Source organism: Manis pentadactyla, chromosome 1 (genome assembly GCF_030020395.1).
Source record: "Manis pentadactyla isolate mManPen7 chromosome 1, mManPen7.hap1, whole genome shotgun sequence".
Lineage (NCBI taxonomy): Eukaryota > Metazoa > Chordata > Mammalia > Pholidota > Manidae > Manis > Manis pentadactyla.
In genome coordinates, this window is record NC_080019.1 from 10,764,713 (window position 1) to 10,908,891 (window position 144,179).

Below are 144,179 nucleotides of genomic sequence, written 5' to 3' on the forward strand. Positions count from 1 at the left end.
GCCGCAGCAGCCGTGTGGCACAGTTCTGGCAATCATACAAAAACAAACTCTTCTGGGGGCTTTTTTAAAATAAAAAGAGCAAATAATTTTGGCATTGCCTTTTCTCCACTGCTTCCTGCCTTGATAAAATATCCCAAACTGAATAGATATTTTGAGTTCATGAGAATCCCAGAGACCTTGGGACTGACTGGTATTGTTGAACTGCTAACTGGTGACTCTGAATGTTTCATTGCTTGAGAAAAAAAAAAAGCTCTCATTTGTTGAAGTCCTGGTAATTAGGTTTTCTGTTTGCAGCTGCATCCTTTCCTAATTGACACACAACCCCACACAGAGCGTTAGGCAATGCATAGAATCACTTCTAAGTTTGAAATATAGAATCCCATAAAACTATCCGAATTTGCTAATAAAAAATCCCCGCCCCTCAAAATAGTCCCTGATACTGAGGAACATATGCAAAAAAATATGTTCCAAATTCACTGGCCACATTCTCTAATTGTACTAAATATATAGGCAGACTGGATTTAATGGAATTAGGAAAAATCAGCCCTAATATGTAAACTGGAAATGTTGCAGAATTGCAAACAATGGAAGGGGAGGGAAGGTATAACACAGTGATATCTCTGCCACTCCGTGTTAATTGAGGTCTTCTGAAATAACCACATTATCTCAATTATTTTAATTCAAGAAAAGAGAAGAGAATTAAACCTTAACAGCTTTTGATCAATTATTTAAGTCCCTGTCATTGGTGCAAGCCAAGCAGAAGTTGGGTGCTTACCTAAAATGTTTATCTTAGGGATGCATGTATCAATTATCCTTGCCACATGATTTTGCACAATAAATCATCCAAAAACTCATTGGCTTAAGTATTATTTATTATTGATCATGAGTCTACAGGTCAGGTTGGCTCAGTCATGCTCTCCTGTATGTTTGTGGTCAGCGGTAAATCAGCTAGACAGCTATGCTTATCTTAGCTGGGTTTTCTCACAGTTCTGAGACCTTGCTGGGCAGCTAGGCTAACTTAGCTTTGCTTCATGTAATCTCTCACCCTCCAGAAACTGACCTTCTGTTCTCTTGTGGAAGCAGAAGATCAAGAGAAACAATGGAAGTGTGCAAGCTTCCTTGGGGTCTAAGCTTGGAACTGGTTCAATATCCCTTCCATCACATTCTGTTGGCCAAAGCAGATCATGAGTTCGGTCTCGACGCAAGGGGTGAGGGAGTGAATAGTTTGCATCTTTTGTTTGGAGGAGCTGCAAAGTCACACTGCAAAGGGAGGGGTGAGGAATGAGCTCATCTGTAATTAATCTACTTCTGCAACAGACATCAGAATGTGGGATTGAATTGGATGACCTTTAAAGTCCCTTCCAACTCAGCAACAGAAATTTCAGTAAATTTGAAAGGAATTCTTGATTCTTTGGTCTCAGAACAGTTTTCCCTAAAAGATTTTTACCCTTCAGTGTTTCTGACAGGAATAATTGTTGATCTTAATTCTTAACGAGTCATGTCCAGGTGTATCATTTTGGTCCTCTGAGAAGCAGACATCAAGATGGAATTAGATGTACAAGAGATTCACAAGAAATGCCTGTAAAGGCAGGGACAGCATTCAAGCTGTGATGCTGGTTAGATCCCTGTGCAAAGACTGAAGGAGGGGTTGGGTAAGGAGAGCCTCAGACCTCAGTACAGTTCTGAGCAGTTTGGCCATGCCAATATGTATAGGAATGACCTAGTTCAACTACCTCTGTTGTGCTCAGTTATTGGCTGGGAGCAGCCTAGGTGACGTGTATCCTGGTGTGGATATGAAGGTATATCTCAAAGTATGGCAGGGGGAGGTGGTCAGTCACCCATGTTCCCTACATCAGGTTCTCTCAAAAGCAGATCTGAGCAGGTCAACCCCATCCTACCAGAAAAAGAGAATATAGAATATTTTGAATGTTCAACAATTATTGGGGAACAATAATTTCTGTGTTGCTATTAATATAATCAGACCCAAGGCTAACTGTAAAAGTAAGCCTTGGATCCTGTGGATAGATGCCCAACTTGGCAAGGGAGGACAATACTCAAATACAAGAAATGCTCTGCTTATTTCTTATGGATGGTTCTAAACATCTCTCCAACCAGGATTTTCTATTCTTTACTCACCAAGCACTAACATCATATCCTCCCTTTTATTGAAGCTATGCTTTCTGCAGTACCTCTCATCCGCTCTCCACCTATCAAATGCTCATACTTGAGGATCCTGCCAGAGTCCCCACCTCTATGACTGTTCTAATAGCAAAATTCTTCCTCCAAACATCTAAGGAATATTGTTATACCACTGTTTACTGCTTAATGCCTTTACTCGTATATTAGTTAGCTTGCCATGTCATTTAGAATTTAGATTTGAGGACAGAGACTATGAACTATTTTTTCGATCACCAACTTTTGTAATTTCTCTTTTCTTGTTTTGTTGGGTCATGTAGGGAGAGAAAAGCGAGCTGGGTGGAAAGCCATCCTACTTAAAAGGCATCCTCAGCTGAGAAAGTATATGTTTGTGATGTACGGGTAGGAAAAGAAAGGTTGTTTGATATCATGAAAGGAATTTCAAATCTTCAGACTGTGCTTATCTGCAGATTCATTCTGTGCACTCCTTTCAGTCACTATGGGGAGTATCTATGGGATTTTGACAACTAGTAAATTCCCCTCCCCTAAGTTTCCCTATTTCCACACCTCTTTTGATTTTATCTCAGTTCTATGACAACATCCCATCCTCATTTTCATCATCACATTGATTAGATGGCTATGATAGTTTCTAACTGGACTCTTTGATTTTATTCCAATCTATTATTTACCGGCATCCTGAGCCATTTTATAAAATCATTAATAAGATGATCATTTCTCTGTGTACAGCAATAGATGAGTAGAAGGCTGAAAACATTCTCATTCTAGATATTTTGCATGTGATTTTCTTTCTCCTGGAAGTTTCCAGAATTTTCTCCATATATTGTGTTGTAACTCAGTAGTCCTTTTAAATCTAAAAACTGATTTCTTCATATCTGGAAATTTTATTATATTATTGCTTTTATAAGAGTTGTCTCTCTTTTCTTTGTTCTTAAATTCTTCTATGTTGAGCTTCTTGTTTTCTTATATTTCAAGCCTAATTTCTATCTTTCATTAGCTTCACTAGGAGGTAGAAATAACGTGCTAGAACATTATTCCCCAAGCCTGCTTATGAGGATTATAGTTTTAATGAGCTTGACCCCAGGGTCCGTATACTTAAACTTCAGTTACACGACAAACTATAAGTTTTATTTATTTTTTTCTTTTGCTATCTTTCCAGGAATTTCCCATGTCTCATCTTGAACTAATGGGCTTGCTAGAGTTTAACTTAAAAATTCAGCAGGAAATAATGTTCACATCATTTTTTTTCTTCAAAGCAATGAAACAAATTGGGTTGTTAGAAGTGAGGGTAAAGTGCAATGTAATATAAATTTAGAAAGTAGGTCAGGTCCTATTTCTGTGTCAGGGATAAAAACATGAATCTAAGATTCAGAAAGGGAATAGTCAGTAATTGACACAAAGAGGGAACTCCCTAAAGTCAAAGTCATTTGTCATTTGGTTATGGAATTCAGGAACTCTAATCAACAGCGTAAACTCCAGGGAAGGTAGCTCCAATCTGTTCACTGCAGAATTTACAAGATATAATGAGATTTTTGGAGTACAGTCAGTAAGAGGAAAAAAGGGAGAGGAAGACAGGAAGACAGCTGTCAGGCAGCATGGAGTAAGGGGAAAATCACTAGGTCAGAAACTGAACGTGATTCTGGTTCACCACTCTGACCAAGGACCAGGCAGACATAGTATCCACTTGTGGCTCAGGATTTGTCATAAAATTAAGGTAAGATATGTGATGACTTTGAGAAATAACATAAAAATTTAACAATTTTTATGGCTGGCAAACTATTTCAACTTATTGTAGGATCAGTAATATAGAAACAAGTGGATTGTTTTATCTTTTTTCTCAGATGAGGAAATTGTCACTAAATGAAAGATCTGAAAGTGGGTGAAAATAAAAGCTTGTAAATTTTGGTCTAGTAAATATAAAAAAAAATTACCTTGGAGTTTATGATGACCTGCTCCACATAGAAGGAAATTGATGTCCTCGAAGTTTGCAGTGACTTATTCAAGAAAAGTTGGTATAATGTATGGTGAATTTAACAAATTGAAACCTTCGTATGTTATTCTTTGTGCTTTCACTTGTCTGTGATGATTTATGGATAGTCTTACCCAAGGCAGACTCAGGTAGTACATGAGCTCTGAAGACTGTTTCTAGAAATAATTCAGAAATAAAAGAAGTGGTGTTAGTAAATGGAATATATTATTAGAGCACATACGAAGATTTCTTTTATGAACTAATGCCCACTTGGCTTGTATCATTAAGTTGCTGGTGGCTGCTAACAAGTGGATAGGCTGTCAGACTCTGGGGAACAATTCTAGCTCTAAGAGTCTTTAATAGACAGTAGGTTAATTATTACCTTTGAACCATTTCCCAAGTGGAATATTATATTTAGAATATTAAAGTATTTGTTATCTATACCTCTATGCCTTATTTGTTATCTACACCTCTATCCCTTTTTATGTATTATTGCCTCTGGGAAATGTTCTTGCTGTACTCTTTATCCAATCCTTGCACTTGATTGAGTAAAGTGTCATTCCTCAGCTAAGCCTTTATAAACTGTTCTTTTTGATTTAAATGCAAGTCTGTTCCCATACCATCATCTGCAGAGTAGATTTATTACTCTGTCTGAAAATTGTAGGTCATTAGTCTGTGTCTTCCAGACTTCTAAAAAAAAAGATAAATAAAATAATGTAATTGTCATTTCTATATCATTAATCCTACTATAAATTGAAATAATTTGTCAGTCGTAAGATTGTTAAATTTTATAAAAATGCATACATCTCAAAGATGTCTCATATTTTATTTTATTTTCACACTTTATGACAAGTTGTCATAATGGATTTGTCATAAAACATCAGTAGACACTGTCTGCCTGGTCCTTGGTCACAAGTGCTGAGTCAGAATTAGTCTGTGACTATGTAGGCAGAAGGGCAGGTCCTTCCATGATTCCCAGTTCCTAGCACAATACTTGTTACACTAGTTATCCTCACTAAGACAATGAAGTAAAAGGAAATAGCAAGGGATTTATAACTGGAAAACCTGGATTTGAGACCCAGTTTAGCTCACTGCTAACTGACTTACTTTGGGGAAATCAATTAATCTCTCAGATTTTTAGTTTCCAGTTTTCAGATGGGAATAATAATAACTTTGGTATATGCTTATTGAGATATCAATTAGATATTATGTAAAGCTACTTTGTAAGCAGAAAATACCATTGTTATTCTTCTAGAAAAGGAAAGAGATATCACTTCTTGATCTCATGATACCAGGCAAATACTGATGTCAAATACCTGTGTAGTTTTTAAGTCTCAAGTCCTTCTACAAAAATGCTTCCCAACTAAAATTACATTATGAAACACAAAAGCATCAAAACTCCTTGTGAACAGCAGTGGAAGGAGGGCAATGTTTGGATGTTTGGAGCGGAGGTGTGGGGCAAGAATGAAATCAATCTGCTACCAGTGTCACTGAAGTGGGGTCTGGAGACAAAAAAGACAGGAGTGTATGGCATGATTTTATCAGTCCTTAGGTGAGTAATTAGAAAACAGAAAACACTCTTCTATAAAATGTATGAGTAAAGAAATTCCTATTCAGAAATCATAAATATAGAGATTGTGTTGTTTAAAAGCTAACATTTATCAAAAAACTGGTTTTGATGGCTTCTCTTACCTTTGGTTGTAGATTGAAATGACCCAGCTACTTGGAAAAGATGAAACAGATTATGATGCATGGATTGTCCTTTCCTTTCAAATAAAATTATTTTGTCAGTCTTCATTTATGTACCAAGAAGCCCTAAGTAAAAATCAATGGATATGTATTCAGAAAGCCTGAAAGTCACTCCCATGTAGAAGTAAAAAGATGAAGAATGACATTTATTTTATTTATATAAGAAGCTAAGTCAGGCCTTCTGCTTTAGGGAAGGATGGAGAATTTCTCAGCCGACCAATGTTCCCACTGAAACCAACTGGAAATATCAGATAAAATAAAAATTTTAAAGGATTTAATAAAGCACCAGAGAACCACAGAACTATGAGAACCAAAGAGTAAAATTTTAGGGTGATGACAACTTTTAGGGGATAAATCAGGACTTGAGCTGCCTCTGTGGACTTTATCTGATTCTGGGCATGGGCTGAAAGTCTGGGCTCAGGCCAGGCTGTGAACTGCTTCTGGATGCAGCATAAATGGTATCTGTCATGAAGTGCTTGAGTGACAGACTTAGAAATGTGAAAGTCCTCTAACAGAAGGACAGTTTCCCCTCTAATACATTCCCTGAACTCCAAATCTGCATAGGATAGGGGACTAAAGAGCTAAGCCCAAATCTCGGAGAAACTGTGTGGAATTTTCCACGCCCTTCTGCTACTTAGAAAAAAAATACTTATGATGGACAAGGAACCTGAGGGCAAGAGATGAGAGCAGGAAGCGCTCTCAGCAGCAGCGAACTGATGTGGATGCAGAACTCCAACTTCTTTCCCCCGTGGCCCTTGCAGATCTGGGGACAGCACAACTTCAAAACCCAGCCTTGACCCCTAAAAGAGGACTTTTGTTGTAGACAGAGAAACCAGTCGAGCCTTTGCTGTTTACTCGGAATTGGAGTGATAAAATTGGAAACTTGAGGAATTTTAAACACAGCATGTCTCCTCAATACTACTGTCAAACTGATGTTGTGGGAGGGGAGCTAAAGAGTTAAACTGAAAATGCCTGAAAATCAGAGCAGAAATTCCTGCCGTTTTTCATTGCTGAGGATATAAAAACTCACAACAATCTCAAAAATGATCTCAAATGAAAGTCCTGAAGGGTCACAACCTAGGAACCAGTTCAAACAAGAAATCAGTGGATCTTCATACAACTGCAGCACAGTGTTGACCCAAAGCAGTGTGTGATATTGGATTAAAATAATCAATCACTTTCTAACCATTTAACAAAAGAAAAGGGAACCTCTCTCCTGTGGAAGATAAAATAATCCAAAGCATCCACAATTTTTACCCCAATATGTGGCATTCAATGAAAAAATTACTGGGAATGTGAAGAGATAGGGCCATAGGACCACAGCCTAGAAGCAGACCAGCACGTAGTCCGATATTGGAGTTACCAGAAAAACTCTTTAAAATCAGTTGAATTAGTATGTTCAAGAAAATAGGGGAAAAGAGGAAAAGTAGAAAGAATGTAGAATTTGCACATGCAATTGGAGTTCATATTCAAAGAATATCAAAAACATTGTTGAACTGAAATATACAATCTCTGAATTGGTGATTTTAATAGCAAATTGAAGGTACGACAAGACAGAACAGTGAATAAGAACAGTCAATAGAAAATATCCAAAGTGCAGCATAGAGAGAATGAGCTACAAGAAAAACACAAAAACCAATAGTAATATATGTAACTGGCATTCAAGGATGAACAGAAGGAAGACAGAAAACAAGCCTTTTTAGAAGAGATGATAGCTGAAAATTTCTTAAAGCAGTGAAAGACATCTACCAATGGCTTCAGATAGTTCAGGGAAAGTCAGATTGAGAAATATACATTTAAACGTATCTATGCACATCATATAAAAATTGTTGAAAGCCAAAAAGAAAGAGAAAAATCTTAACAGAAGTTAGAGAAAAAAAGACATATTACCTATCACCTTAAAGGATCAACTGACAGCTCATTTTTCTATGGAACTGATGGAAATCAGAACTCATAATGATGTCTTCAAGGTGCTGAGCCACAACCAACGGCCAATCTAGGACTCCATATCCAGCATATATATTCTCCAAAGGTCAAGGTGACAGTAAACACAAATCAGAATCAAACATAGTGACTTTGTAACAAGCAGGCCTATATTTTCAAAAAACAATGGACTTCTACAGGAAGAACTAAAGATTCCAATGAAAATATGGAAGTGCATGAAAGAGTGAAAAACACTGGAAAGAGTAAATATGCAGATAAATGTGATGGAATATTGACTATAGAAAAGAATAGCTGTAACATCTGTGGATTAAAAAATATGTGTAGTATTAAAATGTATGGCAAAAATAACATGAAATGCATGAGGGATAAATGGAGTTAGTGTTGAAAGCTCTACCATTATTAGGAAATGGTAAAAGTAATATTTATGCTATATGATACTAACTCAAGAATGCCTGCTATCAAGTATGGAGTAACCACTAAAAGAGAAATAAAAACAGTCAAAACTAACACATTTATAGGGTGAAATGGAAAAATAAAAATAACATTTGAGAAAATATAGGGTATAAAAATGAGAAAAAAGGAAAATAAAGTGTGCCAAAGAAACAAAGTAGTTGATATTAGCACAACTAAATAAGTAACTATATTAAATATTAAAAATAAGTACTTATATTTAAACCCCTTAAACTTAAAGATAATCAATGAATTAAACTAAGCAACCATATTCCATGCAGATACTTAATAAAAGAAAGCCAAAGGAGCTTTGTTAATATCAAACAAAGTAGACTTTAAGATAAGAAATATTGCTAGAAAAAAGAGGAACTTTTCATAATGGTAAAAGGGAAAATCTGTCAGAATGATAAAAAAATTTTAAATCTGTATTCCCCAATTATGTGTCTTCATAATATTTAAAAAATACAAAAAACATAATGTAAGGAAGTAAACAAATCCAAAGAGCTGGATGAAGACTTTAACACACTTCTCCCTATATCCTATAGAACAACAAACAATTAGGCAAAACCCAATCAGGATATAGAAGATTTGAAGAACACTTTTAATAAACTTGTTCTCATTAACCTAAATAGAATACCCTACTCAATCACAACAGTATCCATATGTTATTAGGTACATATAAAGTATTTACTAAAATTGTCATTTGCTGCACCATGGAAGCTTTAACAAATTGCAAAGGGTTAATGTCATTCAGAGTATGATGTCTGATTCCCAATGGAATGCAGCTAGAAATAAATAATAAAAGGATAACTTGAAAGTCTCCAATAGAAATTCTATACTTAATTGGAAATTAAGGCACTCTTAAGTAATTTGTCGGTGAGAGAAAAAATTAAACTGAAATTAGAGGATATTTTGAATTTAATTACAACAAAGATATAACAGTTTAACAAATAGATTCAGCTAAAATAGAGGCTTAGAGCTCTAATATATACATGCATATATTAGAAAAGAAAGAAGTTAGTAAAAATATACAGCAAAACTAAATTTAACAAAATGGAAGGAAAATATTCAAGTTAACAGTAGATATTAGTAAAACATAAATAAATCAATGGAGAAAAGCAACAAAGATGAAAAATGACTCTTTTAAAAAATGATGATTGATCAAAACTTGGAAAGAATAATCAACAACAAAGGAAGAAAGTAAGAAGAAGGCAGAAAGGGAGGGGAATCACAAAGTTCCAATGGAAGAATGAACACTACCACATACCCTACACACATTTAAGTGATGAGGATATTAGGAATAACTGCTTTGCTAATAAAATTGACAATTTGGAGAAAATACATAAGTTCCATAAAAAAATTTCTTCCTAAGAATAGAAACAAAGGGAACACTTTTTTTTTTAATGAAACTAATATAACTTCGATCCCAAAACTCAATAAGGATGTTATAAACCAACCTTTCCCATGGACATAAATGCAGAAAATTTTAACAAAATTTTGGTTCAGTAAGTCCAGCAAAATATATATAAAATATATCTTCACTAAGGTAATCTTATTCCAGGAACATAACAGTAAACTAACATTCGAAAATCAACCAATGTTATTCTCATACGGGCAGGAAGGACTAGAGGAAAGAATTGGATTATCTTTTTTCTAGGTGCAGAAAAACATTTAAGAATACTCAACACTGTTCATGTAAAATATAAAACAAAACTCTCAGCACGCTGGAAAGAGAGAAAGCACTTCCTTGTTCTGGCAGGTATGCATGAATATCTCACTACTCTGAGGCAAAGCAGCCAGCTTTCAATAATGCACACAGTGTAATTCTAGTTATTTAAAATTTAAAACCAAGGGAAAGTAATATATGCTGTTAGAAGTCAGAGCAATGGTTACCATTTGTTTCAGTCTGCTCAGGCTGCCATAACAAATGCTGTAAACTGGGTGGCTTAAACAACAAAAATGTATTTTGTCCTGGAACCTGGGAAGTCCAGGATCAAGGTGTCAGCAAGGTATGTCTCATTCTGAGGCCTCTTCTTGTATGGCTGGTAGGTGGCTGACCTCTGGGTGCTCTTCTTTGTGCATGTAGAGGGGGAGAGAGCAAGCTTTCTGGTGACTCTTCTTGTAAGGGCACTAATTCCATCATAGGGGTCCCACCCCTATGACCTCATCTAACACTAATTATATCTCAAAGGCCCTGTCCTCAAATACCATCACACTGGGCATTAAGGCTTCAACATAGCATTTTGAGAGGAAACAAACATTCAGACCATAATACCATTGCTCAGGACCAAGTAGTGACTGCAAGTAGGCACAAGAGAGCTTCTGGATGCTGGCCAAGTTCTCATTCTTCAACTGGTCACTGGTTACATGGATGGGTACACTGTGAAAGTACATTGACTGATTCACCTAAAATCTGCACATTTTGTGTCATGTTCTATTAAAAAAATAACTAAATTGCTCAGAAAACTACCTGATGCCCTTCTTACATATACCACAACCTCATGGTTTCTTGCTTCTTTTCAGAGTGAGGGACCATGCCAAGATAATCTGCATCAACTTTGATCACTCCTCCCATTCTAAGAAGGTTTATTCTGCTTTTCTCAAAAAGTTACCCAGTCTTCCAAACATGAAGGTTTATTCTGAACATGATTTATGAGAATTCAATTTATGTAATAAATTAACAGATTATAATTTAACAAGACAACAACTGGACTTTGCAGAAACTTACTTTCCAGGTAGCCTTTCTGAAAAAATACTGAATCTGCTTTGAATCCTGACAGTGATTTTTATATTTTGGAGATAGGTATTCTGGAACCAGGCAAACTCACCCTTCTCTGGTCCTGGTTTCCCTGGAAAATTGTAAATAGCCACTGCTCTTATTTTCCTTTCAGAGGGAAAGCTGTGACTAGTGTAAATCATCCCTGACCAGTTTTCATGGACATATGAGAGAGAAATTGAGATAAGCTCTTTCTTTGGCTGCTAATCAAGTGTTTGTTGTTGTTTTTAAAACAGAAATCTCCATAGAAATGTCTTCGAAACATTCTTTTTTGTTCTTAAAATCATGAACCAATAGGTAAAGAGAGACAGGCCTCCATCCCCAGAAGCTCTGGCTATTGGTCTGAGGCTATAGACATTTGTTACATTTGTAGAAGCTGACTCATGACGTATCAGAATGACACTGTTCGTGTTGTCCCATTTTTCAAAGTGTTGTTTATATGTTTTGCAGCAAAGGCTGCTAAATAAGTCTTCCTGCTTAGAATTCAAATATAATGCAACATGAGAGGCAATTTTCTTTTCCTTAATGACTGTGGCCCATGAGTTTAAAATAATTAGGTCTATTAATCACTAATTAGATTTTCCAGATAGTCAAATAAACATTTACCGTGGTATAAATGCTGTATAATTGTGCAGATTCCCATCATTCTTGGGGAATATAATACAACAAAATGTCTTTAATATCTGCTTTAGCTCATTGCTTTAACTGTTAAATTGCCTATAATGGTCTACTGTAGTTTGTTTACATCCCTCAGATTGATTTTCTTCTCACAGCTGCCCAGATTCTGAATCATGATTTACCCCCAGATATCACAGAGAGCTTTCTAACTGGTCTGAATTTGCTTTGCTCTGTCCATGTCCCCTTTGCATCCTCCATGCCAACATCCAAGTCTTTCTTTATGAAATGAAGATCTGATCATGACACTCTTTGGCATTAAAATCCTTCCACATTCCCTTATTGATTTCAGGGGAAAATTCAGAGTCTGGCTTGGAATATTAAGACCCTTCATCTCTTGTCCTTTCCCTAGTTATTGAGCTGAATAACTTTGGCCAATCCATTACAATCTCTGCATTTCTTGGTTCTCTCCTTTGCAAATATGGGATAATGAAGTTTCTGGTGAAGATAAAGAGGCCCTGGTGAAGATGAAATGAAATGAAGCATTTAGTAGACTTAGTGTTCAGCTTTCAGTAAATGAGCAAAATGCTGACTATACTGTTATTGTTGTTTTGATCTCTTACCACTTCCACCACACGCTCTGCCTACAGTCTTGCAGAGCTTACCTGGTTGCCCCGTGAAAAGTGATTTTCATTGTCTCATACCCACCTCCCAGGAGCCTGTTTACCTGGTATGGTTCTGACACCAATTCCAATGTGTTTTTTCTTTAACACACCAAACAATTAACTCAGTTCTCTGAGGACACTGACCAGATGTCCCACAAATTTAGCTTGGTTCTGACACCATCTACCTGGAGATTCTTTAGATTAAAGGCTTAGTCCCATAAAACTTCCCCCTGTTCAGATGCCAATCACAAGTCCAAGTTGTTACCTGTGCTTCTGACTGACAGGCCTTAAATCAGAGGTTCTCATTGTTGGGTGGGGGTGGGGTTGAGTTTATTTTCCTCGATTCTTGTCCCCACCGCAACGAAGAATTGAAGGGCAGAGACAGTCGTGAAGCAGAGCAAAAGTTTTATTTGAATTCACACCAAAGCAGAAGAGGGCCAGTCAAGGCAGATAAAGGCAGGTTTACTTGAATAAAGCAGAGAAGAAAGAAAAATGGAGGAAAGAGAAGCTCATTGAACTGCTGCTCGGCCTAAGGGCATAATCCCTCGCCAACTCCTGAAGCCAGGGTCACCTGGTGTCCAGTGTCTGCTTGAGTCTGCCCGGCATGGGAACTAAACCCCTACCACCCCAGGAACTGGGGCAGCTGCAGAGCACTGGATGGAGTGAGATTATGTTCTGAGAACTTCCCAAATGCAAAGAAAAGATTTTCAGGCAGGCTGCTAAAGAGCATGATTGTACTGCTGCAGTCCTGTCTGGGTCACCCAGGCAACAGGAACTTGCAAGCCCAGATCAGAGATCTCATCATCATCTCCCTACTTATCCAAAGTAGGACAGAGAGGGTGACACCCTCAAAGAAAGGCGAGTGTGGACAACCTCAGAGAGGAGGCACAGTTAAGGGTGCAGGGCCTGGGGTTTTACAGGGCTTTTTTGGGTAAGAGTCAGCATAAGGCATGATGTACACAGGTGATTCATATTTCCCTTGAAGTTCTGTCTTAAGAACAGGGTTATTTAGGTGACTATGTTGGTTTGGGACTTCAGCATTCTTTGTCCACATAGGTTTATTTACACTTCCGAGGTCTGTCTCCTGCCCTGGTTACAAAGTTACTTGATTAGAGGCTGGAGGAAGAGGGAAAAACAGCATATAGGTTAAGTTAAAGAATAATCTGGGCCTTTTAGCAGGCTAAAGCAAACCTTAACTTTGGCATGTTCTAATTGATACAGTGCAGACATGGGCTGTGCTTGGATACTTTTCTTTATTTGGGGAATATTCAGACATTTTAAGTTATTCCTGGCATTTGGAGCTTCAACTTATTAACTCATTAACTCTGTGAGTCCTTTCTGGCTCTCTAGTTTTATCTGATTAACTCTCTGAGTTCCTTTTAGTGGGCTTTGTTGGCCTTATTCTCCCTCCACCCACTCATATCTGTTTTATGCCTAACACCATGACCCTGTGCTTTAGTTTAATTAATTTGCTTGAATGGTTCACAGAACTCAAGAAACTAGTTGACTCATTAAATTACTGGTATATAAAGGTCATTAAGAGATGTGAAGAGTTACTTAGGGCTACTTAGTTGGAAGGGTCCTGAGAACAGGAGCTTCTGTCCCTGTAGAATTAGGGTGTGTCATCTCCAAAACTTGCCCTTTTTGGGTTTTTATGGAAGTTTCATTACATAGGCACCATCGATTGATGATCACTGGCCATTGGTGATTCTTTCTACTCTAGCCACTCCACATCCCTGGAAATAAGGAATGGAACTAAAAGTTCCAACCCTCTAATCACATGGTTCATTCCCCTGGCAACCAGCCCCTATCCTTAGGTGTTTTCCCAAAGTCACCTCATTAACATAACAAAAGACACCTTTATGGATCTCATTACAGGCAATTCAAAGAGTTTTACAAGCTCTGTGCCTAGAACAACAGGGACAAAAAGCTAAATATATATTTCATATTTATAACTCACAGTATCACATCTGGTCAATTCCTTTGAGCTTTCTCTGTAGGATGATCTGCTCTAGCAATGTTGTGCAAAGAATGGTTTTATGGAACATGGCTTTCACTTGACTTCTCTGACTTTTCTGCACTATTCCCAACATGCTTGCAGATTCTTCAATGAGACAATCTAACATGTTATTGAAGCTGGGGGAATAGAATCTTAGTTTCAATGTCTGTGGATTTCTTAAGGGAAATTCTGGCATCCATTGCATTCTTTTTTGTGTGTTCAAGAAGGTTATTTTTTATTTTTTGGCTGGAAGTCTCTATATTTTGCATCCTTTAGGAGCTGTGGGTAAAAGAGCAATATTTCCACAATCTCTTGCCTGGCTGTGGTGCATCTTCATATCAATAGGTGTTTCAAGGGGTGGAGAGAAGTAGTCCATCTCCATATCAATAGGTAATTACAAGAAGGAGTGAGACCGGAGAGGTTGGGGGGGGGGTCTCTTTTTGCAGCCAGATCATGAGAGACACAGGCGTGCAGAAGTGGACAATTGCTTGTAAGTAATAAACGGGTTTCTCCCACTTTATCTCTCCCTTTGACTGGTTTCAGTTTCAAAGGTAATTTGCCCTGGGCTGGGAAAATACTTTGCCCCTGGAGTTACAGGTGCATACAAGTCTAAAATGGTCCTTTTCTCCATAGCTTGCCAAAGCCCTGCTCCCCTGTTACTGTTCTGGTGGGGAACAGACATTGACAAGCACTCCTTACAGAGTCATCATTCTGTCTGGATCTAGAGAGAGGGATGACAGTGCTATCAGGTTTTGGTTTTAATTGATGGAATGGGTCTGAGTTGCACCTCAGTATTGTAGCTGAGGGGCGCTTTGGCAAGGTTTGCTGATGGAGATGTGAAATAGCCACAGCAGGGGTTAAGATGCACCTTAAGTTGTCCCTAGGTAACCCCAACAATGACAACAATGAACACCTTCAGTGAGACCCAGAGCACCTAGCATTTTTAAGTCATTGCTGCAAAGAAAGGCAAATTTAATTACTGCAGATGAAATAAATCAGGAAGATCTCATTGGGAATGCAGGCAAACCAGACAGCCTCGACTGCAGTAGTCTCAGCCATCTGCCAATAAGGGTAATTTGTTGTAGCCTCTGAAGGAACAGACTGCACAGTGTAAGGGGAAACAACAGCTTAAAGGCTCCGACTGCAGACACACTCTCTGCCCTTAAGAAGGTGAAAATGCTGTTGAAGTTCTGGAGAAGGGGATTCAGTTCCAGGACCTGGGTGCCCACAGGGACCCTCCTCATCTCCACCCACAGCTTGGCTTCCAGCTACTGTAAACTAACTTTCGCAGTCTCCTAAATATGGCCATCACACCTCTGCACAAGCTATGACCCTTTACTTGGAATGCCCTATTATGACTTACTCATCAACTCTGTCTCCATTGGTTAGGATGAGGTTCTTCTGCCTCTGTCTCCTTACAGAACAGTGAGCAACTTGACACACATCTGGTTTCATTCTTATGAACCTATACTTTACAGTATCTTCATATTTGTTAAATCCTTATATCCCTACCCTTAGCGAATGCCTGATATAAAGCACATGGCACATGCAACAAATAATAACAAAAATAACATGTTTTGGAGCGTCTACTACTAGGGTTGATTCTGACCATCTTCCTGCATTTTATCATTTAATCATCCCAACATTCAAATGATCTTGGCATTTTCATCACCATAATTCTATAGAGGAGATAAGTTCTGCCCAGGAATGTAAGTGACAAGTGCTCTATCGCTGGATTTGTAGGTGGCACAGGTGACTGGTGAACCCAAATCGTGATTCCAGGACCCTAGAACTTCACTGTTGTGCATGCTGCTTGGCTGGCACTAAATTGTGGCATATTATTTGCTATAAAACAATATGATTATAAATAGGCACAATCATAAAAACACTAATATCTTTTACAATAGTAATTTCACCTCTGGCAATAGAGAGGATGGAAATAATTCTGTAGAAGAAAGAAACCACATGTTAAATAACACTACATTTTTTGGATCTAATTGGCTTTATTGAACAATTTGTGAATCAGACCACATCCCATTTCACATGCAGAAAGGAGCTTCCAAAGGCTACAGGAAGGAAAAGGTTCTTACAGGCAGGAAAAGGAAGTCATAAAGGAAAGAAGTATTGTTTCTGATGAGATCACCCTCCTTTGGGGGTCAAAGAGTCTATTAGGGTGATTACCTCATCTTCCTTTGGGAGACAGAAAGGGCCTATGTAGCAAATTACCTCATAGGTGCTGAAAGGCAGATTACTAGGACTCTGCTACTCAAAGTGTGGACCTTGGGCTGGCGGCCGCAGCATTATGAGACCTCACTAAAGATGCAGACCCTCAGGCTCCACGGCTCCACTGGATGGCAACCTGCCATTTTAACAAGATCCCTAGTGATTTGTATGCATATTAAGGTTTGAGAAACACACAAGAGGAGGTCCTAAATGACAGAATGGGCATTAAGAAACACCCAGGTAAGTCCAAAGAAGAACAAAGGAGGTCTTACCCACCCTGTTGGAGACAAACACATTTGGATACTGCTTTACTCATCTAGCGATAAGCTAAATGGGAAAAAAAGACCAAACAGGAGTCATGGTAAAACATTTATCACAATAAATACACTAAATACACTTGGCTCTTTAACAATGCAGTGGTTAGGGGCACTGACCTCTCATGCAGCTGAAAATTCCTATAGAACTTTTGCCTCCCCCCAGATTTAACTACAAAAGCCTACACTGTTGACTAGAAGGCTTACCAATAACACAAACACTTGATTAACCCATATTTTGTATGTTAAATATATTATACATTGTATTCTTACGACATAATAAGAGAAAATGCTTCCTCAAATTGTTGCAAATCTCCAAAAATTTTTCCAATGTATTTACTGGGAAAAAAGACTTCAAGTATAAGAGGCTCCACATAGTTCAAACTGATCTTGTTCAAGGGTCAACTATAATCTGATTATCCCTATAGACTGAAGGACAAAGCAAAGCACAAATGTATTATTTAATATGTATTCTTCTAAAATAAGATGAGATGTAATTATTAACAGTAAAATGATGAAAAGAATATTTTAAACCAAGAATAATTTTTAAAATACTAAAGCAAAGTATATACAACATTAATTAGCAGATAAAGGATTCCAGAGCAGAACCTTTAAGTGGGAAAAAGAAGATAATTTATAAATTAAAGAAATGACAAGTCTCTAGGACATAAGTACTGGTCTCATTTCAAGTACTAGACTTTTGAAAGGATTAATTAAAGTAAACTTTTGTAATTTATTTTAAAAGGAGATAGAGAAAAGATTCAACAAAATTATGAAATTATGAATAAAAGAGAGTATATAATGAAGCAAAAGGATCTTTTAATGAATAATCTAATGCATAGAACTCTGACAACAAATTTTATTTCACTTGAAATCTTGAAAGAAGAAATGTACAATTGTCTTGGAAAATTTTATGACTTCATATGACTTAAGAAAAAATAGATAATATGAATTGACCAAAGTTATAGCAGAAATGGGATTTTGTTGTAAAAAAAAATTACATCTGAAAATTGCTGTAGTTCCAACTAACAATTCCAGGTCCATTTCTACTTTGATCTTCCAAGAAGATTTAATGTCCATAACAAATATGTCAGAAAGAGAAAAGTAAACTATTAAGTAAGATGAAAAGTTTTCCAATTCATTTAACAAAAATTTATATATCTCTGAAAACTATACCTGTTAATTATAGAAAAATTGAGTGACAGAACAGAGACAGACATAAACGTTCAGACCTCCAAATTCAAAATACTATAAAAACTCACTTCAGCATGACTAAAAGTAAATGACCAAGGATATAGTATGAACATTACCAAAATACAGAAATAGAAAAAGGAAGGAAGAAAAGAAAGAAGGAAAGAAGGAAGGAAGGAAGAAAGGGAGGAAAATAATCATAAAAGGATGTTGGTTTTCTTATTAATAAAAGAATGCAGATTAAAGATTTTTCTATCTTTACCATGATCATGGTCATCATTATTATTGGTTGTGGTGAGTATGTGGGGAAATATGAAATGTCCATTAATGAGCAAGACCAAAATTTTGTGAAAGTTTTCCTGGCTAGTTCTAATCAAGAACTTTATTCATAGGAAATCATTAACAATGTCCACAAAGATTTATGTGCAAGAATATTTATTATCTTCTTACTTATGACAGCAAAAATTGGAAACTAGTTAATATCCAGGAATTAAATGTTGTTTAAATGTATGTTAATATATACTGTCAAATTTTGAAATCATTCCTAAGAATTTGGTAAATAATCTTGATGTAACATGAAAAGAGATATCAACAATATATAGTGAGATATTAATGTTTAAAAATATATAGCATCTAAAAATATCATGTCAGAGTAACCACACAATATTGAAGGAGAAAAAAAAATCTGGAGGGCTGACACTACCCAACTTCCAGACTTACTATTCTGTTACAGTAATCAAGACAGTGTGGTGTTGGCAAAAGAACAGACAAATAGATCAATGGAACATAATAGAGATCCCAGAAATAGGCTCAGATAGATATAGTCAACTGATCTTTGATGAAGGAGCAGAGGTAATACACTGGAGCAAAGTTAGTTCAACAAATGGTACTGGAGATATTGGACATCCACCTGCAAAAGAATGAATATGGACATGGAACTTACACTCTTTTCAAAAATTATCTCAAAATAAGTATTATTTCAGGAAATGTTTGTGATAGCCACTCGAATGCTCTTAAAGAATTGCTTAAAAACACATGTAACAAAGATGGTTATACGAGAGCAAAAAATAAAAATAAATGGATCACACAAATCTAACTGTATGACATAAAACTACAAAACTGGAAGATAACAGGAGAAAATGTAGATGACCTTGGGTGTGACAATTATTTTGTAAAATACAACACTAAAGGCATAACCCATGAAAGAAATAATGGGTAAGTAAGACTTCATTAAAATTAAAAACTTCTGCTATGGAAAAGACAATGTCAAGAGAATAAGAAAAGTCACAGATGAGGAGAAAATATTTGCAAAGGACCTATCTGAAAAAGGATTGTTAAACAAAATATACAAAGAGCTCTTAAAACTCAACAATAAGAAAACAACCCAATTAAAATATTGGCCAAAGATCTTAACAGATACCTCACAAAAGAGACTGTACAGATGGAAAACTAGCATATGAAAAAATGTCCCACATTATATCTCATCAGGGAAATGCAGAATGAAACAAGATGCTACTATACACCTATTGGAAAGGCCAAGATCTGGGACACTGACAACACCCAGTGAAGGTGTGGATTTGGAGCAACAGGAACTCTTACTCACTGTTGGTGGAAATGTAAAATGGTACAGCCACTTTGGAAAACAGTTTGTCAGTTTCTTACAAAAATAAACTGTTACCGTAGGATCCAAAACTTGTACTCCTTGGTATTTATCTAAAGAAAATTACCCGTACAAAAACCCACACACAGAGTTTATAGCAGTTGCCAAAACTTGGAAGCAATCAAGATGTTCTTTGGTGGGTGAGTGAATCAGTGAACAGCAGTACATCCTGACGATGGAATATTATTCAACACTACAAAGAAATGGAATATTAAGCATGAAAAACATGGAGGAAACTTAAATGCATATTACTAAGTGAAATAAACGAATCTGAAAATGTTACTGTATGATTTCAACTCTACAACATTATGGAAAAGGTGCACTGTGGAGAGAGTAAAAAGACGAGAGGTTGCCAGGGTAAGGAGGGGGAGGGATGGTAAGGGAACCACAGAGGATTTTTAGGCCAGTGAAAATACTCTGTGTGATATGATAATGGTGGATACATGTCATTATTCCGTTGTCCAAACAGAATGTACAACACCAGGATTGAACCCTGTTGTAAACTATGGATTTTGGGTGATGCCGATGTGTCAATGCAGGTTGTTAGAAAAAAGAATCCAACTGAGTAAATTTGACGATCTAATTAGCTTTATTAAACTATTCATGAATTGGGCAGCATCCCATCTAGCAAGTAGAGGGAGATCTAATGGAAGATTTTCAAAGACAGAGGAGGGGCAGAGAAAAGGAATTTACTAGCAAGGAATGCATTGTTTTAGGCAAGGTTACCCTCCTAAGGGGAGTTGGAGGGGGTCTGTCAGAGGATTACACCTAGTATTAACCAGGAAATTCGAGCTTGGCTGGTTAGAGTTTATATTTGGGGAGGGGGTAGATTTTGAAACTGTACTGAGGTTAGAACTGTTTTCGACATGGGGCCTTAACATAAGTGACACAACTGAGGGCCTGTGGTTTTCTTTTTAACAAGGCTCATCAACTGGAACAAATGTCCCACTTTGTTGTGGGATGTGCATAACTGGGAGGCTGTGTGGGTGTGAGGGGCAGGGTGTATATGGAAAAATCTTTGTACCTGCCTCTCAACTTTGCTGTGAACATAAAGCTGCTCTAAAAAAATCTTATACATATTAAGTCTGTGTGTACATGTGTATAGATAGATTAGGTAGTAAGTAGATAGAAGAATAGGTAGATAAATTTGCATAAAGAAATTTATGATAAATAATCTATTGTATTATAATTTTGGATTGTGGATTAAAAGCATTTTGGCTTTCTTTGTACAATTTTGTATGTTTCCTAATTTGTATAAAGAACAGCTCATGATTAGGATAAAAATGACACCTTTTTGTTCACACTTTGGCCAAAATAAATATTATGTAAGGTAAGTTTGAGGCTATCTGATATTTAGAACTGTTCCTGAGGATTCAGAAATATCCAATTATAGACACTGTCTTAAGAAAGAATGTGATTCTCTTTTTTTGTAGCTGTTGAAACTGTGTTTCTTGTTTCTTAGCATTTCATTTCAAGTCACATGCTCCCACAATTCAGAAGAGGTTGATTCAGAGGAGACTTGCTCTGTGGTCAAGAAGCCTTCGGAGCGGGGTTCCTGTAAACTTTCATTTGCAAAGAACTCAGCATCCTTCCTTAATTGTATCTGGTAAGCTCAAAATTTACTGTTGCTATTTTAACTGTCCCGAGAAAACCATTAGAGGGTTTTAGCTGGAGCGTGTCTATGAATATTCATAGACAGTCAGCTTCTGCATTAGAAACCACGCCCACATCTCTGCAATCTGCGGCATGAAGAAGGGCATCCTCTGGGACTCGTAAGGCAACATGAAAACTTGATACCAGGCTGCCTGCAGTATATATGTAGGTCTGCTTTGCTGTGTTACGTTTATAGAAAAGCCTTTCTCATTTACTTTGTTGTATCATGGAAATGTTTTTCAGCTTCTTTTATCTGTTTTACATGATTTCCCTTATCACAAAACTCTCATAAAGTGAAAACTATCATTTTCTAAAATCAGAAATTGATATGTAGCTTTAGAAAGTGTACATATACTATTCCTATATTATTCTGGGATGTACAATGAAGCAACATTTTGCATACGTGTATGGTAACGATGTAGAAAGGTGGTTAAATATATAGACAAATGTGATGGTTCATGCTAAGCATCTCAATATGAGGCTAATCATTTTGAATTTGAATTTGATATATGAATATGGGGGCATATATAAGTGAATTGATAATATAGGTAGATATTGGCAACTATCTTAAGATCACATAGCCAGCTAGCTAAATTCCATTATATATGTTTTATTCATATGCATTATTTACAAATGTCTATACTGTGGAACACAAAGGTCAACAGGACCTTCCTGTCCCAGTGGGAAATTGTGAGGCCTCCACATTAACATTGTTAGGAGTTCTGGTGGCCTGGTTTCTCATGGCCTCCTCTAGCTTATATATTGTCTGCTAATTGCACTAAGTAGGCAAAAGTAGAAATCAATAGATATTATAGAACTGACCACCGCTCCCCTCCCCCATACCAGTGAATCCGAGAAATCTGGACTTACTGAAGTTTTCACATGAGGACAAGAATGCAAAATTGAGCACAGACCTTCAAATCTCTTTACAAGCATCTTTCTTTCCTAAAATTCCTTCTTGACTCTGTATCTCTGATCTCATTAAGCATCTAGCCTCTCTTTTTTGTTCTATTTTCACCATTTTTCTTTAAAGAATTTCAGTTCTCCTTTTATTTGCAGAGTAATTCAGCAAACTTCCATGCCCTAAATTTGCTTATCCAAACCTATCAATGTGCTGTCCCAACAAGGCTTTTCTCATTCACATAATACACCCTTTTTAAAAACAGTTGGGATTATATAACATCAAACATTTTTTGTTGTTGCTGGACACACAATGCTTTTCTTAAAGCATTCGTTCCCCGAGGGTTCCATTGTCCATTGCCTTCTCACACGGTGCTCTTCTGGAAGAATCTTTCCTTCTGCAGTGTTTCCGCTCCCATTTCTATCACAGGGACTTGCAAATTGTCCCAACTTCCACCTCCTGAGTTGCAAACCACGTGCAGATCTGCATGCTGGATGTCTGGATTGGGAAGTCCCTCAAGCACCTGCCCTTCAATAGACTAAAGCAAGTTGCCCTATAGGCCCCAAACAACCTGCTGTTTCTTTCTGTGTTCCTTATACATGGTTATACCACCACTGTCTTCACAAATGCCCAGCCCAGAGATCTGGGAGCCATTATTAAGTTCTTTTTCCTTATGATTGACATTGGATTACTAATGGAAATCTGTCTCCCCTAAAGTCTGTATCTTCCTTCCCAGGCTCATCAGCCTTCCTTGAAATCATTGTTTTTTCCCTCCCGGGTTCTGGAAACTACCAAATGAAGTGACTTGCATGTGGTCTGTCCCAATTCCATTCCATTCTCTTCCACTTGTGCCCCAGAAACCTTTCTCAGTTACAAATCTGACTTTCACTTCTCTCTGCTTTTCCCCTCAAAAGTCCAGCCCACGTCCACAAAGTGCCAGACTGCAATGTCCTTCACAATCTGCTCGGAGGGACCACCAGCCTTGTTATTTCCATGTCCCTCCCGACTCCCTGTGCTGGTCTAGCCTCTTACTACAGGGAGCTGTCCCATTTGACATTTCATGTTTCTGTACCTGTGTAAGTGTTGTCGCTTTTACCTTGAAAGACCTTCTCCAATCTTTTTTTCTAAACTGGTAAATGCCCAAACCAAAAGAATCTTCCTCTTAAAAGATCCCTGTTCTTTGTCTCCTGCTCAGCATTAGTCCCCGCTCCACTCCTGTGTTACCATGGCACTTCTTTTTATCTCTGTATTAAAGGATATACTGTATTACCCTGTATGATTAATGTACACCTCAGTCTCCTCACTGGAGTGGAAACTTCTGAGTCAGGATGGCATCCTATTCAAATTTATTGCCTCCATATTTAGTACAGAGCCCATAGCAAGGTCAGTAGATACAAACTGATGAATTAAATAGGTGATCCACACTTAATTATTGATATCTGGAGACAAAAGGACTTAAGATGGGTCTTGAGATGACCTTTTATGTGACAAAGACCCTTTCCTTGACCAAAATTCAGTAAGGCTCCTCAGAGACACCCCCGTTTTTTTCTTTTTTGACTAGCCCTGTCCTTGGGACCTATCTTTGGCCTGTCTAGTTCAGTTTTAGCAGGAATCCTGATGAGTCAGTTTAGCAAAATTGTCCCTACCATTAATATCTGATCACCTTGTATCTGATTAAATTCCTCATCCCCACCTTTGATGGATAAGCCCTTGGTCTGCCTTCAGCAAGTCTTGATACTTGTTGCAAAAGTTCTGAATAAAGTCTCCCATACCATTTCAACAAGTCTCAGAATAAATTTTCCTTTAATATATGCCATATTGTTCCCTATGAAGATGCTACCCTCTGCACATAAATGAGGATCTCTGTGAGGTATGCTGATTCTTCCAGATCATTTCTTATTCTACATAACTAAGCTTAATTGAATGTGTTCTTCCCACCCTCCATGATGGTTAACTTATATCCACAAAGTAACTTATTCATATATTAGAATTTGACTATATATTCAGCAAAATAGGTAACATTTTAAATATCTCATTAGCATACATATGTGTTCACACTTAGACATGTGAAGGACTGGTTTTATAAAGAATGCAGAAGAATATGTACATCTAATTGATTACTGACCACTGAGATTCTCTAAATGAGGTAAAAATGCTAATGAAAGAAAATTACCCAAGGTCCAAGTATTTCCCTAATCACTATAATATCCTTAAGCAGCTGTACACTTATTCTAATGATATTGACACTGATTGAATGCCAAAAGTTTCTTCTGGGAACATATATATTACATTTTAAGATACATTTTAAATACTTCATAATTACACTTTGGTTTTCCTTAAATATTAAAATACTTCATGCCTACCTCAGATCATATATTAAAACAGCACTATTCTTGGGTAATCTGTTAGATATTTTTCCGGTATCTACTGCTAGATACTGAGAGTATAGGAGAAAAATCCAGACCAAGTTCTTGTCCTCGTGGAGATTATTCTGCAGTGCAAGAGAACAATACTAAATAAGGAAATATGAAGTCTACCAGATGGTGATAAGAAATGTGGAGAAAACTATAGCGATATAAAAGAGAGTTGGTTTATGTAGGGGTGCTAATTTATATGCAGTGGTCTGAGATGGCCTCTACAAAAGGTAATAATAGAGGATGAATCTAGGGAAAGACACACACACACACAGATTGAGGGAGAGAAACTTAGTTGGAGGAAAATTATCCTACATGGAGGGCATGCCCAGTGCAGAATGAGGTGGGAGGGTTGGATGTATTCAAGGAGCAGTAGTAGGAGAGGATGTTCACAGATGGCAGTGGCGCCAGATCATTGTAAAACCTCTAGTTTGTATATTGAGTGAGAGGGGGCCACTGTAGATTCTGAAGCACAGAAGTGGCAGAGCTGACTACCTCTTTTAAAAGACTCACTCAGGTGGCTGTGAGAACAAAAGATTGCATGAGGACAAAGACGTAAGCTGGGAGAGGAGGAATGAGGCGTTTCTTGCAATAATCCAGGAGAAAGATGACAACAATTTGACCAGAATTGTAGCAAAACAAGTAGTGAAAGAAGGCTGGAGTGTGGACATATTTTGGAAGGCCTGCAGCATTTGCTGCTAGATTTATGATTAGGTGGAAAGAGAAAAGGAAACCAGGGTGGTGACTTAAGGATATTTTGTCTGAACTACATGAAGAATGAGATTACCATTTACTAAGACGGCAGGAATGATGATTTTGGAAGATGGGAATTAGGTAGTGAGAATATCAAGAATTTTGCTTTTAAATATGTTAACACTCTATAACCAGTGCTGTCTCTTGCAAAAGGAATTCTGTTGTATTTTTTTTTCTTGCCAAGATACGTGGAGCCTTAAAGCTGCAGATGGGCTTATGGGACTGTTGTGCACCCAGAGGGTTAGAAACTGCAGTGTCAAGTGGGCTGCTTGCCTCAAAGCCTAGTGGGTTTGAAAATGGAAGTCAGTCTCCCAGTGTCACAGACAGCCTATCTTTATTTCACAAAGATAGAGCAATATTTTATTAGGTAATTAAGCCTCAAGGCAATTTGGCTTGAATAGAACTGTGCCCAAAGAAAGTCTGTGTCTTTCTCCCTAGCATTAAAAACACAGACTGCTTTCTTAGCTTCTGGGATTCTTCAACTTCTAGCCAAGAGGCTTCTCTGCTTACTTATAAAGAGTGCTAATATTGCCTCAAAGATAAGAAGTCATCAATGTTGTCTTTCCTTAAAATGATGGGCAACTCTGGAAGTAAAGGTAGACATTGACGTCTTTCCAAATGCCTGCACAGACAGTATTCAATAGATGCCCTTGCATGTAAAACTCTATAAAGGGGGTTGAACTAGCACAATTATCACTGGTGAGCTAAGAAATCCAAAGTAAAAGGAAAAAAAAGAAAGAAAAGAAGACACTAAATGCTAGAAGTAATAAGTAGCAGCACACAGTTGTAAAGATGATTGTAGCAGAGCTGGGATGAAGAACAAGGTGTCTGAATTTGTGGTGCATATTTACACCACAGCACACACATTATCACCGAGCCCTTAACTCTGTGTTTCTTAATCTCTTCTGTAGGCTTTCTTTTGGAACCTGCAGAAACCCCTGCAGTCTAGGTTATGGATGAGAGTTGTTGGGAAGTAATTCAGCGGAGCTATTGGCAAGTTGAGGAGGGACGTGCTTTTATTAGGTGATCATAAAATATCTTATATAAGGAACTGGAAACTATCCAGTTCTCTCTGGTTGCAGAGAAACTTGTCCTCCAACTCCTGGAAACAGAAATTTCAGACTCAACCAATGAAGCTCAAGCAAATAGCATTACCTCATCAAAAGAATGTTTCATTGGCTGTTCACTTTCCAAGTAGCTTTCAGATAGTTTCTAATATTTTAACCCTTGTGTTTATAACTCCTGTGCAGTGCAGTGTTGGAGCTAACTCTTGATACTAAAGACATTCCATGTGATAGAATTTACGGTTAGATTAAAGAAGTAAACACTACTTAATTCCATTCAAAACATACAACAATACAAGTGGTCAATTTTACTTAAAAAAAGACACATTAAATTTCTTTTTGCTGAATCATAGTATCTCTATTTACAAGCCAGAAAAATATCAATCCTTGAATAGAAAAGAGAACCATAAACATTAACTTATTCTGTGCCATGTGTACCAAACCCTATAGTTTCTGAAATATCCAGGCTTTTCCATGGATTATAACTCCTCACCCATTTATCTTTGGCAAGTTGGGGGTTGGTGTTGGGTTTAGTTGCTGGAGTCGAAATCTGTGTGTGTGGAAAAAAATGGTGAATGCAGCTAAGGGATTGGAGTAGCATGATAGGGGTCCATGGATAGAAGACTCAGAGATTACCAAGAGCACATACTTGATCTTGTTATAGGAATGCCTTCCCTATTCCTTCTCTTCCTAATCCCACTGATCCATCAGGCAAAGGCAAAACCCCATTTCCTCTATTTAAAGCAATGCTAAGTCACCTGACCTCACCTTCTGACCCCATTTGCTCTTCTGTCCTGTTTCATGACAGTGCTATACTAATATTGCAATCTAGTATTCTGTTACCTAACAATTTTTATCTTATGTTGTCAATTAGATTGTAAATTCTAGGAGGTCAAGATTTAGGAGTTCCAAGATTTCATACATTTTTCTTGGAACCTAGCACCATAAACATCTGAAGATTGGTTAATATGGTGATATTTGAATGTGAATTCAGGAGTAAGTCTTAAAAATGGCCATACTTCTTAATAGCCAACAGGTTGAGGATTGTCCAGTCCAGGGAAGAGGACCCAGGTCTTTTATCTCTTTGGCAATTCACAGACCTCACTCCTCAGAGTCTTAAAGTTGCTGAAAGTGTAATGAGCTTGGAAAAGATCTAGATTTGACACCTAGCCCTGTCACTTTCTGTATTGTAATTTTGGATATGCTGCTTAAGTCCCATGAGTTTCAATATCCTTGACTGTCAAACTGGGAGAAATGGAACCTAGCGCAGAAAATAGTTGTAGGGATTGGAAGGTGCACAGATGCACCTGCTCTGCCATCTTCCTTATCATCTCCCCTTTACTCTGGGTAAGATTCATTCATTCTGGCTGGTGAGAAAATTTTGTATGTAACGAATTTTCTGGTATCACCTCTTACTTTACTCATTCCTGCTCAACTCCAAAATGCTGAAACCCTTCAAACGTGGCTTAACTTCCTTCTAAGTTTCTAGTTCATCTGTCCCTCAACAGAAAGAAGTCACACCACAGCATCCAGCTTCTGAATTAATGGAGCTTAAATTACATTTGTTGTTATTGATCTGCTTCACCTCTGATGAACCTTGAGCATCCGGATGTCACGGGGCTACAGGCGTCGACTTTCCCTCTGAAGTGCAGGCCTCTTTGTTCCCAATGGCTGTCATCTTGCTGCTCGACTCTTCAATTCTATGATGAGATCCGAGTCTTCACTGCATCATGGAACCAAAGGTCACTCTACCTGGACCTACAGCCATAGTTGCTGGCAACTGCATGTTCTCTAGACTGAGCTGTGCTATCTTCTCAAACTCTGGGAACTCATGCCTTAAGCCCCAGGCTTCTCCTGATTCTGTGTTATGAAGACTAAGGGGAAACAATGCCTGATCTCTTCAGGCATTTCCTTGGATTGCTGGGCAGCCAATTAGCACAGACACAGTTCAAGAGCAGTTACTTCATTCTCTTTTCATTTTTTCATCTATCCTTTCATCCATTTTCTGGGTATATAACTCCACTTCAGAACCTTATCTAAGTCCTAGGATACAGAGTTAAATATACTAGTGTTAGTTCTAGTGGCCAATTTGACCATATCTTAGTACAAGCTTTGCCTCATACTGCACTTATCCCAACATGACTCAGCTGAGCCTGACTTATCCTTAAATGCTACTTTGTACTTTTTATAGGAAAAGATATTCAAATGGGAAATGAAGAAAACGTTAGCAGATCCAAATGCAAGTTGAATAATGTGGACGTTTCCTGAAATTTTTAGTTCCACTCAAAGCAATAGCAAATGGTCTTTTCTAAGTAGAATATTTACATTAAAACAAAGAAATAAACAAAATGATAGGTCAGAAACAGGAAGATATTCAGAAGTACAGTTAAGTAACATACTACACTTGTCTAATGAGTACTAGAGCAAATTTAATGCAGGACTCTCTTGTCTACACAAAGTCTCTAGTTTTAATAGATGGCTGATTTGTTATAGTCCTAATAAAGCTAATAGAAATGATCACAATCTTTCAAGCATTTCTTACCTTTATTTAAAAAAATCAATACCAAGCTTTCTTACTTTTATTTTAAACATCTAATTTCCATCAAAAAAACCACAACAAAAACAAAGAATGAAGCCAATAGTAGACTTCACAGAGACTGCCGGAAGTGTCTATTCGAGATGACCTCATGCAAGGACAAATACCCTAAAGACTTTGTAACTCCCCAGTGCTTGAGCCACTGGCAGCCAGACTTGTGTGGTCTGGGCGAGCCTGAAAGAGAACACGGCCTGTCAATGGCAGCTGCTCCTCTCTGGTTAGACTTGGAAAGAAGTCATTTGCTCCGGTCAGAATTTCAGTGGACCCATGGAGTATCATTTCCTGCCAGGTTGACCTTGGAACTTGTATATGGAGGTGAGTCCACACCACAGCCAGAATTTCAGTCTGTCCCATAGAACCCCAACTTCATTTCCATTTTAGAGATTTCGCTGACTGATTCACAAGCTTGAAGTGCTTTTCTTGTGTTATACCTAGTCTCCATTACTAAGGTCTGATTGTTCTATGTAGCTTATTAATTTATATATTTTTGCAACACATATTTATTGAATAATAACAGTGTTCCAGCTAGGTACTGAATTAGAGCAGGATTCCTCTTCGCACACAGAACTTAGAGTCCATTGAGGTGATAGATATTTAACAAGATGTTATTATGACATGTAGTAAGAGTTAATAGGAGAAGTATAATTCCTTCTCCTCTAGGGATCTGAATTCTGCTCATTAAGGAAATCTCGAACCATAACAGCAGTTTACCTGATTGCCAAGAATTTTGCAAACAGGGTGCCCTCCTTCCTTTTGGCGCCCCCACACTTTGCTTTTCCTACCTGATTTTATTTCTCAACACTTGTCACTTTGAAACTTATAACTGAGACTTATTTCACTATGCTTGGTGCTGCCTGGTCCTCTGTTCAGCTGGCTTTGGTAGGATGGTTAGTTACTTCCAGCAAGGATCTGGCATTTGTGTCTGAAGCTATTCACTGCGTCTTAACTGTCCTTCTCAGCTACATGACGCAAAAGCCCCAAGATCCTATGCATATCAGCCTATTGGACTACAAAGATCTCTGCAAATATATTTTCATGCAAACTTTGAGTTGGAACTGACATTCTCTGTAGCTTAACCATGTCAATGCCTTCTTAAGATGCAATGAAATTTTTCTTTAAGGAAGCTGTAAGCTCTACAGAAAGCCTGATTTGCTTTAAGGTCCTTGTTTTACTCCATACTTTCTTACTGAGGTGTGCACTATTTTCTCTTGTGGAAGATGTAAGTAATGAGTGTTGATTCAAGGACTGAAAAGAGATAATGCATGGGAAAATGTTTCTAACTGCAGCACACCATATACATGTAAACTATTGTTACAGTTGCTTGCTAAGGGATCCCCAAGGAAGATGAAAGAAGCATTATAACCATGCAAATTGGCTTATTTATGCCCAAGAGAATAAAATTTATTCTTTTTTGGGTGTCAGTTTTCTCTTCTGTTAAGTAAAGGGGTTAGGCTGGATGACTTTCCAACATTAACATGGATTCAATGATACTATTATGTCTTACTGATGTTTAAATATTTCAGGAAGTTCAATGAATAGACAAATCCATTATCAATAAATATTTATTATACAAAGAGCAAGTACAAGGAACGATATTGAGTACTTGGAACATAAAATGATTTCATATTCAATCATGACTACCAAGGAAATTCTCTAATTTGGAAGAGAAGCCACGTACATGGAAAGGAATATCTGTCAGAATGCAGTATTAAATAAGTGATACTAGAAGTAAAGAATGGTAACAAACTTTTGCCAAAAGTCAATGCTTTTATGTCACCTAATCCTCACAATAAATGTGCAAGATTTGTTTCGGTATCCCTATTTTGCAAACGAAATCTATGAGACTGAAGTAAATTTCATAATTTAATTAATCTAAAACAGCTGGTAATTAAAAACCACACTGAAGTCAATTTTATTACAAAATGTAGGTTTTTCAATTAAATCAGAGACTTTGATAGTTCATCAACTACAAGTTCCTTACTACATAGTCTACTACCCACCCTGGGAAATTTTGAGAGCAAAGAGTGATTTTGTTAGTAATTACTCTGAAGCAACAGGCATAAAACAGAAATGACCTGGCAAAACAGGATTTATGATCATCCTACCTACTGTGTTTTATTTAAACTATGTCACTGGGGAAAAAACGTCGGGTGCTTGAGTAATGTTCTTTGGCTACAGTCTTGATAGTTTGCAACGTTTCTTTCAACCACCAGTTATTTGGCTGCAGCTCACAGTGAGTTAATAGTGTGGTGATGGATGAACTGGAGGTGACAGTGTGGGCCCTCTAATGAACCTGTGAGTGCACACAGTCAGCACTGTGCCTTGTTTATGGCTAGCTGCTTTAACAGCTGGAACATAAACCACAGAGGTGCTTAGGAGTCACCAACTTGGCCTAGGCTTGAATCTTCTCTTAAGTGTGTGATATTTGGCAAGCTACTTACTTAACTTGACCCTGCCTGAGTTTTCTCATCGGTAAAAAAGGGGGTAATAGTGATGCCTGTGTGATAACATTGCTTCCAAAAGTGTTAGCTACTTTTAGTACTAGTATTAGATAATTAGAATTACCATTCCTTTCTGCCAAGCAGAGGATGGGATAAACAGCTCAATAAGTATGATTTACTGACACTTGACAAAGAGAATCGTTAGTAGTAGAGTAGTGGATCTTGACGTTCTAAGTCTTGGGTCAAGTCCCAGCTTTTCCCTGGAATGCTTTTGGGCAAGTCACATTACTTCTCTGAGTCTCAGATGCTCACCTGAGAGCATAAATTGGAGCCAGAGAGATGTCGGGTGGGCAGGGTCCTTAAGCACATCACAATATTCCAGAAAGTGCTACCTAAAAGTAAATGATTATAAGTTGTTAATTCTACCATGTTTTATTAAAAATAATTTAATAATTTACTCAGTAAAATGTGCATGGCACTTGGTAACTTTCAACTATTTTAAGTATAAAAACTGTCAGAGCTCTTATGTCACCTGTAATTTAACAGGCGAGTTATCCTTGGCAGGGTTTAAGATCTTAAAAAAATAAACCACAATGATCAGTTTTCGGTGAAGGAAGTGGTGTCCATAGTTTGCTTATGGGACAAAAGAATCCTTAGGAGAGCAATTGGATACAATCTGCTCATCATATCCAGCCTTTGAATGACAGACTGCACCCTCTTAAATATGTGTTTCATGTTCCAAAATTGACATGTGTTACACACTGAGAAATACAGGAATAAAAACATACCAGAATCAGGGCTCGCTCTGCTTGGAAGAGACTTTTGTGGTGCATTGCAGAGAAATCCTAGTAGTGAGGCTGAATCCAATTACAGAAGCCAGCTTCAATTCCCACTTGCTACCTCCGTTAAGCAGTGAAAGAAACGCAGAGAACCAGAGTTCAACAGTGGGCCAGAAGGGACCCTGGGGCAATTTTCCAAGGAAAGGTGATAGATCAGGTGAGAGAGAAAGGGCTCTCTACTGCTTTCAGTTTCTTGAAAAATCAGATTAAGTGCAGAAGGTTCCAAGTGAAAATCTTGTTAAAGCAAACAGTCAGAAAATATAATTGTGGATAAAATTTCTATTTTCCAAGGGCACACTGAGATTAATATTCACCGCCCTTGAAGGAGATGCGAATGTTTCCATCAGGGTGCCCAGGCGTGGGTGGGCCTGCGGGCTTGATGCTGTAAGGCCATTATCCTGCTCAGCATTCCCATGGGGCAGGACAGTCCCGCTTTCCAGTTGGAGAAATGCATTGAGTTAACTGCCCTAAGCTTACCCACTGGCCATTTCCAGGCTTGTTCTTTCTCACTAGTAAACCCCGTCATCATTCAAGTCTGTCAAGCGGAGACATTTTATAAAATGCATTTAAAACTTAAGTGGTTGAAAGAGCTCACGGTTGCCTAGCAACAGAGCTTCCAGAGGTAAGCAAAGGGACACGCTGAAGACATTTCTAGAGAAGAGAGGAGACCTCACTTCTAGCTGTAGCTTTTTGGTTATGATAAGTGGGAAATTTCATTTCAGCACTTGGGGGAACTCACCAATAAGATGACGTCCTTGAATTAACTGACCGCAGGGTTTCTCGCACTATTTTCTCTAATGATCAGATGAACCATCCCGTTAGGATAGTCTTAGCCTCTGAGACAGGACACTTCGGTTTCAATCCCGATTTTGTCATTGAACACAGCATCTTTAGCCATTCTCACTCAAATTCCTTACTTATCTATCTCTACGTAAGGTAACAACCCTGTCAAAAATGGGTGTTTTGTATGACTTACTTAAAGAACAAATATTTCTTAAGTGGCCTATTATGAAAGGCGCTGTCCTTGTGCTAAGATTATAAACATGAGTAAATCACAAACTCCGCCTTCTAGGAGCTTGTAGCCCTGCAAAGGATAGGAAGATGAAACACAGTATGCTTAAAGCGTGAAAACTTCGTGAAATTTGGAGTGACCTTAGAGGTCACCTCTCATTTGGCACCTAAAGCTCCATGCAGACCTGTGAGGCTTTTATTTTATGATAAGGCTTCTATTGTCATGAGTCCTGGAAAGTCTTACACATCCCCCATATCTTGACAAAAAGGAAACTGAGGCTTAAGTTAAATGACTTGCCCCAAATCACTCAGCTACTAAACAGCAAAGATAGGATTCAAACTCATGCTTTTTGATTATACAGTTAGTATTTTTATGCAAATTAGGGCATGTTGATATAAGGTGAAATTTGACAGATGCGTACAAGAGATAGAAAGATAAAGTGATAGTCTTTAAAGAAGAAGTTTCATTAGGAAGGAATTAGGGGAAAAATCATGGGAGAGGTGGCATTTGAATTGGACACTGTAGAAAACATTGACTTAGGTTTTGAAAGGCATCCTTAGTTCTAGGACAGGCATTCTTGGCAGAATGAATATTATTAGCAAAGGAAACAAAATTGGAACGTAAGACTATATGGTTAAGAAGGCTTGATTTCGTACAGTAGGCAATGGAGAGATACTGACATTTTTGAGCAAAATAGTGGCATTATCCTATACTTACGGTCTTGAAGGAGTTATATTTACATTAGGTATAAAGTGTCTTTGTGAAGACTAATTAGGGGACTGCTATAGTTGTCTAGAAAAACACATGAGGCTGTCAAGCAGAATAATTGTCAGGGTTAGGAGGAGAAAATGGACTCACGTTACTTTAGAGACAGCAAGCATGACATGGAGGGATGAGGAAGAAGGGCTCAGTGACCACACTGCATTAGGTCTGGTTGACAGGAGGGTAGCACTGCCAGGGTTACCGCTATGGATTTTGGAAAATCTGCCCACAGGAAAACTTTGAATGAGGGTGGATAAAAGGGCAAGAGAAAGGCCAGGTATTACTTACATATCTGTAGTCCCCAAATTAAACAGCAGGACCTTAATTTCAGGGACCAAATTTCTATGTTTTAATATTCAGTATATAGTCAGAAGAAGTGCACAGCAATTAAATGTGGAAATGCCTTTTCTCAGAACAATTGTGGAACATTATCTGTATCCTGAAGATACCACCCTGTCTCCTCTCAGTCTCTTCCTTTTCTCCCTGGAGGTAACCATCATTTCCACTTAGTTTTGCCTGGTTTTGCCTTTTACAATCATCTAATATATACTCTTTTGCATTTGGTTTCAGTTACTCAAAATAGTGCTTACAAATTCACCTGTAATCTTGCATGGAGCAGTAAATCATATTTTTTCATCCCTGTGTAGCGTTCTATTGTATGAATACATTGTAATTTATTTATACATTCTGTTGTTCAGTGACTTGAACTTAAAAATAGTACTGCTATGACATCCTTGGACATGGCTTCAGATGCAGGTATGCAGGGCAGAAACCTGGAGTGTCATTGCTGTGTCTTGAAATGCACATGTACGTGCACATTAGAAGATTTTGGAAGCACAGAATCTTTAGATCAGTTTACAAAGAATGCACATCTTTAAAACACCGAGTCTTCAAAACCATAAACATGGTATAACTCTCCATTTTTAGACCTTTTAATATTTCTCTCAAGAGAGTTTTCTAGCTTTATGTGTAGATGTTTTGCACATATTTTTTTAGTTTTATTCCTACTCGAGTTTTGATGATACTGTTAATGGTGTTTTTTTAAATTTCATTTCTTGTTTTTGTTATAATGAAATGCAACTACATTTGCATATTGATCTTGTATCTCATGCTTTGTTAAATCATGTAACTTTATAGCAATTAATTTGCCCATTTTGTTGTTTATGCAACAAAAAAGATCACATCAATGAAAAATAATATTGCTTCCATCTTCATTTTTTTCTCTTACTTTCTGACATCTGATGTAATGTTGAATAGAAACAGTTATAGAATGCATCCTGGTCTCACTCCTGATTTCAGAGGGAAAGCTTCACTTTTTTCACTGTTTTTCATGAATTTTGCTGTAGGTTTTTAACAGCTGCTTTAAATCAGGTCAAGTAAGCATCTTTCTATTTCTACTTTACTAAGAAATTTTTTCTCATAAGTGGATGTTAAATTTTATCAAATGACATTCTGTATAGATCAAGATGACTGTGTAATTTTTCTCCTTTAGTCTGTACCATGATTTATATCTAATGTGGTATTTCTGAGGATAGCACCATGACAGCTCCAAAATCCTGTTATGTTAATCAAAATTGCTAAACTAGAATTGCTTCCAGTGGCCTAAGCATGTTTAGCTTTCAACTTCAATGTTTTCCTATTGCTGCTACATCTAATATAAATATTTCTACCTGGCTTTCAAGTTTTCTATCAAGTGGCTTCATCTTCCCCTTCAAGCCCATCTTCCCTTTCTCCCCAGCACCTGCTACCCACAATCTCTTAATGTTGTACCTCATTATCTTTACATGAAGGTTACATTTCCCTGAACTGTGCTTTAACCTCCTTAATGTAGCCAAATCCTTCTTCTCTCTCAAGGTCAAGTTGGGCTCATCTTGTCCATAAAACCTTTTCTGATTAGTTCAACCTTTGTAATTATGAGTTTCTTATCTCCCTTCAATGCTCCTCCTTCCCCCAAACACACATTTTTATGATAGGAATTAAGAATATTTTGCTTGGATAAGTTAGTGCCCTCTAGGCCAAGCCTTTCTCACTCTTCGTCCCATCAGCCATGTCTCTTTGTATCCACAGTTTATGCCTAGAAGGGGCGTTGTGAATAAAACATGCAATAACTACTGTGTAATTATCTCTTACAGCAATAATTTCCCTCTCTCCCAGTAACAAGTTCAGCCTTGACCCCTTCAAACTATAGGTGATAAGGGCTGGCTGCTGTTGCAGACCCAGGAATTTACTAGAGCCCAGAAGTCCAGCTCAGGTGGTGTTTCTGCAGGGCTTGCAGTCAGCGTGACCACTTCTCTGCCCCTCCGGGGAGGTGAATGCTTTACCATCCGCTTGGAATCTCCTGAAACTCTAATTACAGTTTTTTTACAAAATAGCAAATCCTCCTGCTATTTTTTTTTTGTTAACACTCCACAATTATCCCCATTTGAGGGTAGCATCTGTGATCTGCCTGGGCCCTGATGGCTATAATGTCAAATTGTCGCTGGGGAAGCATGACAACTTCCAACCCAGAGCCTGTGTGGAAGGACTGGGGAACAAAAGCCCAGCCTCACCTTCTCTCTCTGACATTCCTGTCTATTGTCCTGCTGGACAAACCCCAAGGGAAGAAGGGTTTCCCAGCTGCAGGCCAGAATAGTCAGCATCCTCAGGCAGGAAAAAAAAATAACGGACAAGGGTAGAAAGTGGATCTGCGCCACCTGGAGAGTGCCCAGCAGAGGTAGCCCGATATTTGAAGGTTCTGATAAATTATTGATTGTTAAAAGTTGGAGGGAAGGGTATGTGCAAGTTGAAGGAATGAGACAGCAGACGTGACTCCCAGAAGAATCTGCCGGACAGTTAGAGGTGAGAACAGTGTCTGAGAGTGAAGCTCCTGGGGGAGCACAGAGAGGTCCAGTGATGACCCAGGAATTTACTAGAGGCCAGAAGTCCAGGTCAGGTGGTGTTTCTGCAGGGCTTGCAGTCAGCGTGACCACTTCTCTGCCCCTCCGGGGAGGTTACACTGTGTGGAGACTCAGAGCACTTTATATTCCAAGCCAGGTTTGAATCCGGGTTTGAATGACACATACTTTTGCATTATTTATGGGTAGATCCTGTTTTCACGATCTAAGTAGAAGGCTAAGAACTGCTGCTTTTTTTACATTTATCATATATATTTAATGCTATCTTTAAGGTCTGAGCACAGAATAGATCCCAATATTAAATATTCACTGATGGCTTAACAGCCTTTGAAAACTAGACTTTTTATAAAGTGAGTTAAGTAAATAGCTAGATGATTGATAGATGGAGGATAGATATAAGCAATGGCTGATTCTAGCTGTGAATGACACAAATAACAGAAATGAATGTTTTAAAAGAAAGTGTTTACATACATAACACGGAAGGAAAACTTTAATTTTCTGTCTCTCATGTATGTTCTCACTGTGAGGATGAAGGAGGTTAGGATGTCATGAATGAGAATTGGAATTATTTTGGTACTTTCTGTGTACACTTAGTTACAGAGAAATACCATCCGGAAGTGAGATCCGATGTTCTGCCACGTGTATAAATCATACCTGCCACAGTGTTCTGCGAATCACTGTGCTGCATAGTTCAATGTTATAGCAGGAGAATTGGCTATTCTCCTTCAAATTAAATGATGGAAAACTGAGAAAACAAGCCTGTTTTAAAAAAATTATTATTATTATTTCACTGGGGTTTCTCTCTCATACTAGGTGCTCATTACAGAAGCTGCACCGAAGCATCAATAGCCGGGTGTCGTCATCCCGAGTGCTTCTCCAGCGGCACCCAGGGGGGGCCCTGAGCTCTGAGGAGCTTTCTCCTCAGGAGGGAAGGGCAGGGGCTGAAAATGCGCTCGCCCTGGAGGATGAGGCCATGACGCCCTTGTATGGAAGATCATTTGTTCTGTGTCTGCCTGTCCTGGGACCTCACACCAGCCATTTGCTATGCTGAGAACGGAGACGGCAAATTGGGCTTTACCAGTTTTCTATCCTAAAACACATTATTTATTTTTAAACTACAGAAGATAATCTTCATGGGTTTTAACTACTCATTTATGCAAACTCATAAAGAGGGATTTAATAATCCCCTGGCCTCCTTTAGTTTCTCTTCCAATAACCAAGGTTCAGACCCTGAAAGGTAGTTTTCACAAGGTCCCTTCCGTTAAAACCCATATGTGCTCACTCCAAGGTGGTTCACACTAGTCTATTCTAATAGATTGACTTAAATTATTTATTTGAATATATCTTTTTTATTAAATAAATAATTATTGTATCGATTTATTTATTTATTTATTGGACTATTATTTGGTTCCACTAATTAATTAATATTAGTGCATGTGCTATTTGATCTGCACTACTGATCTATTTAAGGAAAGTGCTGGCCACTGAATATGGGTTATTTTTCTTGACGTGTTAGTCTTTACTCCCAAGCTGTTATAAGTGCTTTAAGGACAAGGAAGATAGAAAATATATTTAGTGTTTCCTATCAAATACATCCCCACCTCCCAAGCCCACACAATGCCAAAGTGCACTGCTGACCTTGTTTTGGCTTTTCCAAACATATTCTGGTTGTAACGGGTACAAGGAACAACTTTGCACCCATTAGATGCAGAACTAAGGGGAAAAAAGATATACTTAATATATGCATAGATGAAAAATTTGGGTGTAAAAAGGGAAGGGTTTAAACCACATAAATGAAAGTATTAACATCATTAGCTTAGTGGATTTTGAGATTTTCCTTGTGACACAGCTACTCCTCCTCCAAAAGCCATCTCAGCTGGTCTGATACAGGAGTACTTCCTCTGAATCCACTAATAAAGATCATTCTTAGTGCTGGAAGGAAAATCGCACTGTCATCTTCTAAGTACCATAAAGTATTGCAAGATAGTCTAACCAAAATCACATCTAATGAAAATAGTAAATCATGTTTAAAAACCCTTATGTTATTATTGAAGCCCTCAATGTAACAGCAGTATATTAGCACTGCTCCTAAAACAAAGAGGTAAGTAAACTCATTGCCCAGAAGATAACAGCCCCGAGGACTAGACTTCCTAGTCAGAAACGGGATGCTTTCGCAGGTCAGTGCGATTTCTAGAGATGCCTTCATCCCGCTGATACTGTTTCAACATTGCAGCAAAGCAGGATTTTGCCTTGATCTTTTGCAGACCAGTAATCTCATGTATTTCAGGTATGCAGGTGGCTCACAGAGGCTGCACATTGAACTTTCAAATAAGAGAACAGTTTACCCTTTGTGTGTGTGTGTCTATGTGCAAGTGTATTTGTGCAATTTTTGCATCCTCTTTTCATGTGATAGGCTAAAATTCTTTTCTACCTCGTCCTGGTTAATGGATGAACTCCCACATGCCAGAGTATTTGGAGGATTCATACCAGCCTAGCACCATGCAGGGTTCCCATCTCTGCAATTGTTCCAGTCCACCTTCCAATCCAGTCATTCTGGCCAATTCTCCCTAATTACCTTGCTCTCCAAATTGCAGTTGATTTCAGTATGTGGGCTTTCGATGCTTCCTCAACCCTCAGCTGCAGTTTTAAGGGCCCACTTTGCACGTGCCTCTTTGGATCAGCCTCAATTTTGTCTCGGTCACATTCTTACATTGTCCTTCTAATACCATGTAGAGATGATGATGGATGGTCTTGGTGCTCTCTGAGTCAACCCCTGGGCACTTTCCTCAGCTGGCCCTGTCTGAATTCTCCGCTAGGGGACACCAACTTGAAATTACGGGAAACAAATTACAATGAAAAATTGCGTCTCTTGGTGTTTCAATCAGACAATAAAGATATTAAATTTTCATCAAAATTTTCTAAGTTGCTTACTCATATATAAGAGTCAGTACTGTAATTTCATAATTAGAGTACTGACTCTAATGATGGACAACTGTCTTACCTCCTTTAAAAATATTGTTTTCATAAAAATATAGTTAAAAATATTGAATAATATACAAAGATGTATAATGAATGACAAGCATCCCTGCCTCATAATTTCCCATTTTTGATTCCCATTTGCTCTACACTAAACATTCAGCTCTGTAAGTTATTTCCACTACCACCTACCTCCATATCTCTGCCTAAGTTTCTTATACTTCTGTTTGTACAATTACCAATTATAGGAATAATTATTTCTGTCTTCCCACTAAGAAAGAATAAAGATTTATCACTCTTTTACTGCCTTTCTCTCACTGCTTCTTTTTTTCAATCTTTCCAAAATAATTCTAACACCAATCATTGTAAACATTGTTCATATTTGAACAGTATTATATGTGATCACATTTTTTTCCCTGTACATTTTTTTTTCTTAGAGTTAAAATAGCCTTATTTAAATGTTTTGTTTTTAATTCTCCAGGGCAGGGCTTCTCAACCTTAGAACTATAGATGTTTTGGTCTGATGATTCTTCAATGAGGCGGCAAAGGGTGGCCGTCTGGTCTGTGTGTGGCAGGACGTGTAGCCGCATCGTTGGCCTCCTCCTAGTAGATGTCGGTAGCATCCCCATCTAGTTGCAATAACCAAAAATGTCTCCGGACATCGTCAAATGTCTCCTGAGGAACAAAATCACCCTTGGTGAGAACCACTGCTCCAGAAGAACTAGAAACCAGCTGTCGGGATGTTGTCAAAGACAGCTTGTTCTCAACCAGGTCATTTTTTATGCATCTCCCCTTGGAGGCGTCTCTGCTGGAGCTCCCCGTCATCTTGCTGCGATGCGAGCAGCTGCTCCCTGGTCCAGCAGTCAGCCTGGCAGTTCTCCCAGAGCTGCACAAGTCCCTTTGCTTTTCAGTTACTATCTCAAGTCATCTGTTTTCCAGTCTTTGGTGTCCTTTAGTCTTCTATTCTCTTAAATTTTGGAGCATGTCCTCTACTCACTTTGAATAAGTGAATAACAGGTACATTTTGAGAACTGCCGTGGTGAAAATCTCTAGTCTACCTTCATTCTTGATTACTAAGCTCAGCTGAGTTCAGACTTCCAGTTTGGAAAACATTTTCCCTCAATAGTTGAAGGTATTGGTCCATCTGCTCCTAACTTTCCAACTGCTTTGAGAAGGATAATGCCACCCCTGATTCTTAATCTTTTCTTTAAACCTTCTGGAAATGTTGAGTTCTTCTCTTTTAGCCTGGTGATTTGAAACTTCACTGTAACTTCCAAGATGCGTACTTACATCTGGAAACTCAGTTGATGATTTCTTTGAATTTTTTTCTACTTTTTGAATTATTTTTTTCTTTTCCATCTCTTTCTCCCCCTTTACTGGAAAATATTTAGCTATCATTTTATGCATAATCTCTCTCTCTCTTTTCTCTGCCAACTACTTTTGCACTACAATTATATATAAGTTAAATCTTTCACTTTCTCCTACATCTTTAAACCAATCTTTCATGTTTTTTCCAATGGTATCTTACCTGTGTATGAGGCATTCTAGATAATCTCTTTAGAACTCTCAGAAATCTCGCTAAATCTCTTTCTGATATATCCAATATGCTGCACAATATTGTGTTTTAATTTTATTATTTTTAAATATAAACATATGTATATATACAAATATGTAAATCAACAGCTTATTTTTATTTCTTATTTCTATTTTTTTTATGGTCATCTTCTAACGTCTTTAACCTTTTTTCTTACTGTTTTTTGCTCCTGATGACTTAATTCCAGTTTGCTTTTGCAATTTTCTAAAATGTGGTATCCTCCTGTCCATTGGACACTTACTATGAGGTGAAAAGCGGAAATCATGTTTCTCATTGTTTGTGGACTCTGACAATTTTCATTGTTTTCTCAGCACAGCAGCAATGAATCTAAATGTTAAAAAAAAAATGGTTCCCCAGAACTTTTTGGAGGTCTGTACAGGTGCAGTCCTCCAGCTTTCCGGTTTCCACATTGCCAGAAGGGGAAGATGCATTTCAATTTCCTTGCTCTCTGTGTCCAACCAGAGATTAACTGGAGGAAGGGAAACGAGATTAACTCTCTCACCTGGAACAACCACTGAAACATAAAGGACAAAATGTGTGAACCAACAGTGTTTAAGACACAAGGCGCTCCTTGAACAATGCAGGTTGGTGCTCCTGCCAAGCTGGAAATGAAGCAGCTCTCACTACAGGGTTTCCCAACTTGCTGCCCTGAGAGTTTCCAGAGGACGGCCCAGTGGGTTCCCCGGGTGCAGCGAAGGTCCAGGTGGAATGAGTTGGTGCCCGTGCACGGGGTGGAGTGCCAGCAGGGGGAGGGCTGGCGGAACGGGGCTCCGCAGATCCAGACAGGCCCCTGGGGTATTGGACAGGGCACTGGGCAGCACGAACAGGCGAGCAAACCTAAGCCTGGGGGAAGAAGCAAGTTGGCCTAGTGTGCTAAGATGCTGTGGCAAATACCACAGACCGAGGGGCTCGAAAACCAGACATGTATTTTGTCACAATTCTGGAGATGGGAAGTCCAAGAGGAAGGCGTAGGCAGGGTTGCTTTCTCCTGAGGACTCTCTCCTTGTCGTGTATGTGGACGTCTTCTCCTGGTGTGTTCACATGCTCTTCCCTCTGTGTGTGCTGTGTCCTAATCTCCTTAGCAATTATTTGCCATAGAGCCCACCCTAATGGCCTGTTTTAACTCAATTACCTCTTTAGAAGCCCTGTCTCCAAATGCAGGCACATTCTGAAGTTCTCTGGATCAGGACTTCAATACGTGAATTCTGGGGGGAACAGTTCAGTCCCTAACACTCCACCCTCTGGCCCCGCAAATGCGTGTCCTTATTGCACACAAGATACATGCGCCCCATCCCAACAGTCCCAAAAGTCTTACCTCATTCCAGCCTATCCTCTTAAGTTCAAAATTTCATCTAAATATCTAAATCATGTGTAGATGAGACTCATGGTATGATTCATCCTGAAACAAAAAACTCCCACCAGCCATGAATCTATGAAGCAGAAAAGTTAACCACTTCCAAAATATAGTGGTGGGACAGGCATAGAGAGATATTCTAATTCTAAAAGGGAGAAATAGGAGAGAAGAAAGCAGTGATAGGCTCCAAGCAAGCCCAGAACCCGCAGAGAAAATTCTGCAAGATTTTAAGGCTCAGGAATAATTTTGCTGGCTCCACGCTCTGTCCTCTGTGCCCACCCGGTTGGTGGCGCTGCCTTTTGGACTCACTAGCCTGGGTGTGGTGGGCTCCTCTCACTCAGGATGGTGATGCCAACCCCTCAGGCCTTGGTCCTCTGGGCTCCTGGTGGCACTCCCCACCCTGTCCACTTCTGAGACCTTTCCATGGGCATTCTTCCCCTCCCATTTTCTGGAAGGATAACAGGTGTCCACAGCAGCCAGCTCTAGCTTTCTGGGCCCACCCTGCAGAATCCCAGAAGTCCAGCATCCTCTCTTCATTGCACCCACTTCTGTCCCCTTCAGTCCCATCTGGTAGCATTTGTGCTGGAATAACTCATCTCTGTTCCTGGCTTCTGCTGACATAGCTAATTGCATCCATAAGTCCCACACTGTAATCTCTTAGCAAACTGTTATCTAGCCATACTCTTGATATTCTCTCCAGAACAAGCTTTCTCATTTTTTTTGCTATATAGATAGAATTTCCCCAATCTTCAGCTTCTGGTTTCTTTTAGCTTAAAAATTGCTTCTTCAACTTCTCTCTCTCTCTTCTCACATTTTATTATAAGCAACAGGGAGAAACCAGGCACCCCCTCCGACACTGCTTAGAAATCTCCTCAGCTAAATATTCAAGTTCATCACTTGCAAATTCTACTAAAACACGAGGACGCATTTCGGCCAAGCTTTTTGACGCTTTGTAACAAGAATTGCCTTTCCTCCAGTTTCCAAAAGCAAATTCCTCCTTTCCCTTTGAGACCTCCCCAGATGCACCTTTAATGTTCATCTTTCCAACCACTCCTTGTTCATGATGGTATATGTATCTCTCTAAGACAACAGGGTATGTGTATCTACAGCTCTCCGCTTTTCTTTCTCAGCCTTCGGTAGAATCATCTTTAACACCCCTATTTCTACCAACAATCTGTTTAAGGCAGTCTATGCCTTCTCTAACATGCACTTCAGAACTTCTGGCTCTCCTTTCAGTCTAATTCCAAAACCACATTTCAGGTATTTATTCTACAGTAGCACCCCACTTCCTGGTACCAAACTCTGTATTAGTTTCCTATGGCTGCAATAACAAATACCACTTCAACAACAGAAATTTGTTTCTTCACAGTTCTGGAGGCTAGAAGTATGATATATCTGTGGGGACATGGTTCAGCTCATTACATAAGTCAAAGGGAAAATCACCTGGTACGTATAGAAGGCTGGGAATAGTGCCTGCTAGACTGGATACCTCATGATTTATGGGGCATTTGGTAAAGTTCTCAGTGGCGATGAATCAGTGGTCCCAGATTAAACACTGCTGTGGTGGTCCTGAACAACAATCTTAAAATCAAGATGTGGAAGGATAAAATTGTTTCCAAATAGCAAACTTCTTTTCAGAACAAAGTTCAGGAGTATTTTTAGGAATACAAAAAAATGCAGGACCAACATGGATGGCATTCACAATGCGTGGCATCTAATCAACATTGGCCAGACATTAAAAAGCAGGAAAACAAGACTCTTCCTGGGCAGGAAACTCAGGCAAAACCAAATTGGAACACAGATTTCTGAAGGAGCAGACTAGGTTATCACAATAACCTAGCATATATTACTATATTTCATATATTCAAAAATGTAAGTGGAGACACAGAATACACAAAAGATATCAAATGCTTGCATTGTTCCACAGGTGAGAGACCAGGACAGCTGCATTGAATGGGATGGATTGAAAGTATCCTTCAAATAGAATGTCTCTTGTCCCTTGCCGTCCTCCCCTGAAGGGGTCCCACTGGGGCTCAGGGTAAGGTGTAGGTGTAGCAGGGAAAGCCACCGCATCTGTGGAGTGTAGGGGAGACTCTTGGAGTAACTTTGTAGTCTCCTCTGGTCCCGGATGAGTCGGCGGGTGAGCAGGCACCATGTGCTGCATGAGCAGTGAGCATTCCAAAGACGTATCAATATCTCAGTTATTTTCCATTAGTTACCTTACTTCATTGGGCTTTATTTTCATTACCTGAAAAACGTAACATACATTGCCATTTTTAAATCACAATTTTTTAAAGAAAAGTTTTTCTGAGTCATTTTTCTCAATTTGCTAGTATCATATTAACTCACTCTACTTATTCTCCTAAGAGTTAGCTAAAAATACCTTAGGCTTAACTCATTATCCGCAGTCTAATCTGGTCCTCCCCTTTCACATTCTCTTTCTTGGTGAAAGAACCGATGAATCCTCCACTACACAGAACAGAAACCAAGAAGCCAGTATCGACTTTTCCCTCTGCTCCGTCCCTGTCCCGCCCTCAGTCAGAAAACAGGTCTGTGAAGCCACCCTCATCTCTCTGTTTCTACCATCCCTGGATTCCGTGAAGTTTGGCATCTTCTGATACTGAAAGTCCAGTGGTTTCTCTCTAATGCACCCTTCATAATTATGACTGTCTTTTTCTCTCTCAAACACAAGTTTGATCATGTCACTCTCATTGGAATTCTTTAGTAAGCCCCATCGCATTTAAATAAACACAGTATAGAATACCTCAGACAGCCCACCTTCACATCACATCACACCTTCCTGCACACCCTGTGATTCAGCTATCCTAACTCTTCACTGTGAATGGACCCGTCAGACTCTGCACTCAGTGATTCTCCCTGGAATTCTAATTCTCTGCTTGGCAAACCTTTGTAGATTTGTTAAGATCTCAAAAAAAAATTGCCTCTCTGAAGGCTTCTCCATTCTACCAAATTATATCTACCTCCCTTCCTTCCCCTGGGCAATCACACCACTTCCTCCTCTGTGTCATTCATTTCATTATTTTATGACCATCCATTGAGCAGCCTGTTTGCTTTCCCATGAGGCTTGGGTCCTCAGGTGGGGCTCTATACATCTCTATATCTTCACGTACCCAGGACAATACCTCAAATACAGCAAGTATACAAAGCACGTGCTGGATGATGGAGTAAACGGATATTAAACAAGTGGAACCTAACTGGTAGCGATCCATATTTGTTATTTGTTTTGTTATTTTTATGCCATTTTTTCCCTCTGAAATCTACAAGTATTATTGGTCTCTGTTACTAGCTTTTGCTTGTTTGCCTTTAGAAGAGTCTCTGGTGGTCCTCATGAAAAAGATTATAGCTTTGGTTGTTCTGTGATCCCAGAAGTGATGTTGTGTGGCCCTGTCATATTATAATCTTCTTCCTGAGTGTTCACTCACTTGAAGATCCGAGGGAATCCAGGCAGGAGCAGGACATTAGTTTGCGCTTGTGCCTGAGAGTTCATTTCTGAAGGTGGGATATTGACAGGCACAGTGTTCAGCTGGGGATATTTGCAGCATAGGAACCTGTCAGACTATCTACACAGTATTAACAAGATGGAAGGAACTGATTTATTTCTTTTATGAATTGCTTGGCAGCGCCTCAATATTGAGGCATCAAATTTCCGCCATGTGCTATTTGGGAGATTATTTCTTCCTTCCCTCACAGCCTAAAGAGGAATTAGAAAAGAATCTTAAACAATGTCCTTCTTCAGAGAGAGCATCAGACACATTGCTGAGATCAAATTGATAATCCAGTTCCTTTCCCAGTGGACCTGAGGAGGCATGCGCCTGGGTCAGAATTTTAGGGTCTGTTTGTTTTTTCCATGTAAATGTCAGCATCTCTGGGTCATCAACATGCATTTGAATATCAAGAGGCTGATGCAAAAGAAAGGAACAGTTTAAATACGGAATGAGAATGATTTTAAATGCTGGAGGATTTGTCTAAAGTCACCCGTAGTTTCCTATCCATTGATGTCTCTGCGGAGTCCTATCAAAACAATAATAGACTTCGAACATTTTTCTTCCATCTGCTCCTTACTTTGAAAACATGGAGATGTGCCCCCAAAATTGATACCCTGCTGCTTTATGGAAGAAACCCAGGCCACTTTGCCGGCCAGCCCCTCTCTAAGGAAAAGCCACCTTTCCCAGGAATAAACTCTCTGATCGCTCGGTGGCCACCTGTAATGCCATTGCCGCATGGGTGCATGTCAGACCTCAAAGCTGGAGTGCGTACCAGTACAGGCCCTGGCTGTGATGTGAGGTGTAGGTTCAGATTTCTGCTCTACCACGGCTAAGCTGCATGTCTGGAGCTTCTTATCCCAATTCCTTGTCTGTAAAATAAAACTGGCCCCGGAGCTTTTAGCAGGCATCCGATGAGAAATGTATGAAGGTATAGCAGCTGCCTGAGTTTGAAAGGGGCAGCGCAGACACTCTCTCTTTCCTTACGTGTTAAAGGCGACCCCTCTGGTACACTCTTCATTCTACTGAAGCAGGGGAGAGGGCGCAGCAGAGGGCTCTGCCTCTTCATTGACTCCTGCCTTCCCCGAGCTACTGGCTGTTGTCAAGTGTGAATGATTCTGTCGGTTTTCCTTCCCTGCACACAGATGGTGGAGGCAGCCACAGACAGCTTTCCCAGGCACACTCAACTCAGCAAAACATCCCCCAGGCGGAGCCCAGTTCTGTTGAGAAAGCGTTTCCCAGAACCTGAGGCAGTTGTAAAACACATTAAAAATTCCTGGATCACAAGCACCCCCTAGGGAGTGACCAGGGGAACGAAAAGGTGGTGAGATTTCAGGTGATTCCCCTAAGCACAGCTCTGCCGCGGCCGGCAGCGTCCCAGCCAGGGTCTGGCTAAACCGGGAGCTGACTGCTGCCTGCCTTCCCGTTTCCTTCTTTGCTGTATAAACCTGTGCATCCTTGGTACTGGGGCCGTGGTGGCTGCGAAGTTTGGTGGGTGCAAAACATGAATGGGAGGGAGACAAGTCTGAATGGTCCACAGGCCTGTGCGTTTTTCCTATCAAAACTGTATTTACACCAGCAGCAGTGGTAGCGATTGAAAACATACTTGTTGGGGGTAGACTTCCTGGGGTGATATCCTATTTAATCAGCTATCTCTCTTTTGGCAAATCATTTGACTATTGACCTCAATTTTTTCAAATGTAAAATGAAGATAATAGTAGTGAACTTATAAGTTGTTTTAAGATAAATGAAATAATTCATATGAACATTCATTATTCCTTAGAACAATGCCGGACGGCATACTCAATAAATGCTATATTTGCTCCCCTTGTAGCAAATCACTGGTATCCTTGAGCAAGAAGCACTGGCTTTTGAATCCACTTGTCTAACATTCTCTAAGACAACTCTGGTACAATTTCTTCCCAGCTTGTACTCCTGTGATCCTAAAGGCTCCTTTTTCAATATCTTTTGTCCCTGGAGACCCCTGAGGTTTAAAGTTATACGTGTCTTCTTTTCATGGCAATCAATATCCATTACATATAGCTCATGATTGCAGCTTTTCCTGGAGAAAGATGTTAATGGATTCTGTCAAGGCAGGAGATAGCCATTTCCCTACATAACAGCTCCTGATTTTCCTAAAAGCCTGCCCTTCAGTTTGAAAGTGATCAGGAAGCTTCAATAAGCTTAGAAGTTTAATCAATATTTCTCGCTCCTTGCTGATGATTCGTAGGGATACATCAGTTGTCCACGGTCCACCACAAAGTCATATACGTCAAACGGGCTGCTGATTTTCCTGACAGATACTACCGGTTATGTGTCCCTGGGGAAAGGGGGACTCTTCAGGTTTCCATAGAATCAGTGGCTAATTTGCTGGCTTTATAAATACATAAATAAATACAAATAAAAACTAGTAAAAAACATCCACAGTAGTTTTCAGGATATTGGACTATTTGGGGCTTTCGACACATCAATTTCCAGATGACTGGACTTCAAAACAGAGTAAATAGGATTTATGTTTTCGATTTAAAATCTCCATTCAAAGCTTTCAGGCTCTTTTTCTGTTTAGGGCATGGTCCCTGTATTTCTACTTCAGCCCACAACCCTGGTAGAGAAGGAAGTGGTCAAAGTTACATCTTTAATAACTGGGAATGGAGTTTCACAAAATGTCTTAGCAGGTGTATATCAAGTCAGGGTTTTTGAGGGTCTCACGTTGTCTGACAAAGGGATGAATTCAACCAGCAGATTTGTTTGCTCTGTGGCCACCTGGTGGTCATTCTGGGAACTTCATGATGGTTTGTGGGGTGATCCTGCCACACATTTATAGCCGAATAAGAAAGTGACTACCGTTCTTCAGAATGTGGCTTCCCAGTTTTAGCACATCCAATGTGCATTTTTTAATTCCATAATGTTTTGGCAGCACAGATGCCTTAACAAAAAGGCAAAGTGGCTATGTGGAACCGGTTGATATTTGAGAAAGCTGTACTGGGATTGCTGGTTTTGCTTTGTTTTATTTTAGATCACAATCACTGCATTTCCGGGAGAGCTCATGTAAAAATATGCTTGCTGTTCCTGGCTCGGTAGCATTGAGGTTATATATGGTAGCCAGTATGGAAGCTAGACTGTAGGTCTATCCATTCACAACAGGAGGACTTTCCTGTGTTCTAGGGAAAGGATTCAAATCCCCGCAGGTGACAAGGGTCAGAAGTATTAGGGCCACAAGTCACAACTGACTCCATAACCAGGGAGAGAACGGGGTTCCTCTACAAGGGGACCGGTAGGAACACGCTGTGAAGAGGCCTCCTCATCTGTAGAAGCACTGGGCAGAACAATCTCTACCAATGCAGCAGAGAGTGGCCGCATTGGAAAGGGGTGCGGGTGGAGTCTGAAGGCCGAGGGTGAGAAGTATGGGCAAGCATGGAGTCACCACCTGAAATAAAAAGGGGACTTAGCTGTCGCAAGGCTCTTGGGGTTATGTGAAGAACAGGGAAGCAGACTAGAAGCCTGGACTGATTTTCCAGGCAGGAAGCAATGAAGCAGGAGGACTTAGGGAGTGGCCAGGGGAACGAAAAGGTGGTGAGATTTCAGGTGATTCCCCTAAGCACAGCTCTGCCGCGGCCGGCAGCGTCCCAGCCAGGGTCTGGCTAAACCGGGAGCTGACTGCTGCCTGCCTTCCCGTTTCCTTCTTTGCTGTATAAACCCGTGCATCCTTGGTACTGGGGCCGTGGTGGCTGGGAAGTTTGGTGGGTGCAAAACATGAATGGGAGGGAGACAAGTCTGAATGGTCCACAGGCCTGTGCGTTTTTCCTATCAAAACTGTATTTACACCAGCAGCAGTGGTAGCGATTGAAAACATAATTGGAGAAAGAGAAGAAATTGGGAAAAAAATCCCTAGAAATTAGTACTTAGTTGAATGTGGACCCTAAGGCAGAGCTGATGGTAAGTTTTCTGGAAGAGATAGGGAACACTAAGAAAAACAACAAATCAAGAAGGCAATCTTTTTATAGGAAGAATAAAATATCACCAAAATGTATATTGTTCATCAACATATGTATTGTTCTGGTAAATACAAATATGTAACTGTCCCTTCATTTTGGACATCAAAGGGTTACTGTTTGCTTTAATGAGGGTAGCATATATGATCTATAATTTCTCCTTTTTTCACAAATTTACATAAATATTTAAACTAGCATCTTTTGCTTTAAGTACACATTTATGAATATTATTTGGTAAAGAGATGGTTTTCATTAGAACAACAAATGCTTATTAAAGCTCACTAGGCATAAAGTGCTGAATCACTGGTGTCTTGCTGATCTCCCTCTGTCAGCATAGCAACAAAAATTCCCACAAGAACAACCAGCTTTCTTCCTTGATGTGCAGCCTTTATTAAATCAGAAAATTTGCGCCTAGCACTTGGAAACTTAATCTCAGTAAATGAAGAAATGATTTCATGTGGCTTCAACAGTTAACATAAAGAAAATAAAGAGCACATGGAGAAACACTGATATAAGAAATCACTGAAATCATCCCCAGGACAGCTCTGCACATCATCATCACCTGACAGAGAGGGTGGAGGTGACACTGAAATTGCATAGTAATTGCACAACTCCGTATATTATAAAGATCTCACAGATCTTCATGGGAATTGTACTTCTTCCCAGCTGGAGTTAACTTTCTGAAATTTTTGTAATCCTCTGACTTCTCTATCAGGTTTAAGGAATGCTAGAAATTTAGGAATTTAGAAATAAATTCTAGATATTTGGAATTACCAAGAGCATTTCGTGATGCCATCACAACCTTAAGAATTATTCTGGGGTGAAGGGTAACTATTCCTCTGCCTCCTTCATTGACAGAAAATGAGCAAGCCAGCTGTCTATTTTTTTAGTTCACCAGTGGAATCAGATGCCTTCCTGTAGGAAAGAATTTCATTTCAATAGGAATTATTGGTAATTGGTAAATCCCATTCAAATTAAAGTAAGTAGTAGTATGCTCCCAAAGAAATAACTTTTATAAGCAGTGTTTTGCTTAGACTCTCAGGATTGTAATTTACTATCCTTAAGGCTTTGAATCTTTTTGAATTAACCAGATGCGTATTTTGTAGGAAAACACTCGAGCAAGTAGACTTTATTTTTCTATTTAGCTCTAGAACATTTGAAAAGCAGTAGGAATCTGTGTGTGTGTGCGTTAGCCTACATTTACACTACAGATTGTGAATTCTACAGGTAAATATTATAGAAAGAAGTTACTACTCTTCAACATTTTCTGTCTGGATAAACAGTGCTTGAAAAACTACCAGAAATTTGTGTAGCAAATAGCTAAGAAAGGTTGTGATGGTCTCATACCCAGAATCTTCAACTTAGCCTTGCATGGCCATTTTGGATCTCCAATTTCAAGCTCTATAATAGAAATAGATGGTTAAAGATAATCTGTTCTCTGTAAAATCTATAAACATGTTATATTTCAGTTGTTCACTTATATTTACTAATTACAATAACCTTTCTGGGTTCTGTTGTACTGCATTTGCTCACGTTTTTCCCTATCTCCTTAGCTGTGGCCAATTAAAAAGCAGTTATAAAATGAATAGGCCTATCATAAAAGAAAAAAAAATCATTTTTTTCATTACAGGGGGCCACGCAGTTTGCTTGCACTGACAAGTGTCTCTCTCTTCCCTGTTGTATGAAACAGGTTCATCATCATGGGGTGGAAAGACCGTTAGAAACGCCCCTCCTTTTTCATGCCAAACAAGAGAAGTATTGGGCAGGCTCTCTTGTAAGAACGCTTTGTGCAGGGAAGCTTCATATTAACCCAGTGCTGTGTAAGAGCCTGACAAAAATCAATGAAGGACTGAAAATGAAAACTCTGAAAAATGGCCAAACAATGCCATTTTTGTCTCCCTTTGACAAAATGACGTTTGGTAAGTTTTCTAACATGGACATAGTAATTCAAAAGTGAAATCATCCCTCAGATATAGTCAGCTGTTGATTTGGTAAGTGAAAAGTTTGGTAAAGCAATCATGAAACATGTGCTCCATGAGGAATGGTACCTTCTCTGGGATCACCAGTTCTATTCTATCCTTTGAAATCCTTCCTGAGAACCCATGGGTATGGATCCTTTGGCCAACGCAAGTGTTGTTGCTATTTCTCAAATGCATTGAGACTCTGACACTGTTCAACCCTAGCTTGCTCTTTGGATCAAGTTGAACACTCTTAGACTGCAACCTACTCTGCTGAATTGTCTGCTAGGAATTGTAGCACATCAGAGAAAACAATTTCAGCGACAGTGGATGCCCTCAGTCAATGAGTAAGTACAGAACACAGAAGGATGCCGGCTTTTGAAAAATTAACAAACGGTGGTACCTTGTGTCATGGGAACCTACCACTTTGTCATTTTCATTGGGATCTGTGATTCCTCTGGGGTCTTTACTTGAAGGTTTCTATAATAAAGAAATTTTGTTGTGTCAGGGACCACACCAGATGTCACCCATAGACATACACACACATGAGAACATGCACACAGACCACCTCTTCTTGATCCATGAAAAATCTAAGACCGTTTGTAAATTGCTATGGGATGGGGATGGGAAACACTCCTGCTTAAGTATTATCAGGAGCCATTTTTTCTTGTAAACCTTGCTGTGAATCTCTCCAGCAATATGTTTTTATAAGAGATTTCCAAACATTTTCCAAGAGTTAGGAATTTCTTTAAAAAATATCACTATTGAAATCCCAGTCAAACTGGTTTATAAAAATGGACTGTATTGGTTGAAGGGGCACAGGAAGATAAGCTCTTTTGGCTCTACCCTGACCATCCAGAACATTCTGAGACCCTTTTGTGTGATGGGAAGATTATGTGGAACACAAACCGACAATAATCTGAATCACACCCTTCTAGTCATTCATATGAAGCATTCTGAGAATTGCTGGTTTTCAGACGTATAGTTGAGAATCTTGGTAATTTCAGCACCCAGTTCTGAATAAGGGGTGCTCTATAGTGTGATACACGTGCAGATGCAGAGATGCTAGCAATTCGGGTGCTCCTGGAGATCCTGAACTCTCTCTTTTACTCAGTCTCAAATCCAGGTGTGGGCTAATATGGCTCATTTGTTTCTCTCTCAGCACTGTTGATCAGGGAATACATCTCTGCAGTCATGGAAAACCCTCAGGCTGACCGAGGCCTGGCTGGAAGCCATCCCTGGGTTCAGACCCCTGGGACTAAGGCCAGGTCTAGGGTGAAGTGAGTGAGGCATTCATCTAAGCATCATTTAAGGGGCAAACAACTCAGTGATCCTGATAAATAACATATCAATTCATTATTCTAAAAAATAAAAACTAATCCCCAAGAATTTGTGGTGACAATGTCACTATTTTTAACAAAGGCCGTGTCTGACCGTGCCCTTGCACGACTCACCGGACCCTCACCCTCAACCCAGCCCTGCTGAGAGGGGGGAAGTGTCTCAAATCAGAGAACTATGTTGCATTATTGGACTTTTTCAAGGAACCAACGAATGGTTCAGTGGCATCAAAGTTATTATCGAAATGGACACAGATTAGCACAACCCACACAAAGGAGGCAGGCGACTGTACCAGCGTGATGTCATGCGGACTTGAAAAACTAGTTGGAAGTCTCTCCAAGCACTCTGAAGGTTTTTGCTAGTGAAGAGAGATACTATTAACCTACAATTAATATTCAAGCAAGTATGGATATTCCCCAAGCCCATAAAATAAAATTTCCAGCCATCTCTGGAAAACAGTTCTAGGAAATATACAAATATTGAAACACATGGACACAATATTCTTCACTATGAATCCCTGGGATTCCCTTGGAATGGATGGGTCTAAGAGCTCATCCATAAAGCTTCTAAAGCAAATATACTTATAAGAAGAATGGGAGTTTCTGTTTATGTTATGATATGAATGGCACAAGGCAAGTGTGTTAGCTTCCAAATCTTTATATCTTTAATTGTCTGAATGCCTGAAATTCCACAATCAGCCACATCTCTTTGGACTCTGAAGATCTTTCAGATTTTCGCAATTTACTATTGTAATAAAATATGCTTGGCTAAGGTTACCCTCTTTAAAGTGTTCTCTGTTCATCCACGTCGGATGTTAATAAAATGCAAGTAGGAAAGTAACCACACCAGCACAGGAGGCATAGTAACACGTATTCAGTGCTATTTGCATATTGTGCCCAACACTGTGCCTAAGTACATTTACATCCAGTTTCTTATTTAAACCTCAAGTCAAATATACAAGATTGATATTAGCCTCTTGTGGTCTCGTATCACCAAAGCTCAGTGTAAGCTTAAAAGAGTTATTGCATAATATTTTCCATCCGTTTGAGTGGACAATTGAGACTCGTTTTTATCATCATGGGGTCACCACTGACCTAAGAAAAGGTACAAATGGGAAAAGATGATCAACCATCATATAACCAAAGAAAGATTAACTATCCATCCCTACATACTCAGGTGAATTCAGTAGAAACATTTCTGCTATTAATGTCATATATCTGTTCTTGGGGAAAAGTTGGGGGTATTTTCTGCAATATTGTGCAGTAAATGAAATTACTCCATGCACAGGGGGCAAGGAGACTTGTCCCATGAGACATGGCAAGTTGGGGCAAAGCACTGAAAACCTCTGGAGCTGTGTAACCAGACCACCACTACCCAAATAAATCTACATTTAAAAATACTAGAACCATGATATTTCCATTGGCATTTGCACCTAACAATGGTTGGTTGATACTTAGCCTCAACATCTAAGATGTATATTCATTCCCTCCTTCAAGACTTATGTCCTCCTGGGCAGTTTGCCTGGGACAGTCCTATCAAGAATGCTTTCTCCAACACTTCATGTCCTTTCAGAGGGAATGCCTTTGTAGTTTCCTATCTGCAAGCCCAGTTTTTTCAGTGAGCTGAATGCATTGGAAATCACAGCTGCTGTAGAGGGCACTAAACAAACCACTACTTGCAGGAATTTCTGCACTATTGTCAGCTTTTTATTAGGTCCTCAGACATTGCTAAGGCTATAATTTTAATATACATTTTCCCCTAGTGTAAAATATACACAAAGAAATGCACAAGTATTCAGTGTACAGGTAGATGAATTTTCATGAGTATATCCATGCGTGTAACCAACTCCCGCATAGATCAAAAAATAAAATTTTATCTCCCATTCTGAAGATGTTCCCTTCTGCGTGGTAACTGCTACTCTGACTTCTAACACCAGAGATTAGCTTGGCTAGTGCTTTACACATAAAGTGAGTTGTACAGCTCACTTTCAGATTTGGCATCTTGCTTAACGCTACATTTGGGACATTTATGCATGTTGCTGTAGAGATCAGTAGTCCACTTACTATTCTTTGTAGTGTTTCGATGGATGTATATATAGCAATTTGTGCATCCCTTCTAACTGATTTGTATGGTTTCCACATTTTGCAAGCAATACTGTTGGAACGATGTTGTAAATGTTTTCCAGTGCACACATATTACACGTTTTTTGTTGGGTGTATTCATATGACAGAAATTGCTGGGTCATGAGGCATGTGTACGATCAGTTTTAATAAATAGTGATGATTTTCCCTAATGGCTGTCCCATTTAAACATTCATTAACTGTGTATGAGAGTTTTCACTGCGAGTATCCCCACTAGTAATTTGTATCATTGCTCATTATTTATTTTGAATCATTTAACAGAGAGATACAATACAGTTAAAAAATGCACACAGAACAGATTGATGACTTAATGAACCATTTAAGGTAAAAAATCTTTAAATTATGGCTTTGGTTAGGAAATAAAACTGCCACCTGCTTATTTCCCCACTCTCCAAATTGGCCACATTCTTGGCTGAAAATAATGCCTCTTTCTTGCTGTCATTAAACCTTTACTCCCAAATATTTATCTTTCAACAGTATAGTTTAATCTTGCACATTTTTTTATTTTAATTTTTTATGAGAAAAGATATATATTTTTTTGTCCAAGTTGCAGTTTGAGTTAATTTTGCCTAAGATTCAAGGAATGGTTATTTTTAATTTTTATAAGAAAAGATACATATATTTTTGTCTCTATTGCGGTTTGAGTTAATTTTGTCTATGATTTGAAGCTCATCTTTGCACATATGGATATTTAGTTGTTTTATCATCATTTTGAAAAGACTATTCTTTCTCCACTAAATTGTCTTTGCATTTTTGTAAAACTTAATTGGCCATAACTATGGGGTTTATATACCTTCATTTATTTAGGTCTTTTAAACTTTTTCTCAGCAATGTATTACCATTTTCCATGAATAGTTCTGGTTCATATTTTGTTAGTTTTATTCCTAAATATTTCACATTTTGGGTGCTATTTCAAATTATATTCTGTATCATATCCACACTGTTGCTAGTATATGGGAATATAATTAGTTTTTGTTTATTGTTCTTGTATCCTGTATCTTCACTAAGTTCATTTACATGTTTTATAAAAAATCCTGCTTACATTTTGATAAGGATTGTTTTGAATCTATAGATCCGTTTGGGGAGAATTGAAAATCCAAAATTTGTGAATCTTCTGACTTCATAAACATGTATTTCACACCATTTCTGTTGTCCTTTTTAAATTTTTCTCATCAGTGTTTTAGTTTCCTGTGTATAGGCCTTGGATCTTTTGACAGGTATTATCCCTAAGCATGTCATCAAGTAAAATGGTTAGCATAAATGGTAGTGTTGCTTTTTTTCCTGATAGAAGAGGAAAAGCATTTAGTTTCTTTATCTGTCAATCATATTAACTGTAAGTTTTTGGATAGATACTTCTGTCAGGTTCAGAAAATTCCCTTCTATTCCTAGTTTGTTGAATTTTATCAGAAATAGGTATGTTTTTTTCAAGGTTTTTTTTCAATCTATTGAGATGATCTTACGATTTTTCTCTTTTAGTGTGATAATACAGTGAATTAGCTTAATTGACTTCTTTCAATGTTAAATTTGCATGGGATAAACCCCACGTGGTCACAATGCATTATACTTTTTATGTATTGTAAGATTCAATTGACTAAAGTTTAATCATAATTTATGCATGTATATTTATTAGAAGTATTGGCAAATAGTTTTCTTTGTTGTAATGATTTAACATTACATGGGTAGGGAACAGAGGAATATTGTACTCATAAAATGAGTCAGACATATCTGTTTGCTCCCAGCTTATGGGAGAGTTACTATAGAATTGGTTTTGGTATTATTTGATCATTAAATGTTTGGTAGAATTCACCAAGAAGGCTATGTGGACTTAGTGTTTTCTTTGTGGAAATGCTTTTACTACAAATTCAGTTTCTTTATTAGATACAGGGCTATTCAAGGTAACCATTTCTTCATAAGTAAGCTTTGGTGATTTGTAACTTTCAAAAGGTTTCCTATTGTATGATACTGTTAAATATATATATTTAAATAATGTTTTCTTCATATTCTTCAATTGTATATTTCATAAATATATAATCTCCTGTGATGTTACCTTTCTGATTCCTGAAAGTCTGTGCCGACTCTCTTACCTTTTCTGATCAGTCTGGCTAGAGATTTATAATACTTATTAATCTCTTTTAAAGAACAGCTTTAGCTCTCACTGATGTTCTCAGTTATTTTTTTCTTTTCTATTTCACCAGTGATCAGTTGAATTATTTTTTTCCTGCCCTCTGCTTATACTTAGTTTCATTTGCTCTCCTTTTTCTAGTTTCTTAAAGTAAAAGCTGAAGTCACTGCTCAGATACATTTCTTTTTCCTAACATAAGCATTTAGAGCTGTACATTTTTTTTTGATTACCGATTTCACTGTTCCCACAAATCTTTTTATGTTATTTCATTTCCTTTTAGTATAAAATACTTTCTATTTTTTCCTTTGACTCATGATTTCCTTGGAGTTTGTTATCTAATTTCCAATTGGGAATTTTCCCAATAGCTTTCTGTTACCGAGTTCTAATAGAATTTTATTTTTGAGAACAAATTTTGTAAGACCCTAATTCTTTTAAGTTTATTAAGACTTGGTTTATGTTTCAGAATATATTTTATGTTTGTAAATTTTTCCAATAGTACACAAGTCAGTATTTATTGAACTAATATATTATATTCTGTTATGAAATAGTGTCTTGGTTTACTTGAGTCCTGCTATCCTCTCCTTCCCCACATGTAGATCGAAGGCCTCATTGGTGTGGAATCGTGTTAAACTGTTCTGCGTCTCTGACCTCACTTAGCTTAAGGCTTAGTTCCACTTCAAACACATGTTACTTTTTTAATTGATGGATTAATTATTGCAAATGAAAATTTCTTACATGTAGGGGATGAATATCAGGTAAGATTGGTTCAGTCCTTGTCTGCTGCTCATCACCGAAGTATGATTTATTCTCTATTCCCTGTGTATCTCTAGGCGGGCTGTCAAGAAGGAAATTGAATAGGGACACAAGCTATGAGATAAGCCTGTTGTTAATGTTAAATCACCTAGAAGATTTTCAAAAGGCTGATATTCAGGTTATTCCTTATAACAATTAAGTTTGAGGGAAGAACCAAAATTAGTACTTTTTGGAAAAATCCACTGTGATTCCAGTGTGCAACAAAGTTTGACAACCATTGGGTAAGCATTTGGATGAGACCAAAGTATGTAAAAGTTTGATTTACTGCTTCTCTCACTTGGTCTTCAGCAAGAGGCTTATACTCCTCCCCCATCAAGCACCATCTATGGCCACAAAACTTGTACAGTCTTAGTAATGGTCCTCTTAAACACAGAAAATACAGACATACCTCTGAACTTGCTTCAACTTAATACATTTTTGGTAACGAATTAATAATATGATAACCCCAACACCTATAATAACCAGGACAAGCACAACAACCAGGATGGAAATATCTGCAACATTAAAATACATGAGGTTCAGCCAGGACATTAATTTTAGGACAGTGGAATATTAACACTTAACTGTTACAATCCTGCTTCTCCCTTCCTTAAAGGGCTTTAATATCCCTGCCCCCTAATTATTTTATATAAAACGAAAGACCAAAACAGTATACAAATTATCTTCTGTGTTAACAATTGACACTCCACCCAAGATTCCTTTATGGTTAAGGGAACCATTACCAGCAGAAAAAGTTTTGATTGTCAATTTTTTACTGACTATAAAAAGGTCTTATGTTACGGAGTCATAGAAGAACTAACCCAAATTTAACTTCAAGATGATTCATTAATTCTAAAGAGCTATTTATTAAATTTAAATTTTGTATTTAAGTATGCAAAATTATAAAAAGCCCATACAAATCCATATGGAAACACAACGTATATGTAGTGGACTGAGAAAATAAAAAAACTTTCTCCCTGGCTAGGCTTTTGCTATATGCAAGACACTATATTCGAGAATACTCACTGGTAACATTTAAGGTTTCTTCCAAGCCCATGGGTACCTGCTCTTCCTCACATTGGCACTCAAGGTCATGGCCATCCACCTGGAAGGGCAATTCATCATATAATTTTGTTAAATGACTGACGTAAGCTGTGTTGCGCACCTCACTGGCTTAGTGTTAGTTCTACATCAAACACACACATACACACTCACACACACATACACCTTTTATTTATTAACTGAACTGCATACAAAAATCGATGTTATTAGCAAAAAAAATAATACAATTACCGTTGAAGATGGCTTTTGAACAAAAGAATGGTTCTAACAAACTCAAAACCAAGTAAACACGACAGCTTGATTCATCTTTCAAGAGGGCATCAATACTATTAAATGAACAGCCCCTGCTAGAGCTGGACAGATCACAGCCGAAAAGCAGGCTGTAACTAGGCTTAGTAATAATGCGATAATATTAATATGAGAAAAAAGTGATGTTCAGTTCATCAAAGAGTTCTATGTAATACATATGCTCCTGTGTTTAAGCTCAGTTTTTCCTTTCACTGAACAGTGATGTGACCCAGTCTCCATCTGTAAAAGGGGGCACAGGAAGAGTACTCACCTTTTAAGGTTGTCATAAAGACTTTAAAATGTAGCATAAATGTAAAGTACTTGAAAGAGTACTTGACACATTCAACTTTATATAGTGTTACTGATTCACTGGGCTTAGGAAAGATGTTACACATAAATGTAAACTGCTAGTATTGAATGGTGTTGAGTAAAAAAATCATTTTTTGTTGTTTTCTCAAAAGCTTTAGGCTAGTGTTGACATACTACAAGTGACATCATAGTAAATCCAACTTTATGTTTGAAATTCATATGTATATAAATTACTGAGTTTCTGGATTACCCAGTGAGTGATAAAATGTATACTTGCAATGTTGGCAATATCTATGTATAATACCTGGTTGGAATATTTATATCAATTTTAGTGATACTACATGAAAAAATGAATCCCAAATGTTTATTTGATTTAAAAATCACCATTTTCCCCTTCCCCCCCAAATCACACACACATACACATATTGGTAAATAAGTGACTGGTAAGATATTAATGTAAAAAGGAACCAAATCTTACAGCATTTTCATTGCACTGAAAGGAGCAATTGGTTGAATTGTAGATCTTTTCCACATTCACACATTCACCATTGCTGCACACCTAGAAATGAAGTAACCAACATGAATTAGAATGGCTTGCTTTTAGAATTTACATGATTTTTCAATTGTGAAAAACCACATGTAGAATCTTCTGTGGAAGAAGAAATCCTCAGTGAATATTCAATGGACATTTGAAATTAATTTACTGTACTACAAAAATACTTACATATAAATTCATTAATTATTAAAATGTCTATGCCCTTATTAATTCTTCAAATGTTAACCTATCAATGAGTCTACACTTTTGTCTGTAATAATTCTATGATTTCTATCAGGTTTTCTTTTGGCTTGATAAGGATCTACGCTTATTTTATCACAGTTGCTGGCTGGGCATTTTGTTAATATCAATTAATCTTATTTATGCTTGGTACCTTTGTTTTAAATTGTGCTTGTCATTTCTGTAAATTTTATGACCAAAATTATTGTTTTTTTTGTTGCTTATGGTTATTGCCTGGTTTTTCTTAGCCCATTTGCTTAATTTTTAACTGTTTTTTTAAATTCCATAAAAAGAGCACTTGTCTAGAAATAATTTTCCAACTGTACTGAGGCATAATTGAAAAATAAAAATTGTACATATTTAAAGTGTATTTTGTGATAATTGTTTTACATTGTGAAATGATTATCACAACAACCTAATTAACATATCCATCACCTCAAATACTTTTACGTGTGTGTGTATGTGTGGTGAGAACACTTAAAATCTACTCTCTCAGCAAATTCCAAGTATATATTACAGTATTATTAATGATAGTCACTAAGCTCTATATTAGATCTCCAGAACATACCCATCTTATAACAAAGTTTGTACCTTTGATATTAACATCATCTCCATTTCCCTCACCTCTCATCCCCTAACAACTATCGTTCAATGCTTTTCTTTTTCTTAAATGACTCTGACTTTTAGAGTCAATATATAAGTGAGATCATACAGTATTTGTCTTTCTGTGTCTGACTTATCAGCATAAATAAAATGCCCAGCAAGTTCATCTGTGTTGTCACAAAGACAGTATTTCCTTGTTTTTTAAAGGCTAAATAATACACATTATATATTGTATATATTAGATTCCATTATATATATGTGATACATGACATATGATATATATCGTGTATCATACATATATCACAATATACATATATATCAAAAAATATATATAACATTGAGTTGTTTTAGTTACTTATAACTTTTATATATTAACCCTTTATAAGATATATGGTTTACAAATATTTTCTTCCTTTCATAGGTTGCCTATCATTCTGTTGATTGTTTTCTTTGCTGTGAAGAAATGTTTTAATTTCATTTGGTCCCATTTATTTATGTTTGCTTCTTTGCCTGTGCTTTTGGTGTGACAAAACAAAAAAATCATTGCAAAGACCAATGTCAAGGAGATTTTTTCCTTATGTTTTCTTCCAGGTATTTTACTGTTTTATACCTTACATTTAAGTCTTTAATCCATTTTGAGTCAATTTTGTCCATGGTGTAAGAAAAGGGCCCAATTTCCTTATTTGGCATGTGTATATCCAGTATTCTCAACACTGTTATTTAAGAGACTATCTTTTCTTCATTGTGTATTCTTGGTGCCCTTGTCAAAGATTAGTTGACTATATATATATATGAGTTTATTTCTGTCTGCTCCATTGGTCTATATGTCTATTTTTTAATGCCAACACCATATTGTTTTGTTTACTATTGCTTTGTAACATAGCTTGAAATAAGGAAGTGTGAGGCCTCCATCCTTGTTCTTTTTAGCTCAAGATTGCTTTGGCTATTCTCGATCTTTTTTGGACCATACAAATTTTAGGGTTGTTTTTCCCATTTTTGCAAAGAATATCATTGGGATTTTGGTAAGAATTACATTGAATATGTAGATCACTTTGGGTAGTTTGGATTTTGTAACAATATTAATTCTTTCAGTTCATGAACACAGGATATCTTTCAATTTATTTGTGTCCTCTGCAATTTCTTTCATCAAAGTCATAATTTTTATTGTGTGGCTCTTTCATGTTTTGGTTAATTGATTACTAAGTATTTTATTATTTTTGATACTATTGTATATGGAGTTATTTATTTATTTATTTTTGGGTAGTTTGCTTATAGTGTACAGAAACAGAACTGATTTTTGTGTGCTTATTTTCTATCATACAACTTTTCTGAATTAATTTATTAGTTGTAAAAAATTCTTTTGAAGGTCTTTTGGGTTTTCTATGTATAAAATTATATCATCTGCAAACAGTCACTATTTACTTCTTCCTTTCTGAGCTGATGTCTTTTATTTCCGTTTCTTGACTAGTCGCTCTGATTAGGACTTCTAGTACAATGTCGAAAAAAATGGTGAGAATTGGTACACTTTTCTTGTTACTGATCTTGGAAGAAAAGCTTTCAGTCTCTCACCACTGAGTATGATGTTAGCTGTGGGTTCGTCATACATGGCTTTATTCTGTTAAGTTACATTCCTTTCATACCTATTTTGTTGAGAGTTTTTGTTAAGATTTGTTTTGTGGCCACAATATGATCTATCCTAGAGAATATTACAAGTGCACTTGAGAAGAATGTATATTCAGCTGTCATTGGATAGAATATTCTGTACATATCTATTTAGTATATAGGTTATTCAAGCCTGCTGTTTCCTTTTTGGATTTTCTGTTTAGATGGTGAAATAGAGTATTAGAGTTTCATACTATTAGTGTAGTGTTGTATTTTTCCTTTCTGCTTAATTGATATATGCTTTATGCATGTATGTTTTGTAAGCTCCTATCTGGATGTCAACATTCCCATAAAGGCATTTTCCCATGGATGGCTGCAATATTATTGTTGCTGTTGGACAATGTGAGTAGGGCACCTCCTATTCTATTATCTTGCTGATGTTACTCCATGAAAATTCTTCTTTGCCACCAATTAAAGATGATCTTAAATTTTTAAATAGGGAAATTTTAGTTCATTCATATTTATTGTGATAAGTGTGACAATTCAGCTTCTTTCATTTTGTTATGTGATTTCTAATGTTAGATATTTTAACTTACCGTTTTTATATTTATCACATTTTCTGCAACTACCTTTGTCTAAGTTGAAAGCTATATGTTGTTTTGTTAACATTGATTCAGTTTAAATTAAAATATTTGAATCCAAGGCATTCTGTCATTTTCAAGACTTGAAATACAGGTCTCTATTAAATTATAATTCTTTTTTGTACATTCTGTATTTTTATCTTCCAATTTATTTCCCAAGCACATTATATGAATGACACTAATTTCTGTGTGTGGTGATACAGAGAAGGAGAGGAAGCCATATCACAGAGAGAAACTATTCAATTTCAACAGAGTTGATTTGTTATAAAGTATTATTACATGCTTTCCTTTTATTGTTGTGCTTACAAACCTTGATGAACTGGCTATTGTTTTCATTATACATTCTAAAATGTTTCTCTTAGAATGATAAACCCTCTCCAATCTGGCCACATTACACCTGATCAGCTTCATTTTTTTGGAACATCCCAAAGTTCCAGTCACACTGAAATGGTCAGTTACTTGTGACAGACAATTTGCATATTATATGGGCATGTCTTTCTGAAAAGTTTATTTTCTCATTTTCTGTGCATTAAATATATTGTTTATCAAATCAACGCTGAAATATCACTCTTTTAATGGAATTATAAGATACCATTCCATGTTCTTTAAGTGAGGTCAGCTGCTCTTCCTTCGGACTCAGACACACATGGGCCACAACACTATGAAAGCACTTGTGTTGGATTATAACAACATATTTAACCTAGTCCATCAAATTCTCAAGTACAGTCATCTTTACGTCATCTGTGCCCAGCATGGTGACTGGCATCATACTATGTCCCAGTAAATATGGCTGAATGAATAAAATAAAGTGACTTCATAGTTAAATTCATTTAAAAAATGATGTCTACAATTTCATTAGATGTCTATCTTTAATAATTATGTACATCTGTAACCTTCACATGTCATTTTGTATAACAAAGATTAGGCAAAATGAATATTTATTATGGTGTTAGTGCTACTTCGCTCAATTAAAAAAAAAGCCTGCCAATTTTTTTCTGTTTTCCCATATATAGGCCCTCTGGAACCAATTATAGAATTTAATAATGTTTCAACGTGGCGGAACCAAAAGTTTTAATAAAACAAAGGGCTTTCACCTTACCATTCCATCTCCACATTTTGTTCCAGGAGCAACCAGGCCAAAATCTTTAGAATTGTGGTATAAAGACAAGGTTTTGCATTCAGTAGTGTCATTTTGCTTTGGAGCCGTCTTAAAATGAAAAGTTTTTCTTCTCCAAGGAGAGGGGAGTGTTGCCCTCTGGGGCAGTGTATCTTTCCACATTTGGTGTCTCTGAAGGAGAGGGAGAGTATTCTCAAAATTAGGACAAAGAAATAGAACTTCAGAGACTAGGCTGGCAGTAAAGAGGCCTGATCACCTTTTTCTAGACCCGGGCTTGTCAGCAGGCTGCAGAGGAGCCAGTAGAGGGAAGGTAAAATGTAGAGGAAGTAGAGAAGGACAAAATCCTGACCCTGGGAACGGAGATGAGTAGGTAAAAAAGCAAAATGATCATATTTCTTCATGATAACTCTGTGATTCTCACAAATCAATATTAGCTCAAGTTTACAGAATAATATCTCTTAACAGTAATTTGAATTAGCCTAACTTTAATCAGGACATTAAGATTCCTTTCCTGTTCTTTCTCGCACAGAGCCCATCAGTTGATTTTTCACAACATACCTAGGAGGTTGCTATTATTTTCACCCCCATTGTGTAGGTTAGGCAGCAAGTGGAGTAAGGGAAGTTAGGTGACTGCCCATTTTCACCTAGTATTCAGGAGCAAAGTTGACTTGACTGCAGGGATTTTGTTAATGATGGTTTCCCTCGAAATCCTGTTTTGTGGCACTCACAGCCATGCCGAATGTCAGTCACAAACCTGGAAGTATGGCTCAGTTCATGCTTTTCAAAGTCAAATTTAGAGTCTAATTCCTCCATTCTTTCTTCCAATTTCAACTTTCACCTTTCTTTTCCTAACTTCACTTCTTTTTCTTTCAGCTTTTTGCTCCTTTTCTACTTATTTTCCCCCTCCTCTTATTTGCTCTGTTCTCCCTTTTTCGTAGCTTCTCTACCTATTTCCTTTCCTAAGAATCTTCCATCTTCCCCATTTTCCTCTTTATATTCCATGACCTTTAGCTGATAAATACAGTACATAAATGCCATTTAACACTATCTGGGATGCGTTCCATCTCCTTTGCTGCTTCGTTCTCATCCTACTCTCCTCAACAGGAAGAGGTTAGCAGCTGTCAGAACAAGCGATAGTCTGATGTTGCAAAACACTCTCACAAGGCACTTACTTCTCTTCACAAGGAATCCATCTGCTTTCCTTGTTTTTGCAGTATCCAGACTTATTTCCCCTTGTATTCATCTTGTAGCAGATCTCAGGACCATCTTTTGCCTCTGGAACCCAAAATGGGATGATAAAAGTAAAACAATGAGAACATGAATATTACGAATCAGAAAACACCTTATTTTTCTAATGTAATTAACATTTCAGTATCACGTAGTGGTGAAGCAGAATGGGATTGTTTTTTAAACTATCTTGTTGTCTCAGGAGGATATTTTAGGAAGAAGTATGGATATAAAAAAGTAATACATGTACCTTAACCTACATACTAAGTTAGTCAATTAATATTAGAGGTAATATCTATAAATATTGAAGGAAATACCCAGAGATATTTGTAATATCTTGAAAGGAAATATCTTGGAAGAATGCTACAAATGGCATTATCTTCCATTTTGGCCCCAAATTCCTACAGGATAATAACAAGACTAATGGTGACTCTATCAACCATTCATTACAATTGGCTCTCACCATCATCAAACAATTCAGAGCACTGGCCATCCCAGGTGGGACATTTCCCCATGAAGCAATAGCCTTCTGCATTCTTGCAAGGAAATCCATTTACTTGGAATTGGTCTTTAGGGCAGCCAGAAGAGTGGCCAGTACACAGTTCAGGGAAGTCACATTCATCATGTGCCGGTCTGCATATGGACTGCTTCTTTCATCTGTTGAAGAAAAGCAAACAGACTGATCTTGGACACAGGCAGAATTCAGTAAGAGGAAGGGTGACCTACTCAATTTATCTAAAAAAGGTTAAGAATGGATCATGACTTCCTTCTCCATTCCATTGAGTATTACCATTCATAAATGCCTTGGCTTTTACGTGATTTTAGGAATGACAAGACTGTGTTTTTGAAATTCAGTATTAGAAGACTGTTGGGTAGAGTTGGAATGGACATGAAATGGAGAAATGAGCAAGTGCTCTGTTCGCCTTGTCTTCTTCATCCCTGGCTCCAGGTCATTCCTTCCTTCTGCCCTCCACCCTCTGACAACTGGAACGCTTGCTTATCTATGATGAGGAGTCTCCACTCCCAAGAACTTAGATCTTTCCAGATGAAGTAGAGAAATACTCCAGCTTTCATTGCTGACATTCTCTCATTCAGCCATTCCATATGCATCTAATTGTGATGCATCTCTGAGTTTTAGAGAGATTTGATGAAGAGTAAGACATGTTTCCTTTCCTTTGTGAGTTCACCATCTCATAGGATGAAAGAAGTGTCCATAAACCCTTGGACAGAACCATTTGGATTTCCAGTTATCTTTCCTAGGAATGTATTTCCACGTACTAGGCACTATCACGTTCCAATTCCAGGGTAATCCTTTTTCCTTTTTCCACTGTTGGGATGTCAGTTTTCCTCTTAACTGAGGTTAAATAGGTTAGTAATGATTTACAAAGGAACGCGAATAATGTTAGTCATATACTTTCATTCCCAAAAGACCAAGCCCTGCTTACCTGCTTCCCTACATCCCAGACCACAGCACTGCTCAGTGCTTGGAAGTCAGAGCATCTCAGAAGAGACTGGACTAGGCACAAGGAAGCCTAGCCCTAACCTGGGACTAGTGGTGTAGGGTTGTTCAGTGATAAGGACAACTCTTTGGTCCTACTTAACACTTAAACTGAAAACAGAGAAACGCAGTCCTAGCAAAGGATCTTACCTGACAAGATTCACAGCACTCTCCTTCTGTACAAGTAAATCCTGGCTTCAGCATACACATGTTTGCATCACAGCAAGGATTAGTGCATTCCTGGAAATTACAAAATATTAAGCATCAGAAATTGGTCTGTAGTTTGGCTCCTGTTTGAAGAGTTAATTTGTTATGATTCTGCATGACTCAGCATTACTTGTCTTCCAAAGTTAAAGCCAAATACATGGTCCTTGGCTCTGATCTGTACACAAAGATGGTTGCTTGAAACTGGTATTTAGGACTTTTACTTTGCTTCCTCCCCTGTGGCTGTTCAGCACTTCACAGCAAATGAATTCTCACTGGCAACATGCAAAGTCCAGTTCGCAACCTTCTAGTCCCCTGAAGACTTCTATTCTCTGGGAAGGTCTGCTTGCCTTTCTATACTAAAGGTTCAATGTGAGAAAACGCAACTTCTGAAGGTCTGACTTTACATTTTTCTCAAGATGCTAAGTATTTCAGATAGACCTTTTTGTTTAATAATCATTAAATAATAACAGCAGGTTGAACATTTAAGGCCTATCTGCTCAAACAGATTTAAAATTGCCAAAAAAACTGTCTGCATCCTGTCCTGTAAGGTACTTCATGTGTTAGAATGAAACTATAGAACCATCCCAAAGAATGCACACGGGCAAAAGCATCAATTTCAAGAGTTAATAACCTCTTCACATTTAAGCTGGAACATTTGAAAACTAGATGTGGTGGCCTCTGGACGTGCCATCGTCCCCTTTCTGATCATGGACTCTCGACCCTGCCGGCCTGTTAGACGTTCATTGAATGGTGCAGCGTCTAGAATGTTGATCCCAGAAGTGTTCACCGAGGACCAGGAGCATCAACACAGCCTTGCAGGTTGGAGAGAATGAAGGGTTGCAGCCCACTCCATGACCCACGAGTCAGAATCCCCAGGTGATTTTCTATACTTGATAATTTGAGAAGTAGTCTGGATTCATACCTATAGGATGAGCTCTTAAGAGAAATAGCTTCTATGTTGGAGAAAAACAGATTAAGAATTACTCTAAAATTTGCCTCAAAGGCTTATTCTAAATGTTCCAGAGACCAAGACTGCAATAAAAATGTGAAAGGTTAGAAAGTTTCTGCACAATTAAGACAGACTTTTCTAATAACATGAACTGCCTACATGGGACATAGGCTAGCCTCATAAAGCTAACTGGGAGGAATTCTGTAGAACAGATTCCTTCTGTGATTTGAGAATAGATTTAATGACACCTATGGGTCCTTCTTGCAAGAAGAGCCAATTAGTATGTGAACCAGGCAAATGTGGTACTGTGGACCTTGAGCAAGATGACTGATTACACATGATTCCTGACTTTGCAAGAAGCCTTGCAATGAGGCTGCACCAAATAAGGGAAATAAAATCACAGTTTATAAAGCTTTACATGGAATGCCATAGTTGACTAATGGTTACATCCCCACTTAGATTCTAGCTGACCAAAAACATTCCAATTTAGCAATAGCATTATCTGCAAATACCTGAGCAGGGCCACAATCACACTCTTCTCCTTCATCCAACTTCTTGTTTCCACAATATGGGGAATCACTTAACTCGTCAGAAAATGGAACATTGAACATGCATGTTGGCTTATAGTCCTTCAGGTGCTGCAAGTACTGGTCTCTATTGCATTCACTGAATTTTAGTGCAGGAATGCTAGAGATAAGATGGGTTCAGAATAAAGAGTAATCATATCAATGCACAGTGGTAGAACAGCTGTGAGAGTTTTCTCAAGAATTTAGAAAGAATGAATATAAATGCTGAACTCCTAAAGTCCATTTGCTTCTCCTAATTTGGCCTCACTGTTCTGGCAAAGTAGAAACTGACCTCTTAATTACAGCAAATATCTCATTGAAACACAGCCAACACAGGCTATTTTAATGAAAATACTCTGACTATATATCCTCTAGAAATTTCTGAAGCCCACCATTTAGACTGATTGTCTATCCTTGCTGCTCCTGTATCACTTTTTATTGGTTCCTCTTGAAATAATCTATGTATTTGTTTATCAGCATTCAATGTTACCAGTTGCTCCGTGCAGGCTCTGTACTATGCTCAATTTTCTTTTAATAAGCACCAGTTAACACAGTGCTTGGTACAGAATAGTTCTCTATGAACATTTGTTGAAAAAAACTATTTATTGAATGATATCTTCACATGTCCTAGAAATGCAATATACTTCTAAAAAAAAAGTTTAAAATATAAAAAAACCTGAAATTTGCCTCCCTTCCATCTTCCTTTTGTTCTGACTCCTTTTCCATTGTTACTGACACAATGACTGGATACAGATGGACTTTAAGAGTTTTGAAAACACTGCATTGGGATAGTGAGACCCTGAAAAAAATATTACTGGTTATGTCGATAATGATGTAACATTAGGTATCAGTTACTGAGTTCTTACTCTATGCCAGTCACTGTGCTTGGGCTTTAGTTATTTTACTTTACTTAGTCAATATACATAGGTGTGTCTCTCTCTCTATATATACACTGATCATCAACAAACACCCCTTACTATATGCAGTGCACTATGTATACCTCTGCGAAGGAGTTTAAAGAAGGTAAGGCTTAGGACCTGACAGCAAGTAATTCACAGTGGGATGGGGAATGCCAGACATTCTTTCCTTCTGTAACTATTTATGGAGTTCCTACTATGTATCTGGGGCTTTTCTGATTAGTGGTGGTATAGCAACCAACAAACAGACAAAATCCTCTGACCTCATGAAGTTTATAATGTATTGGGGGAATAAAATAATATACAAGCTACCTTTGTGGAACACAGACTTTATTGGATAGTGATTAGTGGTAAGGAGGATAAAAAAAAAAAAGGAAAGGGGGAGCAGATAATGCCGGGGTATGTGGATGACAGGACAGAATGGAAAAACTGGGTCAGCTGGCTGGGGAAGGCTTTGCTGAGAGTGACATTGGAGTAAAAATCTGAGAGAGGAAATTATAGCATATAACAATGCCGATGAAACAATGCATAAAGGATGTAAGGATGTCTTCCTCTCTATAGCACCTTGATGTGATTATTAATTGATCATTGTGTACTTTTTCAATATGTTCAGGTGGGGTTTTAGAAATTCTGTCATCATGTCACTAGGAGAAACACTATGAACTGATAAGATTTATCCCCAAAAGCAAACTTCTTACCATGCCTGATTTTGGAATAGACCTTGTGGAGAACATTAGGAAAATTTCCACATAATCACAATATATCCCTACAATATGGAGTTTTCATCAAAAGTCATTTCTGAAATATTTAAATGTATTCTCTGTACTGTTTGAGCCTCACCTTCCATCACTACTCATCGTGCATTTTTCCCAAGTACAAACACACAGATATTCATTGTGCTTCATCCCAAGGTTATGCCCCAGCTGATGTGCCAGTCTGCTTGCAATTACATTTAGGTCAGGTAAAAGATCCTGATGCCAAGAAGATGTGCATTAGGCATGTCTATAAGAGAGCAGTGTACTACCTAGTGCTTTGAGCTAGTAGTTGAGGCCTGTGTCTGGTTAACTAGCACTCATCTGAGAGGCCGTGGACTTAGTTCCTTCCCTCTCCTGCCCCTCGGTTTCTTTAATTATACAGTGAGGTTGCATAAATGACCTTTTAGATGTCTCTGACTCTAGCGTTTTTAATTCTTTTTCCTGCCACTCTTATGATCATTGATAGATTTATAGAGACTCATTCTTGCAAATAGATAAAAAATTATTAACTAACGTCCTATGCAATAAAATAAACATAATTGATTGTTTTCTATATACTGAATACTCAAAGAGGGTAAAAATATGTAAGTTTCATGTTTTCAATGTGTAGTCTCACATTGCATGACAACGCTATATGAGAAGGTCAGTGATGTAAAATCCAAGACAGAGTTGATTGTTACCTCTGTAGCTCTATTTCTTGTTTTAATCTTTATGTTAGTGACAACAAAACAATTTCTGAAGAGGGTGGGATAATAACAGGTTGCCATATAGGTAAAGTACCCCTAATTTGATAATTTTATCTTACTCAATGGATGTTTAAAATATGTCCGGGGTGTGTTATAATATCATAACTGGAGTGGTAACAGCCTATATTAGATTAGTCTGACTATTATACAAAATATATGTTATTAAAATACCATAGGCAAAGGAATAATCATAAAAAACTGTATAATAGGTCATGTAGCCATTTTAATAAATACTAGCCTTTAATTTCAAGGTCTTAACAAGACTGGGTTGAGCATAGCAACAACTAGGAAAGACATTAAAGGAAATAAACCCAAATATCGATGTTCTCAAGAACGTGTCAGATAGGGTTACTTGGACATCATTTACTAGAAGCTTAGTGACTAGAGAGAGGATCAGATAAATGAGGGGAGTCAGCAGCCTGAAGGTCTTATGTTTTCTGAAGATGAATTTCAAGGCTGTCTTAATATGCTTATTTTAAATAGTTCATGCACTTTCTTTTCAGTTCAAGAAAAATTATCCTTGCTACATCAACCATCAAGTTTTGTGTACTTTACATGTCCTTATAATTAACTATAAGATGCAAAAGGACGTTATTGTATTTGTAGGTTGATCTGTATAGGATATTCTTTCAACTCTGAATAACACTGGTTTACCTTCATTACTCATCTACAGTTTTTATAAAACATTTATTTCTCTATTTAATAAAGGAAACATGACACTTTTAACATATGTTTTTGTAGGAATATATGACAGGATGCATACATGGTCTCTTTCAATAAGACACAGACAATTATGGAAATTTAATTCAAATTTTTTGATTAAGCAATATAAATAAAACATATCCCACCTTAACAACACTGGAGGAATAATAGGGCAGGCATATACCCCCTGGATAAGAAGTTCCTTGGGTGTGTGTGTAGCGCCACTTCCCACTGTAAACAAGAAGCAAATACATTCTTCAATCTGAGGAACTAATTGAATTAGCCCAAAGATTAAACTGCAGCGAATCCCCACAAGGCTAATGCCTTTGCACATAAAAGTGCTTTTTCTTTTTTCTGAAGTTCTGGAATTGAGGATGACCTTAGTTAGTTTTAATCTCATTTTAAACCTGTGGTCTATTAGAAGCATTGACAAATCAATAAAATCTTAAATTGAAATCATAAAAAAAAAACTTTCTAAGAAAAAGGTTAGAATCTCATTTTACTTGACTTTACATTCAGCTTTGGATAAAACTACTTAAAAGACCAAAAAACATTAAATTAAAAAAGTGTTCAGAGGGGAAAATGCAACATACTGAATGGACTCAGTACCATAATTAACTAGCTGTGGTTGAAAAATCTGAGAAAAATAAAAATTAAGCCACCATAGAAACTCATAGAGGATTTGACAGCCATAATCAGACATTTAAATGAAGACTTGTTTTGTGAAAACAGAACTCTGCCTGGATTTTCTAAAAAGACAGAAATAGATGTGTGCATTAAAGGGATCCAAAACTGATATGCTTTCAAGAGTTGGACCACTTTTACGAGGGCAGTTGTGGGCTGGAAAAGCACATCTGTGGTACATCAGAGAGCATTCAAGTTCAAGAAAGTGGTCAGGCTATAGAGTACCTTTTAGTCTTTACTATTTTGATCAACGAGATATGCTCTGTTTCTTTATTATTGAAATGTTCCTGTCCTACACCTTAAAGTCTCAGGATTTGACTATGCATCTTGGAGGAACTTGGAATTCTGGTCTTCCTAGACTCTGGAGATCTTGAGGGAACACTGCCTGTTGCATCAAGTACCAGAAGAAGCACAATGTGAATTCTGACTCCACTCAGGGTCACTTAAAGCCCAAAATCACACCATGAGAATACCATATAGTGTCTCATCATTACCGGAGCTATGTGAATATAGATGGGAAGACATATAAGAAACTCAGCATATGAGAAATCCCAAATATGATGCCCCATTAGACATTTAATGCAGTTTCCCCCCATTTCCCTATTTGAAGAGACATACTATTGGTGTAAGAAGCTACTGCTCAGAGGAGAGGACATTCGCGAAGTGGAAGATTTTCCACTTATTCCCATTTCAATATTCCTAGACTAATTTATTAAGTATTTTACAACACAAGTCCAAAAAGTAGACCAAGGGGTTAATCTTGCCTACTATGAAGATTATGGTGATATGTTGCTTTTCCCCCTAAAATTTTGAGGCATACTAGTGTATGGTTATTTGAGCCCAAGCCAGATGCAATTATCCCCTTAGACAGATGTGCTGTGCGCCATCCCAGATATGAAAATAAAAAATGATATTACTTTGGAGGCGTGGTTCACTCCCATCAACCTGCCAAAGTGCTGGACTTCCAACCACAGACTGGAAACCTCACTGTTCTGAGTTCAGACTGAAAGTTAACATTTTAGATAATGCTAGAAAGTTCATTTGTATGCTGTATTTGTAGACCTTAGGCGAAAACCTGATATGATAGGAGATGAAGTAGGGTAGGTAAAGTGGGCATCACTCTTATATGTATATTAACTTTAAGGGCATCAGAACAGATGCTTAAAGACTCCATTGCTCCAAAATTGCTCTTTCGTAATTTAACACTTTGTAGGATAACAGTGCTATGTGAAACACAAAGTTGAAATTAGTTCAGCTCCATGTTTATTTATCATTTCCACATAGGCTGAGTGGTGTGCTAGGCATTTTGAATAACAAGAATTACAAAAATGGCCCCCCTTTTTCAAAGATGTGGCAGGTTCCATTTCTCAGATTATCTGCTCCTGATGCTCTTGAAGTGGTGGTCGCTGAATGGGCACACTTTGTTGAGGTTAATGTGTCCAGAGAATGAACTGCTTTCGCAGAAAGTGGAATACTGGAATGGCATAGCATGGAAGACTGAGGTGAGTTAATGTTGCATGCTGTCAGGTAGAGTAAGTGGATTCTAAAAGTGCTGGGTCTACCTAATGATATTTTCAACCATGCCCTGGAATATGAATATACCAGATTTTTCCTTTCTAGATATTAATCACTATGAAAAAGAAAGACTAATGTTTTTGTATGTTGACAGATGCTTGGCAGATACTAACTACACTTATTGGGGTGAACATTTAATAATGTAGACAATTGTCAAATCACTATGCACCTGAAACCAATATGTATTGTATATTAACTATACTTCAATGTAAAACATTTAATAAGTTCATTTGGAAGTTATCTGTATAGCTAGATAGAACATTTTGTGCCTATGTTCTCACCAAAAGTCAATTGCTTTAAAAAATATTTTGATCGTTGTACATTTATTTTGTTTTGTTTTCTAAGAATCCACCAATGTATGCAGGAAAACAGCAGTTACATACCTGAGTAACAGAGCATGATCAAAATTCTTCCTTTTTCTAAGGATCATTTCTTGCCAAGCTGAAAAACGCAATAAGGTAGTTTCTATATTTGAATCTAGTTCTATTTTATCTCCATTTGTCCACATTTCAAGGCCAACCAATGTCACATGAATGTCCAAGGTTTTATAAATCTGGAGAAATAAATTTTTTAGGAAGTCAAGTTGCAAAAGGATCCTTCATCATTACTATATTCGTTTACATTAAAAAAGGAATTTTAACATATGAGGTACATAAGCAACATGTACTGGTCTCATTTTACTAATGGTTATATTGAAGCAGAATACAAGGTGAATTGAATTATCCAGAATACTGGGTGAATTGCCACAATCAATAAAGAAACTGAGTCAACAGATGACTAAAGTTATCTGATTTCCCTTGAACTATCATAAATCTTACACACACTGAGCAGCAGAATATGTCTAAAATAAATAAGTGATGAAACTACCAGTAATGAAATTGAACTGGTAATCAAAAAACTTCCAAGAAACAAAAGTTGAAGAATAAATTACTCATAGCTGAATTCTACCAAACACTTAAAGAAGAGCTAATACCCATCCTTATTAAAGTATTCCAAAAAATAGAAGAGGAGGGAATACTTCAAACCCATTCTATGAGGCCAGCATCACTCTAATACCAAAACCAGATAAAGACACTACAGAAAAAGAAAATTATAGACCAATATCACTGATGATGAACATAGATGCAAAAATTCTCAACAACATATTAGCAAATCAAGTTCAAAAATACATCAAAAGAATCATCCATCACAACCAATTGGGATTTACTCCAGGGATACAAGGATGGTCCAATGTTTGTAAATCAATCAATATGGTATGCCACATTAATAACAACAAAAAAGGATAAATACTATATGATCATGTCAATAGATGCTGAAAAGCCTTTGAAAAGATTCAATATCCATTCATGATAAAAGCTCTTGAGAAATGGGTATAGAGGGAATGTACCTCAACATAATAAAGGCCAAATATGGACAAACCCACAGCTAACATCATATTCAATTGCAAAAAGCTGAAATGAACAAGACAAGAATGTCCACTCTTACCACTTTTATTCAACATAGTACTGGAGGTCCTAGGCATGGTGATCAGACAAGATATAGAGATAAAAGGCATCCAAGTTGGTAAGGAATAAGTAAAATTGTAACGATTTGCAGATGACATGATACTATATATAGAAAATAGACTTGACCAAAAACTATTAGAAATAACAACTGATTCAGCAAAGTTTCAGGATACAAAATTAATACACAGAAATCTGTTGTATTCTTACATGCAAGGAACTAATGGAAAGATAAATCAGGAGAACAATTCCATTTACAATTGTATCAAAAAGAATAAAACACCTAGTAATAAACCTAACCAGGGGGATGAAAGATCCCTTTGTACAGATCTTTCACCTCTGTATCCTGAAAACTATGATACTGATGGGAGATTAAAGAGGATAAAAATAAATGGAACTCTATCCCATGCTTTCGGATAGGAAGAACTAATATTGAGAAAATAGCCATCCTGCTCAAAGCAATTTAGAGATTCAATGCAATCCCTATCAAAATACCATGTCATTTTCAATGAAATAGAGCAAATAATCCTAAATTCATATGGAACCACAAAAGACCCTGAATAGCCAAAGCAATCCTGAGAAAGAAAAACAAAGCTGGGGTATTATGCTATATTACAAAGCTACCATAACCAAAACAGTATGGTACCAGCACAAAAACAGACCCATAGATCAATGAAACATAATAGAGAGCCCAGATAAAAACCCCACACATACATGGTCAATATATGATAAAGAAGCCATGAATATGCAATGGGAAAAAAACAGTTTACTCATTATCTGGGTTTGGGAGTACTGAACAGCTACATGCAAGAGAATGAAACTGGATTACTATCTAATTCCATACAGAAAAGGAAACTCAAAATGGTCTAAAGACGTAGATCAAGCTATGAAACCATAAAACTCTTATATGAGAACATAGGCAAAAATCTCCTGAACATATGCATGAGCAATTTTTTTCTGGCCACATCTCCCCAGGCAAGGGAAACCAAACAAAACATGAACAAGTGAGTCTATATCAAACCAAAAAGCTTCTGTATAGCAAAGGACATCAATGAAACAAAAAGGCAACCTACAGTTGGGAGAATATATTCATAAATAATTTATCTATTAAGGGGTTAACATCCAAAATTTATAAAGAACTTATATGACTCAATACCAAAAAACAAATAACCTGGTTAAAAAAATGGGCAGAGGACCTGAGCAGACATTTTTCCAAAGAAATACAAATGGCCAACAGACACATGAAGAGATGCTCCATATCACTAACATCAGGGAAATGCAAATCCAAACCACCATGAGATATCACCTCACACCGATTAGCATGGCCCTCGCCAAAAGACAAGAAATAACAAGCGTTGGCAAGAATATGGAAAAAAGGGACCCCTCCTCTACTGTTGGTGGGAATGTCAATTAGGGTAGCCACTGTGGAAAGCAGTATGGAGGTTCCTTAAAAAACTACAAATAGAAACACCATATGCCCCAGTAATTCCACTTCTAGGAATTTACCCAAAGAAAACAAAATCTCTGATTTGAAAAGATATTTGCACCCCTATGTTTATTGCCATATTATTTAAATAGCCAAGATATGGAAGCAATCAAAATGTCCATTGATAGACGAATGGATAAAGAAGAAGTGGTACATATATACAATGGAGTATTATTTAGCTATAAAAAAGAGAGATCCTGCCATTTGCAACAACATCGATGCATCTAGAGGGTATTATGCTCAGTGAAATAAGCCAGGCAAAGACAAATATGACTTCACTTATTTGTGGAATATAAAAACAAAACAAAGTGAACAAAATAGCAACAGACTCACAGACACTGAGAAGTGACTGGTGGTTACCATGGGGGAGGGTTTGGGATATGTGGTGGGGAGGGAGAGAGGGATAAAGAGGCACTGAAATTCTCAAACATAATATACTTTGATCACAGGGATGGTAATATATAGCTTGGAGAATATAGTCAATGTTTCTTTAACATCTTTCTATGTTGGAAAATAATAAATGCACTAGTTGGGGTGAGGATTTAATAATATGGGTAACTGGTGAACCACTGTGTTGTATACTTGAAACTAACATAAGATTATATATCAGCTATCCAACTGAAAAAACTGCAAGACATTGAAGAAAGAAATCAAAAACTCAAATAAATGTAAAGGCATCCTGGTTTATGGATTGTTATAATTAATAGTGCCAAAATGTGAATACTACCAAAAGCCATCTTTGGGTTCAATGCAATCCTTATCAAGATCCCAATGGCATTTTCTAAGAAAGTAGAAAAACACTCCTAAAATATACATGGAACCACAAAAAGCTATACTGTAATGTCATGAAAACACTACGATAAAGGCATATAAACAGACAAAAAGACCAGTAGAACAGAATCAAGAACCCAGAAATAAACCAAAGCGTGTACGGTGAACTAATATTGATAAGGGAGTTAAGAACACTCAGTGGAGAAAAGACAGTCTTATCGATAAGTGCTGTTGGGATAACTGGATATTCACAAGTAGAGAAATGAAACTGGACCCATATCTTACACCACATACAAAAATCAATTCAAAATGGATTGAAAACTTAAATGTGAAACTTCAGACCATGAAACTCTTAGAAGATAGAACATAGGGACAAATCTCCTTGACATGGGTCCTGGTAATGATTTTTCTGTATGACAACTAAAACACAAGCAACAAAATAAAAAGTAACCAAGTGGGACTATCTCAAACTAAAAGCAGAGGAAACCATCAACAAGGTGAAAAGACAACCTATGGAAAAGGGAAAATATTTGTAAACCACAGTAAGTTTAGCTAGCACCCCTCTTCTCATATAGCTAGCAAAAAAATATCTCTAAGGGATTAATATCCACAGCATATAGAGAACTCATATAACTTAACAGCACAAAAGCAAACAATCCAATTAAAATATAGGCAAAAAACCTTAATAGACATTTCTTTAAAGAAGATATACAAAAGGTGAACAGAGACATGAACAGATGCTCAACATCACTAGTTACTAGCAATGAGCAAATTAAAACCACAATGAGGTATCACCTCATACCTGTTAGAATGGCTGTGATCACAAAGACATGTGTCTTGGACATGAATAAAAGGGAACTCTTGTGCACTGTAGGTAGGATTTTAAGTTGGCATAGACACTATGGAAAGCAGTATGGAAATTCATCAAAAAATTAAAAATACAACTACCATATGATCCAGCAGTTCTACTTCTGGGACTATATCCAATGAAATGCAATGAAAACAGTGACTAGAAAAGGTATGCACCCCCATGTTCATAGCAGCATGATTTACAAAGGCTAAGATATGGAAATCAACAAAGTGTTCACCAATGGATGAATGGATAAATAAATTGTATATACACAATGGAATATTACTCAGCCATTAAAATATTAAAATTTGCATTTGCAACAGCATAGATGGAACTTGAATGCATTATGCTAAGTCAAATAACTCAAAAAGAGAAAAACAAATACTGCATTATCTCACTTATCTGTGGAATCTAAAAAATGAAAAAAACACACATAGAAAGAAAATCAGACACGTTTGTGAGAGGTGGTGGTTGAGGATGGGGGATTTGGGAAAACATTGTCAACAGGCACACTCTTCCAGTTATAAGATGCATCAGTACTAGGGACACACGTACAACATGATGTCTGTAGCTAACATTGCTGTATAATATATAGGAAAGTTCTTAAGAGAGTAAATCTCGAAGAGGCCTCATCACAAGGAAAATTTTCCCCCTTTGTTCTTTTGTTTTTTATTTTTATGGTAGCCATATGAGAAGATGGATGCTAGCTAAACTTACTGTATATGTAAATCAAACCACACTGCTATATGCCTTAAACTTATATAGTGATGTATGTCAATTATTTCTCAGTAAAATTGGTAGGTGAAATCATTGTTAGAAAAACTAGAGAAATTATGGGGAAAATAGGGTGTAAGCCAAGTCACAAATAAACTTATGAAAATCCTTATCAAAAAGGTGTAAAGAAAAGAAACAGGACAAAACAGAGGTGACTATGAGATATAATTGTTCTACTCTACATTGTTCCTACCATTTAGAAAAGTCATGGGGAGGGTTTTAATTTCCATAAACATAGATTTAAAGTTGGAAGTTCTGTTTCTGGTTAAGATGTACAAAGTTGGAAATAAAGCTGCCTATACTCTAACAAACAGAAAAAGACAAACAGAGAATCTACAAAATCATATTTTCTTGAAACTGTAAGAGAGCTGAGGTAACAGGGTAAATATGCTGAAATCTAAGGAAAGTTAGCCTCCTTCAAAGAGAGATGGTACTAGAACATCCCCAGTGGCAAAGCATGAGAAAAAGAATTGCTGGATGTCATACAAACCCTAAGAATGCATGAAACCTTTTTAAGGAATTGCTAAAGGGTAAGTGTGGGGTAGAACGAGAGTATAGGACCCTCTCGGAGACCCAGACAGAAGGAATGTCACACTGATGCAGAGTGTCCTCCATGGCTCTCCCCTGGATGCCCATAAGAATGATGGGGTTTAGAGCTGGACACCGGTTGTGTCCTCCCTTAGTGGTACAGGCTTGAAGCCTGAGAGCAGCTGCTGCTTTGGGAGCACATTAAAACACAGCACACTCTTCTGTCCTGAGGAACAATAGCCATAAGCTGCTCTATGAACTTCAGAAAACTCTTTACACCTCCAGAATTCACATGAAGACGTACTGTGGATGAAAGAAGGGAACATAAAAACCTTCTATCCCTGGAAGAGAGGCAGAAGACTGTCCTGAGGCCAGAGCATTTGGGGTCTTCTATCACTGAAGGGGTAGCATGAACATTGAGAACTATCTACCCAAAGACCCATGGGCAGGGCTTTCCTAAGGCTGAGGATAGATCAAGGTAACAGAAGATGCTCTGGGTCTCCTACTAGGCTCGCAATCACTGCGTAACAAAGAAGAACAGGTTACTACTGATGAAGAGCTAAGAATGTGAAGGGGGACATTCTTTGCCACTGGCCCCTGATAAAGACCAGAAGTTGAGAATATTTTCAGTGTTAAAAAATAAAGACATTAATGATGATAAAATAGGTCAGTTCACCAAGAAGACAATAAATCCTAAATGAGATTTCATCAACTTACGGTGCTGCAAAAGCTGGTAACACTGGAAGGACAGACAGAAAAATTCACTATTATACTTGGAGATGTGAACACTCTTATCTCAGCAATTGTTACCCAAAGTAGGAAGGTAATCATTAAGGAACACACCTGAAAAACACTATAAGCTGACTTCTATTTATAGAAAACTCTGATCAGCAATAGCAGAATACTTTTTTTTTTAAGAACACACATGAACATTATTCAATTACACAGAATCAGTGACATCAGATTCTGGAACATAAAACAAACCTCAACAAATTTAAAAGAATTGAAATCAAGAAAAGTGTATTATCTAATTCTAATAGAATTAAAATTATCACTCAATAACATAAAGATATATTTTTAAAAACCCAAGTACTTGGAAATTAAATAACACACATATATAGCCCCTGAGCCAAAGAGAAAATCATAAGGGATATTAGAAATATTTTTGAAATAACTGAAAATTAAAAATAAAACATAGCCAAATTTGTGAGAATGAGATAAAGAAGCATACACATAGCATATGACCCAGCATTCCCACTTCTTAGTCATTTACAAAAAATAAGTGAAAATTTACGTTTACATGTATAGTTGGATGCAAATGTTTAAAGAAATCATATTCATTATAGTAAAAAACTGCAACAGGTCAAACGTCCTTTAAATGATGATTGACCAACCACTGTTGTAGAGGAGCTGTTCTTTTACAGCCTCTTCCTTTGGGCCCACTTCACCCTGCTAACGGAGTTGGGTGACCTATAAGAAGTCAGCATAAGAAAGATGTGCAGCATGCACAGCATGCTTTTTAAAAAGGTTATAGTTGATTGTATTTTAGACAAAATCATTTCAGTGTATTTTACTGAAATATTTCCCCTAATTTCTGTGTAAAAACATGGATAGTAAATTACAGCTATAAAGCCTTTTTGCTATGCAAGTTATGAAACAGTGATTTAAAATAGAGGATTTGATTTATGCATGGTGGGTTTTCATATATTTTTACATTACTTTATAAATTTGGTGACTAGTGATCAATATTTGAAACTTATTTAGATATTAAATGGCATTTACTTAGAAAAACAAACACTGAAAACTGTGGTTCACTTGTTTTTGGGAATTTTTCAATGAATTTTTGCTAATTAGTCTACTTGGAGATTTTTGTGTTTTGGGCTAAAGATGAGGAGCCCAGGAGAGATTTATCCTAAAAGTTTATTTCGATTTTTACTTTTAGCTTGATTCAAAGTGTATCAAATCTTACCATGTTGACAAAATTGACCATACCCCAAATTCGGTTCCTCAGTTTACTGTAAGGATGATTATTCCTGCGACACTGGAAATAAAACATCAGATCAATATTAATTAATAATAGGACTTGAATAATAAAAGCTCAACAAAATGCTTCATTCATTATGAGATGTTTCAAAGAAAAAAGTTGACATTCCTACCAGTGAGCTAAAAATCTGGGAAGCTTATGTAGAAATACATATATTTTTATATAAAATAACTAGACGCAATAGTTTCTCAAGACATATTTCAGCTTAGCACCACCTTAACGTTTTCTTTATAACTTCATTTCCTTTACACATTACACTGATTTATTAAACCAACTAAGTGTTATTTAGAGTTCATATTTATCCTGTTGTTGGAACAAAACTTAAGTCTCCATAGGAAACATACTTTGCAAAAAATGGCAACTTTATCAGTCTTCCCATGTCTTCAGGGAACTAAGGTACATTTAGTCAAGAATCCTCTGGAACCCACCTGTGGCTCCCCTTCTCTCCAGAAAAAGGCTAAGATAACCAAGCAGACTTTCCTATTCAGCCCATTTTGTCTTTTGTTCTCTTTCTAATGAATGAACTCCCTATTTGGTACTATCAGGACTGAATTCTTAGAATTACCAATTTAGACCTGATAAAATATACCTAATAATAACAGAGGGCATACTGTAGGAATGAATGCAAATGGTCAAGCTTCTTTCATAATAAAATAAAAAGAACATACCTTTTCTGAATCCTGCAAATATAGTCTAGCTACCATTCCATAGCTCTCCTGTGATCTCAAATATCTAACTACCTCAAAGACACGTCATTAGAATCTCTTCAATTCTGGTTCCAACCACTCCTCAGTCCATTACCCATTGGTTTAACTGCCTTTATTGCATTGAAACTATTCTTGACAGGTCCTGAAATGTTCTCAAGTATCAAATCCATTGAACACTTTTTCCTCATCTTCCTGGTTGTCTCGTCCACATTCAATATTGACCATTTTCTCTTTCAAGAAATTTCTTATCACCTTGATTTTATTACCCTATACATTCTGAGTGTTTTATTCTGCTTTGGTTCTTCTTTTCCAACAAACCCTTAAATGCTCGGTGGCAAATGTACTTTTACACCAGGATCCCCATTGACCAATTGGTAGGGCTTACCTAAAATACACAGTTGAAAGATTGTGAGGCTATCATAGGATCATAAAAAGAGGGTATTTTATCAATCAGTGGTTTCCAACCTTGGGGGTAAGGAAGAGTGATGATTATAGGGTGTTTTTACTCTTATTGCCAATCCTTTATTAAATGGTTAGTGCTCCCCAGGATTCAGATATCTGTGTTCTGTGTCTCTTTCAACTTTCTCACTCTAGTCGTACACACTCATATCCTTACTCAGATGTTTATAACAAATTTTGCTAAAATTTGCCTTTATACTCATCTGAGCCTAATGTCTGTATTGCTGATAGATCATGGGCCATTTATTTTTAAAACTTTGTTATAATCGTTTTGGGGTTTCCTATTTCTTCTTGAGTCAGCCTGGTAACTTAAAAATTTTAATTTATTGGCACAAGGTTGTACATATTATTTTAATGATGCTCAACCTGTATTAAATTTAGAGTTATGTTTTCATTTCATTTCTAATTTTACTTGTACCTCCATTTTTTCTTACAAATTTTGTGAGAAGTTTTTCAGTTTCATTAATGTTTCAGCATTTGGCTTTGTTGATCTACTCAATTGTTTCATTTTGGCTTGTATCTTTTATTTATTTTGCTCAATAAAGTTGTGCTCTTCTATTTTTTAGAAAATTTATTCTATGCTTCATTTTCTAACGTTTCCAGTTAGACTCTTAGTTCATTGATTTTTTTTCTTTTTTAAAAGAAATGTTTGTCTATAAATGTCTTTCTAAATCTGCTACACCTAAATCTAAAAATATTCTATTTATTCTAATCTTTTATTTTTGCTGTTATAAATATTTCATAATTTCATATTTGATTTATTCAGTCAATTACTATTTGGAAATGTATTTTGCTCTTAGTTTCCAAAGCTATGATCTTTTGCTGGCTTGGTTTAACAGTTTTTGTTAAAACTTCCAATTTGATTGTGGGGGGAAAAAAAAGTTATTTTCATGGATATCTATTTATTACTATTTGTTTTTGCATCCTTTATGGCCAAATTTAAGCTTAATTTTTGAAAATGTTCTATTTGCAGGTGAAGAAAATATCGCCTATTATGTGTTTGCAGGATAGGGTGATGATTGATTAGATTACGCCTGTATTTGTATGGCTCAAATATTTTCTACGTTTGTTGAAGTTTTTTCCTGCTTGACCTGAAATTTTCAGCCAGAGGAGAACTAAAAAACCCACACTTTCCCTGAAACCCTGTTACTTTTTGTTGAATAACTTTTTACACTCTGTTGGTAGGTGTATAATCTGAAATATCACTGGGTGATTTACAGTTAGTAGAGAGCTTATTCTTTTCAATGCCTTGGTGGATTATTCCTCATATGATTAATTTTATCTTAGATTCTGAAAATGTCTTTATGGGGCCTTTGTGACTTGGGCTGCAGCTGTTTACCAAGTTTCTAATCAATGCTTATGTTGAAAGTTTTCATTGACATTTCTCTATCTGAAGAAAAGTACCATGCCCCATATCAATGCTTAGAATTTTTGCTTTTCCCATACATAATGTTTTCCCTGCCCAGGACTATAGGAAAACAGAGCATTTCCTTTCTCTTTGCAGTTTCAGTGGAGAGAACTTTCCTAGTTCCCTTTTCAGGGTGGGGGCAGCCCTTTAATGGATCTGGGTGTTATGTAATATATTCTATATATTGTGTCACCAAGCCTTTGAATTTTTCTTACTTTTTTAACAGAAATTCTCTTCCTTATTTTTAGCCCTTGGAGATTTCCTGTGTGTCCTTCTGGGCTCAACTACAGATTGTAAACATATTCTCAATATTTTATATGTTGTTCATCATTTCCATGTTTGTAATAGGGAACAAAGATTCTATTTTTGTTGAGTGTGCTGTATTACCAAAGGACCTTACCATCTCTCATTTAAATCTATTTGTGGAATCTAAAAACGGAATGTTAAACTGAGAATGGACATCTGAACAAAATATTTTTTTCTCTTTGTTAGAATCACAGCTATAGTTCTGTAAGGATGAATGAAGAGCAAATGCTCATCTAAAAACTTACCATGTTATCATCAGCAACAATGAACAGTTCGACGTATTTCTCTTTATGGAATATCTGGAAATTTATGGGAAATTTAATGAAGTAGGGTTAATAGTTCTCAATTTAGCATTTTAAGTTAAGATTTTCAAGGTAAGAAATATAAATATTACTGATACAGGAAAGTAAGGTACAGGAGTAAATCAAGTAATTCTAGGAATTTATCTAAATAAAACAGTGTATTATTAAAACATGCGGCCCCATACATCAGATTTTAATAAACCCCCCAGTTTTATTACATTCCATTTGTATTATATTCCATATTTGATTCTTCTTCTCTTTGTTTAATCTCTCAGGTACAATAAGAGTTATAATAAAGAATCATGAGTCCAGTTTTTAACATTTAGTTATTTTTGTTTACAAAGTAAATGTTTGCTAAGTATTAAGCTCATGGAAAGAAGGCCCGTCTAGAGTTGAGAGCAAAACGCAGGACTGGCTAATAGGTCCGACTATATAGTCCTAAACCTCCCCCCATCTCCCAAACTCCCACTTAGCAGTAATCTCAATTCTAAGGAAGCAAGTATAAAAGTTGCTAATTCCAGATATTTTATTTATAAAGTGTCCATACACTGTTTTCAGCTTTCAGAATCATGCATTGAGATACATGCATATTCTCTGAGTATAAACCGGAGGCACATTGTCCCCAGATTTGAAGAAGTCATCCTTTTGTAGACTAAGTAATCATTTATTTCTTGATGGATGCAACTGAAAAACATCTGTGAGGCACATACTAAGTTTCAGACTCAGTCTGGGCCATGAATATGTGAAGAGGTTTTGATGAACACCTTTGGACCTTAAGGGCTAATGCTTTGTGGGGATTTATGGTGATATGAACTAGTTGTATAGAAAAAGCATAAAACACAAATGACTCTCGCTGTGTCATCATTCCACCAGAAAAAGAACTTGTTATTACTCTTAATTGTCCTTAAAAGTGAGGATATTTGACCTGATGAAAAGGGGAGAAACTGGCTTATCATCCACTTCATCCCCCAAAAACTGGCATAGAAGACAAGAAGAAACAGTATCTAGGGGAAATTTAAGACATTGTAAACTTTAGTCTTTCCAGCCACTAATGCCAAAAATCTGTATGCAGGGTTATAGGTATCTCTGGTCCTTGAAATGGATGAGACAGACAATTACTGTAGGGGATGAACAGTTTTCTATATAGATAACAAAAACAAAAGTTTGACATTTCAGGTTTTAAACAATAGTGAAGAGTCAGTCTCAGGTACCATGAAGTACACATCATTAGGTGGGCTCGTCATCTCTCACTTGAAATCAGAGAGGAAACAAGAAGCATTTTACCTAGGCGATAAAGATGATTTAAAAACAAGGCACTCACTTCCGCTTTGGAGTCTTCCATAGATTTAGGGTTAGCCCTTGGAACAGTTGTCCTGGTAAAATTGAGCTCTGTACAAAAATAATTGGCAGCATACTGCATCTTTGGGTTATATTTGAACACCAAATGTTCTCCCTCATCTGAATATTTCACTGGTTGAATGAGATACCTTCAGTCACTGACCCTGTGGAAATTGGGAATATGATGTATAATCGAGATCTATTCCATAATACTACTGCATTACTACACAGTACCACTCTGCTCCATTTTATTACTTTGTCTTTTTAACAAAGGGAAACTATAAGGTCAAGTCCTCATGAAAACTTAGCAGGTGTTCTAAGTAATAAGGGGAAGAGATGACAGGTGGCCTTTGGTTGAATTAGTAACTTTTGTAAGAGCAAACCTGTCTGGATTTTCAGAAGTTTGACAGCCTGATCTCTGATTTGAAGTGTATGTGAAGTAGCAACTCCCAGTCGGAGTTGTGGACCCCTAGTAAGTCTCAGACTTCTTGTACAACTTCTGTGAATTTTTATGTCCATCATGCAATTATTGTAGAGTGCATATATGGAAGCGCAAAATACTGTTATGTGGGAATCTTGTCATTACAAGGGTTTGAAAATACTGGGAACTACTTAAGTAAAGTCCTTTTAAATGAAGAAATTCTTCCTTTGCCTCCCTTTGTCCTTGAGCACAAGATCTATAGAGAACTTACACAGCCTTTACTAGTGACTTTTTACTTTCTAGAGACTGGAAATACTGCCTAATTTAGTAAAAAGTATGAAGTGTTATGGTATGGTGGGAATTCACAGGACTAGAAGTAAGGAGGCCTGGTTTTGGACTGAGTTCTATGATTAGTAGATGGAATGTTTGGGAGCAAGTCCCTGATTTCAGTATCCTGATGTAACACCAGGGGACAGGCCGGATGACTTCCAGTAGCTTCCAGCTCTGAATCCCTTGATCCAATGCTAAAAATTTTGTCTTGTATAGGGCTGTGTATTAGACATCTTTTTGTCAAAAATGAACATAAACAGCAGGCTAGAGTGGATACTCACACTGAAAATATACAATAGCTTCTCCCATTAATTTTCCTCTTTACTACGGTTGTTGAAAGGAAAGAAGAGAAGGGACTGTCTTTGAAAAATCCATAGGAAAACTCATAAAGGAAATAGAAATATACTGTCCATTACCTCAGACCATTACATGTGCTGATACTGGCAGCAGGATCAAATTCATGTATGATGGATCCTTGGTAAAAACAGTGATCCTGAAATAGATGCAGAGGCTATTGACATAAATACATACATTGATACTATTTAAATATTAACAGCTAGATATTTCATGATCACAATATATTTTCATGTTTTCACAATTGTCATTCTCACAAATTACATTTATATCCTTTCAGGCATTCATTCACTGCACTCTTTCATTTGGAAATATTTGAAATTCCATTAGACTACTTTTATTTTAATTTCACAATTACTTTGTGCAAAATAGTATATGAATTCTTCCCTGCCAAATTTAGCAGTCTGTTCGCTGATGGCACCAGCCTCAGAAATGTGATCCTTTTCCTTAGAAATAATGTTTATTTAACCCGCCCTAAAAACTCAAGCAAACTAATGCTCTTGAGTTATTGTTATAATTTTTCTCCAGTTGCCTATGAAATCAAGCCAATAACTCAGTCGTCATTTTGATAATAACTCAGAAATTAAATCTCACTCTCCAGCCAGATCCCCTCCTGCCTTTCTCTCCTGCCTCCCTGCTTTAATCAAGTTGGCATCTTTCTTAGAGGTGCTCTGCCCATGGTGATTTCATCAGGAAATGACTCGTCATTTTCATCTGTTCAACTCCCGCCCATGTCTGACACTTTCCGTGGCCTTCCAAGGACCTCAGACCTTCACAGGGAACACCACCCACTGCATAAGGGAATGTTACCTAGTTTTCTTTCTTTTCTATTTTACAAAGATTGCGTGATGACAGATTTCATAGTTGAGAGCTGCCTTCAATAGAGGAAATAAGTTTTAGAATACTTTTGTTAGGAGAATAACGTCATCTTTGGTTAGAAGGCCACAGAGTGCATGTTCTGGAAAGGGGAAAAAGATGATAAAAATAGAGCCTATATCTGCTTGCACAGTATTAATGATAAATGAACACAGATTCATTTGGAGAGTGAGGGAAAGGCTTCGGTGGTGGTGCATCAGGGCACCAGGTGGTGCAAATGGGCAAGGGGTTGTCATTCACAAAGGGCTCAGCTAGATGAAGGCGTTGAAGTTGTTTCATGTCTTTGGGTTTTATCCATTTAGCTTTACAATCTCATCAGGGTGCCTCATACTTCTTTGCTGTCCTGCCTTACCCTTCCTCCAGACTTATTACCGTTTTGGGATATGAAAGTCAGTTGGCAAAGAAAAATACATTAGCAGTTACTGATTTGCTTCGGCTGTAATCAGCCTCTTTTAGAGTGCAGAGGGTCATGGTTGCCATTCTCGGATCATTCAGTGACTGATGTAACGCTTTCTGAAGCTGTTTGCAAAAGCTGGAAGGAGGCCCGGCAATCCCACGAGGAAGGAAGTTTCAGAGAAGAGACACAGGAATTCCCCCAAGATACCATGGTCTGAGGATGACTGCTGATCTTTCCTTTTGCGGAGTAGTACGTTTCACTGTAATTTGAGGCTAGGAACTCCCTGTAAAAGAGGGCCGGAGAGGTAGTGAGATTTTTCTCATTTTAAAAAGTTAACAGGTAAAACCAGATAGTGAGAGAGAAGCCTCCAGGCTGCTTTTAAATCTCAGCAAGGTCCTCTGATGTTAAAAACAGAAACAGGCAAGCAAAATCAATCCCACTTACAAAAAAAAAAGTCTTTCTACCTAGATTTCATGGTTTGATAAAGACTGCAGAAGAGTCAGAAAAAGATTCTGGCATTTTTAGGAAGGCAGCAACTTGAGAAGAACCTGGAGAAAATATTGCCTGAGTATAAACCTCTTGCCCTAAGAGCTAAATTTAATGCAAAAAAATTGTGATAGATATATCATCTGTATCATCTACATAAATATGTGCATCATGTATATTACACAATGTATATTTTAATCTAAATACATGATACATACATCAAATATATATCACATATATATAGATATACCTGTATCATATATATATATGAACACATAGTAATTCAGTTGCTACATATTTAAAGAAAAGCAATATGTACTAATTAGAGCAGATTTAGAGAACATAAAAGCACAAAAGGAATTGTCCTGAAATCCTACCATCAGAAGACAACCACTGCTAATATTTTCATGAAACTTCTTATAGTCTTTTCTCTGCACAAATAAAAGGATAATATTCTGAGTAATCAATAGAGTTACCCTGCTTGCTCACATCCCCTGTATCAAAACCCACAGGTATCCTCAGACCCAGAACTAGCAGTGTGTGTGTCCATTGCTTCTGGAGATGAATGCTACAGAAGAACAGAAGAACAGGAAAGGAAAGTGTTGGCTTAATTTAAGCCTAAATAATAGACTATTGACACTCACAACAGAAACACTAAGTTGAGAGTCAAGGCTTTTGAAATGCAAGAGTTGAGTTTTGTGTCTTTCCAAAGATTAATAATGAAGAGTTCAGGACAGTCTTATATACATAAAAGGTCATCAAAAGGAAAAGAGAAGCACAGACCAGGAAAAGAAGACTGGTGGGAAGGACTGTGTAGAGAAATTATGATGGCCGAAGGAGATGACGTTACATGGAGTGAATGTAATTTCATACAGACATATCACATAAATAATAAACTTCTTGATGTGCCCAAGAAAGTACTGTCCCTAGAACCAGGGAAGGGGGAACTGAGTCATTTCCCCCAAAACTGTCAACTCTTCATTCAATGGCACATTAGAAGTTGCTAGGGGAAAGGAGCTTAGTTAATTGTTCACATTCATGCTGTCTGGTGAGGTGTCTGACAGCAGCCAGCAGGTGGCCTATTTCTTGTTCAGTAAGAGTGACACTCCTCTGTGCTCTGAAATTTACTGAGCTCTATCTAAATTATCTTGTGGATAATTTGTGTTCCGTGTTCCATGAACACACCTTGCCTTCATTCTCAGTAACTTCAAATGACTAGGATTATATGTTTAGCATGGGACCAAGACATACATTTCAGCTCAGGCATTGAATCAGTGGGCATCACTTTTTTTCCCTCGGAACACTACATTGTAAAATTTTATTTTCTTATAAAACAAAGGGTCCTGCCCTTTTCAGTTTTGAATACAAAGTACTAGTATCTTACTATAAAACATTTATTTTAAAATAACTATAGATTCATAGGTAGTTACAGAGATAGCAAAGAGGCTGGAGTGTGTGCCCTTCACTCAGTTTCCCCAGTGGTTTCATCTTACATGATTATAGTACAAAATCAAAACCAGAAATACACACTGGAAAAATGTGTATGTGTCATTCTATCATATATGTAGATTTGTGTTTCACTACTACAATCAAGATGCAGAACTATTCTGTCACCAGAAAGATCTCCCTCATGCTAGTCATTTATAGTCATTTCCTTACCCACCCCACGCTGACATCATCCCTAATCCTTAGCAATAATAAAACTGCTAATCCTTTTTCTAGCTCTGTACTTTTATCATTTTGAGAATGTTACACCAGTGGAATTATATGGTCTGTGATCTTTTTGGGATTGGCTTTTTTTGTCCTTCAGCATGTCCTTGTGATCCATCCAAGTCTTTCATTTTACCACTGAGTAGCATGATACGGATGCACCACAGTTTAACTGTTCACCTGTTGAAAGCAATCTGAGTTGTTTCCAGTTCTGAGCTATCATGAATAAAACTGTAAGCACTTGTGTACAGTTTTTCATGTGAACGTATGTTTTTGTTTCTCTGAGATAAATACTCAGGAACACAACTGCTACATTTCACAGAGGTTACATGTTTCATTTTATAAGAAATCACCAAATTGTTTGCCAGAGTGTTACATCATTTTATATTACCATCAACAATGCATTAATGATCCACTTTCTCTATATCTTTTGCCAACATTTGATGGTATAATATTTTTTAATTTTAGCCGTCCTGATAGGTCTGTTGTGATATTTTGTTGTAGGGTTAAAATGCATTTTCTGAATGGCTAATGATGTTGAATACATTTTTAAGTGCTTATTCGTCATCTTTATATCCTTTTCGGTGAAATATCTCCTGATGCTTTTTGCCCATTTTCCAATTGAATTGCTTGCCTTATTATTGTTGAGTTTTGAGAACTCTTTTCATACACTGGTCTTTTGTCGGTTTTGGTTTGCAAATGTTTCTTCCCAATCTGCAGCTTGTCTTTTCATCCTCATAAAAGGGGTTTTTGCAGAGCAAACACTTAATTTTGATGAAGTCCAATTTATGAATTGTACCTTTTATTGATCTTGTTGCTAGTGTTAGGCCTAAGAATTCCTTGCCTAGCTCTAGATACTGAAGATATTCTTGTATTATATCTACATGCTATAGTTTTGCATTCTCCATTGAAGGCCATGATCCATTTTGAGTCAATTTTGGCATAAGTTTGAGATGTAGGTTGAAGTTCTTTTTTAATTCTTTGATGTGGATAACCAATTGTTTCGCACCATTTGGTGAAGAGATTATATTTTCTCCATTGATTTGCTTTAGAAACTTTGCCAAAAGTCAGTTGGCTTTATTTGTGTGGAACCATTTTTGAGTTCTTTATTTGAGTCCATTGATCTATGCGCGTATTCCCCTGACAATATGATGTTGTATTTCTATAACAGTTCTTAAGATTGGGTGAAGTAACTCCTTCTGCTTTCTTGTTTTTTTCTCAGATTAGTTTCAGATACCCTAGTTCCTTTGTCTTTCCCTATAAATTTTAGAATAATCTTGTCTGCACTTAAAAAACCTCTTGCAGTGATTTTGATAGGAATTGTGATAACCCTATTTATCAGTTGGAGGAGAACTGATATCTTTACTATGTTGAGTCTTCCAGTCCATTAACACAGAATAAGACTCCATCTATTTACATCTTTTTGATGATTTTTCATCAGCATTTTGTACTATTCTGTATATAAGTCTTATATATACTTCTCAGGTTTATAACTTTTATTCCTTATTTAGCAATTGCAATTGGTATTACTATATTTTAAATTTCAGTTTCCGTATGCTCATTGCTAGTATATAGAAATCCAGTTGGTTTCTGTATGATGATATAGGCTGTGACCTTGCTGAACTCACTATTGGGTTTTTTTATTTGTTTATTTGTTTGTATGGCAGATTCCTTGGGTTTTTCTATGTAAACTATTATCATGTCATCTGAAAATAAGGATTTTTTTCTTCTATTTTTCCAAATGATATGCCTTTCATTTCCTTTTCTTGTCTTGTAGCACTGACTAGATCTTCTAGAATATGCCAATGATTAGCCATCCTGAGAGCAGGCATACTGGCCCGGTTCATGATTTTAGGAGGTAAACATTCAGTCGTTCATCATTAAGTATGATGTTAGCTATAGGGTTTTGTAACTATTCTTTATCAAGTTGAGTACATTCCCCTGTATTCTTAATTTTCTAAGAATTTTTAAATCATAAATGAGTGTTGAATTTTGTGCAAAGCTTTTATCTGCATCAATTGATGTGATCATGTTCCATTTTGGTGTATCTATATTGTCTTTAAGCATATCTCTTTGTATAGGTTTCTTAATGTTTTCTCTAGATAATACAGTATATATATATATTAAGTGTTTATATATATGTATACACTTATACACTATGGTATGTCCTAGAATGAGTTTGAGTTCAAGTTTATCCTATTTTGAGTTTATTCAGCTTGTATCTGTAGGGTTATGGGGTTTCCTTTGCCAAATTTGGGAACTTTCAGTATCAAATTATTCCTTTGAATACTTTTTTAGCTCCAAACTTTTTCTCCTTCTGGAACTCTGATGGCAGTATTTTTACATCCTTTATTTTATTCTCATATATTCCTGAGAATGTCTGGTTTATAGCCAATTTTCTCTGCTATTTAGATTTTACAATTTGTATTCTTCTAGTTTCATTCATTATTTCTATTGTTATCTCCATCCTGATATTGAGTCTATCTATTGAGGTCTTCTTTTCTCAAGTATTTTACTTTTCATTTCTAAAATTTACACTTGGTTCTTCTTCTTCTTCTTCTTCTTCTTTTTCTTTTGCTGAGATTTTCTGTTCATTTCCCACACATACAAACAAAATATCCCTAAGGTACAGAGTTTCATTTGTGAATTCTGCTAAACACAAAAAATAACATCTTTCATAATATACAGGAAGAGAAAACACTTCCCAACCAACTTATCTTTTGAGGCCAACTTAATCCTAAGAAAAAAAATCTGACATCATAAAAAAACTAAAAATACAGAATAAAATCTATCCATCAACATGGTTTCAAAACTCCTTAACAAAATATTAGTAAACTGAATGATGTAAAGAAGGTTTTGTCCCGGAGATGCAAGGATGGTTTAATGTTTAAAAGTCAGTCCATGTTAGAAAAAAAATTTCAGCAAACTCCTCATGTAATGATCTCAATCTAACAGAGTACACCAATGACAAATCTACTGGCAATATCATATTAAATATTCAATATTGAACATTTCCCCCTTAAGATCAGGAGTCATGTAAGGCTGCCAACTCTTACTGCTACTCAATTTGTACTGAAGTTACTGGCCATTACAGAAAATCATAGAAGCAACAGGAATATTGACTGGAAAGAAAGAAGAAAATTGCCAATATTTGCTGATGTGAATCTCTATGTAATCTATAATACAATCAATACATTCATAGTTTAAGTCCTCCCAGTAGAAAAAATGAAATAATAAAAAATAATTCTGCTCATGAGAGCCCCACAAACATTAAATAATGTAGAAATAAATTTTTAAAAACACATGCTAGAGTGCTACACTAAAACTATAAAATATTATGACAGTAATTAAAGAAAACCTAAATAAATACTGAGATACATGAAGGCTATATATTATTGATAGCGATTCTCTCCAAATTGATGTATGAATTCATAAAATCCCAAACAAAATTCCAGAAGGCTTCTAAAAAATTAAAAATTAACAAGTAGATTTTAGGTGTTACAGAGAAATATAAAGGATCTAGACCTTTACAAAATTCTGAAAAGAAGAACAAAATTAAAGAAGCTACCGAAACTGGCTTTCAGACTTTACTACAAAGCTGCTGTAATAAAGACAAGGTGGCCGTGCTTTAAGAACTGAAAAGTAGATGAACAGAGTAGACTAGTAGAGTTCAGCAATTTTCATTTAATTTTGTGAAAATAATCCAAACCAAACAAATACAATCGAACAAAATGGGCTGGAATAACTGGCCGTGCATCTGGCAAAAAGAGAACCTTAACTTTCCTGCAAATGACTCAGACAGACAATTTCAAGACGGAGGTAATAAACCAAAAGTGAAAATGAGAACCACGAAGACTTTAGAAGAAAACAGGTTGCAGAACAATAACCACAAAGGAAAAATTTAGTCAATTAAAATTTCTTCAAAGTTATGAAATTGTACTCTTTACAAGACACAAGTAAGAAAATGAATGAAAAAGTCACAGATTGGAAGAAACCATCAACAAGAAATATAGTCGACAAAGGGCTGAATTCTAGGATATATAAAGATCTCTAACTCAACAGAAAACAAATAACCCAGTTCAAAGTGGGTTAATATTTAAACAGACACCTTACAAGAGATATACAAGTGGTCAGTAATCACATGAAAAAGATTTCAACAGAGAACTGCTAACTTACCCAAACTGAGATAGTATCAAACCCACCACTATGGCTGAAATTAGAAAGTGGTGAAAGCACCAAGTGAAAAGAGGATGTGGAACAACTGGGAATGCTCATACAGTGTTGGAGGTTATATAAAATTGTACAATTAATTTGGAAAATGCAAATGAAAGTTTTCACCAAATAATGTATTATTAGTGTGCATTGTGACCCTGGACAAGTTATTATTTCAGTGAACCTACGATTCTTTTGCAGTAAAATGGAAATAAAACCATATTTGCTTCATATAGATATTGCAGGGATTAAGAGAGAACGTTGAGGAAAGGCACACAGAAATTGCTTGATACATGTTTAGTCTTCTTCTCTCCTAAGAATGTTAAAATATGCAGTCTGAATGAATGATCAATGCAAGTATGCTATTAAGTTACATGTGTCCAGGAGGGGATTCAGAGTGGAAGGAGGGATTTTTTTTTTAGTTTGTTTTGGATTGGTCTGGCTTTGTTCTTAGCTGATTGGCCAGAGTACCAATTCTTCAACAGACTTAGCCTCCCATTTTACTTAGCATTTGGCAGTTCATGATTTTCATGTTTGGGGTTGGGAGGCAGAGCTATTGTGTGCAGGAATGGCCCAAAGGAAAACAATGGAAATTCAACAACAATAGCAAATATTGTGGAGAGAGCTAATAAAGAAGACAAGGCTTTAGACTTAATTGGCTTATAAATGTTAACTTGATGAAGTAAATTCTTCCCAGTTCTTAGCTTACTCTCCAGCAGAACTTGGTTTGATGTCTATTTTAAGTAATTTAGAAGTCACTGTAAAAGCCATGGTTTCCAAATGTTTTTCGTTCCTTTGACTCACAAAACAGTAATGCAGTAACTCTTTTCTAGAGTGAGTACATGGAACTCAAAGAACTCCAAGTACCCTAAAAGGGGAGCAATGTAGGAAATAGAGAACAGTGACTATAACTGTTGGTAAGCCATTGAAATGAGATGGGCTTATATTAGAAGAGTAAGAATTCGAATTAGATATAGAAACAATGATTTGAGGAATTTGCTTCACTGACAGTTTTTACAAAAACTGGGATACTGTAGACTAATAAATCTATAAGGTATTGAACTATATAACAGAACTTAGGTTGATCTTAAAAGGTAGAGTATTAAGCTTTTTTTATTTAGCTTTATTTCATACAACAGTTCTTCTTCATAAGTTTCCTGAAAAACAATATCCATCATGTGACTTAAATGTGTGCTTATTTAGTATGTGTCGGGGTGGGGCATGGGTGCACGTGTGTGGTGGGGGATTACAGGTCATTCACAGCCCGCCCAGCAGCCTAGCAGGCCTTACAGGTGAAATGGTAAGTACCATTAGAGCTGAATTTCTGAGAGCTAACATAGAGGATTTTGCTTTCACATTATTTTTGTAATTAAAAATTTCAATGAGCTTTTTTTTGCAGTTAAAATCAAATAAAATGAAAAAATGCACGTTTTACCCTTATCCAAGATAATACAAATTACTATCATCCCTACAGTTCCACACCCATCTCCCCCATGGATCTTCTGTTTATGTATTTTTAACAGTTTTGTGTATACAATTTTACAGTCTACTTTTCACATGAAAATTAATTATAACCATCATCATTTTCCTATTCCAATGTGTTCTTTCATAGTATGTATTTTATGGCTGACAAGCACAGTGTAAATTTATTTAATCTACATCTATATCAGAAGTTTGATTTGAGGTATTCACCATAGTTAGACAGACTTTCTTGTCAACAACATGGAAAAACATCTAAGCTTTTGGTAAATACTATCAAATAACCCTGAAGAAAGGAAGTTTAGAGAGTCATCAGAAATTCATAGTGATTCTTGTATCTTATCATTAATGAAAGGTTTTCAAATCATGAAGTGATCACTTATTGTGGTAAATTGGTTTTTTTTTGAATGACCGTTGGAATTAATATTTTTCTCTTGTTACTTAGTTTCTTCAGTTATTTATTTTATTTAGTTACTTTTTATTATTTATTTATTCACATGAATTTCTCATTTATGTCCTTTCACCATTTTCTTTATTGGGATTTCATTTCTTTATGATTCATAAGAGTATTTTATAATTTAAGGATTCAAAGTGTTTGGTCCCATATCCTCCACCTTTCTTTAGTTTATTGTTCATCGCTTATTTAATAGCTGTTATTTCAAACTCAGTGATAATATGGAAAACATGATGGTGCACATGATAGGGGGCACTGCCCTCATGGAAACGACAGCTTGGCAAGGAAGAAAATCAAGCCATGTAACTGAGTATTATAAACATCATACATAAGAGGCAAAATGCAGTGACTGAGTCAGGAAGAGCCGGGGCGTGGGACAGCACATGCAAAGGGTGGGGAGGGGGGGAAGAGCTCGGCATGTTTGAGGAAGACAGAGAAGTGTAATGTTGCTGGAAAATCTAGTGGAAGCTGAGCAGAAATGAGAAATGAAAAAGTAGGGAAAACTAAAGGGTGCACAGCCTAGACAGTCACTTACAAGGATTTGGACCTTATCCTGCGAGTAAAGAGAAGGGAAAGTATTAGGCAGAATAGTGCAGACCTGGGAGTGGTATTGTACGCGGCTGCCTCACCATGGGTAATGGATCCGCAAAAATCATGACCACAGGCAGGAAAAGCCCTGAAAGGCTGTTGCTGGGATACAGGTGATTTGGGCAGGGCTGTGGCAGCAGGAATATGGAAGAGTGATCTCCTAGCATATTTGCATGCTAGAATCTACAAAGCTTAGAGTTTTCTTGATAGGGGAGGCAAAAGACAGGAGTCAAGAATCATCTCAGCTTTCTGGTTTATCTGTGCCTCTACTGAAAAGAGGGTCTTTAAAACAGGGCAGCTTTGAGGGAGAGAAAAGACAGTTTTGAATTTGTTAGATGTGAGGTGTGAATTAGTTAGGGTGTTTTTTTATTGTAAGCTTAATGTAATTAGGACTTTGTTATGAAGACACAGAATCCACAGGTAGGCAAGAAACTAGGTACTAAATAAGAAGGGTTGGATCCGATTTTCATACATGATGACCTGTATGTGTAGATGTGTATGTGTGTGTGTGTCTAACAGGATGGTATGATTAGACTTTTTAAAAATTTGTTTGAATATGGACTGTATATTAGCTAATAGTAAGAAACTATTGTTAATCCTGTTAAATATGATAAAGCTATTTAAATCTTGTCATTATTACTGACTTTAATAAATAGACTTTTAAAATTTTTATAGTTTTACTCTTTAAGTTTTAAATTTATTTTTATTTTAGAATCATTTTAAATTCAGAGAGAAGTTGGAGAGAGAATTTCCATGTACCCCACAACTCAGGTTTCCCTGTGTTAGCATCTTATATTACCATGGTGTATATGTCACAGCTAATGAACTAAAATTGATATCACCAATTAAGGTCTGCACCTATCCAAATTTCCTTAGTTTTTGCCTAATGTCCTTTTACTGTTTTCATGTCATCTCCTAGGCTCCTCTGGACTATGACAGCTTCCCAGACTTTCCTTATTTTTGATGGCCTTGAGAGTTTTGAGGAGTACTGGTCAGGAATTTTGTAGGCAGCCCTTTGATTTAGATTTTTCTGATGTTTTTCTCTTGCTTAAACTGGGGCTATGGAGATTTGGGAGAAGACAACAAAATAAAGTATCATTTTGATCACATTATTATCAAGAGTCCATAACATCTACATGACTCATCACGATGATGCTAACCTTGGTCACCTGGCTGAGGCAGCATGTGTCAGCCTTTCCCCACTGGAAAGCCGTCCTTTCTCTTTGCATATTCTACTCTTTGGTAGGAAGCCACCATGTGCAGTCCATGCTTTAAGGAGGGGAGTATCTACATCACGGTTTTATTCTTCTGGATGGGAGATTTGTCTATTTTCCACCATTTATTTACTTATTCCATTATTTATATTATATGGGCTCATCGATATTAATTTATAATTTATGTTATGGTCCTAAACTCTATTATTAAGTTTGTTTTTCAGATTGTCCCTCCTTTGACCAGTGGGGGCCTTTCAGTGGGCTGCAGTGGTCTTTTGACATACTCCCAGGAATGCAGTTTGGCATGTTTTTGTTTGTTTGAAAACTCCCTTACTTTTCAGGACTACAAGATGCTCCAAACTCAAGCTGTATATTTCCTGCTCTAGTCCAGGCTCATCTGATATATTCATAATGGGACTTTTAAGATCAGTCTCTATTAAGTTTTGACATAACAGATGCAGAATAGCCCACCAGATTTTGCACAATGGGTAGTAGAAAGCTGGTTTGCCCTCTTAGCTGAGCCCTCTAACGTGCAACATAAAAGGGTTTGAGAAGATGAGAAAAGAATTGGAGATCAAGAGAAAAACTGTTTATATGGATGTTATAAAAGAAAAATGTTTAGATATTATTTCCAGATGGCAGAAGATGGAGACATGCTTTTTCATCATCTCAAGCCATAGGAAAAGAGGCCTCAAGGAGACCATTTGGAAAGTTGAAATGCGTCTTAATTATGACTGAGAAATTTACAAATAAGACCCTGGCAGGCTTGCTTCTCTCACGGAGAAGGCAGAAAAGTCATTGCATTGGGACAGGTTTGCCGTCTCAAGGAGTTTTGGGACAAAGGGACAGTGTTCTCCATGAGCCAAATTCAAAAACTAAGGCTCTGAAATGCAAGAGCCTGGACAGTTATTAAATGTCTTTAACAATAATGGGAATGGAAAATAAGCTAATTTTGAAGCTTGCACCTATTATATGTTTTATGTATTTTCTACATAAAAATTTTCTGTTTGAAAATAAAATTTTGAGTGTTTTAAATTTTCACATGCAAGTAAAGACCCTTCTAAGCAACAGGCCAAGCAGGCATTTTGTTCCGGTGCCAGATGCACAGCTCGCTGCAGGTTCTGTAGGCAAATTCGCCCGTATACCAGCTGCCTGGGAAAAGCAAGTGCTCAGAGATAACATCCCCCAGGCACCAGCTCAGAACAACTGAGGTTGTCTTAAACCAGCCTGGAAAGCTGTTGGTGGGCCTCCTCACAGAAACGGGAAAATTTTTAAGTGGCATCCCCCAAAACCTGAACCTTAGTCCTTTTTGTTTCCTAATCCATTAAACTGTTGCTTCCACCTCCACAAACCCCTTGTTCCACCCACCCACATGCTTTAAAATGAATGTGTATGAAACACATTGCAGGTCCTCAAGAAAATTAGAGCTTCCTCTCTTGTTTGCTTCTGATTGGAGCCAGAGGTTGCTTTCCACAACCCGTGAAAGCAATCAGTCTTGCTTCTCACATTAGATCCTGTACCTGTAAGTCATCGCCACGGCTCTGCCAAACATCTCGCTTCTGTATCAGAGGAAGCCTTTTAGGATAAACCAGCGGTGGACCGGATATTCCAAGGATTACCTTTTCTAAAAGGAAACACAAGGGGGAGAAAACATGGGACATTAACATTCAGCCACAGTGATTGAATACAAGGATTATTCTCATAGAGTTCACTTGCTCCCAGTTAGCGGTCACGTACAACACTCTGAAATAGCATCCCCACTTTGCGGGTGAGGAAACGGAGACCGATATTTCCAAAGCAGGAAACTATAAGCAAAACTGGAAAGTAGGCAAAGAAATCAGGGTCCTGCAACTTCTTCCATCTTTTCTCCTTGTTCTCCAATCATCACCTTCATTGTCTTATTCTCATGCCTGTCTCTGGATTCTGCTACCTGCTCAAGCCTGCACTGTGAAGGATTGTTCCAATGTGTGTTACTGATTCATCTCCCAAGGACATTTGCTCTTGAAATCTTAACTCTCATAGCTAAATATAAGGCTTTCATTTGTTAAGGGATATTAGGTGCTCTTGAATCAGTGGTAAATATAATCTATACATTTCCTATTAAATTGGTAGGTATCTGTGAGGTGAGTTCTCCTTCCCTCACTAAAGAGAGATGCAGAGGAAACAGCATAGCATTTTGGAATTTGTTCTTATTTGAATCAGCTTTATGTTTATTAGCCGTATGGCCATGAGTCGTTTATCTAATCTCTCTTATCTGTAGCTGTTAGTCTCAATGTCCTTATCTATGAAGTGGAGATGATAATACAGAATTTTAAATATGCTAATAAGCAAGTGGCTAATGGCTAGTATCCTGACTGTCACATTGCAGGTACTCAGTAATGTCCACCCCTTCTTCCCTCTTCCTGTAAATCCAAGCACTTAGGATCGAGATGGCCTTTCACAGTCAGAGAATCTCAAGATTAACCATAATCTAGTCCAAGTCCTGTGCTATGTTCTCAGCAAAATCATCAATGGATATGGTTTTATCATTTACAATTTAAACTTTGTGACTAAAGAGATAGTACCTTGTAACATAATAACAATACCATGATTTAAAAAAAATGTTAAGACATACCTTCAAACTGAGAAATGAATAAAATCAAGAAAAATAAATTCCTGGGAAACATTCTGAATGATTCCGGTACAAGAAGAGCCCAGGAGCTTGAGAAAAGACGTACAAGGTTCTTCGTCCCTCGTTCTACAGCCAGGATGAAGGACCTAACAGACAGGTAGGTGGTTCTGATCCAGCACAAGGAAGTGTCCCTTGATCATGTTGCCCAATTTGTGAGGTTCTTCAGGCTAAAACCTGGGGGGTGGACATCGTGTACTAATTGAAGGCAACCACTGAGGTGATGGCCTTGGGGCAGGCTGGGCAGAGACTCCCTGCCTCATGCCTAATATGAACATGATTCCCGATGTAGTAAAAATTCAGAAGAGAAAAAAATGTCTTAGAAAATACTATTGAAGGATGTTTGTATAAACTTTGGTTGAAGAGGGTCTTTCGGTGCAGAATGCCACACGTAGAAACTGAAGGAAAAGTCAATGAAACAAGATAGATGGATAGATTGAGAATGGTTTTTTTTTTTTCTATAAAAGCCTGGACCTTGTGGGCCATGGGGAAAATGGCCTTTATAGTATTGTATGAAACACAAGATATTAATCCATATTCTACCCCCCTGCCCTGATCAAAGAGCCCAGAGAATCACTGGGGCAAGAGAGGGATGTGAGGGAAAATAACTTTGTCTTTCTTCCCAGTTTCATTGAGATATAATTGGCATACAGCACTATGTAAGTTTAAGGTATAGAGCATAATGATTTGACTTACACACATTGTGAAATGATTATCACAATGATTTTAGTTAGCATCCATCATCTCACACATACTTGAAAAAAAAAGAAAAAGAAAAAAATGCTTTTTTCCCCTCATGATGAGAACTTTCAGGATCTATTCTCTTAACGACTTTCAAATATACCACACAGCAGTGTTCGCTTTAGCCATAATGTTGTATGTGACATCTCTACTACGTATTTCTTAAAACTGCAAACTTCTACCTTTTGACCAAACTTATTCATGAAAACTTATTAACGCCATAAATCACAAATTAATTTAAATTTCAACACAAACGGAAACTCCAATAATATATGCAACATATATAATAAAAGGTGAGGGTAAATATCCTTATAACATAGAACTTATTCAAATCAATACAAAAGAAGAAATCACGACCAGGCAAATGTGCAAAGGACCTGTACAAACCCATTTACGTCTATGTGCTCTTGCACGTTAGGAGAGATCCCTTACCTCCTCCCCTATTTCACATGGTTAATTATCCCTCTCCTATTCCCATACACTGAACCAATCTATGGTAACTGGAAGCTTTCTTTTGATATTTAAATAAGCTCAAGTCTCTCTCTTTTGAAAAAATCCCACCCTCAGTCCTATAGTCCACAGGTCGTACCATCACCTGTCACATTCGCTTTTTACCTAAATGCCTCTCAAAGTTTATCTGTATTTCTTCTGGCCATTTTCTCACCTCCAGCTCATCCTAACACATTGCAGTCTGGCGTCTGCCTTCATAATTCCACTGGGATAGCTGACTAATGCTTCCAACAACTTCACAGTTTCTATATCCGATGGATATTTTGGTTCCTCTTGTTACTTGCCTTGTCTATAGTATTTGGACCTGTAGACCACACCCTCAGCCTTGAAAAATTCTATTTGGTTCCCCTGACACACAGTCTGAACTTCTTCTTAGCTCTTTGGCAATGTGAGTGTGTATCTTCTTTTACGCAACCTTTAAATTTTGGAGTTTTCAAGGTGTTATACCCTCTTTTTGTCTAACTGCATTCGGGTTCCAAAGCCATCTCATCTTCAGTTATGGTTTAAATGCTATCTCTAGGCTATGCCTCACATTTTATGTTTCTAACCATCTGAGCGATAGATCTTAACAGACAACTATCTTCTCAACATCTTCATTGGCAGGGCTCAAAGCCCCTGCAAACACAATAGGTACAGAACTTAAAAGTACTGTCCACCCCACCACCCTGCCACACACACACCTTGTTCTCCTAGTTAATGATGCCATCAACTGTTCCACATTGCACATCTGAAACTCAGTAGTCATCGTATCCCTCATCCTCAATCCATCACTAAGTACATTAATTTTACCCTCTAAAAATATCCCATCCATTTTTCTCCAGTTTTTCTGTCTCCACCCCTGTCCAAACTATCATAGACTTTCTTTGGTTACACTCCAACAAGTGTGATCTTTTTGAAATACAAATCTGATCATTACTTGTGCATGTTAAAAATGGTTCAATAGTTTTTCATTAGTGTTAGGATTAACACTCACCTGGCTTTAAAGCTTCGAAAGGTAAATTGCCTGCTACATTTTAACTCTGCGGCTTAGGGCAAAGCACAAAACATTTCTGTCCTTCTGTTTGCTCATCTATAAAGTGGACATATTAATAACATGTATCCCATAGGGGTGGTGTGAGTGTGAAATGAATCTGTGCTGACCTCTGGTTTATTCACTCTCCACTTCTCATAGTGGATTATTTTACACTGTCAATTCTTTCCTCAGATCTCTAAATCTCGTCTTACTTACTCTCAGCTAATCAATGCCTTTTCTATTTCACTGGAAAAAAAGAATCCATCAGAAAAAAAAAAGTTTCATTTTCTCCCAGTATCACAGCAACCTTACTTCAATATGCAAGCGAATTCAGATTAGTTCCCTTCTGTTTCTACGGATGTACTGCTCTGCTCATGCCTGTAAAGTCTACCCACCGTTAACAAATAGGATTTCATTCCGATGCCATCGCTCTGACAATTGTTCTCCTCTACTATATTATCTCAAGTATATTTACAACCATTGATATTTAAATAAGCTCAAGTCTCTCCCTTCGAGTTGAAGATGGGTGGGCATTCTCAGTGCATTTGATCTGTCCCCAAGCAAATACTCATCCACATGCCAAGTGAAATCCATCAGCTTCACTCACAACAACAGTTGAAAAGAGCATTTTAAGTTGGGTGATGTGAACTTTACTGAGACACTTTTGTTACAGTTAAAACTGAGAAACATAGAATAAAAAAATTTTTTAATACTAATTGTGGACTCTCAATTATTTAAACTGTCATGTTAAATGATAATGCTTTAAGGCATTTGTCTGATGTCTTTGAACAAGTTACGGCCAGGCTAACTGGCTGACATATCTAAAATATCAGAAATAAGCATTATCTAGGGTAACCCAGGTGAAACAGCCATGAACTGTTAAAGAAGAAAAATGTTTGTAACTTACTCAAGCCATATAATCAATAAATAGAAAGCAGAGCTTAAAAAAAATTTCTGCCTAGCTCTGTGTTCTTTTTGTTATACACTGGTGCTTCTTTTATGAGAAGGAAACAAGCTTTATTCTTTCTCATAATGACTATAATCAATCTTTCAAATTTATAGACTTCTACACCTCAATTCCAAAGTCTATCAAGTGACTAGTATAGAGAGTAGCACAATATTATAGTATCAGCAGTCTATAATCTCTTCTCACTCACAAGTCACACCTTTCTATTTAAACTAACAACATCACTAAAATAATCAAAGTTTTTAAAAAACAAATACGGAACCCTGAAATAGATTTCAATATCAAAGGAGCTGTGTGTAGTCCAAATGTTGACAAGAGTAGATATTGAAGAAAATTAAAGAAGTATGAGAATGTTCTGTTCCCTTCCTACTTCTTTACTGCAAATTAGTGAAGCATCCTGTCAATGGGGTTTTCTAATCTACCCCCTCTTGGTTTCCGTGAGGGATTCTGAGGTGGTACATTCTTGTGTTCATTCCTTATCAGCTGGCTTTTGCCTACTAGTTGACCGGATGTATCTGACTTGGACGCCTCCAGCTCTGCACGGACCTTGTCTGCTTATGACCTCCTCACAATCCAGGTACCCTGTCAGCCTGGCTCTTCAGAGCCTCCTCTCTCCCCTTTCCTCAGGGCTGCCCCCTCTCTCCTTGAGGCTGGGAGCATGGAGACCTATCTATCCCTCAGAGCTGCTTAAGGGCTTAAACTAGTGAGTTTTCGATGTTGGAGGCCTGGGAAAGATGGGAGATGATAAAAGATAAAATTGTAAGTCAGAAACAGGAAGCAGCACACTCTGCAGACCCCAGATGCCTTTTCTTATACCACCTTTGTAAAGAGATGCACGAAGAAAAAGGACAATAAATTCAAGGGAATGAAGAGAGTGAAGTGAATAAAGAAAACGATCTTACTTAAATGATAACAGTAAGAGCAAAAACTTCACATAGGAACACTGGAAAAAAATGAGCATTTTCTGTCTGACTTGAAAAGAAATATCATTACAGAGTACTCCTAAACCACGCTGATCAAGGGGAACTTGTAATTCTTTTTGCAGAAGCTAATTTCAGTCCATTAATTGGGTCCTGAATGCATTGAAAAGAACCCTACATTCAAAATCAGGAGCACTATGTTCTCCTGTAACTAATTCTACTACCTTTGCCAAGTCACTTATTTTTTGAGCCCCAGTGCCTTATTTGTAAATTGGGATTGTTTGACTGACCTCTAAGATATTTTTTTAACATCAGTATGCCATGTTTCCTTCCAAGCTTTCATTGATTTTTTCCCCTTTTTCTAAGCCCTTCTTCACTGTAAGTAGAAATTTTGACTTGCCAGAATAATGACAAATTTGTTTTTTTTATCACCTTTTTTATTTTCCATTTCTAACCACAGATTTAACTATTAATATGCATAGTAAATATCATGTAATAGATGCAACAAAATCATAAAATATTGACTTGCTCTGCCACCCAAAGGGACATGGTCATTCCTGGTGAATGGCAGACCCAGAGTAAACAGAGCATGTTGTAATTTCACCTCTTAATTCTAATCATCACATTACTTGGCTATTCACATGGAACAAATCATTAAGATGCTTTCTACACCAGACCACTTTGCACGGTAAGTCAGATCATGAATGGAGAGTGCAGTATACACATAAAATGATCAGTTTTGTCAAAGGGCTGACCTTTGAACAAAACTGATTCATAAGAATTTTAAGATAGCAAGAAAATTGAGAAATTCAGTAAGGCCAAAATGGTTTGAACAGTATTGACTTAAAGCCAAATGGTATCACGGTATGAAATGAAATGTAATATAGCTAGACTTTCTCTTGTTGGGTAACCTGGTTCAAGGTGACAGCATTTGTGCTTCTCTTCGTAAGTCCCATAGTCTTACAGGACTCACTCCCACCTGCTCCTCGCTCTTCAACAAGCTGTCATTTCCTCACCTTTAGACTATGACGTCTCAGTAACTCCCTTGCTCTTACCTGCCCTTCCAGCAGCCTCACTATTTTTCTGATCTCTTTATGACAAAACCCTCTCCAGGGGTGATCTATAATCACTGCCCCTATCTTCATTCTCCCCTTAAGCTCCTCCAGTCAGGGACCAGAGACAGTCTCTTTTGTCTTCTTCATCCTCTAAAATTACTCATCAAAGTCACCAGTGATCTCCAGATTTTAAACTCGGTGGTCACCTCTCAGTCCTGATTTCATTTCCCTGTCATGTGTGATTGTTATTTGAGCCCCCCCTTTTTTTTTACACTCTCCTTCCTCGACTTCCAGCCCTGCTTTTTCTCCCTCATTATCTGTTCCTTCTTTCTCTTTACTCATTTCCCATCACGCCCCAATCTTTAAACATTGGAAGGTCCCACAGCTCTTCCCTTGAACTTACTCTCTTTTCTGTCTATACTTATTACCTTGGAGATCTCAATAAATCACGTGTTAAAAACCATTGCTATGCTATTGATTGCCTAACCATACGACCCAGAAATATTTCCTTGACTTCGGTTGTCTATTTGGCATCTCCATTGTGATGCCTGATGGTCATCACCAATTTAATATTTACTGAAACAAAACTCCTGATCTTCATCCCCAAACGTCTTGCTTACCTCGCGAAATGACAATGTTGTCAATCAATATAGCTGCTCAAGTCAAAGACTGCGGTGTTGTCCAGGGCACTGATCTCTCTCTCACACTCCATACACAATCTGTCAAGAAATCTTGTCAGTTCTCCCTTCAAAATATACTCAGAATCTAATCCCTTCTCATCTTTTCCAGTGCTACGTCCGAGCAAATCAGAATCATTTCTCATGTGCATTACTACAATGACTACAATGACCTCCTGACCAATGGTCTCACTGTTCTGTCCTATTCTTTCCTGTAGCTCATAGTCTATTTTTCAAAAGAAGCCAGTAATCCTTTCAAAATGGAAGCAATGCCATGTCATTCCCTTGTTTAAAATCCTCCAGTGACTTACCATCTAACTGAGTGGAGGCAAAGTTCCTTGTGAGGATCTGCAAGCCCCTCCCTGTCACTCACGGATCTCATCATTTGCTCGCTTCAGCTGCTCTGTCCTTCTTGCTGCACCCAGAACAAATACACCAACATGTCTCTTCAGAGCTCCATCCCTTCTGTCAGTTCTTTCCTCAAACATCACCTGCTCAGCAAGACCCTCTGAGCTTACTCTGTTTTAGATTGCACATGGCTTCATGCAATGTCTAAGCTCCCCTTACCCTCCTTCGCACTCGGCCAGCAGAGACTAAGCACCTGATCAATGAAGACTTCCATTTTTGCATTTGTTTTTCCATCTATCTGCCTATACTAGAATGTAATGTAGAGAATGTTGTCTATTTCCAGTGCTATGTCCCCAGTGTCCAGAACAGGGCCTCCCACATAGTAGACTCTCAATAAATATTTTTAGTGTAAACTAACCACTTATTGAAGGATAATGTTCACACAGTCTATAGTTTTCTCCTGACAATTACCAGTGAATGACTGAGACTCTGTCCCCCACTGCTTTTTGGAGGAGAATTTCCTCACTACATAGGTGGCCAAATGTAAGGAGACGTAAGGTATCATGTCCACACACTTTTTGCCAAATAGTCTAAGAGCACCAACTAAAAAGGAGCAGGGAGTTGGCTTCCAGCCAGCAGGCCGTGTGGTGGGTGGGCTGGCCTGCCCCGTTCGTGGGGCCCTTGCCCTTTTTATCAGCACTCCGTGTGAGTTCTCCTAAGCACTGGCTCTCTTTTCATCTTCCTACAGTTTGAGCTAAAACATCTTTTTCAGGGTTGATTGAATAGAACTCTTAGTATCCTTGTCAGTGTTCAGTGTTTTCATTGCATTCTCTCTTCCAGGCCACCCCTCTCCAGTTTGACAAAAGGTAAATCACTCTCTGGGGTGAGGGGCCATCCCGTCCACCTTCCCTGAACGGACTCATCACGTACTTCACGATACCTCTGTTTACCCACCTGTGCACACACTGCTCCTCCTTCCCCTGCCTCCTAAAACTTTTCCTGCTCCTACCCTACAGTCTGTATGTTGATGTGTGAGTATATTTCAGTGAGTTTTGTCCCTTTGCTTGTCTTTGTACACTAGATGTACAGAAGCCTGAGGCACTGAGTAAGTTTGTTTAGATCTTAAAAAAGAAAAGTGTTGTATCTGAAGTTGTATGGCCCTTTGCCTATTATTGCTCTCAAATATTTGCCATACCAAGAACTGTTGGGAAAATTTTCATACTACCTTCTGAAATACACGCAAGCTCTTGGAAGACAGAGACCGCAGCTAACATTCACGTTGTCCCCTACAGGGTCTAGTGACTCCAGACCTTGCACACTGTTGGAACTCAGTAAATAACAGTTTAAGAAGTTGATTAATTTAGGATAACTATTTCTGCACTCAGCTTATAGAATATATAGCAAACACAGATTTACTGTAACCAATAAAAAATTCTGCTACTACTCTTCTTTTCCTGAAAATTCAAGCTTCTCTGGGTCTCTGTTGGGCTATCCCAAGGCAGTTTAAAAGCCTCAGAGTCGCCTATGACAAAGAGCTAGTCATGGACCATCAGATATTAGGAGCCGAGGTCACACTAATATTGCTAATAGCTTGGGTATCCATCATACCTTTTTTCTGAGAGTAGGAATGGATGTGATAGCACCTCTACAGTCTCTGCCCATTGAGTCTCTGCAGACTGTTTTCATCCACTATTGTACTTTCTGCACCAGCTTGATCTCTGGGTGCCTGTTCCAGCAGCACCCCATTAATCAGGGGGCAGAGCCAGGATGGCCCTCCAACCTGTGCCAGCAGCAATGCAAAGCTAAGGTTGTCTCCTCATGGAAGAAAGTTAAAGGAGGAGATACCAGAACTCAGATATTTCTTAACTCACAATGCACAACCTTGTTTGTGCACAGGCTTGAAGTTAACCTCTTGATGAAATAAAACACAGACCCTGAGCCCTCACTAGACGGAGGGACTTGCTCGTTCAGTTTTAACAATATGTAGTAGCCACTGCTTAGCCATTATGTGAGGGAAAGCACTGAGTTGCCAAAGAGAAATTCACCAGCTCAAGGACGACTAGCAAATTGAGTTTTGTGCAAGCCCAAGCCTCTTGGACAATCAATTCATGGGGTTCCCACTCTTCTGCCCTACCTCTCACCTCTGAGCATCCCAGAGGCATCCTACAGCAGTGAGAGTCTTAGAGGAAATGGCACCTCACAAATTTTGAAATTAAGGAATGCATTCCCTTCCAATTTCCAATTCCAGCCACAAGTCATGCAAGGAGGAGGGGAGCATGTGGGGCCTTTGTCTCCCACCGTGCTTAGTTGGTGGTCCTACTGCTGCTCCCTAGTGCCCATGGCTGGAAGTAGAAATTAAAATTCAAAAGCTTGAAGTGTTTTTTCCAATAAGGTTTCATCTTCTAAGAATCACACTCATTTATCCCTAATTAGTAAGGAGAATTCATAAGAAAACATTTTATTTTCACTCTCCCTGTGAAGTCAGGAAGCATGCGTTTCTTCCGTTTTGGGTTGTGTTCTGTTTATTGCTGTGGTTTGAGTCCCTCGAGCCTTTTCTTCTGTCATTTCCTTTGTTGGACTTTTTCATTGCTTCAACTTAGTAACACATACTTGTAACTATTGTAATACTCATTTAAGCAGGACACAAAAATGTATTAGTTAGATATTAATGGAATGATATTTGCCCACAGGTAGGAACTCTCTAGTAGAGTGTTGCTCTATGTTGCAACAGAATTGTTTAAAAATAATTTAGCTGAAGTCAGTTCACATCTAACACTCGGACAGATTCCTGAACTGGGTGCTGAATGGAGATGGGTTAAACAATGACACAGGCTACATGGGACTGGGGAGGTGGGGCAGTGCCATGGGCTGAGCCGGCCAGGGTGGCTGGGCACTGCAAAGAGGCTGGGGACTGCCAAGAGGTCTGTTTGTCAGAGTAAGAAGATACTCCTCTATTCTGAAGGCAATAGGTGCAAAAAGTGTAAACACAGAAATAATGTTGTTAGACCTGTTTTTAGAATGGTAGTGTATCTGGAATGACGAATTAAAGGAGAAATTGATTTTGATTGTGCCAGATATTCTAACCAGGAAGGATAATTTTTATCTTAATTTAGTTTTCACTCACATTGACAAGTTTATCCCTTAGATTGAGGGATTTCATTCCTGGGAGTTTTCCTTGCTAGAGAAAAGATATCCAAGTTGTACATGCCATGGGATATTAGATGCAATGATTTATAATGCACTTTTTGGGAGATTGCAATGAGATTTTCTTAAAAAATTAAGAAATAAAAATCATATCCATTGCACTTTTCTTTAAGTCAGGGGTCTGTATACTGTGGTCTACTGGACACAGCCAATTTTAGAAATAAAGTTTTATTGGCACATAGCCACACCCATTTATGTTTCACCTGTGGTTACTTTCACACTAAATGGCAGAGAAATAATTGTTGCATCAGAGACCAAATGGCCCCAAAAGCCTAGACTTACATACTATCTAGGCCCTTACAGAAAATATATACCACTGGTACCTAGAATTGTCATGTATATAAATGTTGAATCACTATGTTGTACACCTGAAACTAATGTAATGTAATACTGTGTGTCAACTACCCTTCAATAAAAAAATAATTATCTAAAAAAATAAAATAAAATAAAAAAGAAAATATATACCAACTCTTGTCATAAGCAATGTTTTTTTATATGTCACTATTATTTTCCCTTTTATTTTTAAGTCTGAGGAAGAGTTTTGAACCTCTGAAGAGATAAATATCCAGTAGTATTTATGTCACCAAGGTCCTGAGCCAACTTTGGCCAATGGATTTTAGGCCAGGGAAATATAGACATAATGCAAATGTGTCACCTGACATGGGAGCCCTGAGGGAGATAGATTTTTTTTCCAATCCTTTTAACTTTATATATGAAACTGAAATAAGAAGAGTATGCAAAGTCATAAGATTTTGTAACATTAAATGTTAATATGCATATACAATGCATAGTATAGTGTTTGGGTATAAGATGAGGTTAATAATTGTTCTTTTTGTAACTTCTATTGAATTTTAAATCATAGCCAACTACTTAATTTTAGAGAAAATGTGAATTTCCTTATTTAATTTGAAAATCTCTAGTTAACCTCTTACAAATTCAAATGTACAGGACAACCATCACCACAGAGGATATTCTTTTCTCCAAACTCTCAGAATGTGAGGAAAGAACGAACTACGATCATTTTTAAATGCGTCTGAGCCAGTGAGCAGAGGCTACACGGGAGGGTCAACAACATGTGAAATTGGGTGACCAGTTGAACTTCCGGCGGCTCATGTGGGAGGCCCATTCTCAGATTCTGATGGAATTCAGCCCATTCCTTCAGAGCCCTCTGGATTAGGTCACTTGCATACTCCTCCCCTTCTAATAAAATCAAAGACTTATACATTACATTTCTAGACTAAGCCTTTAAAGTACCCAAACATAAGGAGGCAGTTATAATTTTTAAGCCTAGAGGGGAAAGATAATGATGCACTTGGTAAGATTCAGCACCTAAGCTGACTGTATAAGCTCTCCGTTGCTACAGCGATACGATAAAAATGCCATGGCTTAAATGAAAAAGCGAGCCTTAGATACTAAAGATATCCTAACAGCAAAAGTTGTAAGAGATGTCTCTGGGTTTACATTCCTGATATTAAATATGCATATAGTGTAAGTGGATTTTCTACTGGGGTTCGGGCAGCAAGGGCCTAGTGAGATCAAGAAGTCTAAAACCCCGACTTCGGTGAAGAATCTGATGACTGCTCTATCCCAACCCTAAAGTCAGACAGTCCGCCAAGCCAGGAGAGACTCCCGGACTCAGCAAGAGGACTGAGCAGCTCCGTATTAATCAAGCTGAGAGAAATCGCATTCTCTGTGGTGAGGTACCAAAAGTCCATGCAATTAAAACAAAAAGGAGTCGATGGACTTTATGGATACATTTTTCATTTTTGAGGCCAGTGTTTACCAAAATTTCTGTGTACCAGAAACTGTTCCAAGAGCTTTATATATATCACAATTTAATCCTCATATCAACAATTGGTGGAATATTGCAGATGAAATCGAGATGTTCATGTAACATAAGGTATTTAGGTAACCCTGTCAAGGTCACATCGCTAGTGAACAAGGAGCCAATATTTGTACCTCTAATCAGTTTCAACAGCCCATGTTTGGAAACACGACGTGATTGTGAATCCTGCTGGGTGAGCATTGCTTACATTTCTCAGAAGTCTAGAAAGGCATCTAGTCTTTTGCTTCCCTACAGCCCTTCCCAAGACATTGTTTTGCATTCAGCAATGAAAATGATATGCTTAAAACATAAGCCACGTCAATTTATTTGCTTGCTTAAAGCTTTCTGGTTACATTTCATCAAAATGAAAACAGAATCCAAATGCCTTATACTGACTCACAAGAACCTGCTTCTCTGCCCCCTATTTCCTTCCCTGACTTTATGACCTGCAAATAATCTTGTCTACTTGATTACTGTTCTATTTCCAGTGCTTGGCAAACTGTCTGACATACATGGGTCACTAAATTTGTTGAATAAATGAAACTCAGGGATGACCAGGTAGAGCAATGCAATTGAAATTAGGGACCACGGGTATGTATTCTAATTGTAGGGCAGATGCTATGTGCTATCTGAGCTTTTCTCTAGAGAGCAAGATAAATGTGTTTGACTGTCATCATGTTTTAAGCACCTATAAACCCTAATTCCAGAAAGGGCAAACTTACAAAGGATTTTATACTAAGTGTGGATTTGAGGAGATTCATCAAAATATCTACTCTCAGTTATTTCTAAGAACAATGTTCCACCACACGAAAAAAGTAATGCTAAGCAAATTAAACTCCAAGGAAATAAATACCCAGCATAAATATATAGCTATGAAATCCTTCTCTGTAGGTTGTTCCTTCTAAAATAAATTTTCTACTAATTATTCAGGTATAGCCATGACTCATTATTTCATTACATGGAAGGCATAGTGGAGAAAAGAAGGAATCATTTTCCTAAGGATATATTATTGCTTTAAAGTATTTATTGTCCTTAGAAGGTCCCTGCATTATATTTTACTGATCAGAGCTCTTAAGAAGAGCTGAAATGGAAACCTAAAAAGAATTGAATAGAAGGCCTCTCAAATAGCCAAAATTACGGAGTACTACAAATATATGCACAGACACATGCACACACACAGAATAAAAATGGAAAAGAAAAAAGATAGCAAGAAGAGATAAAGATGCAACAATTTATTTTGCTCACAGTGTTACCTAATGCTATAACTTTTTGTTAGAAGAAAAATTGAAACTTATCTCTTAGAATGTCTAATCTCATAATAAGATTTCTAGGCATTTTTTGCCTGGACCCTGGGACACCACTCTTTGTTGGAAGTGTGTAAATGATTGTGTCAATATAAGCATGAAGAAGCACATAGTTCTCACAATATGTGCTTAAAGAAACTTTCCAAGCGGGTCCTGAATTACCCTCCTGTCCTGAGGGAGATAGTGGTGCTATGGAAAATCAGCAAGGCTCAGATATTCCACCTGAGGCAAGAGAAAACAATTTCTATTATTTTTACGAATGATTAGTAAAAAGTTAGGTATTTAATACTATTATTTTTCTCTTGTTGACTGTTTGCATGTGCCTCACACACACACACTGGTAGGCAGTTTATACATCTCCATTAATTCTCCAAAAGACTGCAGCATGGAACCTGCTTGTACTTCCTACGCCCTCATCTATAGGAAGGGATGATTTCATAGATGACTCAACAAATTTCACTTTCCAATTTTATACCTGTAGTAAGTGGCGGAGAAAGAATTCCAAACTAGGTCATCTGCTACAAAGCCCATGTTGTCCAGAACACCACCCTGACTCTATAGAGGTGAACAACACCTTCTTAAATCCCAAGCATCTATCCCTGTCAAGTTTATGATTCCAAGCAGTGTGCAATCACATTTGGGTGATAAGAAAATGAAAAAGGAACTGGAAATACATGTATTTCAGAAGAACACAAATTGCATCAGTTCTACATCAATATGGGGCCTAGATGTACTTTTTTTCCCTAAAATTAGCTTGGAATCCACTAAGGTTATTAGAGATTGAAGGTCTCCTCCATTTCTTAAATTCTCTGTTCTTAATAAAGAAATCTGACTTGAGCCACATGCCCCGGGTAAAAGCACTCTATCTGAAAGACTAAAATCACTGAGACATTTTAAGTCAACATAATGAGTTATTGTCCTTATTTTCCAAGAAAATATTTTGGTTCTCTAATTCTTTGGAGCTTGTTTTAATTTCCCAAGTGGAAGCCAAAAAACAAGAACAAAACAAATAAAGTCCCATTTTTTTTGGAGTAAAAATAATGGATTTGTTCTGCTTGTTTCCTGTGTGTGAACATTCACAGACTATATGTATATGTGTTTTACTCTGGAGAGAGAATCAATTAACTGGGATTTATTTAAAAAAGCAACTTTGAGGCCTTTGCCTAGAGCTACTTTCTTCAATTTTTCCTGTTAATATAAATTTTATAATCTTACCATTATATTTCTGAGGAACGTAGAGAAAATATTTTGTGTTCCTACCAATCTGAAGTTTTCTGAATAAATTTTGCATAAATTTTATATCCAAAGAATGAGCCTTGAGAAGGTAATTTAACCAGTACAGATAGTGAGAAAAATCCAAAAAATTTACCTTAACTCTTAGATAGGAGTTTGCATTTCAAGGGAATATGAGGTCTGAGACCTTGGAGATATTTCTAGAGGCGGTCAGAGCCTGAAGATCTGGGCCTTATTTGGCCTTTGGAGAGACGTATTTACATTCTGAGAGATTAGAGTGAGAACCCAGTATTTTTTTCCAACCTATTGCTAAGGAGCAAAGGATTTTCTTCCTTCTTTTTTGGAGTGAAGAGGAAGACAGCTGCTTATATGTCAGCAGAAAAAGTCCATTTTCCTCTAGCCCTTGCTTAGGGACTGCTTGGCCCTTCAGATAAATTTTCCATGTTTCTCTCACTGTGTTGTCCAAGGGCAGGAGTAGAGCAAAGGAAACAATGAAGTTATTTATTATTGAAATACCGAAAACTAACCTGTCTCTGAGCTTCAACATCTCTTATGCACACTAATGATAAAATTAATAAAGATGAACATCAAAAAACACAAAGGTTTACTTTTTTCTTCCTTACTTGAAATTTGTGTTTTTACCTTGTATATTATGTATCATTATGAGCTACCTTAATTTTTTTAACTACACAGTGTAGGAATAAACAAGCTGGTGTAGGTAAGATGATAGAAAAGGACAGATAAGATGACAGAGGAGAGAGAGAAAGCAAGCAAGAAGCTTTGATATTCATAGTTACTAGTTCTTTACAGAGGGTCATCATTTAAGGGAGATATATGATAGATAAAGCTAATTTAAATTCAAGGACAGTAAATGAAATATTTGGCCATACTAATTAGAGATCTCTTTGATTTTCTTAATGAGATGAATGCCAGTGTTCCGATTTTCCATTGGGTTAATACCAAATGCTTTCCAGGAAGAGGATCTCAGGGCATATGCTACCAAAGCAATTTCTTAGTGAAACAAAATGTTCTCCTGTACATTATAATGGCTTATGTCAAAGACACTGAAACTTCATAAATGTATGTATGATGTGTATACAGCTCTGCATATCTACAAACCATGTACTCTATTGATTCTCTCACGTGATCCTGGTGGCAACCTGTGAGTTAGTAAAACAGAAATTATCCTGATGTCATAAGTTATGAAAAATGAAGTGTGTAAAGAATCAGTGACCAGGCCAAAAGCATGCAGCTAAGATGTAGAATTCCTGTGAAGGAAACAAAAACTATTTATTGAATGAGAAAACAATAGAGACAAATAGTTCTGGTCTGAAGGAGAATCTCAAGGAATTGGAAACAATTGCACATCAAATATGAAGTCTGTGTACAGTGCTCCCAAGTCAGTGTCTTCCTGCCCTCTTATCTACTGATAAGGAATGGTGTGCATGCAATAGTTTCTGTGAGTGGCATGTACACTTATATTTAAAAGTTCATGATAGGCTTTTATCTTTGATGTTGGAGTTTGTTTACAGGGATTGGAGTTGCCTTCTGTTCTTCGATAAGAGCAGAGAATCTTGTTAAGACAATTGCATCCAAACACTCTATGATACAGTTAAAATTATATTCTTCATTGTTTGGAATCACAGGTGTTATGATAGCACACATGAAAATTAAATGTTCTTTTCTCCAAAATCCACATATACTTAGCCAACAGAATAAAAATAAAATAAGGCCAGACATTTTTAGTTTTGCTATAAGAGGTAGACAACCAGAAAACAGGACGAATAGTATGTAACAGTAGTTTTTAGAAATTAGACAGCAAGCATTCATGAAATAAGAGAAACAGGTGAACTCTATAATAACCTGTATTTCAGCTTGGAAGCAACTTCCAGAATGCAGTATAAGGAGAGAAAATGCACACATAGCTTGCTGAACAGAGGAGAAAGATCAGAGTTGGGTCAGTGGACTCTTTAGGAAAATGGGATTTGCAGGTCAGCGTAGCCGATGAAGTGCTCCAGAAATCTGTTCACTGGACCACTGAGTATGTGGGTCAATAGCAACTTGTGTGTGTGTGTGTAAGGTGAGCTTCATGAGTCAGGAAAATATCAGCTTATGGGAAAAGAATAAAAACTGAGAAGTATTAAGCCACACAATTCCGCAAGCTCCCTCAGAGCCAGAATAGAGAGACTTTGTTCATCACTTGGAACATTCAGTAGCGATCCCAGATGATCGCATCTTAGGAGTGGGGCTAAGCTAGTGCTCACAGAGAGGCTACTTCAGATCTGTGCCCAAAGGTAGGTCACCCTGGCAAGCTAGTAAAGGAGAAAGGCAGAGGAGGAGAACTGTAGGTTCTTCCTTACAGCTATATACACAGTAGAAAGGCTAAAATTTAAAAAGACCAGTAATACTAACCATTGATGAAGATGTGGAGCAACTCAAATTCTCCCATACACCTGATGGGAATAATATTCTGGAAAACATTTTGTCTGTTTCTTTCTTTTTTTTTTGTTTTTGTGAGGGCATCTCTCATATTTATTGATCAAATGGTTGTTAACAACAATAAAATTCTGTATAGGGGAGTCAATGCTCAATGCACAATCATCAATCCACCCCAAGCCTAATTCTCCTCAGTCTCCAATCTTCTGAGGCATAATGAACAAGTTCTTACATGGAGAACAATTTCTTACATAGTGAATAACTTACATGGTGAACATTACAAGGGCAGTCATCACAGAAACTTTCGGTTTTGCTCATGCATTATGAACTATAAACAGTCAGTTCAAATATGAATACTCATTTGATTTTTATACTTGGTTTATATGTGGATACCACATTTCTCTCTTTATTATTATTATTTTTAATAAAATGCTGAAGTGGTAGGTAGATACAAGATAAAGGTAGAAAACATAGTTTAGTGTTGTAAGAGAGCAAATGTAGATGATCAGGTGTGTGCCTGTAGACTATGTGTTAATCCGAGCTAGACGAGGGCAATAAAACATCCACGGATGCAGAAGATTTCTCTCAGAACAGGGGGGGTGAGGTTCTAAGCCTCACCTCTGTTGATCCACAATTTCTCACCTGATGGCCCCCCTGCGACTGTGCCTGTCTTAGGTTGTTCCTCCCTTGAGGAATCTTACCCATCTCTGGCTAATCAGTCATCTTCCAGAGCCATACAGGGAAATGTAAAGTTGGTAAGTGAGAGAGAAGCCTTATTGTTTGAAAAGGTTAGCTTTTTACTTCTTTGCATATTTATGCCCTGTGGCTTCTATGCCCAGCATTTGTCTTGAGGTATCTTTACCACTTGGAAGAATTATGATACTCGGTAAGTTTGATAAGAGGCACAAATTCTATTTAAGGGTTGTAATTAGGAAGGAAGAAGAAAAGCTATAGAAGTAGCAGGTGGAAGAAAACATGGGAAGATTGATTATTTCTTTGACATATCTTCTTGTAGAGTAACTTCAGCATGTATAGGTTTTAAACTACTAATTAAATTGCGCACATACATCGACATAATAGGAGTATAGTTACATAACCAAAGCATACCTGTAATTACCAGCCATCTCCACTGAAACCAAGAAAACCAGTTAGGCACCTTAGGCATTTGTGAAAACTTATCTATGATATGGTGGATGTTGTCCAACTGAACTTGAACAGTCTGAGAGAAATCAGACAAATTAAAACAACCCATTCCTGGGGAATGTTCACATCCCATATGTTCTTTTAACAGTAAATAGTCTGTAGTTGTAAGATTTTGGAGCACTACAATTTGCACTTCTCCTAATTCTTGGTTGAGTTCCAACAGTGTAGATCCAGTCAAATTTGTTGTTTTACTGTATGCACAGGCCAGCTTAGATGTCTCCTTCCTCATTCCCATGGCAAGTCCAGGAGCTGGTGGGATGAGTGCATCTACAGCTGTAGCAGTGCGTGGATCTTTGTTGGGGTTTTTTTGATGATCATCTTCTGGCATGAGTCTTCCAGAGAGTGCTGATGTTGGAAGTTCTTTTTCATATCGTATCTTAGTTGATTTTCGGGGTAGCCAAATTAGGCTTTGATCCTCTGTATAAACACAAACAGGCCCTTTGCCTACACTTTTATATGCCCTTTATACCCCTGTGTAGAACTCACTGGAGGTCACCACACAGGAACTGCCTTTTTTTTTTCTTTTTTGGTATCATTAATCTACACTTACATGACGAATATTATGTTTACTAGGCTCTCCCCTATACCAGGTCCCCCCATAAACCCCTTTACAGTCACTGTCCATCAGCATAGCAAAATGTTGTAGAATCACTATTTGCCTTCTCTGTGTTGTACAGACCTCCCCTTTCTCCCACCCCCCCATGCATGCTAATCTTAATACCCCCCTTTTTCTCCCCCCCGCTTATCCCTCCCTACCCACCTATCCTCACCAGTCCATTTCCCTTTGGTACCTGTTAGTCCATTCTTCAGTTCTGTGATTCTGCTGCTGTTTTGTTCCTTCAGTTTTTCCTTTGTACTTATATTCCACAGATGAGGGAAATCATTTGGTATTTCTCTTTCTCTGCTTGGCTTGTTTCACTGAGCATAATACCCTTCAGCTCCATCCATGTTGCTGCAAATGGTGGATTTGCCCTTTTCTTATGGCTGAGTAGTATTCCATTGTGTATATGTACCACATCTTCTTTATCCATTCATCTATCAATGGACATTTAGGTTGCTTCCAATTCTTGGCTATTGTAAATAGTGCTACGATAAACATAGGGGTGCATTGGTCTTTCTCAAACTTGATTGCTGCATTCTTAGGGTAAATTCCTAGGAGTGCAATTCCTGGGTCAAATGGTAAGTCTATTTTGAGCATTTTGTTGTACCTCCATACTGCTTTCCACAATGGTTGAACTAATTTACATTCCCACCAGCAGTGTAGGAGGGTTCCCCTTTCTCCACAGCCTCACCAACATTTGTTGATGTTTGTCTTTTGGATGGCAGCCATCCTTACTGGTGTGAGGTGATACCTCGTTGTAGTTTTAATTTGCATTTCTCTGATAATTACTGATGTGGAGCATCTTTTCATGTGTCTGTTGGCCATCTGTATTTCTTTTTTGGAGGACTGTCTGTTCAGTTCCTCTGCCCATTTTTTAATTGGGTTATTTGTTTTTTGTTTGTTGAGGCATGTGAGCTCTTTATATATTCTGGACGTCAAGCCTTTATCGGATGTGTCATTTTCAAATATATTCTCCCATATTGTAGGGTTCCTTTTTGTTCTATTGATGGTGTCTTTTGCTGTACAGAAGCTTTTCAGCTTAATATAGTCCCACTTGTTGATTTTTGCTGTTGTTTTCCTTGCCTGGGGAGATATGTTCAAGAAGAGGTCACTCATGTTTATGTCTAAGAGGTTTTTGCCTATGTTTTTTTCCAGGAGTTTAATGGTTTCATGACTTACATTCAGGTCTTTGACCCGTTTTGAGTTTACTTTTGTATATGGGGTTAGACAATGGTCCAGTTTCATTCTTCTACATGTAGCTGTCCAGTTTTGCCAGCACCATCTGTTGAAGAGATTGTCATTTCGCCATTGTATGTCCATGACTCCTTTATCAAATATTAATTGACCATATATGTCTGGGTTAATGTCTGGATTGTCTAGTCTGTTCCATTGGTCTGTGGTTCTGTTCTTGTACCAGTACCAAATTGTCTTGATTACTATGGCTTTATAGTAGAGCTTGAAGTTGGGGAGTGAGATCCCCCCTACTTTATTCTTCTTTCTCAGGATTGCTTTGGCTGTTCGGGGTCTTTGGTGTTTCCATATGAATTTTTGAATTATTTGTTCCAGTTCATTGAAGAATGTGGCTGGTAGTTTCCTAGGGATTGCATCAAATCTGTATATTGCTTTGGGCAGGATGGCCATTTTGACGATATTAATTCTTCCTAGCCACGAGCATGGGATGAGTTTCCATCTGTTAGTGTCCCCTTTAATTTCTCTTAAGAGTGACTTGTAGTTTTCAGAGTATACGTCTTTCACTTCTTTGGTTAGGTTTATTCCTAGGTATTTTATTTTTTTTGTTGCAATTGTGAATGGAGTTGTTTTCCTGATTTCCCTTTCTGTTGGTTCATTGTTAGTATATAGGAAAGCCACAGATTTCTGTGTGTTGATTTTGTATCCTGCAACTTTGCTGTATTCTGATATCAGTTCTAGTAGTTTTGGGGTGGAGTCTTTATGGTTTTTTATGTACAGTATCATGTCATCTGCAAATAGTGACAGTTTAACTTCTTCTTTACCAATCTGGATTCCTTGTATTTTTTTGTTTTGTCTGATTGCTGTGGCTAGGACCTCCAGTACTATGTTAAATAACAGTGGGGAGAGTGGGCATCCCTGTCTAGTTCCCGATCTCAGAGGAAATGCTTTCAGATTCTCGCTGTTCAATATAATGTTGGCTGTGTGTTTATCATAGACGGCCTTTATTATGTTGAGGTACTTGCCCTCTATTCCCATTTTGCTGAGAGTTTTTATCATGAATGGATGTTGAACTTTGTCAAATGCTTTTTCAGCATTTATGGAGATGATCATGTGGTTTTTGTCCTTCTTTTTGTTGATGTGGTGGATGATGTTGATGGACTTTCGAATGTTGTACCATCCTTGCATCCCTGGGATGAATCCCACTTGGTCATGGTGTATGATCCTTTTGATGTATTTTTGAATTCGGTTTGCTAATATTTCGTTGAGTATTTTTGCATCTACGTTCATCAGGGATATTGGTCTGTAGTTTTCTTTTTTGGTGGGGTCTTTGCCTGGTTTTGGTATTAGGGTGATGTTAGCTTCATAGAATGAGTTTGGAAGTATCCCCTCCTCTATTTTTTGGAAAACTTTAAGGAGAATGGGTATTTTGTCTTCCCTGTATGTCTGATAAAATTCCGAGGTAAATCCATCTGGCCCGGGGGTTTTGTTCTTTGGTAGTTTTTTGATTACCGCTTCAATTTTGTTGCTGATAATTGGTCTGTTTAGATTTTCTGTTTCTTTCTGGGTCAGTCTTGGAAGGTTGTATTTTTCTAGGAAGTTGTCCATTTCTCCTAGGTTTCCCAGCTTGTTAGCATACAGGTTTTCATAGTAGTCTCTAATAATTCTTTGTATTTCTGTGGGGTCCGTCGTGATTTTTCCTTTCTCGTTTCTGATACTGTTGATTTGTGTTGACTCTCTTTTCCTCTTAATAAGTCTGGCTAGAGGCTTATCTATTTTGTTTATTTTCTTGAAGAACCAGCTCTTGGTTTCATTGATTTTTGCTATTGTTTAATTCTTCTCAATTTTATTTATTTCTTCTCTGATCTTTATGATGTCCCTCCTTCTGCTGACCGTAGGCCTCATTTGTTCTTCTTTTTCCAATTTCAATAGTTGTGATATTAGACCATTCATTTGGGATTGTTCTTCCTTTTTTTACATATGCTTGGATTGCTATATACTTTCCTCTTAAGACTGCTTTTGCTGTGTCCTACAGAAGTTGGGGCTTAGTGTTGTTGTTGTCATTTGTTTCCATGTATTGCTTTATCTCCATTTTGATTTGGTCATTGATCCATTGATTATTTAGGAGCATGTTGTTAAGCCTCCATGTGTTTGTGAGCCTCTTTGCTTTCTTTGTACAGTTTATTTCTAGTTTTATGCCTTTGTGGTCTGAAAAGTTGGTTGGTAGGATTTCAATCTTTTGGAATTTACTGAGGCTTTTTTTATGGCCTAGTATGTGGTCTATTCTGGAGAATGTTCCATGTGCACTTGAGAAGAATGTGTATCCTGTTGCTTTTGGATGTAGAGTTCTGTAGATGTCTATTAGGTCCATCTGCTCTACTGTGTTGTTCAGTGCTTCCATGTCCTTACTTATTTTCTGCCCGGTAGATCTATCCTTTGGTGTGAGTGATGTGTTGAAGTCTCCTAGAATGAATGCATTGCAGTCTATTTCCCCCTTTAGTTCTGTTAGTATTTGTTTCACATATGCTGGTGTTCCTGTGTTGGGTGCATATATATTTAGAATGGTTATATCCTCTTGTTTGACTGAGCCCTTTATCATTATGTAGTGTCCTTCTTTATCTCTTGTTACTTTCTTTGTTTTGAAGTCTATTTTGTCTGATATTAGTACTGCAACCCCTGCTTTCTTCTCGCTCTTGTTTGCCTGAAATATGTTTTTCCATCCCTTGACTTTTAGTCTGTACATGTCTTTGGGTTTGAGGTGAGTTTCTTGTAAGCAGCATATAGATGGGTCTTGCTTTTTTATCCATTCTATTACTCTGTGTCTTTTGATTGGTGCATTCAATCCATTAACATTTAGGGTGACTATTGAGAGATATGTACTTATTGCCATTGCAGGCTTTAAATTTGTGGTTACCAAAGGTTCAAGGTTAGCCTCTTTAGTATCTTACTGCCTAACTTAGCTCGCTTATTGAGCTGTTATATACACTGTCTGGAGGTTCTTTTCTTCTCTCCCTTCTTATTCCTCCTCCTCAATTCTTCATATGTTGGGTGTTTTGTGCTGTGCTCTTTCTAGGAGTGCTCCCATCTAGAGCAGTCCCTGTAAGATGTTCTGTAGAGGTGGTTTATGGGAAGCAAATTCCCTCAGCTTTTGTTTGTCTGGGAATTGTTTAATCCCACCGTCATATTTGAATGATAGTCATGCTGGATACAGTATCCTTGGTTCAAGGCCCTTCTGTTTCATTGCATTAAAAATATCATGCCATTCTCTTCTGGCCTGTAGGGTTTCTGTTGAGAAGTCTGATGTTAGCCTGATGGGTTTTCCTTTATAGGTGAACTTTATCTCTCTAGCTGCCTTTAAAACTCTTTCCTTGTCCTTAATCTTTGCCATTTTAATTATTATCTGTCTTGGTGTTGTCCTCCTTGGATCCTTTCTGTTGGGGGTTCTGTGTATTTCCATGGTCTGTTGGATTATTTCCTCCCCCATTTTGGGGAAGTTTTCAGCAATTATTTCTTCCAAGATTCTTTCCATCCCTTTTCCTCTCTCTTCTTCTTCTGGTACCTCTATAATATGGATATCGTTCCTTTTGGATGGGTCACACAGTTCTCTTAATATTGTTTCATTCCTGGAGATCCTTTTGTCTCTCTCTATGTCAGCTTCCATGCGTTCCTGTTCTCTGATTTCAATTCCATCAATGGCCTCTTGCATTCTATCCATTCTGCTTATAAACCCTTCCAGAGTTTGTTTCATTTCTGCGATCTCCTTTCTGGCATCTGTGATCTCCCTCTGGACTTCATCCCATTTCTCTTGCGTATTTCTCTGCATCTCCGTCAGCATGTTTATGATTCTTATTTTGAATTCTTTGTCAGGAAGACTGGTTAGGTCTGTCTCCTTCTCTGGTGTTGTCTCTGTGATCTTTGTCTGCCTGTAGCTTTGCCTTTTCATGGTGATAGGAATAGTCTGCAGAGCTGGGACGAGTGACAACTGGAAGGACTTCCCTTCTTGTTGGTTTGTGGCCCTCCTCTCCTGGGAGAACAGCGGCCTCTAGTGGCTTGTGCTGCGCAGCTGCGCGCAGACAGGGCTTCTGCTTCCTGCCCGGCTGCTATGGAGTTAATCTCCGCTGTTGCTGTGGGCGTGGCCTGGCTCGGGCAGCTGCTCCAAAATGGTCGAGTCGCGTTGGAGCAGGAGCTGCTGGGAGGCTATTTATCTCCGTAAGGGGCCTCCCTGCTCCCTGCAGCCCAGGGGTTAGGGTGCCCAGAGATCCCGGATTCCCTACCTCTGGATTAAGTGTCCTGCCCTGCCCCTTTAAGACTTCCAAAAAGCACCCACCAAAACAAAACAATGACCCCCCAAAAAAAATTTTTTTAATTCAAAATAAATAAATTAATAAAAAATGGTCGCTCGTTTTTCTTTATTCTCCTGCGCCAGCATCAGGCATCTGCTCGCCGGTCTTGCTGCCCTGTTTCCCTAGTATTGGGGTCCCTATCCCTTTAAGACTTCCAAAAAGCGCTCGCCAAAACAAAGCAGCAAAAAAGCAAAAAAAAAAAAAAAATGGTCGCGCGCTTTTCTTATGTCCTCTGTCGCCCAGCCTCCAGTGCCTGCTCACTGTTCTTGCTGCCCTGTTTTCCCAGTATCGAGGGCCCTGCACTCTGGCCCGGATGGCTGGGGCTGGGTGTTCGGCAGCCCTGGGCTCCGTCTCCCTCCCGCTCTGCCTGCTCTTCTCCCGCCGGGAGCTGGGGGGAGGGGCGCTCGGCTCCCGCGGGGCCGGGGCTTGTATCTTACCCCCTTCGCGAGGCGCTGGGTTCTCTCAGGTGCGGATGTGGTCTGGATATTGTCCTGTGTCCTCTGGTCTTTATTCTAGGAAGGGTTGTCTTTGTTATATTTTCATAGATATATGTGGTTTTGGGAGGAGATTTCCGCTGCTCTACTCACACCGCCATCTTGGCTCCACTCTTGTCTGTTTCTTATAAGCTAAAATATATACCACCATGGGGCCTAGCGATTTCATTCTGGTATTAACCCTGAGAAATGGAAGTATTTGTCCACACAAAGACTTGAACACAGCACAAATGTTCTTGCAGGTACAGTCATCATAACCACAAACTAGAAACTGCCTAAGTGAACAGTTGAATGGATTAAACAAATTATGTTATAGACATATGATGGTCCAGTAACCACTGATTTTTAAAAATGAACAGCCAGTGCACACAATGAAATAGTTGTAGAAGTTTAGAAATATGTTCACAGATTCTTTAAATTCTTTGCTGAACCTCCTTTTGAATCTCGACTAACTGTAGTGGTGCCCTTGTGAACATTATAAAGCTACCAGTGATGTTACGGAACCTTCATGAGGAGCTCAGAAACAGCCCTACAGCATCTGCCTGGTTCTGTGGTACTTGCTCTGGGATCCCGGACCTGCCTTGTACTCATGATGCCACGCCCCCTGGGCTGTGGGGAAACCACATGTAAGTGTCCTGGCCTATAGGTGCACTTGAGGTCTCTGCCAATCTGCCAATAGTGGGCGCCCACCTTCACCTGCTCTGGTCCCCAGGCATTTCGTCACTCTCAGTCTTTCCAGCGGAGGCCCCCCGACACCGAGGGGCTGACCTCACTGTGTCCTGTTGACACCCTGGCTCAGAGTCAGTGAGCACATTAAAATATTTCACGCCACTAAGTTTGGAAGTGAGTAGTTACATAGCAATGGTAACTGGGACCTCAATGAATCTCTCAGATATTCTGCTGAGTGGGAGATACTGACCACAAAGAATGTGTAATTCCTTTCCCTTGAAACTAGTAAACACACACTTAATTTATAATAATGGAAAGCGGACCAGTGATTGCCTGGAATCTGGAGAGGGGTTGGGGCTGACTGGAGAGGAACAGAAAGAAACGGGTAACAGCAATGTCATGTATCTTGATAGTAGTAGTGATGAAAATCATCAAAATTCACTGAACTATACACTTAAAATCAAGTACATTTTATTGTATTAAATTATACCTCAGTAAGGTTGCATTTAAAAAGCTAGGAACAAACAGAGGGAACTAGAAGCTAGAGAAGAGTGCTATCTATGTGCTCAAAAAACGGCTTAGATGTCTGCAGGTATTTGTCCATCTAGTGGTCACTAAGTCACCCATCACCAAATCCTCAGGACAACATCAGGAGGGACAGACATAGACCTTGCAATACTTAAAGTATTTCAACGCAAAATCCTACCTGCTTAATACTAGAATAAAGCAGGACTTAAGTCAATGCTCAGGAAAAATGAACTGCTATTTGTACATTTTTCTCCTAAGAGGTTTCATGTTCTAGAAATAGGAATTTCTTTTCCAAAGGAAATGCCAGCCAGCGGCTAGGAGTAAGTTCTTTGTATCAGACAGCAGGTGTCACAATTGCCTAATAAAAGAGAAGCAAACTGCAAATTTTAGTAATGCACAAAAGAAAGGCGCTATTCATGTTGAAATATGGCTATAACATGCATTCAGTCAGGATCACCAGTGCAGTTAGAATTGACATGGTAACAAATGTGTTTTCTCCTTTGACAAGTGACATGCTGGTAAGTCACAGCAGTGATTTATAACTGCTACTAAGGGAAAAATGGGGACACCACCTCATGGAATGTGTGTGTGTGTAAAAATATATATCCATACCATACTACAGGCAGCATCCCAACTTCATACATGTTAAAATGTGAAAGGATGTTACCTTTGCACCAAGGAAATAGGGTAACTTACCACATGCTATCTGCAGGTGCCAGATGAGTCACACCCCACCTGCCACTACCTCCCAGCTTTCCAGGCCCCTGTCCAGTTCAGTGTCCCTTGCACAGAGCCTAATTCTGGAGGGTGCTAACCAAGAGCCAATGTCCCTGCTTCCAATGCTTCAAGAAAACAATAATTTTGAGGCTAGCAGGGCCTGGGCTAGTGAAGGGTGGTGGTGGGTGTTTGCTGATGGACACAGGAAGCAGTACCTTCCCTTCCATTTTCATTTTTGGGGTGGTTAGAAGGGAAATAAGGAACCCTCTTTAGTGTCTATAGTAGGAGCCTGCACTTGGTGCATAATAGGAGCTCAATAAATGCAGGGAAAATAAATCAGCTAACAGTCTCTGGACAGTGACCGTCCCAAACCTGGCAACAGACCATGAGAAACTTTATCTCCCAGCTTTCAGTGGAAGCCTTTATCTGCCTTTGCTCACATGCTTCGAGAAGCCTGGGTCCCTCATTTTGTGCAAGATCTTCATATTTTTGGTGGGTATTCCTTTGTAAGACAAGAGTACTACACGTCCTGTGTCAAAAATGATGTCTTCGGGTAACTAGAAGTGAAAAATATCCTGGCATATTCTAGACATGAGTATATTTGAGTACAAGCCTCCAATTTACTATTTCCTCTGTGTCTTATTTATTCCACAAGGGGAAGAAATGTTGCCCTAAGCAATAAAACAAATAAACAATAACTATATAAAGCAAAAATATAATCCTTTAAAATTATCAATTGCTGATAAATATGGGATTTCCCCTCCCCCACAAGAAGATGGTCCTTTCCAGGGTAAAAGCTAGATGATACAGTCTCTAAGTTGAATTATGGGTCTACAACTGCTGCTAAGCAAAGTATTGATAATACCACTGACTTGGAGGATGGGGAAGAACGTGATAGTCCTATCAGTCTGGCTCTGGGTGGGAGATATTGGGTGTGAGACAGTAAAGTCTTCATATAGCAGGAGTGGGAGAAAATGAGACATGTGGCTATGGAAGAGGACACACATCCCAGGCGCACACTGTATCAGGATTGCAGACACCGAGTGGGCTGCACAGACTGACTTAGGAAGAGCCACTGGTGTCTAAATAATGAGACAGTCAGTGAACAGCATTGGGGTTTGCAGTCCTATAGACAAAATACAGCAAGGAAAGTCAGTATTAAACTTAGGAGGAAAGAGCTACCAGAGGTAATCAGTTGGTTTAGCAAGGTCGTAGAGTAGAAATGTAGATCAATGGAACAGAACAGAGTCCAGGAATTGACTCCCACCTACATACTCATTGATATTTGTCTTTACAAATACATCCAGGTAACTCAGTGGGGAGAGGATACTTTTTCAACAAATGGTTCTGGAAAAACGTGCTATAAAGGGATATGATTACAGCATCGTGGGACAGGAGGGAGAAGAGTTTCAAAGAGAGGAGCTGAGCAGTGTCCTTGGCTGCAAAACATAAGACAAAGACCAGAGAAAGCCAGTAGCATCCAGCAGTGAGGAGCCTGTCATGTTTTTGGAAAGAGAAGATTGAGAAATGCAGTGGTGTCAGAACACATTTTTAAGGAGCTCAGGAAGGACAGGGTGGGAAGGAAAATGAGGCAGCGATTGTGGACTATTCACTGCAGAAGTTACTTGAAGTGGAGAAGATGTTCAAGGGACATTCAGGATGGATTTGTTAGTTCCTCTTAGATCAAAGACACTTTGACATGTACCTAAATAGTCATTGTGAGAGGGGAACAAAATGACAAAATTAATGATTTGTGCTTTTCTACAAATATGCTGATATTAATATTTATTTAAATTAAGAATTCATAACACATAAATTACTGAAACTAAACATTTAATATACTTCGAACTCACTCACAAATATTTACATTGCAAAATGTTCTTTTGGCCACCAGTGGTTCCCTGGGACCCCTCCAAGCTGCCACCCCAATGGAGCTGATCAAGGAGGACTTCAGTCCCTCCCACCACACTTAGCTCCTCTTGACATGATTTTGGGGACCACCAGCTTAGGGCAGCTCCTTCTCTCTGGGCAGGGCTTCAATTTCTTCCTTCCTTCCTATGAGTCAAACCTGAAAGGAGGCTCTGCTTTCGGCCTAATGCTTCTCTTTCCCCATAAAAACTAGTTGCCTGCTAAGGCCCTTCTCTTTGATCCTCTGTGAAGCCTTTCTTTTCCGGGGAGGCGGGGGGGGGGGAGATTAAAAGTGGAAGAAGGGAGAGGCAAGGAGCATCTGCAACAGAGGAGCAGCTGGGGAGGCCTGGTGGGGAGGGAGTTAGGACAGGGTAGGCCAGGCAGGAATGGGGTGGGGAGGGAGAAGGGACCAGAGAGGACAGGGAGACGCTGATTGGCAGAGTCGTCCCAGCAGGAGGGCCCATCAAGGAGGGGAGTTCTCTGATGGCATCACCATGGAAACAATCAGGAAGGAAGTGGACAGGAAACAGGGAACGTGGGTAGAAGAGTTTAGGATGGAAGGAAGAAAAGTCATCCTCTCTGAGGCAGCACTTGTGCAATAGCGGATGCCCCAGGTGTCAGGGAGATGTGGTCCTGGCGGAGGGATGTGGACGGAGCTGGTGTGAAATGCCACTGAAGGAAGATGTGGGATTGGGGTTCCCTCCCGATGCCTCGGCTCAGCTCAGTGGAAGAGTAGGAAGAGGGGGGAGGATGAGTAACAGAGCCAATTCGGAGGGAAGTTTCAGAAGTTCCACGAGAGGCTGACCAAAGGAATGTTGGCTGCCTGTGAGTCCCCTGCTGCCTTTGGTGTGACGATGTGGCAGGACAGCGGGGAGGGCCTTGCGGCCAACCAGACAGAGGAAAGGTGGTGATACCAAGGTCAGGAGCCAGGAGTCCGGCTGCCAAGGCCAGGGCACAGTCAGGAGCCGGCACTGCAATGGCTGAGCTATGGGATTCCAGCCAGCTGATAAAGTCAAGAGGGGCAACAGGTACCAAAAGCAAGTAGGTCAGCACATGGAAGCATGTCACATCACAAGAATGGGCAAAAATGGAAGCGTGTGAGAAAAAAAAGGCAGAAACAGTCATAGGATGCAAGCTCCAGTTTCAACATCTTAGAATGAAGCCTTTTGTAACTGACGGCATTCAAGGCATTCAAGACATCATTCAAGACACCTGCTCAAAAGGGCTGGGGCGACCCCTCACTGGTTTTTAAGGAGATCTGATATGCACAAGGTTAAAAAGATCAGTTGCTCTTAAGAAGCATTAAAATGTAAAACGTTAGGGAGGTAGAGACATAAGGCAGGTCCTTAGTTCTGTGGCATAGGTGGATGGGTGTTGGAAATCTCTGGAGGGCACTGAGGGGCATACTGAGTGATGCTGTTCATGGCCTAAAAAAAGGCAGTGGGTAGAGATGGGATAGACCCCGGAGTCATGCAGAAGGGCTGAGAGAAAGCCACTTCCTCCCACCTCACTTTGGTAGAACAGCGTAGGAAAAGCGAATTCTTCTTTGAAACAGGCTGTAAGAGATGAGATGCACCCCTCCTTGGCTACTTCCTGGGGTTTGTCACCTGCTGTGATGTGGAGGGAGATTTGGGTGCTGAGGATTTAATGGACCCCAAATCTTACTCTTGAGAAAAACCTCCAGAGCAGAAAGGACCTGGCCTCATGCCACACTCTTGTGTGTCTGGAATTGATGGCGACAAGCCAATGTAGGCTTCTCAGCGTTTCTCAGGCTCTTTGCCCACCCCCATCTCCTTTATTTCCTTTATTTCTTTTTTTTTCCTCACTTCTCAGGAACAACTAAGCCTTCAACAGACGAATAGAACAAAATACACATATTGAATCGTGGAGTCTGGGTGCTTGCCTAGGCTTATTCACCGGCACTCGCCACAGCGGCTCTCCTGCAGACGGGACGCGCCCTTCAGTCACCCGGGAGATCAGTTTATTTCCACGGACCTTTACATTTCCGTAGAAATCGTCAAAATGTGAATGCTGAATTTGTGAATGTCAGTGTTTGTTCACTGTTCTTTTTCTCACTCTTGAGTCTAGACTCTACCATCAGTTGCCCCTTCTCTCTCTAAAACAAAATACACATTTGGGTCATACAGAATCGCATTACACATCTGGTTTCCCATTTTCACCTTATTCTTTGAGAATTCTACCCCATTCCCAGTAAAATTCAATCAAGTTTCTTAATTTTTTTCTATAGGTTGCTTCAGAGTTTGAAGGACTTATAAATGTCCTTCAGAGCAGATATTGTCTGCAACTGTGTTCCATTCTTTCACGAGTATTTCTTTCTTCCTCCGTCTCTTTCTCCCTTCCTCCTCTCTTCCTTCCTTCCTTCCTTCCTTCCTTCCTCCTCTCTTCCTTCCTTCCTTCCTTCCTTCCTTCCTTCCTTCCTTCCTTCCTTCCTTCCTTCCTTCCTTCCTTCCTTCCTTCCTTCCTTCCTTCCTTCCTTCCTTCCTTCCTTCCTTCCTTCCTTCCTTCCTTCCTTCCTTCCTTCCTTCCTTCCTTCCTTCCTTCCTTCCTTCCTTCCTTCCTTCCTTCCGTGTCTATGTGGTGCCGCGCTATACGTCAGGCTTTAATGTATGTGCCAAGTGTTCAGGCACTGGGTCTGCGGGCATCCTGCTAGTTTTTCAAGGTCTCCTTCTAAAGAAGTCTCCCATTAAGAAGTCCAATCCAGGGTTATCTTCTGAGACAAGGTTCCAGGTTTCCTACTTCAGAATATGTCCCTGAAAACACAGTGTCCCTTACCTACTCTGGTACATCACAGCAGGTAATGTCACCTCTAACTGCTCCTTCAGGATATCTTCATTTGGTTTTGACTCTCTTAATCTCAATACTAGAAAGTTATCATCTAAATCATATTTCCTATTCAATCACTCCTCTTTTCAAACATGAGCTCCTTAAAGAGTCAGAATATTTCAGCCTGTCTTTTAGTCACGATCCTGCTCCTCACTTCCTTTTCCCAAACAATGTACTTCCTGCAAAGGTCTCTTCTCTAGTCTCTGATTTGTTTCTCTGGCATGTGTCAATCAAATTGAATCACCAAGTTCTCTTTAACCTCTCCTGCTCTTTGTACTGCAGCCTCTTCATCCCTCTTCATCCACAGCACATCCTTTTGACCAGCAATCTTCCCAGAGACGCCCTTGGACCCACATAGCTCTTATGTCCCCAAGGGTAAGTGAACTCTGATTTGATTATATTCAGCATTCTTGCCCCTCTAACATTCCAGGACAACCTGTTCCCCAAAGTTTCCTTTGTTTGGGTGTGTCATGATCTTCGCATGTTTGAATGGAATTCTTTGAGTAAATACATGCACATGTGCACACACACATGCACGCACCCCCACCCCCACTCCCACACACAACTCTGATGTGGCCTTTGGCCTCGGCGACGTCATCTAAGGCTTAGCTAGATCAGTCTTTTCATCTAGTTTAATTACTAGGGGTACAGATTCTTTTTCCAATTTGTTTCTAGACCAAGATGCAACCACATTTAAAAAAAGAGCAGTTCAGACCGAGTTTTCTCCTGATCAGTTGCTATGATACGAAAGCTTCCAGAGAATCCTGGGAATTGGCTTAAGTCCAAGGACCCGGCTGCTTTTCAACACGGGGAGACCTCTGGAAGCCATCTTAGCATTAACTCTGCTGCTCATTTCAAACCATTTTCCTGCTTTAGGAAACAAAATGGTTGGAAGGAACTCGCAGTAACCCACTTTTCTTCCCTATTTCCTAGGAAAAGATACTTCAAAGCCTTTCAAACTGCTTTGTATCTCTAGCTCCCTTTCAGATCTATTTCCTTGTTTGCCTCCTGAGGAATAAGAATGTATAGTCATCATCTTCTGCACAGAAATAGTTTACATGCTGTTACTTTATCTTTTTTTGATTTATACAAAATGCTGAAAATATGATTTGGTGTGACAACTATTTAAATATGTATACAGCTTTCTTTTTATTATGGTTTTAACAATTATTTTATTTTCTGATTAGATTCTAAAATATACAGTGAATACATATGATTTTTAAGTTCTAAAAATTCAGTGTACTGCACTGAAAAAAAAGAATGTCCTATCAGGGGGAAACCCGAGCTATCCATTTACTTGTTGTGTGGCATTGGTTAAATCTTTCTGAACGTGAATATAATCATCTGCAAAATGGAAAAATTACTGCACTGGAGCGAGTGTGACAAAAAATAAATAAGATGAATTCTGACAAGGACCCCATATGGTGTCTGACAGCCATTAGAATAAAGTCCTTCCTCATTTAATAGACGTAAATATGATGAATCACTCACATAACCCCGCATTCTGCCTTACGGCAAACTCACTGCAAGGCGGTGGCCAAGGCTTGGGACAGGAAGTGGCGTATTGCTCCTCCTTGTCTTAACGTTTTATTATTCTCATCCTGTCTCCTGACTCCTTTCTGGAATCTTCCCCAATACCCCCAACTCTGTTACCTAGACTTTTCAAGCTGTGTCATTCCTCAAGAGCTAAGTGAAGCCACCTCTCCTAGGGGAGCTCTACCTCAGCTACTCCAGGCAGCCTGGGTCTCTCACTGGTCCAGCCTCCGACAGCAAGTACAGCCTGTACCACCTGGCCTGCCACCTAAGAATTTGCTTTCTTATGTTATCCTGAAAGTATTCAGTGTGCATCCAACTGTTATCTCCAAATAAATTAAAAACTCCCAGGGAGAAGAAAACTATGCTATACATATCTTCTATATTCACTACTTAGTAATATACTGGGTATACAGTAGGTGCTCAGCTTCCATTATATATTCTGACAAGGACCTCACATGGTGTCTGATAGCCATTAGAATAAAGTCTGGTTAGTAGGGTTAAAATTATATTTGAATACATGTATTTTTCAATACTAAAGAGGGATAAATTTGTTTATCCTTGTATAAATTCAATTTCCTTCTCCTTAGTACATTGCTAATTTGTATGCAATTACAGATTAAAGAAATTTCACTTTAAAAGCAAACTCCTAGTGCTAGGCCATTTGATCCAGGGCAGGGAAGGGAGAGGAACAATCATTGTCTTTGGAAAGCGAATTACTGAGCACTATCTATAGACATGCATCCTTTGAGCTCCTGTGCACTTTCCAACACCATCCTGGGTTCTCTTAGGATTTACTCATAAATAAAGTGCTACTTGAATGCTTTAAAATGTGAGGTTCATCCATTTCAAGACATAATCCCGTCAGAATGAAGGATAAAATGGTGGAAGTCTAAATTATTTTAAGTAACTCAGGACACTTGAGTTTGAGTTCTGTGATTGCCGTAAGTTTTCTATAGAGGCTTAGATAAATCACTGAACAAACTCTTTGGCCACAGATTTTTTTTTCCCATTTGAAATAAAAATAGTAATACTCACCGTGCATGTCTGCAATTGATTTCATTAAGACTCAAGCTAGATAAAAAATGTAAACACACTTTGGAAAAACATAGCATTGAACAGATGTATGGTAGTATGATTGTGTTTTGGTTGGAAACAGAATTATGCCTTTGAAAATAAGTTCTAGCTGTTAAAAACACACCATATGTAAGGCTGTATGCATATTGCCAAACATCAGAAACAAACTATCCAGATGTTTGGTCTACCAACATAACAACCATCTGGAGGTTTCTAAAAAAGCAGTTTTTAAGCTTTTATCATAGCAATTTTTTTTTCTGGATAGTTCTATGACCTCTGGTAAATTCAGTGGGTAACATTGCATTTAAATGGGTTATTTGGTCATATGCTGATTACAGACAGCCTTTACAAATTGCCTAAATCTCTAGGCCATTTTTCTGAAGATGCATCTCTTTTCATGACAAATGAGGAATCATTTAGAAATTGAAAATTGTGTAATAGAACATTTTAACAAGGCAAGGAGATGCTGAAGCCCACTGGAGTTAAGTGCCACCCTTTCCCCACAATATATACCAGGTATTGGAGCTTGGATGCTCCAATAATATATAATTAAGTAGAATTATAAAGGACTCTCCCTACTACACACCCAACCCATATTGCTATACAGTCTCAAGCAACTGAGGAAGAATATTCTTTTTAGGTGGTAAAGAATGAGAGTCCCGGCTTCTTTCCTTTGAGGTTTACAGATACAAGTCCATGTTGGAACGACTGGAGTAGCCCTGATCAAAGCAAATTTCAGAAAAATACAGGGACTCTTTTAAAGGGAAGAGGAAAGGGCCAGACTATGGACTTGGATTTACGCAGTAGCTGAGAAGAAAGTGGAAAAGGGATTGTGATCTTTCCAGGCTAATAGAATCCATCGTGCCCTATGACCTGGCCATTCTGATAACACTGATATGCCTTGGACAAAATTGCTGCACGGATATGACTTAAAAATTTTATGTTTAAAAATATGGTAGGTGGTTAATTTTTAACAAATGGCTTTCTGAGAAAGAAATGCATGTGTGCCCATGTGTACATATGTTTGTAATAAATTTTACTGATATAAAGAATTTGCGGCATATATTTCCCAAATAATAGAACATACAATATTATATATTACAAATTCCAAATAGCCATTCAGTTCTCACAGGCTGCTTTCACTGGCTTCTGCTGATCACTCATGTCTGTAGCCGAATTACAGTTGCAGGTGATGATGAATGTACTTCTGATATGAATGTTCGCTTATACCTTTTTTACACAATGAGTGAAACTGAAACAACAAAGATGTATTTTGGAATTTCATTCACTTGTCAAAGATGTCAGGGACTTCTTTGTTGAATTGGATAATAGTTTCCAACTACTGAAAGAATAGTTTCTCAGTTTGTGGTGCTACACACATTGTAACTGCTATAAAGACTCATTTAAGTGTAATCAGCATTATAAATATTTTCCCCATGGTTTCCTTACGTGTAAACAAGACAATAATCGATTTATAACATTTTCTTAATAAAATTCTCCCACTAGGGTCTATTTCAAGCTACCGATGTGACATCACTGAGCACCCAGTAGTGATGTACATTAGCACGTGATTACAGGGTGTTTCCTTGACATGGTTATGGCAGGCCCAGGAACCAGAGAGCATAGGTTAGTAAGATGCAGTAGAATAGGAGGTGGGAAGTTTCCTGTATTTCTTTTGCTTTTGTGATGGTTAATTCCATGTGTCAAGTTGACTGCACCATGGGGCGCCCAGCTTGAACATGACTTCTGGGTCTGTCTGAGGGTGGTTAAGGATGAGGTCAGCATTCAAACCAGCGGACTCAATAAAGCAGGTCACCCTATCCAGCGTGGGCAGGCCTCAACCAAGCAGTTGAAGGCCTGAGTAGAATAAAAAGCAGAGGAAAGAGTTCACCCCTTTTTTTTTTCTTTTTGCCTGCCTGCTTGACAGGGACATCTCATCAGATCTTCTCTTCCCTTTGGACTGAATTACACCACCAGCTCTCTTGGGCCTGCATCTTGCAGATGGTGGCTGCCGGGACTTCTCACCTTTATAATCCTGTGAGGCAATGTCTCATAATGAATCTCCATTTCTTTCTCTCTCTGTTATCATATGCACATCTCACACACACACACACACACACACACACACACACACACACACACACACTCCTATATTTACATATGCATATGTTGTGTTTTTCTGGAGAACTCTAATATAGGTTTTAATACAACATATTTAATTATAAATTTATATAGGTTAGCTTTTAGTAATGACTGTGTCTCATAACCAGCTCATAATACTACTGAAAATTTAACAATCGGCCCTCACAAGCCAGCACTAGCTGTCTCCAGCGTGCCATGGGCTCTTATCCTTGCTGCTCAGGCAGTTTTACCAAAAGAAGCCTCTACCTGAGAATGAAATAGGGGAAATATGTCCAAAGAAAGATTTTTCCCTTGGCAAGAATTGACTGGAAATTTGTATCAGTCCAAAGGACAGGGAGATACTGACAGTCGTGCCCTGGGCTTGTAGCATGGCATCGGCGACACCTGGCATGTATCTTCACCTGTGACACCGGGAGGGCCAAGCCGCCAACAACAGGCAGTAGGGGGGACAGCCAACATCAGAAGGCAGGGCTTCCAGGAAGGCTGCTCATGTCAAAGCCCCATCTGTATCCCAGCACAGGCATCATGGAAGTGTAAAAAAATTTTTTTGAATGATTGTTAAAAGTATTTGGAGAAAGAAACCTCAGGAGGAAGTCTAATCTTAAGTGACTGGTCTCGAGTCATGTCCTTTTGGGCATTAATAGATGATGCGCCCTTTTTCTCACCTCTTTATATAGTATGCCTGGGAAACTGTGGCAATACTGTCGGAGGACCTGAGGGAATATTGTCCAACTAGGTCAGGTTTTAACACCTAACACAAAACCATAGCAAAGCTTGGAAATACCAATTTTTGAGAATGACCACACAGAACGACCTCAAAAAGTTGTGTCTTTATTCACTGACATTAAGGTTCATTAAATCAATGGATAAATGAAGCATTTTTCTTGGTAACTAAACTAAAATGTAAGCAATGCAGACTTCTCATAATTAACCTTATATGTGATGGTATAATGACAAATGTGTGTATTTAATTAATTTTGATATGATATAGAAAAATGTCTCATCTCTACGACCCAGGTGGGATCCTGAAGAGTAATAAATGACATGAATTCTGCTCTCCTTTCTTCCTTCCAAAGGCTCATTAAGTGGTCTTATTTCACAGGCTATAGGGGTAGAATTAAAGGGGGTTAAATTACAGGTTACTCATAAATTTACAATTCTGAATGGAGCCTGAATAGTTCAGTGCTGCATTTTGACCTGTTTTGATCAAAGGCTAATTTCTCTTGTTCTTCAAAGTGCAGAGCTAAGCAATCGTTAAAAATACACTAAAGATTAGGTCTTAGAAAACAGGCAACTTCTCCGAGTACATCTATTTACCCATTGGTTAGACTGGTAAAAATACAGGAAGTATAATGACAAGTGAAAAGCAAAATATATTTAAGTACAACCATGAAAATACACAAGTTTCCTGGCATATTTAGATTTCTTGATTCTTGGCCTGGCAATTAGCATTTCAATGAAGTAGATGTTCAGATTCATTGTCTGATTAAAAGAAAAAAAAATTTGGAAGGCATGTTGACTATCAATTATATATACTATATAATAATGATAATGAATATTTATAGAATTTAAATAATACTAACAACCCTATAGACAGACAATATCACAAGCTCCATTTTATAGGTGAGAAAACCAATTAAACAATTAAACAACATGGCTTCAAGTCCCACAGCTAGTTTGGGGCAGAACTGAGAGAAGGAATTGAAGTTTCCTGAGACCAAGTCCAGTTTTCTTTCCATGATACTGAATTGCCCGTCTTACCCAGTAATGGGACAACTCAGAGCAGCTGGGCTCCCCAGGATTGTATAAAACACAGAATACTGTGTAGATTATGGCTCACGGAGACACTTAAAAGAAATATAATTGTCAAGTCTTGTGATGTGTTCTTAACTGTTGATTTTCTAACTATCTTACACAATTACAACTATGAGCTCTTAACCAATTCGCTCATCAGTCAAGGTATTTTTAGAACAAGCTTTTCTTTCCTTCCTCTTATTTTGTATTAAGTTCATCACTACCTAAGAAATTTGTACCATTTTCCGCACAGATGTCAATGATCTTCATCTCGCAGATGCCAAAGCAACTACTTTTCTCACTAGTATATTAGTACCCACATAACCCTGAATTATTTATGTACATGATGGCTTTTATATCTTTTCTGAAATCAAGTCATTTTAAAAATGTAAAATAAGTTGCGTCTTAGTGTATTGTACAGTTGAGTGGTACATCTTTATCAAAGCCGAAATAAAAGTGAGAAAATATTTGGAGACAAAGAATAAAAAGGTCTTACGTGGTATGGTTCAGAGTGTCTTCTCCACACTCGGTTTCGGATCTTAATTTACAGGTAGCGGCATCACAGCAAGGGTTGGTACATTTCTTTAAAACACATACAGAGGGAAAGTGGTTGAGTATTTTATTTTTTTATAGACTAGGTGCATTGACTTCTGGTACAAGATGACAAAGAAATGTCACTTTTTAAACTACATTACTCTGCTATACATATTTAGTGGACATGATTAGGAAATTTAATAATAGAAAAAAATGTTATGAGTAAGGAAACTACCTCTTAAAAGAACAAAAGTAGATTTATCCAAGAATTACCCCAAAATAAATTTGGTTGAGATGGTACTACATGTAAATTAAGTTAAAACTTCAAGGGAGAATATTCTATATCATTCAAACTGTTTGAAGATGGTGAAAAAAATTGAATATCCCCAATTTATTTTACCAACCCTGCATGATCCTGGTAATGAGAACTGGTAATGAATACACACACACACACACACACACAATTTTAATTTATGTATGTACATGCTATTTTAGTTATATTTAATTCAATATTTTGCATAAAAAACAATGAAAAGACTTGCCATTAAAGATGTTAAAATGCTATTACGATATTAAAGATTCTAAAAAATGTACATACACGCAATGAAATACTATTCAGCCATAAAAAAAAAAGAAATCCTGTTATTTGCAACAACATGGATGGATCTAGAGGGTATTATTCTCAGTGAAATAAGCCATGAGGAGAAAGATAAATAGCAAATTATTTCACTTATTTGTGGGCTATAAAACAAAGAAAACAAACGGAAGGAACAAAACAGTATTAGACTTATGGACACTGAGAAGTGTCTGGTGGTTACCAAGCAGGAAGGGTTGGGGCAGGTGCAGGGTGGAGGGGAATAAAAGGGCACAATAATTCACAATCACAATATGAGTTGATCACAGGGACTGTTGAACAGGGGCTGTGATGTACATTTGAAACCAACATAAGATTGTGTATTAGCAATAACTTTAATAAAAATAAATAAAAATTTTAAAAGGTATAGTTATAATCATTAAATAGCATGACATCTGTGCATTATCTAGGCAGTTAAATAGAATATTACTTTTTAAATCTAAAAGACCTAAATACATACATAAAAATAATACAACAGCAGATTGGATCATGGAAAACTAGATTATTCACTAAAGGATACTATATAAAGTACATATGCTACTTTTTGGATAAGAAAACAGTTATTTAAAAAAATTCAGTTGTTCATTAACTTGAACTGTCTTGTTTTATTTAACTACATAAGAAGAAAATCAAGATACAGAAAAATATAGGAGCTGGCTGCCATAAAGAATATCAAATCTTACACATTATATATAGTACTCTTTTCTCTTTCGTCAGTGTGCACTGAATACATGCCATTTGCCTGTTAAAATCAGAACCTAGGGTTATGAACCACTTCAACTGTCTTCCACCCAAGAAACCAGATGGGAATGTAACCACCTTAAGAATGAGATAAACTTAAATCTAATGTATTATAAGGTACCAAATCATTTGTAAAACTCCATACCTCATTATAATTAACAGAGTATTGTGGTATTTGTTACAAATGATTAGTTATACCATATTAGTTCATCTTTAATAGAATTCAGCAGCTTAACATTTCTGAATAAATAAACTGAAGCATACAGAGATTATATGCTTTCCCTTTAAAATAATGGATGAATCTTGGGTCATAACCAGCCTTACCAGTTACTAGCTTTGAATCCTTGGAACTAGTTGCTTAACTTTTCTGAGTCTCACTTCTCTAAATTGAGATAATAAAAAAACCTATCTTGCAGGTTTGTTGACAGTAATAAAGGGGATGGTGTATACAAAAACTTTGCAGATTGATACATAGAAAATTTCTTAAATATTAACTCATTTTTTTAGTCTTAAAAGTAAAAAAAGGGTTATTATGAAAAGAACACTGAGAGATATCTATCATAGCGTCGCTAGTGAACATTTTATCAGAGTACACTGATATTTAGAGTACTCTGATGCCTTGAAGGAGCCAGATTTTTATAAAGATGAGCAGAATTATAATAATTAGATGTTCTATAAAAATCTTAGATGTTCTATGTCAATAAGCCATTTTCTATGGGCTTACACGATTTTTTTTCTCTTTTTTCCTTCTCTGTTTTATTTACTACCTAGTTTAAACACTTGCTTAATGAGAGAAGGCCTACTCACTCTATGGAGAGAACTTCTAGATCTCTAATTGTTACTGCTCCACAAATGATCAACTGTGACTTTAGATAACTTAGGGACTTCTAACACATGTAGGAAAGATCATAAGTGATATGTTAGTTAATGGTTTACTTCTTTACATTGAACCTTATATAATCATGTCGTAAGCATATCCTGGTTTCTGAAATGCCTTTCAAATAATGACTAAGATCAGCCCTAACCACACAAGTCGAAGTCTACTTTTTACTACAATGCCAAGTTTGTCTTTGGAAAGAATTTACGAAAGAACCTCTTTTTAAAAAGGGAAAAAGAAAACAGCAATTCTTATGCCACAATAACTCTCTAATAAATGTTTTAAACTATAGATATTTTTATACCTTAGGGGAGCCGCAATCACAGTCTTCTCCTACTTCCAGAAGTTGGTTCCCACACACTGGTTTTGTTATTATATTTTTAGGAATTGGTGCTTGCAGAAGGCACTTTGGTTTTTGAGATAAAATATATTTTTCAAAATGGAAGCGGCAAGATACACTGAAATCCTTTGGAAATCTTGAACTGTAACCAGAAAGAAAACCAGAAATACCATGATATATAATGACAAATGATCATGAGCATCTGACTTGTCTAACTATATTGCCTGGTTTGGTGGAAATTCCAAAATTAGGAATTTCTTGTTAAACACTACACTGTTTTATATGTGGAGAGCAATAGAGCATGCATATTATGCTATTTGGAAAATTGTCTTCCTAGACACTCAGCTCTATAGCTGAGATAATTTAAATTCCCGTGCGGATTCAGTCCTGTCCCATATGGCAGCAGGCATGAGCTTCACCACCCTTTACCACACACTCGTCTCACCAGTGAGGGCTGAGAGATAAGTAATAATAACCATGAACTAGTGAAAGAAATCATCACTGACTTAGAGGTTCTATGGACGTATTTCTCTTCCTTGTCAGGAGCACATCTAGAGCAAGGCGTGTTTAGTTCACTTTTCTGTCCCAAGTCTTTGCAAAATAGGTGGCATTCGAAGATAATTAATAATAACATAAAAATGATTGATTGGCGTAGTGGATATATAAGGATATTTTTGTCATCTTAATTAGATACATATTTAAAAATATATTATTTAAAGTTAAAATTATTTTTACTTAAAATAACATGGTCACTCTACTTAGAAGCATTAGTCTGGCATATCTGGAAATCTTAAATAATGAGCCCTGATTACTGGTAAAAACTGTACACCAATAGGGTAGAGGGTGAATTAATGGGGTACACAGCCTTTGGTGAAAACTGCCCATCCAGTGGTATAGACTGCATCTGAATTCTTTAAGATTTAAGAAATATGTTTTTTTCTTGAGGGTGACAGTTCTCACCTCAGATACTGATTCATCACACAGCTCCCGGAGGGACATTTGGTGTAATATGGAACATCAGGCATGCCAAGGACATGACCCAGCTCATGGGACATCACTCCTACAAGAGCCACGTTATTTTTTTT

General features: G+C 37.9%; 2 protein-coding genes across 3 annotated transcripts in view; both read right to left on the minus strand.

Annotated features, from left to right (window-relative positions):
- Positions 1–57,976: 57,976 nt before the first annotated feature.
- Positions 57,977–109,490, minus strand: ADAM7 (ADAM metallopeptidase domain 7). Its single transcript, XM_057500539.1, is given in 23 exon segments — positions 57,977–58,851; positions 59,218–59,323; positions 59,835–59,913; positions 60,946–61,026; positions 65,188–65,315; positions 65,318–65,376; positions 66,378–66,480; positions 66,896–67,079; positions 68,069–68,170; positions 69,599–69,773; positions 71,410–71,540; positions 72,919–73,003; positions 75,415–75,584; positions 82,912–82,983; positions 86,112–86,165; positions 87,490–87,670; positions 88,235–88,246; positions 88,674–88,750; positions 90,092–90,163; positions 97,369–97,449; positions 101,548–101,651; positions 108,889–108,939; positions 109,397–109,490. Coding segments are annotated over 23 exon segments (2,325 nt in total). The 3' UTR covers positions 57,977–58,727.
- Positions 109,491–138,985: 29,495 nt separating this feature from the next.
- The window catches only part of ADAMDEC1 (ADAM like decysin 1), a 14,533-nt gene continuing 9,339 nt past the window's right edge, over positions 138,986–144,179 (minus strand). Inside the window, exons 11-14 of one of the 2 annotated variants that reach the window (XM_036889066.2) lie at positions 144,055–144,179; positions 143,059–143,236; positions 140,465–140,550; positions 138,986–139,656 (exon numbers count right to left, since the gene is read on the minus strand). The exon at positions 144,055–144,179 is cut by the window's right edge and continues 6 nt beyond it. In XM_036889066.2, the coding sequence (XP_036744961.2) occupies positions 139,650–139,656; positions 140,465–140,550; positions 143,059–143,236; positions 144,055–144,179 (396 nt within the window). In that variant the 3' untranslated portion in view covers positions 138,986–139,649. Of the gene's footprint in view, positions 139,657–140,460; positions 140,551–143,058; positions 143,237–144,054 lie in introns of those variants that run through there. The other variant, XM_036889067.2, reaches the window with a different exon arrangement.